This window comes from Acipenser ruthenus, chromosome 1 (genome assembly GCF_902713425.1).
Source record: "Acipenser ruthenus chromosome 1, fAciRut3.2 maternal haplotype, whole genome shotgun sequence".
Lineage (NCBI taxonomy): Eukaryota > Metazoa > Chordata > Actinopteri > Acipenseriformes > Acipenseridae > Acipenser > Acipenser ruthenus.
Genome location: NC_081189.1, coordinates 20,617,844 through 20,742,966, shown reverse-complemented (window position 1 = coordinate 20,742,966; position 125,123 = coordinate 20,617,844). Strand labels below are relative to the sequence as shown.

The 125,123-nt window shown below is 37.1% G+C and overlaps 2 protein-coding genes across 6 annotated transcripts; one reads left to right on the top strand and one right to left on the bottom strand.

The window, feature by feature from the left end:
- Positions 1 to 9,300: 9,300 nt before the first annotated feature.
- LOC117409059 (atrial natriuretic peptide receptor 2-like) lies at positions 9,301 to 72,731 on the top strand. Of its 2 annotated transcripts, none has more exons than XM_034924578.2 (22): positions 9,301 to 10,354; positions 19,669 to 19,868; positions 23,284 to 23,397; positions 25,920 to 26,055; positions 30,971 to 31,065; positions 31,605 to 31,740; positions 32,356 to 32,440; positions 43,542 to 43,662; positions 50,023 to 50,097; positions 50,525 to 50,602; positions 51,099 to 51,203; positions 59,230 to 59,301; positions 60,503 to 60,662; positions 61,295 to 61,450; positions 63,024 to 63,192; positions 65,694 to 65,840; positions 68,503 to 68,626; positions 69,846 to 69,914; positions 69,998 to 70,172; positions 70,977 to 71,075; positions 71,355 to 71,446; positions 72,248 to 72,731. In XM_034924578.2, exons 1-22 carry the CDS (start codon positions 9,643 to 9,645, stop codon positions 72,308 to 72,310), a joined length of 3,183 nt encoding a protein of 1,060 aa, XP_034780469.2. In that variant the 5' UTR covers positions 9,301 to 9,642; the 3' UTR covers positions 72,311 to 72,731. The 2 variants fall into 2 exon arrangements, with proteins under 2 accessions (XP_034780469.2, XP_058877175.1); XM_059021192.1 differs by having other exon boundaries at positions 70,977 to 71,112.
- An 11,901-nt stretch (positions 72,732 to 84,632) lies between these two features.
- Positions 84,633 to 111,072, bottom strand: LOC117962594 (sperm-associated antigen 8-like). Of its 4 annotated transcripts, none has more exons than XM_059021125.1 (7): positions 110,883 to 111,072; positions 102,986 to 103,076; positions 98,378 to 98,552; positions 97,942 to 97,987; positions 92,337 to 92,451; positions 91,578 to 91,640; positions 84,633 to 85,023 (listed from the first exon to the last, which is right to left on the bottom strand). In XM_059021125.1, the coding sequence occupies exons 2-7, from the start codon at positions 103,061 to 103,063 to the stop codon at positions 84,901 to 84,903; spliced, it is 600 nt and encodes a 199-aa protein (XP_058877108.1). In that variant the 5' UTR covers positions 103,064 to 103,076; positions 110,883 to 111,072; the 3' UTR covers positions 84,633 to 84,900. The 4 variants fall into 4 exon arrangements, with proteins under 4 accessions (XP_058877108.1, XP_058877126.1, XP_058877106.1 ...); XM_059021143.1 differs by lacking the exon at positions 110,883 to 111,072 and adding an exon at positions 103,825 to 104,056; XM_059021123.1 differs by lacking the exon at positions 110,883 to 111,072 and having other exon boundaries at positions 102,986 to 103,218.
- Positions 111,073 to 125,123: the final 14,051 nt, after the last annotated feature.

Sequence of the window (125,123 nt, the reverse complement as noted above, 5' to 3'; positions counted from 1 at the left end):
TGTGTCTCAAGTTCCTTGTTTTTTCTGTTGATATTTTGATTTCAATTTACATTCACTATTGGTGAAGCCCATTATGTTCAGCCACAGCACATTGCTCCATGTCTTGGACAATGTTAATGACAAAGGGAAAAATACAAATAGCTTCAAGCTAATTAAATCTTCTTAGGACTTTGTCATAACAAGTTATTGAGTGTATCAGAATCCAGGGGCAAATGGAAGTGTGTGTTAAGTTGTGGTGAAACCTGTGTATGACATTTATGACAAGTTATTGGGGACAGCAGAATCAGGGAGTGTATCGATCCATGTGTTTGTAAGTCACAGTTACATTTTACTTTTCCATATGGTGGATGTAGGGCATGTGAATTTACTTTTGTATGACACTGATAGGTCTAGTTTTGTATTTACAGCCAGTGCATGGGAATATACTGTATGTCACTGACATACTTGTTCATTTAAACCTTCAAACCATTATTGAATTTAATTTAGAAAAAAAAAGTGGTGCAGACATTTCACAGGAGCAAAATCTTTCTTATTGTAGCCCAATGATGTGTGCTTCATATCTCAGTAATCACTTACCTGTGTCATATCTCACATCCAAGACCAAATGATCAAGCTGAAGACAGAAATGGGACTCCAGAACTCACCACCACAAAGTGTACAAATCTGAAGGGTGCTTACACATCTGTCTAATTCTATTCAATACAGGTTTCCTGGCTAGAGGAAAGGTGATGCATGGGATTATAGAAACTAGAAAGAAACTTAGAACTGGAGAAATTAGCCTTCAGATACATGAACTGTTTTTTTAGCAGGCTGAAATGGGAGGAGGCGTATCTCAACCAGTAGGGAACATATTTTATTTATCAACATGGGAACCTTATTCAGGATCTCTATGTGCCAGCCCTTCCTGATAGTGAGGAAAGGCAACTGGAGGTTCCATCCCAGGATCACAAAGGAGTGTATGTCACACCTTGAAGCAAAGCAGCCAGCTCAAGGAGGCGTGGTCTATCCTGAGGCGGAAATGGTGGCCATTCAGGTAGAGTCAAAAGTGTTTCACCTCTTGTACAATGGCCAGCAGCTCCCTGCGGGTGACACAATAGTTCTGCTCAGGTTTACTGAGGGACCGGCTGAAATACCACTCTCTCTCCTCTCTCTCTCTCTTGATACAGAACTCCCCTGATACCCACATCGCTAGCGTCCTTGTGCAATATGAAGGTCCCTTGGGGATCGGGAAAAACTACGATGGGCATGGGCAAGGCTTTCCCACAGCTTCTGGAAAGTTGTTTCACAGCCCACTTTTCTGGGCAATACTTGCAAAATCCTTCACAAAGCGGTGGTAGTATGAGGCCAGTCCCGTGAACCTGCACACGTCTTGGACAGAGTGTGGAGTGGGCCAGTCCTGCACGGCTGTCACTTTCTCAGGATCCATAGGCACGCCATTTGCCCCCATGATGTGTCCCAGAAAACAGATTTGTCTCCATAGCAGGTGACATTTTCCCGAGTGCAACCGGAGCCCCACTTAGCGGATCCATGCAAACACAGTTCTTAGGTTGCTAGAGCCCCTGCGAAAGCGGTTGCATGTACCAGCAGATCGTCCAGGTCACCACACTCGCTCGGCATAACTTTGAACTGCCGCAGTCCTTGCCCAATGTAAAAGCATTTTTTAAATGTATTTATTATTATTTAGTGTGCCCAATTATTTTACCCTGATTTTCTACCCAGTCATTTTTCCCCTCGCTGTGGCTATTCCCCCCCACAGCTCAAAAGAACTGAAGGTTCAGTGGGAAGGTTCAGTCCACTCACATCCAGACATTCCTCCAGCCTAGTAAGCAGCTCCAAGCCGATAATGTAGTCGTCCCAGATTGACACCAGACAAAATTCGTGCTGTATGGCGTGGTTCCCAATCCGAATGGACATTACTTGTCGGCCCAGCATCAGCATCAACTCTTGAGTCATCATTTTCATCTTCATGGAGGTGGGGCGCCGGGTTGAACCAGGCTGTCGGTATCGACCAGGGCGTGACACACCACTCCATTGAGCTGTAAGAGGAGGCTCAGGCTGCTGCCCCGACCAATACGACCCACAGCCGCAGCCTGGCGCTTTTTGCCTTCGGGGTGGTAGGAGCTCAGACCGGCGGTTCCCCCTCTACCCCGTCATGCTGCAGTTTCCCACCAGGATCGGAGGTGACTCTTGCTGGACAACGGCATCTGACGTGATGGTGGCCGGGCTGGCTGCAGCGCCAGCAGAGGTCGTCTCTCTGGAGTGTGCGTCCCTCTAGGGAGATGGGCCTCATGTTTGTTTCGGATTAGTTGTCTGTGTAGCGAGTTTTTAGAGGGCTAGTGCTTCTGTACCACTTGGCATTAAAAGAGAGCGTATTAGCGTCTGGCATCTGCTTATTATCTGAATCGCTCTAAACTAAAAGCCTGTACGTTACAGTGGCAGAGAGCTGCATCTTTAACTAAACAAACGAGGTGGCAGGGACAGGCACTGTGCCTCCCCTGAAACAGTTGCATGCCTCATAGTTTGAGAACCCCTGCTTTACACAAAGAGGTACATAAATATTGTATTTGCTTTAACTTAAATATTTGTAAACTTTGAGAAATGTTTTAAAAGGTTTAAATAAAAAAATAATACAATGTGTTTTTAAGTTTAGCTATAAATGGGTAGAGAAACTGTGGAGGACACTACAGAAGTTTTTCTTTAATACCTGATGTTTAATTTAATGCATCTTTGCTGCCATCAACTGGTAAAGCATTAAACTACAATCTTTGCTGTAAGAATAAAGGGGTGGTAAACAAAAACTACTGTAACAGTACTTATAAGATGTATCACCATTTGCTGTGCTGCTTCCTGTCTTTGGGATCACATGAACTAACTCTCAGTAGTTTTTCAGAATGATGAACTGCTTCAGGCGGTTCCGAAGTATGTGGTTGCTTTGTGGCACTGTTTACACCTTTGGCTGCAGTTACAGAATTAGTGTCTTCATTCTTTCCAGCCAGGTAGCAGCACGGTGCACTCGGATAAAAGTCTTTGAATTCACCTATTCATTATTCTCACCTGAGAGTTACCCCGAGCTAACTTTTACAAACAGTAACTGCAGCAGCAGCTTGGCTTGTAGCACATGCAGCTGTGTGTGCTGTGGATGTGTCTCCTGATGATACCAATTGCAATACAAACTCTTGCTGGTAATAGGTGTCATCTGGGATGTAAATGATGAATGAACTCAATGGCCTATCGGTTTTAGAAATGTTTTATTTTTGTATATTTATACACCATTAAAACATTATTTTGACATTTCTGTAAAATGCTTCCTGCAACGGTAACTGTGTACTTTTTGGCACAATTGCACTGCTGTCAGAGCTGAAGATCTCGAACATGAGTGCAGCTGGCCCCTGGTCACCGAATACCATCCTTTATACCCTTTTCTATGTGTCACACTAGTTTGTGTACCACATGGACAAAGCTGTCATTAATTACATAGAACTCCTTCCCAAACCTCTTTGTCGAATTTCATCAATGTGGCCACCAGCTTCAGGTTGGGCCAATTCCTGTGTTCTTGAGTGTACATATTCATATTCTCCAATTAGAGTGCCAAGAAGAAGGTGAAAGCACTGAAGTACATTAAAGGTATATCTATCTAAAATAATAGGGAATGTTTTTCTAGCAGAAAGAAAGTGCAGGTGCCCATGTAATAAGGATGTACAGGTTACTTGGGTAATGTAGGCAATCTGAAAGAACAGGTTACCCAGTTAATGGGAAACATTTCTCCAGCAAAGGAAAAGCACAGGTGAACCAGCTAAAGGAAATGTTTCATCCAATTTTGCCACCAATATTTGAAGAAACATTTCTTTATTTTACATTGCATGGTTAAAGATTAAGTAGAAGGGTTCCGAAAAATATAGCGTTACACGTCCCCACGTGTTGCAACAACTGTTTAAATAACCTACGTGTAACAGGGAGCCCTGTCGCTGGATGGAGTGTGCGTGTGTGCGCCTTTGGGAAAGCAGCTGCAACTCGTAGCAGGAGACCCATTGCTAGGCCCGGGCTAAAGCGTCTGCACCACAGCTCGGGGCTACTGCACGACCATTGCCACACAAAATGGCGAGCGCTAGTCTCACTAAAAGAAACTGCCCATTCCAGGAACCTACTACCCTACGGTAACCCTTTGTATACTTGTTCTGGGATCCACGTCCCCTAAACTGACCTATTACTGTTGCTCCCGAAGTCCCGGCCTGCCAGCTGGCTGAGCAAGCGCCTTCACAGGCACTGTCTTGCAGTTGAAGGTTTCTGTAGTAGTTCCTGCAGAGCGGACGCTCCTCTCCTTGATGTCAACAGACACACGCTTTCCTTCAGTGCCCGACTGTGTGTCAATGGCCGTGCAGAAGCCTTGAGCTGTGACGCAGGTTGTTTTTTAACTCCATGCAGCAAGCACGGGCCTCCCCCCCCCCCCCCCCCCCCCCCCCCCCAGCCAATCCGGACCTTACAATCAGCTCAGCGCAGGATGAGCCCACTGCTCAATTGGTCGCCTAGCAATGCGTCTCCTGCCACACATCCCAGCTGCTTTCACAAAGGCACACACACACACTCCACGAACTAGTGACAGGGCTCCCTGTCACATTACCTGTAATTTTAATTTTAATTTTCATTGTTAAGAACCTGACAACGTTTTACACTTACAACTTGAAACTCTGTTTCAAAGCTCTTTTCAAAATGTCTGCTCTAGTGCACTGGTAGTGTAAGGATTATTGTATGGAATACCTGGGTACTTCTTGAAAAGGATAAGCCTGAAAACAAAGTTGCAATTCAGTAACTGGACATTACAAAAAAAAAAAAAATTTTGGTCTTGAAATTCTATTTTTGAGAACATGGCTGAAGAAAATGTTGTTGGCAATATGTCCGTGATCCAAGATTCTGGGTGTGTAACTGTGTTATAAAACATAATACTAAGATTTCTCAACCTTTTAGAGGGTTGATTTATTTATTTATTTTTGTTCAGGGCAGCAACTGTTTGACAAAGCACTGAATCTTTGAAGAGGGGTGATGGTTACCATCTGAAGACACCTCAGCAATTATCAGTCCATACAAAGAAAGATGAAAAAATGTCTGCAGTACAAGCTTGTGCAGTTATTTATTTATTTTTACTTAAACGGTTGTCTTAAAGGCTCTGTTTATAGTTAGAGCAGATTCACCCCTGAAAATCAAAATTCAGTACTCGGCAATGGAAAATGTAGATTTCCACAAAAGTAGCCTTGTTTTTTTGAAGGCACAATTAATTACCATCCATTACCTTAGAGCTGTGCACATCCTGCACACTGCATAATGTAGGTTAATGCATACTATATTAGCAAACATCTTTTGTGCTCATTTAATGGGCTGTGAGCTGGGGCATGTAAGCATAGGGCAGAGGAAGCAGAAAGGAGCAGTTAGTAGGACAGGGTACCGGCTAGAAAGGACCGGACTTAAGATAGAAGAGCGGGCGAAGCCCTGACTAGTAGCAGACCGACAGCCCGGACATGGAAACTAGAATAGAAAGCGGTCGCTGACTGAGGGCGACGATGCCGACACATCCCAGGGGCAGAGGATCCAGCGACCGAAAACACATATGAGGGTTATGACTCGAGGAGCCGCCCCTTGGGAGAGGAAGTCAGTCCCGGCAGACCAGGACACGAAAGGAGGTATGAAGGAGAAAAGGTACCCAGCATCTGAGACTTCTGTAAAGGGGTGCTCTTGCCCCCCAGAGATGACCGATGCAAAGGCATGTATGAAAGGTGGAGGAGGGGAGGAGGAGGAAAGTGAAACACTAGACAGCGAAGGTGCAAGTGATCAGGACTTAAATAGAAAAATACAGACGTGCTCAAATTTGTTGGTACCCCTCCACAAAAAACGAAGAATGCACAATTTTCTATGAAATAACTTGAAACTGACTTGACTTGAATCCACCATTCCATATTTAATAGATATCAGACTTTGCTTTTGATTTTTTATTCAACATAATATTGTAAATAATAAAACAAATGAAAATGGCATGGACAAAAATGATGGGACCCTTAACCTAATATTTTGTTGCACAACCTTTAGAGGCAATCACTGCAATCAAATGTTTTCTGTAGCTCTCAATGAGACTTCTGCACCTGTTAACAGGTAGTTTGACCCACTCTTCCTGAGCAAACTGCTCCAGCTGTCTCAGGTTTGATGGGTGCCTTCTCCAGACTGCAAGTTTCAGCTCTTTCCATAGATGTTCGATAGGATTCAGATCAGGACTCATAGAAGGCCACTTCAGAATAGTCCAATGTTTTGTTCTTATCCATTCTGGGTGCTTTTAGCTGTGTGTTTTGGGTCATTATCCTGTTGGAGGACCCATGACCTGCGACTGAGACAGAGCTTTCTGACACTGGGCAGTACGTTTCGCTCCAGAATGCCTTGATAGTCTTGAGATTTCATTGTGCCCTGCACAGATGCAAGGCACCCTGTGCCAGGCGCAGCAAAGCAGCCCCAAAACATAACCAAGCCTCCTCCATGTTTCACTGTAGGTATGGTGTTCTTTTCTTTGAAAGCTTCATTTTTTCGTCTGTGAACATAGAGCTGATGTGACTTGCCAAAAAGCTCCAGTTTTGACTCATCTGTCAAAGGACATTCTCCCAGAAGGATTGTGGCTTGTCAATATGCATTTTAGCAAATTCCAGTCTGGCTTTTTTTATGTTTTTCTTTCAAAAGTGGAGTCCTCCTGGGTCTTCTTCCATGGAGCCCACTTTCGCTCAAAAAGTGACGGATGGTGCGATCAGAAACTGACGTACCTTCACCTCGGAGTTCAGCTTGTATCTCTTTGGCAGTTATCCTTGGTTCTTTTTCTATCATTCGCACTATCCTTCTGTTCAATCTGGGGTCGATTTTCCTCTTGCGGCCGCGCCCAGGGAGGTTGGCTACAGTTCCATGGACCTTAAACTTCTTAATAATATTTGCAACTGTTGTCACAGGAACATCAAGTTGCTTGGAGATGGTCTTGTAGCCTTTACCTTTACCATGCTTGTCTATTATTTTCTTTCTGATCTCCTCAGACAACTCTCTCCTTTGCTTTCTCTGGTCCATGTTCAATGTAGTGCACACAATGATACCAAACAGCACAGTGACTACTTTTATCCATTTAAATAGGCTGAATGACTGATTACAAGATTGGAGACATGTGTGATACTAATTAAAGAAACTAATTAGTTTGAAATATCACTATAATCCAATTATTTATTATCTTTTCTAAGGGGTACCAACAAATGTGTCCAGGCCATTTTAGAATATCTTTGTAGAATAAGCAATAATTCATCTATTTTCACAGCTTCTTTGCTTTATTCTATGACATACCAAAGGCATGCAAGTATACATGATAAAATAGCTTTTAATTTCATCACTTTTCAGGAGGAATGAAGCATTGTTTCAATGAGCTGTAAGGGTACCAACAAATTTGAGCACGTCTGTAGGTACTAATTGACAGGAAATTAGAGGCCCCCAGCTCCACGCCCCCAGAACTGCACAAGCTAACATCTAAAGTAAAAGGTCACCGAACACAGGAAGCAAATGGTAATGGCCTGTTTAGAGAAACATGGTTACTAATGTGGTTTCAGAGGGACCATTCGCATTCATTACCTTTGGTATCCACAACCTTAATTGAAACCTGAACAGACTGTAAATACCTGAGGGACTACCCAGTGAGGAGAGAGCACCCCACATAACTCTTCACAACATATTCAGCTTTTAAGGTGGTTCTCGATTCAAGGTTTGTTAGAGGTGGGGGTAAAGAATTTTATGGAAAATAAGCCATATCCAAGCTGCATGGTTTGTGTTCTTGAAAGGCTTATTTATATATGTTGTGCTTTTTTCTGCTGATCTGATTGTGTGCCTCCAACCCACTGAAACATGAACTATTCCAATGCTGTAGGCAATATGGAGTGATAACCAAGCTTTTGCAATCCGTTTTCTTACCTCTTATTTTGTGTTACCAACAGTATTACTGGTCCCACCTTTATTGTGTAAATAATTCAAATACAACACTATGTAATACAGTACATGTTTGATCAGGTCATTGGCTTGCTACATTACTAGTTTGATATCAATGCCACATCGAATTTAACAGACATTACATTTTCATGAATGGCCCATCTCTTTAACTCAAGAAGTCTTCCCAGGCCTGTTCAGCAAATCTATTTTCTTCTAAACACATAATAATAATAATAATAATAATAATAATAATAATAATAATAATCAAAGTGCTTTACAATCATGGAAACAAATCTTCATAAAGATAATCATTTATAGAAGTTGCCACCAACATGACCTCTTATGCAAAAAATTATAATTTATTTCCTCTCCACCTTTGCAGTACAAGTAACTGTTTTACACCCTCACAGTTATAAAAGTGAAATCAATTAGGTGACATATATGAAGTTAGGATTGATAAAGTGACAGACTGGGGAAATAGATACATTAAATTGTCAGATAATTCATAGAGCAAGATATAGCAGCTCAGTAATGTTTTATATAAAAACAAAAATGCTGCAGTTTACAGATGAAGATTAAAGAAGAATGGAACAATAGGAAGGGCAGCTATGCACCAGTTTGACCAGCAGATAGCACACTAGTCCCCATTATTAATGAATGTCCAAAGCACAGCAACTTTGAAATAACCAGATAAATGCTAAATATAAGAACATCATTTTGTAGGTGTTTAGATCTTAATCATACTTTTTTTTATTGGTTTTAAAATAGTCCTTATTCAATCTTTTTTTTGTTTTTTGTTATTTATTTATTTATTTACCTTAAACATAAACAGGATGAAACATCTCATTACTCCAATGTCTGAATGTATTGGGGTTAGTTGTAACACTGCCTACCCCATACCTTGGAATCCATTACATGTTTAATAGGTATCATTTATTTAGAGCTCTATGAGCTGGTTAGGAGCGGAATTGGATGATTTTACCAATTAAGGACACACTTGTAACAAATACCTGGACAGGAGGTTGTCCCAGCTGTCGAATACAAGGGTGGGGAAAGCCACTTGTTATGCACCCAGTCAAAGTGAATCCTGAACTGGGACACAGGCCAGATAGGGAAGAATCTCTGGGATAGGCCTACACTAGACGGCAGTGTTTCTGCAACTACAGTATAATCATTTTGTTTTGGGGTTGTCCAGCAGATGGCGCCGTTAGTCTGTTTTATTTGGACTATCGTACCTGCCTTTGTATGACGTTTTGAGGCGGGCAGAGCTGAGGGTTTTGCTGATGTTTTAAGTTGGAGTCCTCTGGATGGATGCTAACACACACACACACACACACGACAGGACTCGCTGAAGAGTAGCGAGAGAAGTATCTGAACTGGCAATGGGACACATGTCAGTTATGGCCTGCAAAAACTCCTGCAAAGACTTAAACGGAACCCCGAGGAATTTATAAAACCTGATGAAAAAAAAATACAAAATCTATGGATTATTCTGAATAATATATATTGTGTATTTAACTAAGACAAATAAAGTAATAACGTCTGCTTTTGGATTTTCAGTTGAACTTTATTTTTAAGTCGCCGTTTGTGTCACCAGGTGTTTTTTTTTTTCTTTTCTAATCTAAGCCTAATGTGAAGTCTTCTACCTACTCTGTCAAAATGGGTTTTGGATACGAACTGCAACTTGGATATGGCTTATTTTTAATGTCCATTTCTTCTCTTTTAACAACTGGTCAATCAGATCTAAAAAAGAACATCACAATGGCTGTGATGCTGCCCAACAATTACAGCAAATATCCCTGGGCTCTGCCAAGAGTCACTCCAGCCATCCACATGGCAAACGAAGCGATTCAGAAGGACGACAGACTGTTGAAGGGGTACAACATCACCGTGGTGACCGAAAGCACTGAGGACGAAGGTAGTGGATGCTCTCAGACACTAGCCCAAATAAACGCCGTGGATTTAAAGCTGTACACGAACCCTGACGTTTTTGTCGGACCTGGATGCGTGTACTCTGCTGCTTCAGTGGGCAGGTTTGCTACGCACTGGAAGCTCCCTCTGATCACAGCTTGGGCTCCCGCTTATGGGTTCGCCAAAAAGGATGAGTACAAGACTATTGTCAGGACGGGGCCGTCCACTACAAAACTTGGAGAGTTTGCCAATTATGTCCACTCTTATTTTAACTGGACTTCCCGGGCTGTTATAATCTATCATGATATCAAAACGGATGACCGCCCCTATTACTTTCTAATTGAGGGTATCTACAGCATCTTGGAGTTGGAAAACATTACTGTCGGTGCCCATCTTTACCCTGAGCCACAGAAGATTGATTACAAAGAAATTGTCCAGCACATTAAAAACAGTGGCAGAAGTGAGTCTGGGCATATTTGCATGCTTTCATTAAAACAAATCTATACGTATACATACATACATACACATTATATATACATACATACATACATACATACACACACACACACACACACACACACACACACACACATATATATATATCTCCCTTCATACATACTTACAAATGCCCATAAATATTACTATCCCATAATTTAGGTACCAATTTGTTGAAAGTTGGTATGCAGTTGTTGGGAACCTTACAGTTGTAGAGACTACGTGTATGTAAATATGTTACCCTGGATATGAGATACCTAGTAAATGGAATAACCAAATGGTGTGCGACACTCTTAAAATAACTGACTGGTATAGTGTTTAGTGGTACTCTATTGATTTTGACCACCTGCTGCCGTTCTGTAGCTTTGTTTCAGATCTCTCTATCCGGTATATATTGATGACAGCTTGATGCGAGAATGGAAGTCGGATTCTAACATGTCAAAACGAAATGTATGCTTTTTAAATGGTCTGGAATTTTCACTCAGACTTTATTTATTATATGGGAGTAACCTTTTGCTCCTCGTGATCGCCGACACATTAATGGCAGGGTTTATTATGCAGCTAATGTAGTCTTACCCCATTAGAGAAAAGGTTTTGCATTTTTGATCAATGACTTCTAAAGATCAATTTGTTGACTCCTACATACCACGTTTTATTTCCGTTATGTTAATTGTATTGTTTTTAGTTTTTTACTTTTTTGTTTTAATGGTTTTATGTAACATGTTCGGAAAATATCGATGACAAACGAAAAGGCTAGATAGTTTGGAAGACTGTAATTGTGAACAAACACAATGTATGGATTAAACGAAGGATTTAATCCAGTATCAGTTATTGAAATATTGAAAACTATCCATTATTTTTGGAAATATAAATCGACGAGCTATACAAAGTAAAATCAAACAGTAATAATATTAAACATTATAGATACACGACCAGTACAACTACACCCCATAATAGTAATAAAATAACAAAACCCAGGCGACAATTTACTAAGATCTGATTTGAAAATCTCTTTTAATCGTGGAGAACTGAATCAGTACAAAACACTGGGTTTTTATGTTTACTAATTCAATGAATCCAACGCGGGAAATTACCTTAAAGACCAGGGCTAACTTGGTGTAATGTATGTAATTGAACGAAATATAAAGGATATGGCCACAATGGCATATACAACACTTTGAATCTGACTTATTTCGCTATACTGTAATATACTGTATAACATAAAAAAATCAACGTTTTCTTTGAAACTTTGAATAAGATAATAGCATAGTTTGAGACTGTAATAAACATCATACATATAATTTAACTATTTACTGTGCTGCTAAAACTGCAATTCAAATACCACTCCGAGCTTCTCATTTGTTATATACACCCTTTTTATATAAACATATTTTTAAGTCCTCAGTCTGAACCTACTTTGATGAAAACACTTCAAATGGGGAAATAGAACAAAGCGTTTGGTATTTTTTTTCCAGCCACAGAGTAAATAGCCACTTCCTTAGTTTAATAGTTACAGATTTGCACTTATACTCACAGGATCATTTCACAAGCTGCTTCAATAGCTTCCGTGAATGAAAATTAGTACTTCCGTTTGAAAACGAGAACAATCTATTCCAGCAACAATTGCTTCTAAACGACAGGTGAAGGCTTATTGTGAGGAAATGAGGTGAGGGAAATGAGGTGGCGAAGCATATTCGTTTTGCTCTGCTCAGTCATAGATTAAACATTTAACATTTAAAAATGCTAATATTCAAATAAATGTGTGTGTGTATGTGTGTGTGTGTGTGTGTGTGTGTATATATATATATATATATATATATATATATATATATATATATATATATATGACACACACACACACATTTTAAATTTCACAAACATCAACTCACATGATCAACTGTCCTTTAACAAAACAAAATATAATTTTGTCAACTAATTGTAGGATAAATTGAATCTGACGTCCATTATTATAACTAATGTCCCAGCATTGATTCCTTGAATACCTTCATTACATTTAAATATACTGTACTTAATAATTAGTATTTTAGTAATAAAATAAAATGAAACCTAAACTACCCAAGACTGAAGATCTGCTATGTCATTCATAAGGTGTGTTATGTCGATAAACTATCTTATGATGTTGACATAATGATATGAAATATAAAAATCCATAGATAATGGACCATATTCACAAAGTATTTAGCTTGTTGTCGTTAAAAGTCTCAAATCAAATAACTTAAGGTTTTAATTGAAGTGTTCATACGTGCATCTTAGTCAGGAATTGGTAATTCTGTAATATTAAAAATTAATTTTCTGTTTTACTATTGGTGCAAATTTAGCACGGTGGTAAATGCTTTATAAATATGGTCCACTTTATCCTGTGATCTCAACATGCCTGTTTGAAATGTCAGGATATATTTATATGTTTTCGCTATTTGATGTGTTATTTTATTCTGTTGTGTTACACTGCGCAGCTAATGTGGTACTGTAGCTTTAATTAGAAGACCAGCGCACACTGTGACGTTGCTGCCCACTGCTTGTGTTTTCGAATGATCTTCTTCAGCTCGGATTCAGGTTAAGTGAATGTTCTGCAACGCGCTGGGGTCATTCGCAAGGCAACCCCACCCCAAACACGAAAATAATCGACGATTATCACAACATTATATATATATATATACATACATATTTCCATGAATTTAATTGGATGTGCACTTCACTTGGAAGATCTCAAATGTGCAGTTTTGAAAGAAACACATGTTATATAAAACATGTATTTTCATTTTAAAATGTGATATGTGCTACTACATTAGGTTAAAGAATGTTCTCAGTTTGCTTTCCTTATTTGAAGGAAATCTGTTTTACTTCAAAAGTTCCTGGCAGCAATACATGTCATTCAATAGGGGGATGCAGCTGGTTGGTTAATGACAGGGAAGACAGAGTTGAAGGGGTGGGGATTATTTCCATTTCCAAGTGCAGCACTACCTGGAAGCAAGGCTTGTAAATAGAGATCTCTTTTATCAAATGGAGTACTTGTGTGTTTGAGGTGTATATAGAGGAGTGGATATATGGAATTACTTTAGTTAGCTACAGACACTTTAATGAGCCATTGTACATTCAGTTCTAGAAAAAGTGTTTCCTGCTTGATTTTCTTTTAATGCATGTATTCCCAGTTGTTTACTCAGCAGAATTGTCACTGCAATGAGTGCACTTTTACATAAATATGACCAACAACTCAATTAGAATTAGCAGGCCATTGTTAAGGAATGTTAGATTAAACAGGCCCTTAGTTTGTCAGCTTTGACATGTCTAGCGTTTCAGAGGCAGTCAGGTCTTTCCGTGATAATAGTAAGAGACTTGCCAAAAGCACAACCAGACATTTTTCCAATTCCTTTATTCTGGCAGCTTTACCACATTCAGAGTGGGTTTGTTTTTTCAAAAGGACAAAGGAATGTATCAATCTGTCAGAAATGTTAACCAGTGTTGTGACACTTGAAATTTGAAAGCTGCAAACCATTTGAAATGTATAATTGCCACGAATCACTGGAATATTTGAGAGCACTGTGCAAGCTACCGTACCAAGATATGATTATTGGTGTGATGACATTAATAAGAAGGTGCATTCAAATATAATTTCTGTGGTTGCTTAGCATCCTCATCTGTTCGGGATGTTCCCAAAGATCAAGGTATTTTCACATGTGCTACAGCTTTTAGGCAGCTGGCAGGTTCATGCTTTCAGATTTGCTTGACTTTGTCTATGGAGGAATGCGAATAGCGCCAAAAATGTGAATAACATGTCCCATAAAAATAGTTTTTCATCAGCCTCTGCTTTTAATTAATTGTATTTGAACTGAAAACAACATATTTGAACTCTATGTTAACTGTATATTTCAGTGTTTTAATGATAAAAAAAACTGTAACAGTAATTATGGTGCTGACCATGTGCCCATAGTAATTACGTATTCTGGTTTGGTAAGAGAGGTTTGAGTTTAATGTATAATGAGTCTTGCAACACATTTGTATATACAGTAGAGCCTTTCATATCCGATCTTGTAAGATGCGATACCCTGTATTAACTGATGGACCACTGGCATGTGTCACGTGCTGCTACAAACTGAACAGTACTGATGGAAACTAATCAATGTACATTTTATTAGGGGTCTAAAACAGTACATTGAGCTCATAGTGGGCAGGTTGGGTTCAGCTGCAGATAAAACAGTACATTGGGGAATTCAGCTTCACTTTTGTACATGTTGTCACTTCACCTACAGTAACTGCCTGGTTTAACCATATTAAAGAAAAGAAAACAAGGGATTTATATGATTCAATCCAGATTGCTTCGCTGACCTCCGAAGCCAGTTTGTGTTTGTGTGAGCGCTTTCTTGCTTTGTTTCTCTCTCGGGTTAACACAAGCATTTCTTTTTTAATTGTCAGATTACTTTGTCATAGACTGAGAAAGCATCGTAAAACGGTTTTGTAAATGGCCAGATACTGTATTACAGTGCACAGTTTTGCAATAATATTCACTGATTTTCTTTGTATAGTACAGATGTGGCCAAAAGTTTTGCATCACCTAGAATTTTAGGATTGACATACTTAAAAAAACAATATGAATAATTTAGATATTTTATATAATATGTTATGAAATCAAAGATACCACAAAATGATTTCGCACAAATCTAAGGGAAGCCATAATAGTAATACAGTATGTTAGATTTTGAACTGTCACATTTTTCAATTTTTGGCAGTTTTTCATATATGGAAAACTACAAAGCGGTATGCAATTCAATATGTTGACATAACATTATTTAGCAGGTTTAATTTGACTTTATGAAGCAAAATTAGTTAATTCTATAGGGTGATGCAAAACTGTTGTTCATAGCTGTATACCGTTCATTATGTACTTTGGTGTTTTAGACACACTAATGTACCTACATTGTTCATTTATTATGCTCCAACATTAATAAAGCAACAAGTAAGTAGCTGAGTTCCAAAAAATATAGCCTTATCCATCCCCATGTGCTGCTACAACTGTTTAAATAATGTACCTGGAATTTCTCTTTTCATTGTTAACATGATGACAACTTTTTACACTTATAACTTTAAAGTCTGTTTCAAAGATCTTTTCAAAATGTCCGCTCTAGTGCACTGGGGTTTGAGATCTGTCCTCTAAATCACTGGCATTTCTGTTCCATACCACATCATGGATCGTTATTGCTGTGTTTCCTGTTTGACAATGTGGACATTAATCCTTACACTATCAGTGCACTGGAGGACTTTAAAGTTAAAATTGTAAAATCTTGTCAGGATGTTAACAGTGAAAAGAAAAATTCCAGGTACATTATTTAAACAGTTGTAGCAACACCTGGGGATGTGTAACGCTGTATTTTTCAGAACCCCGCTACTTACTCTTTAAGTACTATGTACCTCATGTATGAAAACTGAAAAGCTCTCATTTTATAAATGTGACGATGCAGTTGCAATCTAGGCATGGCATGCCATGAGCAGAATGCCCTTTTTCAGAGATAGAAATAATGCATTGCAGGTGTCAGTACCATGAAACATGAGGTCATAGAGCATGTGGAATTGTTTTTCATAACATGTTAATTCAGTTTCATCAGCAAAAACAGACACGTGGCTCCCAAGTTTAGCCTTAGTAAGATAAAAAAAAAAAGAAAATAGGTCACCATGACCTACATTTACAAAATGTGGAAAGTCATATTAACTCATTCAAAGGTCATTGTGTGTGATCTCATACTATTAAAATCATCTTGAGGTATGTCTATACCAAGTTACATCAACACTGTGTGTGCGGTTATGATATGCTGTATATACTGTATATGATGTATAGTTTAAAGTGCCTCCTCTGTATTCAGGGATATTCATTAATGGATCTGAGTCAGTGTCAAATGACGTTCAGTCCAGCTTTGATTGGCAGCATGCTGTCTAATGGAGCTCTTTGTTTTTTGGCAAGACCTTGATATGCTTCCCAAGTTGATCTATCTGACACTTAATCAATTACAGTCTGCACTGTCAGCAATTACCTACTGTAACTTTCCATATATATTATTTTTATATTACTGTCAGCCTGCTCTCATTTTGTAAGGCAACTAATGCTCACTTCTTATTGTAACAATTACATTTTTGTAATAATCCAGACCTGTATCCCAAACTATACTAAATAATATGCCTTCCCCACTGACCCCAACAAAAAATATATACTGTAGGCTTTCTGGGGCAAGATTGCTCGCCTTTAACGTCTTCACCTCTGGAGGCTTTTTGGGTTTAAAACCAACACAATTAGGAGGCTGTGTGGTCCAGTGGTTAAATGAAAAGGGCTTGTAACCAGGAGGTCCCCGGTTCAAATCCTGGCTCAGCCACTCTTATTGTGTGACCCTGAGCAGGTCACTTAATCTCCTTGTGCTCCACCTTTCTGGTGAGACATTGTTGTAAGTGACTCCGATGCATAGTTCACACACCCTAGTCTCTGTAAGTCGGTTTGGATAAAGGCGTCTGCTAAATAAACAAATACTTTATACAACTGAAATTAGTTTCAGGTCTCAGGTGGATGTTAATCCACCAGACACCATGCAAAACAGTGGAAATCTGTTATTTGTAAACCATTAGGAGCAGTCTCTTCATATGAAAGAGCCAGGACAGAATGGCAAGGGTGGTTACAGTGCAAGTGTCTTCAGGGGTTAATTTGTAAACAGAAAGCTACCAGATCTCATAATTAAGGAAGAAGGATAGCATTTTTGTTTCTAGGCATAACGTAGTGACCCTGATTTACAGCAGCTCTCATAAGTTCTCATCTGCTTGTTGGTTTCCTGTCTTATTGTCGGTGTCGGTAGCTGCATGCCGACCTTTGCCTAGCCGTGTTTTAACATATCATCACGTTTGAACAATACCAGTAGCGGGCCCACCAATCTGATGAACACGACCGACAAGCTCTATTTATTTTGGCATTTTGCTGTTTGGGTTGTGGGAAAAACAAGTCATCTTCTTACTCATTGATGTTGCATCCTAGAATATATGGTTACAGAACACTTTTGTCATTCAATTAATGGAACAGGAAACCTTTTTTATTGTACGTTTTATGGACACAGAGTTCTATTTTGCAACAAAAAAACACCTTTTTTTTCCAAAGGTTCATCATTTGAAAACCGTTTAATTCTCGCTTGTCAGACAAAAAGGTATGGGATCTGGAATCCAGTGTGACCCGACACAAATAAACCCCTGAGTGTAGTCAATCCCTATCATGAGTACTACAAATATATCGTGGCCATAAAACAGAGATAGAAATGCCTTAAAAGGAACACTTGTATTTCTTTTTTTCTTTTCTTTTTGGGCATAAATCACAACCATGTCTGACTAGAAACGTTTTTTCGCCAACAAAAGGTCAAAATATTTTTTTAGCGAGCCATTACAGTTTTAATAGGAGGTAATTTAGTCTTAAGGCCTGCCCACAAAAATAGAAAACGATTACCCAGTAATGCAGTGTTCTTGGACTGAACAATCATGGTACAGCAGTTAGAATATATCTGTCTGGTGATTTTTTTTTTAATTAGGTTCATTTTAGTTAAACCTTAAATTGTTGGAGGTTTCCATGTATTTACCTGTGCCAAGAAGGATCTCGTTTTCTGCAAAACGCTGTGTTTGTATTATATTAGTTAGATTGAAAACAGATCTATTTGAACAATAAAACCTGAACATTAGTCAAATTGTTGGCTTTACATTGGTAAAATGCCAATGAAGTTTTCATGTTTGAGTGCTTTTTTATAATTAAGAATGCATTTTATCTTAAGACTTGCACTCCATGTATTATATAAATTTTCCCCATCATTTTCCTTGCAGACTTTCATTTTGTAAAATGCACTGTGGAACAGTAAACTGCAAAAACCTATACAGTAGTGTGGCAAAGTGCCCCGCCCCTGTATGCATTTGTGTGTTCTGTGTATGTATGTTGCGTGCGTATGTTAATGTCGGTGTATAGATTGGTACACGGGATATAAACGGGTTTGTGTTTCACGTATATTTAAAAAGTGTAGATTTGTATTTAGGCACGGGATTGCACGTCACGCACGTGCATTTAAAATATAATATGCGAGCACGGGGTTGCACAGAATTAATTCACGTGCTGGGATTGAATCCCAGCACGTGAATTAATTCTGTGCAACCCCGTGCTCGCATATTATATTTTAAATGCACGTGCGTGACGTGCAATCCCGTGCCTAAATACAAATCTACACTTTTTAAATATACGTGAAACACAAACCCGTTTATATCCCGTGTACCAATCTATACACCGACATTAACATACGCACGCAACATACATACACAGAACACACAAATGCATACAGGGGCGGGGCACTTTGCCACAAGTAGATAAAGCATTTTTTTTAAAAAGTACTTGCATCATTACAATCATATCATAATCATGTGGATCCCTATATCATCAAATATTGCTTTCATATACTTTTATTTATTTACTGCAACATGCCCATAAAAGTTATCTATCCTGGTAAAGTGTAACTGTGGTGCATATTACAGAAAAATAAAAAAAATACTGGTATGCATTGAACTTGATGCATTATTACATTTATGGCATATTTAAGTTGTTGCATTGGCCTTAAATGCCCAGGAAAATACATTTTTGTCTTGTCTGGTATTAATTACGGCATTTTAACCCAGTTAAAAAAAAAAAACACAAACACAAGACTTTTTGTTAACCAGTACCATAAATAAAAAGGAATTGAAATGATTTGCCATGTTGGTTAATCAACACCATTTTGTTGTCTATAGCTTTCTGGTGTACGTGTGTGTGGTTAATTTACAATTTGGCAGAGCTGTTGAACCAAGATATGCACAAGCCATGCTTTTAAAACTCTTGCAATTCAGCACATATACAAGAGTTTATAGTTGGGATTATAATAACGTCACATCAGGAAAGAGTGAAATATGATACACAAATTAAATTGCTGTGTGTTCTCCCACATTACACGGGATAGCTTTGCATTACACTAATGTTGATTTGTGTCTTCACCAAACATAAATGAATGTAAATGTAAATGTACTTATCTAGATTCAGATATTAGCATCCCATATTCTGGTAAAAAATACATTATTAATGTGCTTTATACATTTTTAAGTAAGACAATTTAATGGTATAGAAGTTAGTTTTTTATGCAGATGGTAATGTTTAACATTCTCTCTCTCTCTCTCTCTCTCTCTCTCTCTCTCTCTCTCTCTCTCTCTCTCTCTCTCTCTCTCTCTCCCCCCAAGTTATTTATATCTGTGGGCCTTTGGATACCTTCCTGAAGATAATGTACCAGTTTCACACAGAAGGGCTGTCTACAGAAGACTATGCCATTTTCTATGTGGATGTCTTTGCAGAAAGTCTCAAAGCTGATGCATTCAGGGGGCCCAACAAGCCTTGGCAGAACACAGAGGACCAGTGGCACAACCCATTGGAGGTGTTTAAGGTACAGAACCTCTCATGAGTCGTTTTTAATATGTTGCTTAGATTTTGTACACATGCCTTCTATAATTGCATTTTTTAATAGAAAACTGAAAATATTGTTAAACAACCTATACAGAGCATGCATAAAATTATATAAAATAAATAAATAATGCTGTACAACCCCGACCTCTGACAAACCTTGCCAGAACAGTTAAGCCATACAGTACATGTGACTGCAGAAATTTGCCTGGGAAAACCTAGCTCTAACATTGAAATGAACATGTAAAACAGTTATTCTGCAGTGACAGCCGGAAGTGACACTTGCAATTCTGCCTCAGCTCATTCTAGAAGAGCCGTTAGTTCAAATAAACACAATGACCATCAAAAAGTCATTTTAAGTGTTTATAGTTACTGTCATAAAAACAACCATTTTCAAGAAAATGTATTATTGTTACCAAAAAAAAAAAACGTTTGTGTTCTGCCTGCTTTTATTCCTTGTTATTTTCTCTTGCAAGACTGCCAAATAAAATATAAAACAAAAACTTTAATTCTTGGTAAAATCTTCGACCATAATATAATATCAATATATGACATTTTTTTTTACATTTTGTAGATATACGGGTGTGGCGTGGTGGCCTCCTAGCCCAGATGGTAACAGCAGGGGCAGAGACTCAGACACAGAAAGCTGCATATTTAAATGCGCTAATGCACTATTTATTCAAACAAAATAAACACAAACAAAACGGTATAAATACAAACAAAAACACACAAATAAGAGTGTGTTTTTGGCACAAGAGCCAAAACAAAAGGTTGACAAAGACTCACGAACAAAGCAGACAGCACAGCGCCACACCTCTATCACCAACATCAATCCTAATCCTTTCTAATTACCACCCGTGAATACCTATTTTATACACCTGTGGCTGAAGCCTAATTAATCACTTAATCATTTATTCACTTGTTGGCTCCAGCCACATTCCCACGTGTTTTGACAGGGAGAAATTTAACCCCATCTTTGCCAACCCAATATTCCCCACACCAACACACACATACATGCACAGGCAGGGCTTTCACCCTGCCACCCTGCCACCCTGCCACACTGCCATACCAGGTTGTTTTCATTTCAATGTCACAGCTATTTGTGTTACTATTCCATTGTATCTTGTATCTTCTGTGTTCAAATATAAAACAGTGTGAAATTACTTTTTTTCAGCTTCACCAACAGTAGCATTTGCATACAGTATTTATCTTAGTCAACACTGATTGAATTGAAGTGCAGCAACCACCAGAGCCGTAAAGCTGATTTACTGTAGGCCAAGCAAAGCAAAATATATTATGTATTGATGTCAAAAACAATAGTACTTTAACTGACTAAAGGTCTTTCCTAGATAATCTATACAAAGATGTGCTGCAGCTTGGCTCTAGCAGTTAAATGTGGTGTTTGTCAGCTTGGACATAAAATAGAGACAGTAGGAAAACCCCTCTGTGCTTGTTTGAAGTCTCATTAAACGAATTACAGCTGCCACGCGGGGCAATTGATTCGTATAGACATCTGCTGGAATGCTATTCCACTTGCCTGTCAGAGCAGTGCATACAGGTGCCAGGGATGTTGGTACCTGCAGGTGCTGACAAGTTCAGTCCTCCAGTCCTCCACTGGCTTGAGAGCAAGGGTCATGGCAGGTTTATGAGTTCTTGTTCTTTGAACCACTCATAAATCATGTTGGTGTTTTGGTGAAACACAAACTGTCCATCCAATGAAGTATTGTGGGCTGTAATGTTCAGAAATGCATGGGCTTTAACACTAAATCGCATCCCAATCATTATTCAAAGGCGCCATGTTGCATTCTGCAACAAGACATTTCTTTTGGTATATGTCTGCAAATAATTACCCTGCATTATAGGTTATGTGGATTGTTTTGCTGGATATGAGTTGCTCATACTTTATTCAAGGAATTAGTCAGTGTTTCTAATGTCTCATATGTTACAATTTTGTGAAGATGTCATTTCCCAGACTTTTAAGAATCGCTTCCCACTGTATTCTGACCACAGTTGTGTCTTTGGAGATTTACACAGAAGGCATAGCCCTTGATGTCACAACCTCTGAGTCCCACGCCCTTTACCTCTTCCAGTGTTGTATGTAAGCAACTACCAGTCAGATTACCTTCCACGTGACTTATGACATGATGATGCTGTTTTACATTATTTCCAGATTGGACTTCACCAACACTTTTCAGGGGATGTTACTAATAAAGCAGCTAGACTGTAAATGGTGTGTAGAATATTGACGTGCTATTGAAAGTAGAAAGTATAGTGTGCCAGCTTATAACTACTGAACTTTAGAGATGGTGAGGATAAGTTTAGTAACAGAGTAACCGAACCCCCATCTAAAAAAGCGGAGAAAGTGCTACATATTTAATATGTAATAAACACTAATAAGGGATATTAACCTCTTTATTGGGACTTTATTATAATGCTTTTGCAAAATTTACAAGAAAATAGCCTCTGTAAAACATGTGTTCATTTCTAAGAAAGTATTACAGCTGTGACCTGTCGGCAGCATTCAGAGGGCCAGCTTTAGTGTTGATCAGGCACCGTCTGCAAATTACAAGCTGATGTAAAACATACTATAGCTAATTTTAATACATTCTGTTTCAATCAGAAGTACAAATGTAACCTTAAATGGAATGCTATTTTGATGCTCTTCTGCTGGTCCCTTACCCATAGCCAGAAATGATCATGGCATCAGAATGGAATGATTATTGACTTCAGAAATGGAACAGAAAAGGGCACTTTATGGTATATTTGGTACTGAAGTTTGGGTTTGTGCACACCCTCATAGTTGTCCGTTGCAGTTTAGGATTTCTCTGAAAGATGTTCATTGCATAAGTTTATTGCTGTTTCCATCATTTACCAAGCTTCTGGGAGTAAGCCCGGTTTATAATGATCTAAGCAGAAACAGTAATCGATAATTATATAAAACACACATAGTAGGGCATTAAACTGGTAAGAAATTAAATAGTCTGAAAATAATATACTCTTCAAGCCACAACTAATTTGTAATAATGGTTTCAAAATGATTTTCTATGTATTTCTGTAGGTTGTTATTTAATAAATGGGTGCTGAAAGTATCCTCTCGGTAAATGTTTACTGTACATTGTTATAATTGTACAGGAAACCCCTAAAGAACAATACACACTACATGAACCACGTACAGAAGTTACGCCGCAGGTACTGTTTACTAATATTTACATGTACTGTATTTAGCGCACAATTGTATGATTGTGAAGATAGACCCCATACATAACAGTTATTTTTGTCTTCATATACTCTTATATAATGTATACAATAATGTAACACAAGTGTTACTACAGTGTAGCTATGGTATAGTTAATGTATGTTTAAAAAGTCTGATTTCTTTTTTTTCTCTTTTCTTTCAGACAGTATTTGTGATAACATACAGGGAACCAAACAACCAGGAATACTTAGACTTTCAGAAGAAACTTCATGCCAGAGCAAAACAAGATTACAATGTGAGCCTGGAGTACTCTCTGGTAAGAAACAATGAAATAAAGAAATGATTTAAAAAAAAAAAAAAATCCTACTCCGGGAACCTTGTGCATCTAATTCTCGTAAAGCTTTGTGGCTGAAAACCCGACACCAGTTTACAGTAAATGCACCACAGCTTTGTATTTAAATAAAGCAGCATAAAAACTTTTTATTGAAGCTTTGAGATAGCACTGGGGATTATTCCTGTAATGTTTCCATGTGACTTAAAATGCTAGACATGCCAAATAGAACACCAGATATTGATTTTAGGACAATTTGTTGATATGATTTCATTTGATTTTCTCTTTTGGGATTCTGTCTTTGTTGTCTTCCTGAAATATTGCAAAAAGAGTGTCAGCTGTCCTTGAAAATGTAATTATCTTAGATTTTTAATTAAAGCTTGTAGTAATTGTTAATTGTGCAGCAGGATTTAGCAGCTTCGCTACAGGAGTGTAAACGTTGTCTTTTCCATCTGTTGTTCATCTGTTATTTCAGTGGGTAGGGGCTGGGATTTTGAATTTGAAAACACAGTGACACAGCTCTGTGATAAGAGCCTCTGACAGAACATGAGAGAGTTGAACCACATATAATAATGACGCCTTCCTCCTCATTTTACCTTAAAGCTGCTTTTAAAACACACATGTGTATTAAATTGAAGGTTCAAGGGTTGCAATATATGGCAAAAAGGATTTGAAATACTTACACTTGGGATAATAAAGGTATCTCTTTTTTAAATGTGCTGTTTCTTTAAGAGTGGACCACAGCTGTTTCAGCAGTATGATAACATCTCTGCTTGAGGAAATTAATCTAGAACAGCTGATTGTAATTATAAATATTAGCTCCATTATGCAGCTGAAGTACATCTAACAATAGAAGCACATCAGTATGCAAAATAACTTCACTGCTGAAGAACAGGACAACCTAGAAAATCTGCAAAAGATGCTCTAAAAACTAATATAGCATAACTCATCCAGTCCCTTTACAACAAGAGCTAAATTACTACCCTGTAACTACCCCACCACCTCCTACAAAAGGTAGATTGTGAAAGGATGGGCATGGGTACTGGAATACAATTCTAAATTCTAATAGCCCTAATACCCTATTTACACCACTAAATAAAAAACAGTTCAGCAGTTGTTGAAACCACGTGATTGCCATTCACTTTATTCACAATCGTTAGATGGTGTGAATAGTGTATATGTTAAGGGCAAAACCCGGTGGTCTGGCGAGTCTATTATTATTATTATTATTTATTTCTTAGCAGACGCCCTTATCCAGGGCGACTTACAATTGTTACAAGATATCACATTATACATTATTTCACATTATACAGATATCACATTATTTTACATACAATTACCCATTTAACAGTTGGGTTTTTACTGGAGCAATCTAGGTAAAGTACCTTGCTCAAGGGTACAACAGCAGTGTCCCCCACTGGGGATTGAACCCACAACCCTCCGGTCAAGAGTCCAGAGCCCTAACCACTACTCCACACTGCTGCCCTTCTGTCTAGTTTTGCCAGGGCCAATATAATTTCGCCAAGGGCTTCTGGACAAATGCTGAAGTTACCACTTTTTTTTTTGGCACTCGCTGAATCTAGATTAGCCCAGAACTTGAAAAAGACGACTGGGCGAAACACGTTTTTTCAACAGCTTTCACTGAAAATCAGGGTTAGCCTGGGCCATTCTAGTTTCGCCCAACGCTTCAAAATCAATGCTGGGCAAATCTGGTTCACCCATGCCATTAATATGGGCGAGTCTAGTTTCGTCCAAAGCTTCAACATCGATGCTGGGCCAATCTAATTTTGCATTTCTACACTGTCCCCTGCCAGCTTCCAAGTGCATGCCGGGGTATCTGCCTCGACTCCACTTCTGACAACAATGTAGCGACTGTGTGCTGGGTTTCCAGCGGCGGTGCAGAAAAGGCAGAACACCAGGGCTGGGTTTAATAGTGGTTAAAAATACTCTCTTTATTAGCTCTCTCTCAAAAAGTTAAAAGTCAAAAAGTCTCACTCCTCCATACGCGCAGGCAAACTCAAAGTTTTTGAAGTTCAGACTGCAAGTTTTTTTATTTCTTTTGTAGTATATTTTGTAATTAATTTTCTGTTAAGTCATTGAATTGCCGTTCAGCAGTTTTGTCATTCAGCCATTTTATCTTGTTGTTGGAGTGGAGGTGGAGGGCCTTCCTTTAAAAAAGTGGCGGGACTGACAGTGATGTGAACCAGTCACATGACAGATGGAGACTATTGCCTGGTGGCAATAGTTTAATCTACTTTTCCTCCTATGTAGAGGTTTTAACCAATCACAGGCCAGAATTTCCAACCACTGACTCCAACCTAGAGATTAAGGTTATTAACTCATAGCAAACCAAACAATACTGTCCCATTCCTATACCTATAATAAACTACCTCCACCCCATCTACAGTGCGTACTATTCCTTTCATGTAAGAAAGTAGTTCATTATTACAAGCTAAAGGGAGTCAAGGGTTTTATATGAGCATTTTACTTCTTGTGTTTCATTACAGGTGGATTTTATAGCAGGCTGTTTCTATGATGGAGTCATGCTGTATGCTAAGGCTCTTAACGAGACTTTAGCAGAAGGGGGTTCCCAGAAGGACGGCATACAGATTACACAGAGAATGCGAAACCAGAAGTTCTGGGGTAAGTTCTAATTTTACAGTGGTTTTAACCTGATATTCATCCATATACATATTATTATTATTTATTTCTTAGCAGACGCCCTTATCCAGGGCGACTTACAATTGTTACAAGATATTTTTACATACAATTACCCATTTATACAGTTTTTTTTTTTTTACTGGAGCAATCTAGGTAAAGTACCTTGCTCAAGGGTACAACAGCAGTGTCCCCCACTGGGGATTGAACCCACAACCCTCCGGTCAAGAGTCCAGAGCCCTAACCACTACTCCACACTGCTGCCCTAATACTGTACGTGTTACATGTATGTTGATATGTAATATACACAGCTGTTCTAATTGATTAAACTGAATTTACTGTACTGTAAAGCCTGTATGATAGCAAAAAACTGTAGGTTTTCTTCAGTACTTTTCTTGAATCTGTAAATAAGAACATAAAAGCATAAGAAAGTTTACAAACGAGAGGAAGCCATTCAGCCCATCTTGCTCGTTTGGTTGTTATTATTATTATTATTATTATTATTATTTACTTCTTAGCAGACGCCCTTATCCAGGGCGACTTACAATTGTTACAAGATATCACATTATTTTTACATACAATTACCCATTTATACAGTTGGGTTTTTTACTGGAGCAATCTAGGTAAAGTACCTTGCTCAAGGGTACAGCAGCAGTGTCCCCCACCTGGGATTGAACCCACAACCCTCTGGTCAAGAGTCCAGAGCCCTAACCACTACTCCACACCGCTGCCCATTGTTAGTAGCTTATTGATCCCAGAATCTCATCAAGCAGCTTCTTGAAGGATCCCAGGGTGTCAGCTTCAACAACATTACTGGGGAGTTGATTCCAGACCCTTACAATTCTCTGTGTAAAAAAGTGCCTTCTATTTGCTTTGCAGCCAAAACTACAACGGTTGGACAATACTCTTGTTTGACATCATCTGCTCTTGCCAAAAATGAAATTAGTAAACCAGCAAGTCCTTGGCAGACATGAGTAGGGGTCACCACCCCTTAACAAAAAGTAACTCCCAGCAATATTTCTCACAGAAATGTGTTTCTAATATGCTAGAACTCAGCACCTATAACATAAAGTATGATTGCAGTGGTTTGTGTGCTGGGCCACTACATCAGCTTTCTGAGTATGTGTTTCCTGCAGCTGTATCTCCCGGGGTTTTTTACAGCCTGTAATGAGTTACAGTACATGTTAAAAGACGCTGATCTCGTAGTCAATAAAAGATAATGGAATTGGATTTTGGAAATGTACAGTTTATGATACAAAAGTGTTTGCTGTGCAATATTTTCTAATGGGAGGTTTAAATACAAATGGAAAAATGTAGTCCAGGTTGAAAATTCATAAATATTTTAAACAGTGTGTTGAAGATAGAACCGCATTAGTGTGTGGGTGGGAGCCAATTTCCTCCCTGCTATTTCTCAATTTTAGCTAAACCCATGGTATTTGTTAGCATATGAATCAGTCTGTTTTGGAAAAAAGTAGAGCAAGCTGTGAAAAAACCAAGGGCTTCATCATCTCCAGGGCCTAATGGAGTTCCGTACAGAGTGCTTCAGGAGTACTACGAATCCTGTGGAAATTGATGAAAGTGGTATGAGAAAAACAGGTTGTACCAAGAGCATGGCGCTGAGCAGGTGGAGTCTTTATACCTAAAGAAAAAGATTCTACAAGCATCAGTCAGTTTTGCCCTATGTCCCTATTAAACATTATTGCTCAGAGATTGTCAACTTACCTATTAAAGAACTGCTTCATTGACACTTCAGTACAAAAAGCGGGCATTCCAGTTTTCCCAGGATGCTTAGAACACATCAATGCGATCTGGCAACAAATTCAATCAGCTAAACAGGAGAGGAAGGAGCTCCATGTGACATTCCTGGATTTGGCTAATGCATATGGTTCAGTGCCACATGAACTTCTTTGGGCAGCATTTGATTTTTTCAGCGTACCGATGACAATAACAAATTTAGTGAAAGCATACTTTGGAGATTTGCAATTTAGTTTTTCAACTTCAGAATTCAGCACTACATGGCAATGGCTAGAAGTTGGAATAATGGCAGGATGCACCATTTCTCCACTGGCTTTTACCATGGCAATGGAAGTAATCATTAGGGCATCAAAATGGGTAGTGGGAGGAGAGCGCTTGGCTTCTGGAATGCAACTACCACCAATTCGAGCATACATGGATGACATGACAACCATGACTACAACAGTAGCCTGCACTAATTGGTTATTGTGCAAATTAACCAATAACATTGAATGGGCACAAATGCAATTCAAGCCCACTAAAGCAAGGAGCATTTCTATAATTAAATGTAAAGTAGCAGATAAAATGTTCTACATTAATGGTGAGGCAATACCAACAGTGTCTGAGAAGCCAGTGAAAAGTCTTGGGAGATGGTACGACGGGGATCTCAAGGACACAGTTTGCGTGGGAGAAGTTAGACAACAAGCAGTGGAAGGGTTGAAGAGCATAGACAGCAGCGCTTTACCAGGCAAACTAAAACACTGGTGCTTTCAGTTTGGTCCACTGCCAAGGCTGCTGTGGCCACTGACTGTGTACAAGGTTTCTTTGACAACAGTAGAGAAGCAGGAAGCTTTAATCAGTTTATACATCAGGAAATGGTTGGGAGTTCCATGGTGCCTCAGCAGAGTGGGACATTATGGTAAAGGAATACTGCAGCTACCAGTCTCCGCTCTAACCGAGGAGTTTAAGTGCGCCAAGGTCTGACTGGAAATGACATTAGTAGAGTCACGAGACAAATGTGTAAGGGAGGCAGCACCTGTGTTGAAAACTGGAAGTGGGCAGCAAAGAAAGCCGTGGAAGATGCAAAGTCTTCCCTTCGAATCGGTGATATCATGGGGCAAGTTCAGCATAGAAGAGGGGGTCTTGGTCTCAGTTCAGCTCCTCCTACATGGCACAAGGCAGCCTGGTGGTCTGGATCGGCACGCCTTGTTCACCTGGTAGAGTTAACATGTGCCATGGGAGGAAGCTGTAGATGAGGCGTATGAGAGGAAGAAACTGCGGTATACTCAACTAGCCGCTGAAGCGGAACAGCGAGGATGGAGAGTCCGGGTTTACCCAGTGGAGGTGGGTTGTCGAGGATTTGCAGCACACTCTACAACCCGGTTTCTCAGAGACGTCGGATTCAGTGGCCAAGAGTTGCGTCGCACAGAGAAGAACTTATCTGAAGCAGCACAGATGAGCAGCAACTGGCTGTGGTTGAGACGGAAAGATTCTGGTTGGGGATCTCAAGCACAATAGAAAGAAAGAAACGCTGATGTACGGGTAAGTAAGCTGGGCTGAGTTGAGTGGGGGACGGAGGGGGGTGATGCTGGGACGGGAGAATCACCGTTGAGCCCTCTTGAGGTGTCGTGGGCTAGTCGATGAAACACTGAGGATGGAAGGTGCCCACTTGAAGACCCCAGAGATGTACCCTACTTAGCTCAATGCAGACGGTTGTCATGCTGATGCGCTGGGGAGACCGCACTGTGGTTGATCCCCGGAGCCAGCATCACAGCCGTTGTGTGTACTGATGCGCTAGGGAGACAAAATAAGCTGATCCCTGGAGCCAGCATTACACTTCAGCCATCAACACCAGGTAGAAGGATGTCTATATCATCATATGGAAGGAAACTCAAATGGATGGAGACGCACATGGATCACATTAGTTTACTGTAAATCTGCGTCTTAGTTGGTGCATATCTTGGCGAGAGCCGAGTTCAAATCAGCATGAAGTTTTAACATCTACTCTCATGTAATGGAAATCGTACACTAGACAGTTTGTATAGGGCAGGGGTAGGCCACTCTGGTCTTGGTTCTAATCTGGGTTTCATAGTGGTCATGGGGTTACTTCAGTTTAATAATAAAGGACATGGTTGGAAATGCTAGCCCAGATACACTGTGGTGCTCTTGTGTGGCTTTCAGACCATTCCAAACCATTACCCAGTTCCATCCAGATCCTAAAGTATTCAATTGAACACCAAGGCCCATTAAACATAGACCTGGTTAGAACAAGGCTGTGGATTGCTTAGTTCAATAATTATGGACATGGCTAGAACAAGATCTGGGCTGGAGGGATTAAAAGAACCACAAGTGAGGACGCTGCTTACTAGCTGCACAGTAGACCATGCTCCTCCCTGCTAGTCTGAAGTCTCTGGTGTGGGCTGTGTAGGGCTGTGTGGGTGTGCAGGTATGTGATATTGATATTGAAGCCAAATCACTCAGTGAGCATTATGTTTTCTTTTCAGCCCTCAGTGATATAAGCAGAGACATCTATTTTTAATCTTCAGTCCCCGCAGAAGTGTAGGTGAGCACTGGTTTATTGAAGTGAGCATAGCAGCCTGACATCAATTTCAAACACTCTGTGTGTTTACACTTCTGCTGTGATCAACAACATAGAAATATATGGGGAACGTGCCAGGCCAAAGATCCCAGTGAAAGAAATTCTTTGAAAGAACCTTTGTGGTGATTCTTGGGCTGAGTTAAATGCAGCTTTGATTTGAAAATGGACCACTTAATGTTTTTAAGTTAAAAAAGGGTATGTTGGTTAAGGAAGCATATTGTAAAAAATAAAACACAGATTGTTGTTGATATATGAGTTCTATACAATTATGGGGGAAACATAAAATGTAAGTGTTGTTTATGAGCCCCATTCCTACAGGATTGTGATTTACAGATACAGAGTATGCCTGGTGGCACTGATCTTAGACTAACTAATCGTACCATAGTTAAGGTGCTGTACTGTAGTCCAAGACGAAGTGCTAATTGTAAGTGTAATCTATCTATCTGTCTGACTACAGAATAATTTGAAAAATAAGTTCAATTTGTTGTCTGTCATTCTTAATGAAAAACATACCTCACAAATAGACACACATTTAAATGTGATTCTTTTTGTCTAATTTTCTTACAGGTGTCACAGGTCTAGTGACCACAGACAACAACAATGACAGAGAGACTGATTTCAATCTGTGGGCAATGGCAGATCACAAGACCGGAGAGTACAGGGTGAGTTTTATTTAAGGGTTATTGCCAACATTATACTGTATGTCATATGCATTTTGCCTCACATGATAACATATTAAAGTATTTGTTTTAATAAATGTATACAAGGGTTACTTGCTATTAAATATATCTTTCAAAAAAGTATACATTCATATAAATGTCATACTTTCTCATAAAGTAAGCATATATTCTGTTTACATATGAGGAATAATGCTTTGGGTTACATGTTTTGTATAACATGCACCTCATGTATAATAGCCACACCATGTATAATCTGCACAGCTTGTGTATAACCCTATAGAATGTGCAGTTCATATATAATGTTCACTCAACTTGTGAAGAGAAAATAAATAAATAAATAAAACCATTGTGTGTTATATTTGGAATATTATGGTAGAATGCTCCCCTCACACTTTGTGCCTGTGCACATTGAATGGAATAGTACCGGTACCAGTGTTCTCTGGATTTGAATTGTATGGAATCGATTCTTTCATTTCATTAAAGAGAGTGTTCTACAGCAGTTCCTTTTTATTTCAATGCAGATAGTTGCTCATTTTAATGGAACAAATAAACAAATTATCTGGGCATTGAACGAAAGAATCCAGTGGCCAAAAGGGTACCCTCCACTGGATAACCCTCCTTGCGTATTTGACACAGATGACCCCTCCTGCAAAGAAGGTTTGTATGGCACTTTGTTTTTCTTTTCATTGCAAATGTAGTGTAGCAATGTGAGCATCAGAACAAATCCTACACAGTAAGCATGTGAGTAATATCTTTTTAACCTGACTGTGCAACCACCAAAGAATGAAAGGACGGTAAGAAAGCTGATTATTTAAGGTACTAAATAAGAAAACAAGAATAAAACAGTAAAATACAGACATTTCCTGGTAGGGAGGGCTTAGTTCTGCAGGGGAATCCACGGTTCACTGCGCATCAGCGACCCCGGTGGCCGATAGGGCACCTGTGGTTCTGCAGTGGAGCCGCCAGATCTGTGTTGTCCTCCGGCACTATAGGTCTGGTGGCCTCGGTGTGGACCCGCAGTGTGAAAAATGACGGATTGGCAGGAGCACGTTTCGGAGGACGCGTGTTCCAGCTGCAGTTTCCAGAGTCAGTGGTGGGGGGGGGGGGGGGGGGGGGGTTGCGAGCAGTGAGCCAAGGATACAGATAATAATTGGGTATACACAATTGGGGAGAAAAAAACAGGGTCTAAAATTGGTGACGACTAAATGAAAAAAAAAAGAAAAGTTTGTGTGTCAGCCGACAATACTTAAAAATTATTTTCTTTTCCTCTAGATAATATTTCAGTGTTTCAAATTGTGGCTTTGGGAGCCGGCCTTGCCCTAACAATTTTTGGAATATCCAGCTTTTTGATATACAGGTATGTTCTTAATTATATGAGAGAGAGAGAGAGAGAGAGAGAGAGAGAGAGAGAGAGAGAGAGAGAGAGAGGTTGCATGTGTATATTAAAACAACTACATATGTATCGTGCAGACTGTAAGTCATGGGAATTAACACCATGGTCTTATAATGTATGTTCGTAGCAATGTGACACTGCTGGGTATATTATTGCTGAGGGTGTTGTTGCTTGGGTGTTTTTATATTTGAATATATTTTATTAAATGCTCTATAATTAGGTGATGTATATATGGGAAAACCTATTTTACCTAAAATTATAAGCTTTATCATTTATGAGTATCAGGCTACTGGTAATGGAGTTCTGTTTTTTAGGTCACAACAAAGTACATTTTTAGCAGGTATTGCCCTTCTGTATTAATACAACTTGTATTCATCTTTTTATTGTTATAGTTAAACACTTGGGCAAGAAATGAAAGGAATAAACAGGTAATAGAAGGGAAAAAATAAATAATTTCAGGGTATTCAACTGACACATGGTTCAGAATGAAATGGGCATTAAGGTTTCCCCAGTGGAATGTGTAGCTTGTCCTTTATTAGCACATGCATAAACAAACCACTCATAACAGAATACTGCACAGTTTATTATGCGTGGAAGACAATCTGTTTGTGTGAGAGTTGCAAGCTGTATGCGGATGTGTTAGCCTATACACTGCGTGGGAGCATCACACTCAACTGTGCCTGGCAGACCCCCTGAGCACTCATCAGCACATCTTCAAAGATTACTCTAAGGAGGCAGTGTCAAGTTCAAAATCAGTTTATAACCTCTCTGATCTATTCTCTTCACAATTTCACAAACTATTTTCTAGTAAAAGTTTTTCAGCTCTACGCAGTTAAGCATGAACATTGCTGGGGAGCTGGCGATGCATATCGTATAATTGCAATTTTCTGAGGGTTATCACAGGCATCACTTGTCAGCTTAGTAAAGGCCTGAGCTTTCACACTGATTATCTGTCAAGATGTATGGAGGATAAAAATGGGCTTTAAAGGCCCTTACACACCAGACAAAGCCACGCGAGAAAATCAATAAAACTTATGCTTTTCAATAGCGCCCTTCATACCAAAGACGATACGACAAGCGACGTCGCCGCAACTCAAATTCCAACGCGAGCGATGAAAAAAAATAGAACCTGGTACTATTTTTGTGAATTCGTCACATGACAACTACACAACTGAACAATCAGAGAACAGCTTCATGTCATGTGGTTTGAAATCAAGCCCTGTTTCACTTTGTGACGGGTGCCCACCCCTTGTGTGTATTTTATTATGTATGTAGGTATTCATTTGTTATTATTATTATTATTATTATTATTATTATTATTATTATTATTATTATTATTATTATTATTATTATTATAGCAGCAGTATGGAGTAGTGGTTAAGGCTCTGGATTCTTGACCGGAGGGTCATGGGTTCAATCCCTGGTGGGGGACACTGCTGCTGTACCCTTGAGCAAGGTACTTTACCTAGATTGCTCCAGTAAAAACCCAACTGTATAAATGGATAATTGTATGTAAAAAATAATGTGATTGTATGTAAAATAATGTGATATCTTGTAAGAATTGTAAGTCGCCCTGGATAAGGGTGTCTGCTAAGAAATAAATAATAATAATAATATTATTATTATATTGTGCTTATGTGCAGACGGACTAAAGCCGTTCGACATGATTATTTATTATTTAAGATGACGTCGAAAAGCCCTGCGTTTGTGTTTTGTTTATTTATTTAAAAACCTTGTGCAGAAGGTGACCATCTCCCGAGTTAATTCATTGATTAATTGTTGACAATCGGGAGATGGTCACATGTATAAAAACCTGCAGCTTCCTGCGCTCCAGGAGAGAGTGTCAGAGGTGAGACGTGAGTCTAATTAATATAGAAACAATGCTATATCTAAAATATACTACCCGTACAACCATTGTTATTGTTTCATTTCCTGGTCTGACGGCACCACCCACACGCACCACTCAAAGCAAAGGGCACTCTTTTTTTTTTTTTTAAATATGGTTCATCATTTTCAAACTGTTTAATTCTCACCTGTCAGATAGAAAGGTAACGGATCCCAGTTTGTCCAATCCAGCACAAATTAACGCCTGTGTATATCACTATATATATATATATATATATATATATATATATATATATATATATATATATATATATATATATATATATATATATATATGATTAGGATTAAATATGTACAAGCCTCTATACTGCTAGCCAAACCATGAGTATTTGAATCACAGAATGAAATACAGTAAACATAGTGGCAAGTTATTACCTTTAGGCAAACATGGTCTGCTTTCTGATTAAGTAGAGTGCACAGAGTGATAAACTGTAGTATTAATAAGTAGACACAAATACATTTACAGTCTGACTTTAAAAGATTTAGCTCTGCTCCATTTTGTGGATGTTAATATGCCCCTGTCTCTCGTAATGATTGTATAATTTTAAAAAGTACCGGTGTAAATTAAACTGTAAGCTACATGCTGTACACTGCTGTGCAAAGGTCTTAGACATGTTGCATTTTTCTACTCTGATGCATTATGAGCCTCAGCAATTTACTCAAAGCCTCCACTAATGTTTTCTACTATTATAACAACTTTGCCTTGCATAAAGAAGGAAAAACATTGAGTGAAATAGCTTGCATCACTTGATTTTCAAGGTGTGGTATCCGAAGCATAATCAACAAGTACAGAGAAACATCATCTGTAATTGACAAACCCAGGACTTGAAGACCCAAAAAGCTGTCTAACAAGGATGAGCAATACTCGAAGATAATATCCTTAAGGAATAGAAAGAAGACAAGCATTGAATTGACAACAGAACTGGCAGAAGGCACAGGTGTCTGTTGTCCATCAAATCAACAGTACAAAGTACCAGGATTAAAGAATGTGTTGCAGTAAGAATACCTTTGTTAGGAAAAGGCTAAAATATGCACAGAAATTGGACTATGGAACAATGGTCAAAGGTGCTTTGGACTGTTGATGGATGGTCAACGACACCTGTGCCTTCTGCCAGTTCGTTGTCAGTTTTTCCTTCTTTATGCAAGTCAAGGTTGTTATAATAGTAGAAAACACTAGTGGAGGTTTTGAGTAAATTGTTGATGCTCATAATGCATCAGAGTAGAAAAATGTAACATGTCTAAGATTTTTGCTCAGCAGTGTATATCAGGCTATTTTTTTTTTTTTTTTTTTTAATTAATTTAATCGTTGCCAATTATTTTTTATAATTTTCTCCTAATTTGGAATGGCCAATTGTTTTATTATGCTCAGCACCCCTGCGCTGACTCGGGAGGGCGAAGACGAACACATGCTGTCCTCCGAAGCGTGTGCTGTCAGCCGACCGCTTTTCTTCACACTGCGGACTCACCATGCAGCCACCCAAGAGCTACAGCGTTGGAGGACAACGCAGCTCTCGGGCAGCTTACAGGCAAGCCCGCAGGCGCCTGGCCAGACTACAGGGGTTGCTGGTGCGCGGTGAGCCGAGGACACCCTGGCCGACCTAATCCTCCCTCCCCCCGGGCGGCACTCGGTCAATTGAGCGCTGTCCCCTGGAAGCTCCCGTCCTCGGTCGGCAAAGGAATAGCCTGGACTCGAACTCGCGATGTCCAGACTATAGAGCACATCCTGCACTCCACGTGGAGCGCCTTTACTGGATGCGCCACTCGGTATCAGGCTATTTTTTAAATACTTTTTAAAAAGTTTCCAAGATTTAACAAAACATCCCAGCTCCCTCTATCGTCCTTTAGTAGCTAATTTTGGAAATGGTGAAATTATCAGTTGAATATAAAACTGTCCATCGTGGAGTCCAAAATGATTGACATTGATAACACTCTGTTTTATAGCTTGCTCTTAATTTGAACTGTGTAAAACAATGGAGCTAAATGGACTTATGCTCCTCTTTTCGGATTGAAAATGGGACCTTAGCAACATGTGCACTGAGAAACAGTAATGAGGTGCATGGGTAGGGTTGCCACCTGGCCCCATAATTGCCCTTAAACTGAAAGAAATAAACACGTGAAATGAGCACTAAACACTTGGTTAATTGTTATTAGAACATGCATTCTTAATTATCCGAATCATTGTGATAATACAAATCTTACAAAATAAAAAAGCATCTTGAATAAACATGTGTGTTGGATTATTCAAGATACTTTTTTATTTTGTAAAATTAGTATTTCAGTTCTCAATATTTAAAAGTTGCTATTTATATCATGTTAATTTGTAATTTATAGCGCTAATTTACACTGACTCTCCAATTAATAACACTGATCAGGTGTTCACGCTGTCGGCTGTCAGGAATAGTGAACAGCTGGTCAGTATTAATGATTTGAGCGGGAGAAGGTGATATACTATTAGAAACTGTAAAGAAACTTTAAAATATATATTTAAAACTATTAATAAAATAAATAAATATTGATGATGGTACTTATTTATTTATTTAATTTGTTAAAAGCTATTATTGTATTGTCATGCTGCCTCGAGATAATTAATCAACAGAATCAATTTAGCAAAGGTTTAGCGCTCAATTCGCGTGTTAATTTCCTTCAGTTTAAAGGCAACTTCAAAATCCTGTTCAGTCTCGCGGTGTTCCGGAATTATGGGGCCAGGTGGCAACCCTAAGCATGGGAGCAATGGAGCCAGATGAGCAAGTGATTGCTCTGTGTTAAAAAAATGATTTTCAAAATATTACTGAAAAACTAAGCAGTGCAAAATTAGCTCAATCGCAAAACACTTGACAGTTAGTTAGCCTCTTTGTCAGGGCTGAGGCTCTGCACGTTTAAATACTGTGTATGTAATTTGTTGTAAATAAAGTTTGATATATTTTGAGTGTGTTTTTGATTAGTATTTTGATTTGTCTTTTGTTAATAAAAGTATGCGAGAAGCGCTGAATTGCAGTCTTCCGCCTCCGTCTGTTATTCCTGCCGCTAGCCAGCCTTGACAGCAATGCCAGTTTACCACAGGCCGTTAATGTTAGTGTAAAATTGACCATGTTTGTGGGAAACGTCAGTTTTAATAACAAGAGTTTGTTTTATGATTGAGATAATCCCAGAATGCATTACTCTTTTATGTAGATTTTACCTCCCCGCTTGGTTGGTTTTGTAATCTCCTCTTTATGATTTATTTCCTATTTTCCTTTAACCCCACTATAATGTTTCACATTCTTTGAATGGTTTATTAATAAAAGATTGGCTTTGAAACCTGGCCCGCAGTTGATATTGGTTGATGTTTAAAAAGAAACAGAGGTTTGCAATTAAATGGGGGGTTAGTCCGTTAAAGGTATTCACATATGGGACCTAAGAAACAAAAGCCTCAGTGTAGGGTACAGTGTTTTGCAGCGTACACGCAAAGTCTGTGTTGTTCAAGTGCTGCCAATACCTTTGAAATAAGTGCCTTATTTTAAATAGAAAAATCTGTGCTTTGTTATGAATCAGTTTAATAGAGTTTCCTATACAAACCTCCGTCAAGTTAACCACAGCAGTGCTGCTTTTCACTTTTACTTATCCTGGCTTTTCTGATTTTCTTCAATTTAAAGGTTGTTTTTATCTTACAATCTACACATTACTTACTGTAATATTACTTTTGTAAATAACGTGGTAATATAACGTGTTAGATTTTATAATGGGAGTAATAATATTACAGCTACTTCCAGCAAAAAACAAACAAATGTGTCTGTTGTACACTTACATTTTTAACCCCGACACGCCAGATTGCTCTAATTTCGATGTCTCACAGCAATAAGCCGTGGGGCAAACTAATCAGTCTTTCTGATCCTTTTCATTGAATAAGGCTAGGCACTAGGAAAAAAAGAAATGTGTATCCCTACATGCCAATTTTGATGATATTCTTCAAAAACGTCGTACTCAGGAAACACGTCTATCACCGCAGATTTTGAAGCTTATCAGGACAAGATTGAGTCTCGTTCTTGACTGTATGTACCACATTTATTTATTTCTTTGTTTGCTTGCTTGCTTAGTGGTAGCCCCATTTATTGCATCACCCCATTATTTTTACGTTTACTGCTTTGTCAGCATATAGTTAGTTTTTCTGTAAACTTTTTTTTGTTGATTGTTGATTTGCTAGTTGTGGTTTTATTGAATTTTAACATTTGTATGATTTTCTCTTAATAATACAAAATTATTGAAAGTCAGGAAACACACAGCCTATTTTGTTTATATGCTAAAAATGAAATGTATTTATACTACAAACATTTTTAAAACCTGTTTGACACATTCAGAATTACCAGACATAGTTAGAAAGTAAACAGTAGTCACAACAACAGTATTGGTGGACAAGATAAGAGAAATAAATATATTATTATTATTTATTTCTTAGCAGACGCCCTTATCCAGGGCGACTTGCAATTGTTACAAGATATCACATTATTTTACACATTATTTTTCCATACAATTACCCATTTATACAGTTGGGTTTTTACTGGAGCAATCTAGGTAAAGTACCTTGCTCAAGGGTACAGCAGCAGTGTCCCTCACCTGGAATTGAACCCACAACCCTCCAGTCAAGAGTCCAGAGCCCTAACCACTACTCCACACTGCTGCCAAATATAACAAGTAATATGTAAGGAGTAATATAACACACTGCTTTTTATATGAAGTAACAAGTAAGGACACTGTATTAGTCTTTTCTGAAGAAATGAGTAATTCGTTACTTTTTTTCAGTAATGTGCCCAACACTGCAGGTTTCCATATACTTACGACAAAATTACAAACATTTAAAAATGTGACATTTTGAAATCTAAAGTGAAATACTTTTCTACTATTATGGCTTCTGGTAGACTTTTGGTATATCATTTTGTAGTTTTTTTTTATTTTATTATTATTACATGGTGTTAAATAAAATATATAAATGTTTTTTTTTTCGTTTTTGTCTCAATCCTAAAATTCTATGTGATGCAAAACTTTTGGCTATAGCTGTAGATGTAAGACAGAAAACAGTTGTGTTTCATTGGTATGTAATTGATAGATGAAATGGTAGCCGTATTAATCCAGAGATGATAGACATTGTAAACATCAATCTTTCTTTCCATCTTTCACCTGAAGAGGAGACCTTTGAGGTCTTGAAAGCTTGTGATGAATTTTTGTTTATTTAGTCCGATATAAGGAATCACATCTCCTTCTCTGTCTATATTGCTATGTAATGAAACTCATGCTTTTACTGTATTACAACGTCATGTGCCCCCAGGTGCTGTAAAGTTTTGTATTGCTGATGATATTAAGCAGGCCTTACTGGCTGAAGTTGAATGTCAAGTACAGGTTCTGGACAGAAACAAAAGCTTCTGGTATTTTGTGCCAGCTGCATATAAAAATACTTTAACACAAAGAGACAGTCCGTACCTTAAAATATTCAAAAGCTAGGGGCTCCCGAGTGGCGCATCCAGTAAAAGCACTCGCTAGAGTGCAGGATGCGCTCTATAGCCTGGATGTCGCGAGTTCGAATCCAGGCTATTCCACAGCCGACAGTGGACGAGAGCTGCCAGGGGGAGGCGCTCAATTGGCCGAGCGTCGCCCGGGGGGAGGGAGGGTTAGGTCGGCCAGGGTGTCCTCGGCTAACCGCGTACCAGCGACCCCTGTAGTCTGGCAGGGCGCCTGCGGGCTTGCCTGTAAGCTGCCCAGAGCTGCGTTGTCCTCTGACGCTGTAGCTCTGAGGCGGCTGCACGGTGAGTCTGCAGTGTAAAGAAGCGGGCGGATGACGTCACACGGCTGACAGCGTGTGTTCATCTTCACCCCTCCCGAGTCAGCGCAGGGGTGGTAGCGGTGAGCTGAGCCTAAAAATAATTGGGCATTTCAAATTGGGGAGAAAATAATAAAAAATAATTGGCAATGACTAAATTTATAAAAAAAAAATTCAAAAAATTCAAAAGCTCTATTTTATTATTTGAAAGCAGCAACAACCAATGGCCATTGATATTCAAAACAGCACAGCACTAGCAGACATTTGAAACCATGTTTCCATACCTTACAAGGCAGTTATGACATTCACAACAACAGATCGCATGCTTAATTAGACTGATAAAGGCTCAAGCAGAAAACTGTGGTTTACACACAGTTGAGACAAACTATATCAATATTTTTTTTTCTATTTGAGTTGTTATACAGTAGCTTTACCTCAGAAGTCTGTTAGCCGTTGCACTGAGAATAATATGGTAGGAGAGGTGGAGGTGCGTTACATACATTAAAAAGGACAGCAACATAATGGATACAATATGATAAGGACAGACTCGGTGTGCAGGGTTTGTTAATTATTATTCATTGTGATTTGGATAAAGGTACTGATGTCTTTTTTTTATTTATCATGTGCTGAGTTAGAGATAGCAGTCCTCTATTGAGTTTTCATACATTTCTGGCATGATACAGAGAAAAAGACACATTTGGAATACCCACATTTCCTCCCTCTGAATTTATCTCAATTAAGAAAATTAGATAAAAAAAAACAAAAAAAAACTCCATGCTGTTTGTATAAAAAGGGAACTTTGGTGGAGTTTGATTGAAAAAAAAAAGATTTTACTGTACAATGTGATATAAACTTATATTAGCTAATTGATTTATATTAGCCAAAAAAAGGAGTAGAAAGAAAAATCTGTCAGTGATTTGTGGCCATGGCAGTGCTGCCAGCATAGCAGGCTTGATTGTCGACAGAGGAAGTGATTTGAGAGGGCAGACAAAAAAGCAACATCTGCGGCATATTGGCCATACTGGTGCTGTCATAATTGAGTTAACCCTTGAAAAGTCATCAGTAACAAGCCAGCCTAGGCAAACCAGTTAGACCCACCACAGCATTACTCGCAAAGCTGTTCATTGGATTTTGAACACATATTGCCAAGTGAATCTGGAACTATAATGGCACTGTAATGCATAAGCAGTGCATTATAACTTGCAGTATATGCAGTTTTATACCACCTCAAAGCTGAGAGAAAGAAAACTAAACTTAGCATTTTTGGTCCCTGTTTATTTAAGCATCGACATGCACATGCTTAATAGAGCTACCAGGCATTCACCTGCAGAAGTCTTTTGCATGACAGAAACTGAATGTATGTATGGCTATGACACATACCGGTACAGGTTGGCTTTAGTTATTGTATATTTAATATACTCGAAACAAGAGATATTCATTTAAGTTAAAAAATAAATAAAATGGTTCCCATATATCAGGTGTCTTCTGGTTTTCGTTTCAACAAGCTCTCAGTTACTTAATTGCACCAATTATTGTCTTAATTAGTGGAGATGAAATGGTGTTCCAGATCTTTAGCCATTGATGATGTAAAGACATCTAGAAAGCCTGCAGGATTGGGGCTCTCCAGTTCCACGGCTGGAGATCCCTGCCATATATTCTATAAAAGAGCTTTCATTTCCTTGATTTCCCTCAGGAGTCTATTTTATTTCCACACTGTGTTTCCATTCTGCCTTGAATCTGATGCCAGGGATGACTTGTATCATCTTACTGGTTTATAAATCAAGTTGTATTTGTGCTGAGGTGCTGTTCCTGCCTATGGTCTTGGTAAACTAAAATTAAAATGCTTACACCCACTAATGAACAGGCCAGTTAAATACTGACATGCTATTAAGTCACTGAAAGTTGTTTTTCACCTATGCCTCAATATTGTGGTTACCATTAAAATGCTCAAAAGAGTCTGTGTTGAAGTCAACAATAAAAAACTGAATTTAGTAAAATATTTTTTAAAAGAAAGTCACATTAGCCACATTAGCTCTTAGGAATTCCTAAATTTGGGAGGAAATTCTGGGAAACTGTGCATAAAACATGATCCAAATACCAATTTAGCCTCAGATTATTGCAGTCATGGCCCAGATCTTAATATTTAATTACCTTCTTACTTCCAAAGCATGGTTTTGTATTTTTATGTTTTCTAGTGAACTGCTACAGTTGGCTAATGGAATGGAGAACACATGAATACTCTAGTGGGATGATGCTTTACATAAAAAAGATTATATTCCATTATTGCCAGCTGGGTCTAAGATCAGCTATAATCACCAATCGATCATGCATAGCATGACATGCAGTACAATCTGGTTGCATTGTGGTTCCGGCTTGCTCTATATGAAAGTAAAGCACACAAATGATGATATTGGCTGGACTCTTCATTGCTACTTACAGTATCTTTTAAGGGCTTATACATAGAAGCTGGGATTGGAAAGTGCTTTCTCATGGTAGAACAGTACACTGCTATACACCTGATTCATTTGACTTGGCACTGGCAATGCTTGCTTTTCACCTCTTGTACCTTGCGTTACATCTTTGTGTCGAAAGATGAAAATACCCAAAATGGCGTTCTGTGATTCAGGCTTGTGAAGAGGGGCCAATTAGGGTCCCTCTTCACAAAGCATGTTATAATTCTTTTTTTTTTTGGTAAACATTGAGAATACACTTCTAATCCACTCTAAAACCACTGATGGTTTTATGAACTGCATATTTGAATGAATTAATCAATATGGGCTTGAAAAAACAAACAGTGCATGACATAGCTATATTTATAACAATTTCAGTACAGTAAATAGTGTATTCAAATTATCAGTTGTCTTTTTTCTTTCATAATATTGAAACCTTACCATTTCCTCAGTTATTTTGACACAGAAAAACACTTGCTTGCAGTGCATCTAACCAGGAAACTAGTAGAAGCAGTTGTAATAATATGCTACTTGAAATAAACTTGATAATCTGCTATGGGTAAAGTGTCTAGCTGCTGCTGGTTGTGAGTGAGCTATTTTTCAGTATACCTTGACTGCCTTGGATTTGCTTCTTTGTTTGTGTGAAGTTGGATTAATAATGTTTTTTTAAACAGGATCCTGACCAAAGCTTGGGGCTTGATGGGAATTCTTCTTAACAGATAACGAAACATGAATTCTTTGTCACCTGGTTCATACTAAACAGTTTTTTTTTGTCGTAATTAGCCACCTAGGCAATTAACAACTGCCTATGAAAATGCTACACTAGAAAAAAAGCCTCTCAATTCATTAGTGATGCTCTTTTTTATGCTATTCCCTGCCAAGAACCATCTCCCATTTACATCTGAATTATTTATTAAAACAGAAAGCTGAAACTGGAGAAGGAGCTGGCTGGCATGTTGTGGAGGATTCGCTGGGAGGAGCTTCAGTTTGGAAACCCGGAAAAAAACCACAAGAGTGCAGGCAGCAGACTCACTTTATCTCAGGCGAGTATTGAATAATACCTTTAACATGGATCTAGATGAGTCACCTAGAGTGATGAGACAAGAATACAAATGTGTTATATTATACTGTACATAGGGCTTCTGATTTTCGGTTTTAACTGATAAAACCCGATAAAACACCCCCGTTACAAAAAAAATGAAATCGGTGGATAGCCAATTAACACTGGAAAGCACCGGAAAAACTGTGGAAATGGTTAATCAATTCATGTTGACTTTACCCTTTTTCTATTAAAAAATAAAACCTACTACAAAAATAATAATAAACACATTTCCCAGTGCTGCTGGGCAATGTCCCGCCTTCCTGACTTGTATCTATGATTGATTCGTTTTGAATACTTTAAACCCGCCCCAACTACTGAGTGACAGCACATTCCTACATCTCTACTGGAGACTCCTCTTGCGAGATTTAAAATGAAATTACAATCAGGATGGAGGCTTGTTAGCGGAATTTAAAGCTGTATTACAGTTAAGATACAGAGGACTTCAAATAGAATTGTTGCGAAATGTACAAAAATGCTTACACACAAAAACCCCAGAAGAATGTGCGCGTGACCATAGGGATTTCCTTGTGGAAGACAACAAAGGAAAGAAGGTACAACTTATGTGTGCAAGTGCTGTCAAGTTACTATTATACATATTTTGACAGAAAAAAAACGCATTTTGAAAAGTAACCGAAAACACTAATTTCATACAGTATATCAAAAATGAAAGCCCGAAAAAAACGATTTACATAAAATCCGAAAAACAGAAACCCTAAGTATATAGGTTCATTATTGTTAAAAAAATAACCCCCCCCCCCCCCCAACAAATGTGAAACCCCTTTAGAATAAAGAACACGGTTAATAACATAAAGCGATAATTGTGGTAGATTGTATTTCATTGACACAATTCTAGGATGAACTTTACTGGTACAATGAAAACTGTAAGTCTATCTGGTGGAAGGAGGTGATGTGCTATAAAATCCTGCATGACTGTATTAAACAAAGTCATATAGGACTGTCATCCTAATCAAGTGTTATCCTTTAGAATAATGTTCTGTTTAGTTAATTAAAACATTATCGTTCTTCAAGACCTTAAAGAATGTGGAGGTATCTTTGGCAAGTTAAGTACAGTGTATTTTTGGCTAAAATCTTATTTCAGTGTAAAAAATAAAAAAAAAAACAGTTAGTTCAATTGGATAAATTCCATTTCAGTAAATAATAGTTCAATCTGGGGAATAAAAGGCTGACCCCCTAGTGAACTATGGCAGCAGTGTGTGTTGCTTGTGGGGTGAACATTTGTCCCCATAATGACTAATCCTTTCTGATCATTATTTCCATTGTGCCACATATTAAAACAAAGTTTTTCATTCAGTTGTATTTCATTTTATTTCATCCAGTATTATTGTTGGCAGTCAGTAGGAAATGCATGTGCAGTAGATGTTAGGTATTAATCAGATTGCTTAGAATAACCCTCATTCTGCAGGCTCAACAGTGTAACAAAGGAATCTTTAAAAGTGTCAGTATTATGATCTCGGTTTATAATAATGAAATAGAAAAATATAGTCTTACTTGACCATGGTGGACCATATATCTTTTAACCTAACAGGACTGGAATTTACCTGAGTGAATGGTGATCCTATAGAGTGAAATCCTGTATAGTCCTCCAGGGATCTTCCATATTGGATCCTATAGAGACAATCCAGTGAATCCTTCAGGATAAAATCCTATTTAAGCAATATTGGGACTGTGACCATTTTATTCTTGGTAATGGTTGGTGTTGACCATTGATATGTGGATGTTAATGCATTACATCATCAAGTTTTTGGGCATATCTCCCCCGTCCCCTTTCCCTTCATCACCACCCCATCCCCAATACCTTATAAATCCAGTTCCCCCACAAACAGTACAGATATAAAGCTCTGTCGAGGTAGACCCTCCCCACCCCGTTGAAATAGTAATACTTCAATGTCCCAAATAACGCACATTGAAATATAACACCATTTTCTTTGTTCTTTGTGTTTTTTTTTCTTTCATAAACTCTAGAGATGAATGTTGACAGTCCAACCCGCATGCACATTCAGCTGCTACCCTGTCAAGCACTGTTCATATATTCGTCATATAGAATCAGAAAGGATCACATCCTATTCTGTCTTTTAAGGATTAAATGTTGTTCTGTCCTATAGGACCTTGTATGAACAAATGTATGCAATATATTACTTATTAGATATCCACTACACCAACAGGGACTGGCAGCAACTGTTCCTGCAAGTCCTTTTTCACATCATGGAGATAATTAAACCAATTATTTTATGTTAATCCTACCTAGAGGTTTACGATTTATTTTAATACCTGTCTGGCAATGTAAGTTGTTTTATAATCTTCCAGATGGCACATTTTAAGACCACACCTAGCAAACATTCTAAATGGAGATAGATATTAATATCAGCTTATAACTTCTTAAACTTTTAATTAAATCTATTGGGGCTGTACAATACACACATTGTACACAATCAGCATAATATTCAGTGGTGCTATACTGCCATACTATTTACCTCATTTTTTTAAAAACTTTATTTAAATATATAAACTTCTCAGACGAGTATAGTATAAAAAGCTATAAAGGTGCACTTTTTGATTAGAATGAATGAATGTTGGTTTAGTTTAGAACCTTATTTTTTAAGATATTTGTCATTTTAAGAATGATTTAAAATGTTACGTTTATTATGCCATAATAATGATGTTGTTGAAAAACACAATCTAAGAAATGTATATAAATATATATTTTTAAACTTTCAATAAAGTTCAATATGTGATTCTTTGATTTTGTGTGATGTTTTTTATAATGTAAAGTGTATATATATAACAAAATAAAACTGAATTCTTAAAATACGGGTAGCACAGATTTGAGCGACCACTCTGATTTCCTAGAGACATTCTAGAAGGGGTAGCTTAGTTGCCTCATCAGTCCGAACAAAGTAAAATTCTATGAATTTATTGAAAGTAAATGTAATTTAAAACAATGTTTCTACTCTACTGTAAGTTTTAACATTTTGCCACTATACCTGTTTTTATTTTTTTAAGTTGATGCATAACAGAACCTAGTTCAAACATAAACTTCAGTGAATTAGTAGTAGCGGTAGTCTACTGGCTCGACTCGCAATAGCACATTAACAGATCTCTTTTGGGCTATGGGGGGATCATAGGCGAGGGACTGAATAAATAACTACATCTAACCATGTAGAATGCTCCAGTTACATCTATTGTAAACCTGCATGACCACAATTAGCAACGTTGCCTCAAACTAGGTCTCCTGGAACAAGGTTTCAAGCCAATAATGGAATTAGTTACTAGTTTGCTATGCAAAAAAACTTAACAAGATTGTTTTTTTCAAAATTAACTTTTTTGTTTCTCTGTTTCATACAGTGATTCTTGCGTTTAAATTGCATAACATCAGTTTTTTTTCATCTTCCCAACATTTTTCAGTGTCAACTGGGAATAAAGGATATCACAGCAAGTTATTTTAACACACCCTTGAAACTCAAATATACACAATTCTGTATGAACAGCGGTAGAATAAAGGGTAAATACACCCTGGTCTAGTAATTATGTTGTCAGCTAGAGCAGAGGTAGGCAACCCTGGTCCTGGAGTGCCAAAGACACTTCTGGTTTTTGTTTTACCCAAGCCCCAATTGATTCAATGATTGGCTTAATTGGTCAGAATTACCATGTGTTCCAGGTATTTAGCAATTGATGATTAAGAGATATCTACAAAACCTGCAGGCTTGTGGCACTCCAGGACCAGGGTTGCCTATCCGACCCAGAGGGCAGTTTAAAATACAGTCCTTATTCCAAACATGTTGGCAGCTATTGAAACTAAGATTAATACAGGCTCTGCTGGCTGTGAATCCTCTCTGTTGCAGCACTATGTTATTTTTTTAGGCTGTGTGTTTTTGTTACTGGCTAATATTATACAAAAGACATCTGGAATGAATTGCTAGATAATTAACTACAGTGATGCTTTGGCGTCTTGAGACAAAGAAGGAAAACAAGGGTGATTCTCGAGCAGTTATTGCACACTGTGAAAAGGTTTAGTACCATATTATAAATCACATGGAAGTGCTTGGAACTAAGCCAGTGAATGGTCCAAGATTCTACTGCATGGTAACCTGGTGGAGGAGTAATGTTTAGTAAATTCTATCCTATTGGTTGATATGATCTATGAGGTAATCAGTACAGTGACAATGTGTGCATTTTTGTGTCTCCTACTGGCAGGGTTTCCCAATCCTGGTCCTGAGGGACCCCTGTGTCTGCTGGTTTTCATTCCAACTGAGTTCTCAGTTACTTAATCAAACCCTTAATTGAACTAATAATGTGCTTAATGAGACCTTTTTAATTGTTCTCAGCTCCTAAAAAGTTGCTGATTTCAAGTTGCTTAAAATTGTATAGTTAACTTGAAATCTCCAACTGTTTAAAAGCTGAAAACAATTAAAAAGGTCTAATTAAGCAAATGCATAGTTAAATTAAGGGTTTGATTAAGTAATTGAGAGCTCAGTTGGAATGAAACCCAGCAGACACAGGGGTCCCCCAGGACCAGGATTGGGAAACCCTGCTCTACAGTGCTCACTCTGAGAAGGGAGTAATGCACAGTATATTACACAAACACATGCTAAATTGGCATGAGGTCCAACCATGGTTTGTCAAAGTCATTTTATTACAGTATTTATTCAGCTAACCATCCCAAAGCGCTACCTAATATTCCTGTTCCCCAAATCATTTTGCCTTTTATTACAAAACATTGCAATTTTGTATGAAAATGTAAACATTTGCTTTATTTAGATTCCCCTTACCTGTTTCAGTCTTACTGTAACTGTGATTTTTTTTTTTTATTATCATAAACTGTGCTGCAATTCTTTAAATACACAGCTCTTCTTTCACAAAATATCCAGCCCCTTTCATTTGCTGGAGTATATGTTACATCACCAGTTTTGGTTGACTTCTGGCAGCTGTCAAAGGTCAAACCTTAGCTGAGGGGCAGCGCCTGATAGCCCAGAAGGCGAGTTCCTGAGGAATATTTTTTAACATTACCACAAACAAATGCACTTCCACAACAGAGACAGTGTTTCTTCAATCGTTGAATGAATTAATACGCCTTGATTCCCCATAATTTGTGTCTGTTGATTACCTGTCCTGCTAAAAGAATAATTATGTTTTCTATTTTGAATAGAAAACCCAAAGTGTTTTTTTTTAAACACTTTCGACCTGGGTTTCCTATTGCCTTTAGCATCTTTTCTTTGACATGAAGATACATTTCTGAGTGAAGTGGATATTGGATTTCAACATCTAGCCTCTTTGATCAAAATATTGTACTGTTTGAGAGAGAGAGAGAGAGAGAGAGAGAGAGAGAGAGAGAGAGAGAGAGAGAGAGAGAGAGAACAGTAAAAAAAGAAAATGCATTAAAACTGAAGACGGGGGCATAGATTTCAGATTGGTTTCAGCTATTATTGATTTGGAACAACCTTTTTTTATTTTAATTTTTTTTTAGAAGTGACACAAACCTAGGAAAGGGATCAGGTCACTTGGAATACTTAGCAGGACTGGTGCAATGGTTTCATTATCCAGCAAGCATATTTGATCGTACTTTATATGGTACGATAGGATCGTTGCACTGGCTTGATAGCCACAGTGGTACAGGATATTGAATAGTGCCACCTCTCAGCTCCAAGGCAGGTAGTACTAAACATAAATACTACTGTTTATATGTTTATTTTTATTATACATGGCCAATTTATGAACAACCATTTTCATTTTAGATACAGTGAAAGATTATTTTATCATTTTTCTAATTTATTTTTTGCCCACATTTATTTTGAACTTTTTGGATACAACAGGATTTTAAAGTCATGTGGAATGTCATACTGACAACAAGACAAAAATACAACAGCAGCCTTTTTTTTTTTTTTGAAAAACCTGACACAAAGATAAAAGAGAATTAAGTAACTGGTCGCTGACACAATAATTCAAATGTCGTTACAGTAGAATGCATCATCTTTCATTAACTGAAGAGACACGTTAATTTATGCAAGGGATGAATTGATTGTCTGGGTTTTCTAGCAACGAGAAATCCAAAAAAGAAACCACCTGTCTATTTACATGGTTTGTGCATTTCACAAAAAAAATTGTTTTACCGTTTTTGACATTTTCACAAATAATCGTATCAAGAAATCGTCAACAGCATCAAAATGTTGACCTTTGAGCACCATGTACTGTACAGGGTAATTGAGATGTGTTGTGTGAGTTAGTCCAAGTTTAATCGGATTTACAGTGCTGTGTTTAATTAACTGCTCTTCCTGTTTTATTTTAGCGAGGCTCCAGCTATGGCTCCATAATAACAGCACATGGGAAATATCAGCTTTTTGCAAAAACGGGCTATTTTAAGGTAAGTTATTTTTTAGTGTTTGAACATGTTGTCACACACATACAGTCACACACATGTTGTGTAACAGCCTTTCATCAAGTGAAGAATACGGCTTGCATTGCGCAGTTTGTCAAATCCAAAGCCGCTCAACAAAAAACTGGAACATTTTCATTCATTATAGTCACTGCATGCACACACGAGTCAATAAGCAATTAAATAAGAATGATTCAAAGTCTGTTGCCCCATATTCCTAACATATTTAAAATGGGTTCATTTTGTGTGCTTTGTAACATTTTCACTACTGTGTTCCAATGATGTTATTTTAATGTTCAGTTCTTATACTGTATTCAGAGAGATTACCGCTTGAAGTGTCTGGAAGTGCAATGAGGCATAATGTCCATTCCTCTGCTCATAATCTTATAATTTGTTTTTTTTTTTTACTATTCAGGGTAATTTGGTGGCAATCAAGCATGTGAGCAAGAAGAGGATTGAACTGACCAGACAAGTGCTATTTGAACTAAAGCATGTACGTTTTAACTTAAAAAACACCCACACAAAAGATTATTCATACCAAACAGCTTATGCTTGCTTATGTACAGAACAATAATGTACTGCTATGGTGACTCTACGCCAGTGCTACCCCATGAATTATATAAATCCGGTACAGAATTCTTATTCATAGGGGAAGAAGTTACTTGTTGTATAATTATATACGTTATATTACTGGTGGTTGTTATAAAGTGCTACTGTACCCCTGTAATAAATGAAAAAAAATGCCACAATATCATCACTTCAGAAGTAAGTAATTTGCATGGATTTATTCTTATGAGGCTATCTTTGTAGTCTGAGGTTAAATTTTTTATGTATTACCTTTACTTGAAGCTTTGGTTTGACGTTTCGAAAGACCTACAGCTCAAAATATTATGTCCCAGCTTTGTTTCAGGACAATATCCAGTTTTGAGGGGAAAACAAATTAGTAAGTGAAGAGAAAATATGAATAAGGATTTATGTCATGTTTTCAGATGAGGGACGTCCAGTTCAACCATTTAACCAGGTTCATTGGTGCCTGCATTGACCCACCAAATATCTGCATTGTGACGGAGTACTGCCCACGAGGAAGTCTACAGGTAAGGAGCGCTGTGGAAGGCTCTGCTATACCTCATAATGAATACTGCTATGTGGCAAGCTGGAAGAAACACGCAGCACTGCGAGTGAAATGAACGTGCTGATTGGGCATTTTAATAAATACACAAATAAAACAGTTGAACAAAACAAAACACTGCACACAAAACAAAATGGCACGCTGGCCAAAACAAACAGACAAAACACGGCGAACACTAAACACACAAGTGTCGTGCTCATCTATGCCAGCACGAGTAGCAGTTGCTTTTTAGTTTTAATTTATTCTCCATCTCTCTCCCGTTCTTTCGCCCTGAACACCCAACCCCAAGTGAGTGATTCGTGCATCTATATATATAGCTGAATCCCAGCACGTGAACTCATTTGTGCAATCCCCATGCCTGCATACTAGTACACATTTTATCTGCACGTGAAGTGATTGTGCAATCCTTGTGCCCAGTGTTAGACTTAGGGGTGGACGCTGTCCACTCACGTTTTTGGAAGGGTGGACGGAGTCCACCTACTATTTTTGGTGAAACGCCATTTTTTACACTCCATCTACGTTGTTATTTATCTTAAATAGTAGCCTATTTTATATCGTTTAATGTTCCCGACGCAACTTTTGCATTTATTGCGTCTGCCTGTGCACTAGTGAAACAGCAACTCGAGTTGTACTGAAATTGACAAACGGCACCAGGAACTGAAATTGACATGACAACTAGTAGAGGGCGATTTCATTAATTTTTTTTTTTTTAAAGACTGTTATCACATATTATTATTATTATTATTATTATTATTATTATTATTATTATTATTATTATTATTATATAACATGTGTTGATTCAGTTGAACATTTCTAATATAAACTAAGTGAAAATTAGTATAACAGCTGATCTTGTTTTTTCCCTTCCAAAAAAGACAAACAATATTCCAACAGATTCAATGAAAAATAGTGAAATTTGTTTAATAGCATATCAGTGTTTACAGTGTTTTATTTTATTGCATATAAATTGCCGTGTTGTTTTTTATTTGTGACTTGCTATTTTGTCCGATTTTTTTCTTTCTTTTTTAAATTTTATGCATACATCTTAATACGATGGCTTTGTGCTTTATTGTGTGTTGTATAGGTATAATTCGCAATATATTTTGGTAGGCTTCAGGTTTTTTTTGGGTTTTTTTGGTGCTTTGAGTTATTTTTCGATTTTTATTTTTGTGTACTTCTAGGGTGTTTTTTTTATTTTTAGTATGATTTGCTAAAATCGTTTATTTTTGGAAATTAAAAAGAAATAGCACTCAAATACAGTTGGCTACAGTAACTTTCAGTTTCTATAAAATAAAGGCATTTAGAATCTCACTTGAGCAATGCATAAACCTTCAACATATTACATGTAGGTTTAATGTTAGACTAATACATATAATATAACTTCATAGTAGAGGGCTTGTGCACCTTTAAGATTCAGGCAGTGCAGAAGTGCAGTCCGGTCCCATTAGCAGATGGTGATTGAGGAGCTGAATCAGTGTTGAATCTCACTGTCAAGAAGCAAGATGTGAGAAAGCTGGCTGCCCTTCACGTCACCCCAACATCAGTGATGTGGATTGATTTAATGTGTGGTCTTTTATTATGTTTAGGAAGGCATTAGGTATTGTAATGAGTGCTGTTGAGATGGGTGATTTTGTTTGTTTTTAATCGCTGTACACATTTTGCAGTTAGTTTACATGAAGACATTCTGATAGTATTAACATGTTTCCAACCGTCCTGCTCTGATCCTCTTTAAACATGTTAATCAGGTTTTATTTTGTGTTTAAATATTTTGTTATTAGATATTAGAATATTGGACATTTTGGAGAATATTCTATCTGGTTTGGCATGCAGCAATAATATTTCTTCAGTTGTGTGTATGCTATTAGTGTGTAGGCTATATTGTGGTCATTTTGAGGACTTGAAAGAACTGAGTGCCTTTGCTATTGTATTGTGCTTGACTGTGCGTGTCAAAGGATAGCAGTGTGCCATCCTGAGATGTCCTGCAGTGTGTTGATGCCATACTTTCTATTTTGTGGACGAAATATCTTTGTTCTCCAGTTTTAAATAATTGTCTAATTCTAAAAAAATGTAAACATTATACCAGACAATTAATGTATGCAAAATACAATATATTTTAAATGTTTAAACAATTGGGGGACCAGGAGATGTGAATAGTCAGATTATTTTCCCAAATGGTTTCATGTGGTGGGTACGTCCCGCATTAACAATTTTTTAAAATGCAGTATTGCACCAAATATAGCCTTGCAGCCAAATAATGTTTCTCAAGAACGGCCAAGAATAGCCCTCCTAGTTTAGAAAGTGAGAGTCTCTTTATTTTATTCTGGGCTGGTAATCTTCCATAGAAAATCTACCCAACAGTGACAGCATATGCTCCTCTATTAATTCTAATTATTATACTGATTACTGGTAGCCTAAAACTTAGTTCCAATCTCCACATAATATCATAATTTAAATGCAAATAAAGATTTTCCCATCCAACTAACAGTATGGTTTCTCATGGACCTGGCTCCCAAAATAATATCTATAGATCAATGTCTTCATCTTTTTAGATGTAAAATTGACGTCACTGGCACTGTGAATGTGAAAGGTTCCCCAGGGGCTTTGCTCCCGGACCGCACTGGGCCTGGGGTCACAAAACCCCCTGCGGGTAGGAAAATGTGCACCATGGCTGAACATTGGTTAAACCTATAGAGTCCACCCACTGTTGTGCCTAAATCCAACTATACATTTTAAATCATTTGTGCCACGTAGCCCACATTATACACCGTGTACCAATACATACACACCACATGCAACATAAAACACAAAAACTACGCACAGGGGAGGGCACCCCGCCACATGCTACTAAAATTATAAATTTATGGAGTGTGTAATTTGTCTGTGAAGAAAAGTTCAGATAAAATGAACCCATGATTTCCTGCCGTTCATGATGTTTAATTTAATATTTAATGAAAGCATTGTATAATAGAAATAGTTACTTGTAGTCTTCACTAATTGTATTCAACACTAAAATAAATACATTTCCAGTACAAAGATGTGAAACACAAATGCAGTAAATCATAGCTACAAGCTAAAAAAATGAATTACCACCGTGCTAAGTTAACACCTTTGATTCAAATAACACTGAAGGCTTCAAATAAATAACTATTTAAGAGCCCTGACGTGCACCGTAATTGTTGTTTTTTACTGGTTGTTAATCTTTTTTGTTTTCATTTTAATAAAAATGCTTGTGAATATGGCCCAACGACAATAATTCTGGATATCAAGAGATGTACTAAATGATGTGTTGTCTTTTATACATCATAAAATAATGCTGCATACATTTAAGTATGTTTAAAATGAACAGAACTGATGCTTTAAGAATACATTTAATATGACCGATATCTAACTGAGGCCAAAAGTTCCATACAGCCTTTATTACCACTTACTTTATAATCCATCCAAGTCATGCAATTACCAAGGCTGAATTAAGATAAATGGGTTTTAATGGACTCAACCTAAACATTAACAACAGACTGCCAAATATGTGATCTCCCCGTTTTGCAACAGGTGGAATGAAAATGTCATAGCAGCACAGATTTGAAATTCTGGAATTTTACAGCATCATTAGCTTTTTTTGATGTGGTGTTTTTTGTTCCATTTTTCTAAATGTTGTTTTATCAGTTTCCCTGGCTACACCCCAGGAAACTATTCTCTGGCATGTAAATAATTTTACTGCATAATCATAAGGAATTAGTAGGGAGTTCATTGGACTCAGAATACCTACAAAACATTATAAAATGGAGGAACAGTAACAAAAAAACACCTGGGATGATTTTTTAACATCGCATTGATATATATTGCCACTGCTTAGATCACTATATTTATTTATTTATTAATTATTTTTTTTAAAAACAATTACACTTGAATTCAGTGGTTCTTTAAAATGTGATAAATTAGTAAGTGTAAAACACATACCATCAATGTATAACCTTGTAACCAATTCATTGAATTAAAAATAAGATTGAGATTTTTTTGTGTTTTTTTTTTTATTTTTAGAGTGACCAGTTATTATTTTGATTTATTTTTCCCCCAATTTGGAATATCCAATGTATGTTTTTTCTCCTCACCGCAGCGAGTCCCCACACAGCACAGACATTCTGAAGGCGTGTGAGCATCTTCTGATCTCACAAGCCTAAAGCCTTTTACACCAAGCAATCCAGAGCAGAGGTGGGCAGGCTACCGATCTCAGAGAACAGAGATCAGTCCTAGAGCCTTGCTACCCAACCCGAGCCCGACGGGACCCAACAATAAGTGTCGGGTTCGGGTCGGGTCAGGTGTAGTTTGTATATTATGGTTCGGGCTCGGCTCGGGTTGGGTTAGTGTTATCAATGAATGGATTATAGCGTTTTTAATTTTAAGTGAGTATTTTCTTTCTTCCTCTCTGTGCAAGTGCTTCCTAAAACTCACTTCCTGCTTCATGATTTTTGAAAAACAACTCGACATGCGCCATAGGTTCTTTCAGAAATTACCTCTTAATATCATCTCACAAACCTGCCTGTCAAATGCTGCGTCACCGGGCTTTACCAAGTAACCACAGGATATAATTAATTTCCAACTAACAACCAATAATTATCTCACCTGACTAACTGACATTTTGTACAGCCTGCACAAATGCTGCATGAGCGGTCTTAACGGGATGCAGTTCAGTTGCAAAACATCAATGTCACCAAATTTGAACAGTCAGTCTTATACAAATGCACACACACACACACACACAAAAAAAACACCAAGTGCAACGCCAATAGCTCTCATCGGCCGACAATTCATGCCTTTTTTAGATTATGACACAAACTGTTTTGTTCCAGTTAATGATACAAAAAACTATTTGTCCTGTAGTAAACTGTATGCATTTGTTTAAATGTAAAGAATGACTAAATGTAGAGTATTAAAACACTGCTCTTTAATTCACCGTTAGTTTTCTCACACTTGTAATGTGCTGTCTTAGGCAAACGTGAAACCCGGTTTATATCATGACCTGCTTTATATCACGAATTAGGCAATCATGATATAAAATCTGTATATAGGATGATGGAGTATATGTATGTGTATATATATATATATATATACATACATATCAACAGGAGAATGTGTAGCAGTGGAGTGTTCTGTTGCTGGAAAGGGTACGTCTAAATCCACTGTTTGGAAATAGCGATAATAAAAGTCCATGTGGCTTGTACACAAATCTTGCAAAATATTACTGAAATATGACGTCAAAAAGACGGTAAATCCATCTCTGCAGCGGCACACTGAAAAGGAATATATTTGTCCTTTAGCTGTTTTAAAAGCCATAGTTGTGGTGTAATATTTGTTGTTGAACATTAATTTAGCAGTTTGATATGACATAGGCTTGTCCAAAATGAGTATGCGAATTTGCAAGAGAATCTGTGGCTGTTTATGCTAACAAAGTTTTGAAGAAGCCTATTGTTGTCTTCTTTTAAATCAAGCAGTGCTGGATTACTAGGAAAGGAAGTAAATGAGATCTGATTAATTGAGAATGATGTTTTCTTTATTTACATTTTAACTGGAAATACTCTACACTGAAGGTACTTGGTTGCAATAGCATATGTTAGGAATATATTTGTGGAGATGGACGGGTCGGCCATGCAAATATTTAAAAGGTCTCGGGCTCGGGTCGGTTGTTCGTATTTTGTTTGGTCGGTTCGGATCAGGTTTTAAAATTAAGTCCGAGCAGACCTCTAATCAGCCCTGCTTTTTATCCACTCTCAGTGTGCTTGGTGTCTGGCCAGTAGGGTTCACTGTTGCGGGTGGAGCAGAAGGAATCCCCAATGTGACGCCCCCCTCGGGGTCCCCATCAAAGTTCGGCCTCTTTGCACACCCTGGACACGAACTGGCGCTGTCCAAGCTGTATGACTCATCCTGCACTCCCAGCGGCAGCGCTTTAACTGGATGAGCCACTCGGGGACCCAGCCATTTGAGATTTTTGATGATCTAAACAATGTCAGAACTAAATACTGCCGCCCATAAATTTATAAGCCTGATTTTTCATGGACCTCATTTAACTGTATTTTTATTGCATGTACCTTTATGATTTAAATAGGATCAGTATTAGGATGAGCTGCTTTTAGATCATCAAACTAGAACCATTTGTTTCTCACATGAAGAACCTGGCTTTCTGATGTAAAAAAACAGCATTTTGTTTTACAGACATTTAAAGCTTTGAGTGTGATCATATAAAAAAAAGCATTGGAATTATTTGATTTAGTGTTGATTCTATATGAAACGGCAGTGCTCACAATGCTTTTTATGAGAATTAGGTGCAGTATGTGAGAAATGGCAAGAGGTATTTGCGAAAACGTCAACCAGCCTTGATTACCCCACATTTAACAACAAGGGGCTTATCGATTCTTCTGGCTACATTCCTTTTCCAGGAATGTTTTAGAGCATAAACAGCTCAAGAGTTGCCTTTGGCAAAAAGACAAAGCAAAAGCTGTTAAACCTTCATCTGGAGGAATTGCAGCGTTTACAAGCTGTACAATCCCATTTATGTCCAATGTGTGCTATGAATACCAGCATATCTTTGGTGTTGCTCTGTAAATGTTTAGCTTGTTTTATTAGTGATAGCCTTTTTTTGTATATAATAGCTGAACTGAAGAATGCATCTACATTATGAAAAACAGTGCTGTGGTATAGTGGTGTCGCGGTCAAGGCTGGCCAGCAGCAGAAATTGCAAACCCAGAAGCGAAGACTGCCATTCAGAGCTTTTGCACACTTTTATTCCTTCACCAAACAAACAAAAGGTTTACACAAACAAACAAATCAAAAACAAAAAAAACAGCACCCAAGCAACGCCTATCTCGGTGCAGGGCTAGAAGCCAACAAATATTTCTTGGTTCTTTTTAAATGGTGTGGTGTTTTCTCCAGGTGGTTAATTGACTGATTGATCAGCCAACCAGGAACTGCATTCTCAGGCTGATAAATCAAACCATCAACCTGCCCAGAAAGATCCCAAACCCAAACCACAGAAACTCATATATTTTAATGTGCAGGGCCTTTTGCCCTGTCACAGGTCCCATATCATGGGCATATTCGCTCATTTCTAAGTATTTCCAAAGTGCAACACGCTCGAGATATTTGAGAAGCCTCATAATAATTACTCCCTGTGGATTTTATAAGTGTATGAAATGCATGGCATCATACCGTAATTGTGACATTAGGAGTACACAGGCAAGTCTGCCAGTTTTAATTAGTTTCATAAATATAACCGGTGGATCACCAACTAAATAATTAACTAATTATATTGCAGTACACGTCTATAGTGGAAAGCAACCTTGCAATTCATGAGAGCTAAGAAGTCACTTTACATACTTCGGGAAACTGAACATGAATCGCCTTTTCTACATTTTTTGTTTTTTGTTTTGGTGCAACACACAATTTTTACATAAATTGATATCCTGGTATTCATCTTGTTTTTATCTCAGTGTAGGGAATATTTAGCCCTGATGTATATATTGAGGGGGTGAAATATCAGGCAGTTGATCTTGCATTGAGACCAAAATCATTTTCACAATGCAAGAACAGTACAATGGCATGACATTAAATTTAATCATGGCAAATGACGAAAATATATGTACCTATTGTATTGTATTGTATAATACTTACAAGAGCTATATTAAAACAGAAAATAAACCTAGATCTAAGGAAGGAACCTGACTAATCAGACTAAATTTAACAAAAGGGAGTGGGTGCAGTTTTCAAGAATACAGTTAATCTTTTGCTTCTGGTTCAGTCAACTAATTGCAGCCGTTGTTTGTGGTATACACACTGTATGTTGTCATTTCATATGGCCTAAACTCCTTTGAGCATTGAAATGAATCCTGTATAAAGGAACAGTTGATTGGAAATGACTGCCCCTTATTGTCAGTGAGTGTGACATTTACTTAAAAATGTTGCCCGAATGTCAGTGCCACTGTTATTCTTTCTTTTATCAGGACATACTAGAAAACGAGAGCATTAACCTTGACTGGATGTTCCGCTATTCCCTCATTAATGACATAGTAAAGGTAAGAGTAAAAACACTGTATGTATAAAGTCTGATTTGCTCTGCTAGCTCAAATAACAGTTTTTGTCACTCAAGTGCAGTTTCATATGCAAGGCAAAGGTGCTACCATGCTTACAGCTTCAGAATCAGGCCTATTTTCACTGGCACAGGCCCATTACCCACCAAATATCCTTTGGGGTCCCCAAGGTTACTTAAAGGGACAACAGTAATATACAAAAGACACAGACTAAAGTCTCATACGATATAGAAGGGCAATATGGTCATTTAAAAACGGCATCTGAAAAGAGCAGGACATTAACATTACACTTGAATGTATCTTTTACCTTGCTTTACATGTTACACAGTTGTATCTTTAAAAAAAAAAATATCCAGTCCCTTGCTTCATTTGTTCTTAATAATCCCTTGATTGATTAATGAGGTTCCTGACATTTTTGTACTTTTGGGACTTGATGCCTAGAACTAGAACAAAAGTTACATGAGTCGAGCCAATTTTATTTAAAACTGAATAAATAGTTTACCTTGGGCCAGCAGTATGAATCACAGACCCCACATCAATGGAAACTTTAGTCTTCTGTGTGTTCTATTCGTGATTTAAAATTGGTCAGAATTTCCAGGACAGTTTAAGCCTTCTCAAATTCTTGTTGCTTTAAGACTTTTAGGTTCTGTCCAATGTTTTTAGCTAATAAGCAGGGGTGCAGGGTCTGATTAAAAAAATAAATAAATAATAAAATGTTCAAAGGTTAAACTTTTTTTTTTTTTTTTTTGGTTTTGTTTCCACACTACTATTGATTCCTTTATTAAATCCCAAGCCAGCGGTAAATGTGAAGATTTGGACTGACGAGAAGGAATTTTATTTCTTCAGTTTTCTTACTAACTGAAGTAATGTTTACTTCCCATTGGGTATGCATATGTGAAAATATTAGTTTGTAAATTCCTTAGCATAAATTAAGTGTAGCAGAATCTGTGGTTAAAGGAAGTGCCTTCCCTATATATATATATATATATATATATATATATATATATATATATATATATATATATATATATACTGTATATGTATGTACAGTAGGTCACACATACATTTTTACATCCAGTGTATCTAGAGAAGCAGTGAAGGGTGGAGAAAGGTGTACAAGTGTTTATTATTATTATTTTTTCATTTGTTTCTCGATTTTTTTATTTTTTTATTTTTCATTTACCAGGGAATGGCATTTTTACACAACAGCTACATTGGGTCACATGGAAGTCTGAAATCATCGAACTGTGTCGTGGATAGTCGATTTGTATTGAAAATAACGGATTACGGACTGGCTAGTTTTAGATCTTCAAATGACAATGAAGACTCGTATGCACTCTATGCAAGTAAGTATGCATATGTAAATAAGGCAATAGAGGTCTGGTTAATGGTTGTTTCTTTTTCAAGAAGGCCTTCTACCTTGGGACCAATCCTTATACCGCTCCTTCTAACAGGGCAGGTACAGTATAGCTTATTAGCTTAGTATTATATCCAGTGTATATCTAGACTTGATTTTATTATTATTATCTATTTCTTAGCAGACGCCCTTATCCAGGGTGACTTACAATAGTTACAAGATATCACATTATACATTATTTCACATTATACAGATATCACTTTCTTTCTTTTTTTTTTTTTTTACACATTATTTTTTACATACAATTCCCCATTTATACAGTTGGGTTTTTACTGGAGCAATCTAGGTAAAGTACCTTGCTCAAGGGTACAGCAGCAGTGTCCCCCACCTGAGATTGAACCCACGACCCTCCGGTCAAGAGTCCAGAGCCCTAACCACTGCTCCACACTGCTGCTACCATCTTTTAAAAAGCAAAACCTTGTGGTAGAGAATGAATATGAACTAATCTAGAATGTTTGTTTGTCTTTCCATTTATATAATAAAAGCGTACGACTTGTTACCTGTAACCATATTGTTATGAGCATTTCTGTAATAATTACAATATGTTCTGTTTCCTTTCAGAAAGGATTTGGACAGCCCCAGAGTTATTGAGATATGCAAGACCCCATCCACAAGGCACCCAGAAAGGGGATGTATACAGCTTTGGGATAATCCTACAGGAAATAGCACTGAGGAATGGGCCATTTTACATTGAAGGGATGGACCTTAGTCCGAAAGGTAACAATAAAGTTAATTACAGAACTTTACTCTTTTACTGCATTTGAAAGCTGTACACGACCAGGGAACATGCAATAACATTGCAGGAAGTCAGTCACACTACAGTGCTAACAGGGAGGTTGCCTAACACAGTTAATGACACCGGTGTGTTCTTTTTAAATGATTATGCTTACACTGTATATCTAATAAGACTATAGCCCAGTGGGTAGGCGTTCTTTCTGTGTTCCGGGAGAACACATTTTCAAATAAATCCAACACGTAGAGAGAAAAGATCTGTTTGAAAAAACATATGCAAAAGAACAAAAAAATGTAGCATTGGCACAGTTTAAATAGGGACCAACCAAATTATTCACAAATCAGGGTATTTGTTTTCAGTGGAATTAATGTCAGTGTATAAAAAGGAATATCCAGGGGGTTATGTTTAAAACGCACTGTAGAGTTCTCCAAGGTGGTAGGAGTTGTTACTGGCACGGTGTGCTTTTTTCTGACTCACAGGGTGTGATTACACTAGGCAATTATTGCTAGCAATTTTTTCTAATCTACACTTGTCAATGTATTGCGGGCAAAATTGCTAGTAATTTCATGGCAATTCAACATGGCACTGTCAAATTCAATACATTTGTATTTGGTATTTATGTAATATACTAAATGGATGGTTTAATGTTACATATAGTGAAGTTGCATTTCAAATTGACAACACATAGGCAAAGCATTGAACCCTTTGTAGATCCCCAATCTCGGATGAAATTTGCATCTGTGTGGGATACGGTAATGCTGCTGTTTCATACTACATGTTACCAAACTATTGGTAAAAACAAAACCTATTAGATAATACATGAATCTATTAAGAATTCCCCCATCTTAAGTTTTTGCAGTGTTTATGGAAAAGATGTTTTCACAGTGCAACATATGTGAAAAATATGTCGATATTGGAATAGCAATAGCAATTACATCACCTCCATACCAACCGCAAGCTTAAATAGGAATCGCAGGAATAGCGAATAATTACAGTATTGTTGTATAGCTCATATGCGGTAGTTGAACTCATTCATATAAACTGCAACACAGCACAGCACATGTATTTTACTTTGCTTTAGATTATCTCAAGGCACAGTACACTTGACAAGACAAGAAGATGCAAACCTTTAAAAATCAAGTTATTAAATTAAGCCTTGTGCTGCCGTAACAGTTCTGCGAGCCATTTCAAATCTAGCCCTTTTTTTACCAAAACACATCAAGACTATTGTGTCCTGTTGTCTAATTCAAATTTGTTCCATTTTTTAATTTTTTTTTTACAGAGGTCAAAGAACATTATCTGTAATGATTGATGTGTCTGAAATTGTGATGATTCACATCTGTTCACAATACATTATCAGTTTTTAGTCAATTAAACGTATGAATAATATTAATCTTCTTTCTGTCAGAATGTCAGTCACTTTAATAAATCAAGGACTGGGCAAAAATGCTGCGAAAATCCCACCTATTAATACCCTGGGTGCCTTAAGACTGAAAACGTCTCACTTTCCCTAAAAATACCAACAATACATTTTTTTTATCCTTTGCTTTTTTCCAGAGATTGTGCAGAAAGTAAGGAATGGACAGAAACCCTACTTCCGACCCACGATTGACACTAATTTTCACAGTGAGGAGCTGGCCATCCTCATGGAAAGATGCTGGGCTGAAGACCAAACAGAGCGGCCGGAATTCAGCCATATAAAAATATTCATCAGGAAATTTAACAAGTGAGTCTGTCCCTTCCAACGTCAAAATCAGTATCTTTTCTATACATGAGAGGTGCGGCTCCATGCTGGGAGGCAGTGACCCCTTTTGTGAATTGAACAATATTGTCAAAATGCATTAAGATAATAAATGAATACCTTAAAATGCATTTATATAATAAATGAATACTTCAGTCATTCATTCATTTATTCAAATGAATTGAACCAACACAATAACACAATACACCAAGTAAAAAGAGTTAACTTTGCCATCACTTTGTAGGTCTCACTTATATTTGTATTTGATTTTTAATGGTGCTTTTTTTCAAGAACAAAGTAAATGTGTTTTCTGAAAGAACGAAGAGTCATAGCAAAGGCAGAAATCGGTTACTGAGAAGGAGACAGTGTGAGGCTTCGGGCAGTTTGAGTATTTACAAAGGAAATTCAAAATGATTATATTAACAAATTAGGTAAGATATATCGATATTTACTGGAATTATGTTGTGAGCTCGATATATTTAAAAACTGATAATCAGTAGTAAGCTGCTTTCACCTTTTATTATGACTGTAATAGCTCACACATAATAGTATACTAGTAATAGTATACTGTACATATTTAAACATGGTGGATGTCATTCGTTTTTAGGTAATTAGCCTGTGGGTGTATTTGGAGGTTTGAGGTAAATTAAGGTTGTAGAGAATGACAGTTTAAAGTAAATGGCAATCCATGTATTGCATGCTGACTGAATTTGTCCACAGGTGGCACGGAATGCATTTAATTTTGCAAGCTTTAAAGAATGATGAACATCCCTGTTTCTCAGCGCCTGACTCCGATTATTTTTGCTCTACAAAAACACATATCCCTGAGGATGAAGTTAAAGAAAGCTGCAATAAAAATAATGAATAATATTAACACTAAATCTTATCCAACCACCTCTTCCAGCACAGTGAAAATGAAATTGTACATGCAAATCATGCTGTAAGCTCAGTTTACAAAAATATATATCACAGTCAGTTGCCTGTTTTGGGCACTTAATGTCACATTAAAAGCATGAAGAATTATCAGGCACCTTGGAATAAGGTTCTCTTGACTTTTCCAAAAATAAAATATAAATCAACATGAATCCAGATGCACAAATCGCCCTCGGCTAGCTGGACTGCTTGAGGTAAACAATCAGCATGTTTGTAATACTCTCATGAATACTAATTCAGATCTTTTTGAAATGCCCAGACATATTACTGATTGATGCTTCCTGTGAGTCAGAAAGTTCAGGGAGGGCATGGCAGACCTTATATCCAAGCTGACAAGCATGACAGAGAGGTTTTGAGATTTACATGCTGCTTCGTGTCTTGTCTTCAGATGAAAGACAAAGGTCATTTTGATTTAATATGAGAGGCTGTTATGGGCAAGATCATCAACGATTTATCCATTTGCACAGCCATCTTCATACATTATCTCTAGTGCCCTTTGAGCTAAGCATATTTAATACGAAAGTTAATTTGAAGGATTACATTTGAAATGAACTGTGTTTGATAGTTTATCTGTCTGTCTGTCTATACATCTGTATATCTTAATAAAAAGCAACTAAGGTCCATATTTTTCAAGCATTTCTTCAGTCTTTATACCTCCTAGTGATTTGGGGAATATTTGGTAGTGGCACAGTTTGAACCAAGACCAGGGGCCCTATTTTCCACTGTGTGCAGCCAAAAATATAGGATTAATGCGTGCTTTATTTAGTAAATAAAATTGGGTTTTTTCATTGCAACGCCATGTCATTTTGCCAGCTTCCTGTTTTATGTTTCCTCCTAAATGGTAATTGCACACAAAGTGAGTTGTTTAAATTATGATAAGCAAAAGGTTGTTTTTTTAAGCTTTCTATTCTAATCCACCTCTTATCACAAAGACAAGTGGTGTTCTTAAGCTAGAAACAATGTACTACGAAACTAAGTTAGCTATAAAAGCAGATTTCTCTGAAAAGCATATATATATATATATATATATATATATATATATATATATATATATATATATATATATATATATATATTACTACAGTCTCCTATATTTAGTTTGCTTATTTAGTTTGACTATTTATATCTGGTATTGATTTTGAGACGAGTAAATTGTATAAGCAGTTTAAACTGAAACAACCTGGACACTACAAATAACCTGAAGAATGTATTTTGTTGTAAAACGAGTACTGTTATAACTTTTGCTACTGAAGAGAAAATAAAACAGATAAATATATTTTCAAACTTTACAAATCTGTTTTTACTTTAAATATATTACTATACTATATGCATCCTAAATTTAAAATATTTTAGGTTATATTGTTTTAAAATTATTTAACATTTGTGGGTACAAATGTATTGTATTTCATATTTTAATCCACTTGTATAGACAGTACTCTGCTTCAGCCATTCTTGGTATATCTATCGATCTATCGATCAATCTATCGATGCTCTTTTGAGATTTTTTTTTTTAAAATAATGCCTTCATTTCAGAGTTGTGCTCTGTGTTTCAGAGAGGGCAGTACCAGTATCTTGGACAACCTCCTGTCTCGAATGGAGCAGTATGCAAACAACCTGGAGAAACTGGTTGAGGAAAGAACACATGCCTACTTGGAAGAAAAAAGAAAAGCAGAAAATCTGCTTTACCAAATCTTGCCTCAGTAAGAAAAAAATCATCTTTATTCTGCTTCATATTTGAGAGAAATATAGAGAAAAGATGGATAATGGTTAACACCATGTCTCTCTGTGTACCAAAGCTACTTGACTTTCCTGAAACATAACCATGCATGCAGATGTATTCCTGATGACATCCTTCAAGAAGTATTTCTCATAAATCAGATCTACTTGTCAATATGTCTTTCAGAGTAGGATGTATCTACCCCCTGCTCTGGGTTTCAACCTCTTTCGCCATAATAACCCATGTACTTGGAGACATTTGATTCTGTTAACTTCATGCCAATACTGAAGATAAGTTAACCCAGTAAAGAGAGCTGATCTAATGAACTGAACCAGCACCTCCCACATGCTTTATGTTATGTCATTTACAGTAGCTGTATGAATTGCAGTATGAAAAGGTCAAAGGGTAGATGAGGCTGATGATTCTATTATATTCTTCTAATGTCATCCTGGCAGTCTTATATTAGCCAAGTTCATGCAGCTGGTGTACTGTAGAGGAATTAAGTAACAGCACTGAAGAAAAATAATATGAATAATGATAAATCATAGACAGTAAGTGCATTTAAAACGCATAGCTCAGGGATGCACTTTACACTGAGTACAACTAAGTAGGAGCCTGGAAAATTCACTGTATTTTTTAAAGAAATTTACAAATGACAATAAAAAAAAAAAATTTCACGGAGTGTCAAAAATAACTCACCACTAAACACATATTCTATTTACATTATATTCTACTGATGCAAGTTGCCTAAAATGTGTTGTCATTGATAGTTCATGAAGAACATCACCCAAAAACCAAGGCTGAAACATTTAAACATTTGGCCTAGCTACTGTCAACTCTTTAAAATGTACATTGGAACTTGAGTCGCTGTTGAAACAATCTTTAAAAATGTAACTAACTTCTTCTGGAAACAAGTCGTCTGTGTTGGCTGAAAAAGTAACACGCAGACAAAATAGATTTTTTTTAAAACAACTTTGAATGACAAATTCAGCAACAGTTTTGAGTTTTGTAAACCTTTAAAACTTATGCTGACACATTCATTAAAATGTCCGTGTACTTCCCATAGCCTATTTTGCTGCCTCTGATCCCCATATATTAAACACGTGAGAAACGTTAACTGCAAACTTGAAATGACAAAACCGAAGCTTTTGTGTTTTTCTTATACAGTCGTATGTCATTGTACAGTATGAGGAATTCACCAATCATGAAGCCGGTACCTCTGTTTGACCCCGTTGCGTAGTAACCAAATGCACGGCATTGACGCCGGACCCTGTACAGCTACTGTAGCGCTGCTTCTACTTAGTAAAGTATGAAATGAACAGGAGAGGTGCAGAGTAATGTAAAATACTGAAAGGAAAATAAAATGTATATTCTTCACGGTAGGCAGTCAAATACACGATTTCCGTGAAATTTGTGATATTGTGAATTTTCTGGGGCCCTCCTAATAAGAGACAAAAGGATGAGAAAAAATAATTAAACATTGTCTCCCTGGCCTTTTTCCCCATATCCTCTTGTAAATTCCACTCTTCTGAAGCCGCCTCATAGTCTGAGCAGTGAGTCTGGTTACGTTTAATAAACGCTGCTGCATGCAACCCTCTTGGCCCTGTGTTTTATCTAAAGGACATGCAGCCTTACTAATTCTGGGTGGTAATACAAGTACTGTACCTAGCGTTTTACAATTCAGCAATGTTGATGGTGGAGCTCTGCTTTCTTCACAATCCACTGTGGATTTTCCAAGCATTTCCTTCCCAATTTATGTATTTAACAAGAAAAAATGAAACCAGAAATAACTAGCCCAGGCATTTAGTTGTTTCTTATTTGTTTTGGAATTTCATTAACGATTTGGAGTAAAAAGTTTTTAGCATTTCTATTCTTGCTTTAAGCCAATTCACAATTCACAATTCACGATTCACGATTCACGATTCACGATTCACGATTCACGATTCAGTGTCATTAGAGCCAATTATTCTGTAAGTATGGGAATCGCCAGTTTATTTTACAAAATGAGATATAAATAACTTAACAGAGCTCTTGAATGGTTTATTTCTGAGTTTTAACACCAATGGGTGTTTTCTGCTGTCAGTAAGAAATGGTACTGATGATACCTTTGAATAAAAGTAAAGTAAATTTCCCCCAACCATTCTTAGGGGTTTATTTAAATCTAACCAGTGGCATAGTCTAATACTGCCACTCCTTTACTCTATTTAAATCCTCGTTGTGTCTTCCCTTGGGTCAAATTAATATTACTACACATGGTACAGAAAAAATACTACCATCAAACATCAAACCTATACAACACATAGCTCAGGGATTTTGCAATGGCCATTATGCAAACAGTAACCATTCAGTAACCCTTAATGGTCTACTGACATCTCGTCAAAAGATACTCAAGCCTTCCTCAAGAGTTAGATGCAGTAGGGCGTCAGTTCAACATTTTGATTTCAGATAGTGCCCTACTTTCTCAAAGACACAACACCCTTATTGTATAAGGTTATAGATCCCAGAATTCACCCATGTCATGTGACTGATGTAATCTTGCTATAGAAATCTGCGAGTGGCCAAACACAAATGCTAGGATACCTTGTCCTACAGTATATTTCATAGTGTGCCGGTTACTACATTGTAATTCTGTTTTCCCTTCCTAGCCCTGTGGCTGAACAGCTGAAGCGAGGTGAGTCAGTTCAAGCCGAGGCTTTTGACAGCGTGACAATTTACTTCAGTGACATTGTGGGATTCACGTCAATGTCAGCAGAAAGCACGCCATTGCAGGTACGGTGTGTGGGGCCACAGTGTTGTTTTCACATTAAACACATTCTTTCATAATTAAAAGAAAGCAACACTAGTCAACTGTAGAAATGAAAGAAAGAGAGGCTCATCATTTAAAGCCACGGTTTTATATAAGGGTGAAGGGCAAAACCTAATCTGCTACAATTTTAAAGGCAAAAAATAGTGAAACTTGGAAAGTCTACTAAAACGTGTTGCCAGTATTAAACCCCCATTATTAAGCAATGTTTCTCAAAATAGTAAAGAATCCAAAACGATTGTGAAACATTGGCTCATTCAGTTGCATTTCATGAAGTAGCTCCTTTGCCTTTTCATTTGTTCATCCAATTTTTGAAAACCGAAAGTCAAAAAGCTGCTTCATATTAAAGTTTATGTGGCTTATACATTCCTTGTGTCAAATAAAAGTAATATATTTGCCGGGACATTTCTGAATGTACTAAAAGGAAACTTTGTTTTATGTAGTATCCAGACGAACAATTCAAACATGAATTTGAAAAAAACGTGTTTTTTTTGTTGTTTTTTTTGTTGTTTTTTTTTTTAAAATGTATAACTAGGTTTTGTTTGTATAACTGAAACTAAAAAGTATGGTGGACCACTGAGGAAAAAAAATAAGTAGAGAATACTAAGTACTGTTTTTATAACACATTTAGTTTTTTTTTTTTAATGTCCTTAATTAGCCACCATATATATATAAGATAGATTATCTTATTAAATTCAACAATCAGTGTGTGAACTCTGATCTGTGAAATTGTCCTATTATACTTCAGTAAGTAGAAAGCAATACCTTCTCTATCAGTATGAAAAAGAAACAAGACAGGGTGTTCAAATATGGTCCAGTATCCACATGCCTAGGGGGGTTGTTCAGAAGGAGGTGAAGCCAAGTACAGTTACAAAGCCTTGGCCTGCAGATTAAACAGCATATTTGAACACCCTGGAGTGCGTTATTGTGCTTTTAAAATAGCACCCCACCCCTCTCACAGTGAACTGGTTGTCAAGTGAATTAGGCAGAGTGGTTCTGAAATGGAAGTATATCTGAACAGTTTGGAACACTTGTTAGACAGGAACATTGCTCACTCTGTTCTTGCTGTTTTATAAAGCAGTTGACATGAACAATGTGTTTAGTAGTACTGTGGTCTTTGTATTCCAACAGCTTTTTACATTCCACACTTTATCATCCAGCATGTTTGTGTGTGTTTTTTTTTAGGTTGTGACCTTGCTTAATGATCTGTACACCTGCTTTGATGCCATAATTGATAACTTTGATGTTTACAAGGTAGGTCAAGTAAAATTGCATATTATAATTTACAGCTGAAATGCCTTTCCTGATTTCTGTTTTTACATGCTCTTTGTATTCAGGTGGAAACTATTGGTGATGCATACATGGTGGTGTCTGGCCTTCCTGTAAGAAACGGCACGCTGCATGCACGGGAGATAGCCAGCATGTCATTAGCATTACTTCAAGAGGTGAAGACATTTAAAATACAACACAGACCCAACGACCAGCTGCGACTACGGATAGGAATTCACACAGGTTGCTTTCTTTTTAACTTCACTGATAGTCTCATGACTACTGTTTTGTCACTCAAATGCACATTGTTTGGTGAATTTGGGGGCCATTTGTCTCACATGGTCTCCATATTCTTTGGTGTCCTGAAGTTTTTTTTTTTTTTTAATGTTATGCTTTAGAAAAAAATAAGTGAATGCAGCTCTGGATTATTTACTACAGTCTGAAAGGTTAAAATCTGACCTAGATTGTCTTCTCACAGAAAGACTGCATCCTAATTTATTCATGTGATACTCCTGCAGCCCCGCCATGACCTTCTAAATATAATCGTTGGTCATGTTCTTAGTAATGTGTATGCTACATGTTACTATATTTTCTCAAAGGAACCTAACTATGTGACTCAATTCAATTTCACACATTTTGTTTAGTGCACTGTATGATGAATGTTCCATTGGTACAGCAGGTAGTCTTTGAATCTGACATGGGCGGAGTGGAGGAGAAACACTTCCTCTGTGTATGTGGTTTCCTGTTTGCCTAACTGAAGTGTTGTTTTTTCATCCTGTATGTTTGCAAATCTTTGTGTTACATAATAGAAATGTGCCAGATTGATTTCACATGTTATTTCCTCCATGCAGGAATAAAAATAATAATAAGCTAACATGTTCTTGTCTGAAGAGTGTCATGATTATATTAATTAATATACTAGGACAGGATTTAACCATATATTAATACTGTATCAGCATTGATTATTACCATAGCACATGATCTTTATAAAGAACTTTCAAATTGGCATAAAAAGCAAGTTATTATTCCTTTCCTTTCTTTGTTTAGGTACGGTGTGTGCAGGTGTGGTCGGTTTAAAAATGCCCAGATACTGCTTATTCGGTGATACTGTCAACACTGCATCTCGGATGGAGTCAAGTGGAGAACGTGAGACACCATTTTCCTTTCATCATCCTAATATACTGTAATTAATTATATTTTCTTGTATTTCAAAGCAGCCCACATATTTTTCTCTATTTAAATTCAATCAGGCGTAATCATCAACCAATTCTGGCAAACAGCCCATTGTGCTCAAACTCTGTTAAATATTCTTATTCTGAGTAACATAATAGCTTATAGAGAGGAACAGCCCAACGTGTTTTTTTTTCTTTTTACAAAAGGCAGCCTAATAGTTTGACTCTTTTTTTTTTTTTTTTTTTTTTCCAGCCTTGAAGGTTCACGTTTCCTCAGCAACCAAAGAGGTATTGGATGAGTTTGGTTATTTTAACCTAGAACTGCGTGGTGATGTGGAAATGAAGGTAAGGAAGTCTCAGATAAGATTGCCGTGTGGTCCTCAGTTTATAATTAGTTTGGCTTTTCATAAAATGCTTATTTTTTGCACTTTGGCTCCATTTGTGGATTTTCAGTCATTTGAGTAACCTTCATATCAACGTGCATGTGCTGTAAATAGACAACTCTACCAAATACGATCACATGAGGTTACCTAGAAAAGTAAAATGACAAAAACTGCCTTTACTATAAAAGTCATGGTGGCAAAGAGGACGATTGCTGAAGTCCAAAAAATTAAACTGGTCTATCAATTTTGTATTTTTTTGTGTAATAATCCTATGGTATGTGGGCCACATTGGTTTGTATTTGAAAAGTAACTTCTCCAACCCTCTTCCAGCCACAACAGTGGCCTTCTTACATTACTTTTCTGAATCCACATAGAAGCTGTTGAATTAATAATAATTGCTACTCAGTACATTCTCATGGAAGCACTACATATTTTCCTCAACCCCACACTTAAAAGGTCCTGTTTGGTTGCAGAAAAAATGCTAATTTTAAAAGCATTTCTTTTTAATGTTGTTTTTTTATGTATTTAAAATTAACTGGCGCCAGCCCTCATATAAAGTTATTGGACACAAGATACTGGTATGTGAGAAAGTTTCCCAAAACATAGGCTTGTTGAATTTCTATTTTGTATTTGAAGATGTTTTCAGTGGACTTTTATCTTATACGTTTCATGCTGTTGACTCTTGGTCTCTCTTTCTGTGAATCTTTTGACAAAGTAAGTCATACCAATTGTGTGATTGAATACATTGTGTGCATCTTTGCAGGGTAAGGGCAAAATGAGAACATACTGGCTGCTGGGTGAAAGAACAGATGCTGATGTCATGTGATAACTCTACCATCTGCAGAACGTTTGTACAGAATACTAGAAATAGTATAGTATAGGTACAGGATATTACTGTATTTTATTTGTTCTAAAATAAATACCGAATATGTTCGTTTTTGAAAGTGCGAGAAGAATAAAGCAAATTTAAAAAGACACCTTTAACCCAAAAGGTATTTTCCAGGTATATTTCATACCTGTTCAAAGCTGCAAATATGTAAAGAAATTGTTTTTTATGGAATACTTTTTTTTCTTATGAAATGGAGTACTAAACTCTTTATTTTTTGTGCTTTCTACATTAAGATTTATATAATGTGTTTAGAAATTTGATTATATATAAATATAATATTTTCTCCTTATACAAGCTGTATATATGTGTATCTAAGATATTGCTAAATATTTTGTTCAAATAAACTGAATAAAATGCATACTTGGCTGTCACTTCATTTTATTAACTCTGCAAAAACAATTACTGTTGGGCAAGTTGTTGGGCAAGATGATTAATAAAAGGTAGCTCATGAAAAATAACGTTATGCCATTGCATTTTAATGCACTGTCCCCCCAATGTTGTCATTTTCAAGAAATCTGTAGCATTGGTTGCTTTGGGCCAATTGTAAAACTACCACTTTCACCTACCACCTAAATAAGCAAAACAGAACAGCATGATGTATAATTGTATAATTTACCAAAAAAATATATATATATATATAATTTTTTTTAAATTAAAATAATAATATATATTTTTACATTAAATGACACGAGTACAGGCGTAAAACCACAACGTAAAGCATGGCACCAGTAATAATTTACAGATGAGTCTCATAGATCCCTTTTGCACCAACTAAGAGTTTTGAAACCTAACACATTTTCCTCTATCATTAGTGCTTTTGGAAACCCCGATGTAAAACAGTTCTAACATTAAACCACGATTTTGATTATATTCCTTGGTGAAGCAGGTATCTTTGCTTTTTCTGCAGTGTGTATTTTGACCTCTTTAATTGATTGAATCATCTTTCTTTTTTGTTGTCATAACAACCAGTGGCATAACTTCTGGTTTCAAATGTGGGGGAGGGGGGCGGTTTCTGTAGCTGGGGATGCATGATGATTATTCTAGCTGAAGAAAAAAAAAATGTCACAAACAAGTGTAATAAAACGCTGCATCCCTTGTATGTCTAATTAAAAGATCCAAAGACATTCCAGCGACAATCATTCACAGCAGTACATTATTGTCACAATGTTGTCATGAGTTATGAGTGCAGCAAATAGCTATATTATTCAGTCCTTGAGTCATGGAATTACAAAGCCCTGACTTTAGTCTTTGAAGAGCACCGAAGCTCCTCTCAGATCGGAGCCTGGATCCGGGATCAAATCCCTTTTGTACAACCGGGCCCTGGGGCAGCATTGAACTCTGGAGCGAGTGGCATTAAATGATACTAGCGCTGTAAGGATATAAGAAAAGGGTTCAGCTTCCGAAGATGGGGTTCATCTTTCTTAAAAGATGGAGATGCAGTTTGGACCTTGAACGTCAGTGTATAGACAATAATGTAAACAACACCAAGCTACAGACAATGAGTTCCAAACTAAAACATAAGATAAGTTTGAGAACGAGAAAAGTTCATTCTGTCCATCAAGCCGTGTAAGAACTCAACTATACTATGAATACGATAATATTCGTTATGGTAATTGTTTGTTTATTAATTAAAAAAAATGTTTAGTAAAACGTGACCTAGTGAGTTTTTTTAACAGTGTTAAACGTTCAATAATGAAATACAAATAGAGATGTGAGTCTGCGCTACACATTTAAACACCCAAAATATGTTTTGAATAAGTAATATGGCATGATAGTAATTGTGTAAAACGTGCTTGGTAAAGTATTTCGTTTTTATTGATGTCTATATTTATTTGCCCAAGACTCAAAGTTAATTTTGCTGAAACTTTTATAAAGTTTACTTTTTCAATTTAAAATGAAAATTTAATCTGTTAGTAAACAGAAACCTCAGTGTTATGACATCAGTAAATAACACTGAGCTATGAAGAATTACAAATTTAAATCATTTTCCTGTTTACATAAAATAAAGTATTTTGGATACAGCAACATAGCACAGCCTCCTCTATCTTTGCCAATTCCCCCCAATATTACTGTGTTCTCAGGCTGTATACAAATTTGTCAGCCGGGGTCTTTAAACTACACGCCACATATGTTTACTTCTCATTGGTTAGTTTCTCTAGTTACAGTATACTGTGTGCAGCTGGATCGGACCAACATTACAGATCAGTGGAGCCTGATCAAGATCTGCTTCGTACAACACCTGATCCCGGATCCGATCCCATTTTCTGAGCTCATTAGTACAACTGGCCCCAGTTGATTGCCATTTCCACTGGATCCAAATGGTTACTTCTGTACTGACTAGTGATTATACAAATACATTATTGAGAAATAGAGGTTTTAGTACTCCTGCAATTGAGGGGGGCATGTTCCATGTGTCCCCTGTATATATTAAGCCAAAAAGCATGAGGTAAGCACTGGAGATTTAACTACAACATTTCAGTCAAGAACTACAAAAGTGTTATTATTATTATTATTATTATTTTTGACCACTGTTACACACCCCTACGTCTGAAATAAAGGAGTCAGCAGATGTATTTGAAGTGAATTCACACAGTTGTGGCTTGTCAAGAGTCCATCATCTTGATTATCGATTGCTATCATTGGCAGTCTGTAACTGGAACTTTCAAAACAAAATGGATCGATCCTGAAGACCAGTGTCTTTATTGTTCTAGCTATTCCTGGTAACAATATAAAGAAAGTGCAAATTAAATAGATGGAGTAGGAATTGTTCAGCAAACTATCTTGTGCTATTCATTCTGGGTGAATCCTGAAAATAAAGAGCCTGCTTGAAAAAAGTGGCTCTGTTTGAAGCCGGTCCAGCGTATTGGAAAAATCCAACAGTATTGTAGTGAATTGCGTATTGTTTGAATTGGTACAAGAGCATTATGAATTTGTAATTCATTACCCACATGTTATTGCTGCTATTTAATTACAGAAGATGATTCAGTAGCATCAGACAATCAGCCTCCAGCTCTTACAGAGTAGCTTCAATCAGAGACATTTCAATAAGAGCTGGCGTTTTCATTTTCACTGTCCTGCTTCTTAAGTCAAAGAAATGTTTTTTTAATCGAAAAAAGAAAAGCAGAATTTGCAGCTTTTGTATGGAAAAGACACAATTGAGCCATCATTTTTCCCTTTACTGGATGCTCCAATCCTCAGTCTCAAAAGTAGCCAATCTGTATCTAAAGCAGACAATCCTGTGCCTGCCGACCACCTCATACTGTCAGGGTCAGCGCAACTGAATTTCATGGCTGTGTGCTTATGTGCAGAAACTTTTCCTAAAATATTTCAGCTTTAAAATATTGTATTTTTTAAATAGAGAACATGCCCTCTTGCAGTAGTGTATATAATAACATGTATTGTATTGTATTGAATTTTACATTCTAATTGGTTTGCATTCAGTAAACAAACTCAGTAATTTATCATTGTAAAGCATGGTTGAATGTTAAAACTCTCTCTATAGTGTTACTTTATAAAGTACTTTCTACTTTACTTTCTATTTGGCAAGTTCACTGTTTTGATTTAAATCGTAATAAAATTACAGTCATTTTTTATATTCCTGTGTTATGTTCCCTACTGTTGCCTGGTTACTAGCTGCACTACTGTTTGAAAAGATTATAATGCATGATGGGAATTGTGTGATAGGAGTAAAAACAAAGGTATTCTTTTAATAGAAATAACTAAAAGGTATTGCAGTGCTCCCTCATTATAAGTCAGACCTTTATACCACAGAACGGGTTATATGGTGATACAGCCATGGCTCCTATTTGCTCCATAATGCCATTCCACAAGTACTTGAATCTTGGTATAAGGTTAAACACAAATAGCAAGGCCTTGTAAATATGGTTCTCAACAACAGCATTATAAAGGGTGTGACAATTCATTCCCAGGGTTAGGCGGAAGTCGGCTATCTAGAAAGGGGGCGGAGCTATGTACACTAAATCATCGACCCGGAAGGGAAACGATGTAGCAGCCACAGATTGGAGGAGCGGTTGCAGTCGTTAACCAAGGGGTCATGATTGACAGTATATAAGGGGGCGTAGCGAGGTGATTTGTGCCTTTGTTATGGTTAATAACCCGGAAGGAAAACAGTATTGTGTATCGTGAGTGTTTTGTTGGTTTTTGTTGTGTCTAATTATACTTGTTTGTTGTTATTAGACGGCTAACACGAACCGGAGCTATCGCTACAGGCCAGCACAAAACCCAGACAACACTGCACTTGTTTCACGATAAATTGTATTTGCACCACGAGCACTACAGCACTCACTTTAGACTGGTGACCGTGTTTGTATATTGTGTGTGTATTTAATACCGTGTTTTGGGACTGAACCCCTGGGTTAACCTGTGTAGTACACAGCCATGTGTACTACCATTCATTATTTTTTACCGTGGTCAAGTGACTTTGGGTTATAAAATAAAACACCATTGCACCTGGATTATCGTTGCCTGTCTGTTATTGATCACTGCATCACTCCTGCACCTGCACATTGCAAACTACATTGCCACAAGGAGGAAGCACTATATATGAGTTACTCATGCGTGGTATAATAAACATTAAGAAAATCGCATGTAGGTTACTACAACTGTTTTTTTTTTTCACAATTGGTATATGCTCTGATAAACCAAATGTCATAACGACTTTCACTTTTTTAAACTTGAAGCCACTGAATGTACTTTAAAAGGGCTTGTTTATAATAATTTAATTAAACTGATACAGACCTGTACCATCAAAGGTGTGTGTGTGTGTGTGTATATATATATATATATATATATATATATATATATATATATATATATATATATATATATATATATGTATATAGTAGCACAACAGGGTGGGGGTTAATATCCTCCCTGCCAAAAATGTGTGTCATTGTTAATTTATTATATCATTGTGAATTATCACCTGCACTGGCTGTTATTGTACATTAGAGCCAGGTGCAGAGTATTTAAGGAGAGCAGCTGCTGTGAGAAGAAGCCTGATTGGTGGTGTTTTCAATTGTACTAAAAGGAACTGTGTGAAGCCTTTTATTAAATGACTGTGTGAAACTGTTTTGTTTATATGTCAGGTAAACGGCTTAGCCATCCTGCAAGCTAGTCAGGGACCTGCATAAGTTTAGTTAGTGCTTGAAAACAGCTAGGTGTTTGTTATCATTTTTGTTTATTTTGCTTTAATAAAAGTGCGCGCAAGCACTAAAATCATAAATATTGTGTCTGGGTCTGTGATTTCAAGGGTGAAAATGAACCTGAGTTGTGAGGCTCTGTTACAATATGTGTAAATAAATATATATATATATATATAGAGGTGATGCTGGGACGCCAGAATCACCGTCAAGCCCCCTTGAGGTGTTGTGGGCTAGTCGACGAAACACCGAGGATGGAAGGTGCCCACTTGAAGACCCCAGGGATGTACCCTACTTAGCTCAATCCAGATGGTTGTCATGCTGATGCGCTGGGGAGACCACACTGTGGTTGATCCCCGGAGCCAGCGTTACTGCCGTTGTGTGTGCTGATGCGCTAGGGAGGCAAAATATGCTGATCCCTGGAGCCAGCATTACACTTCAGCCATCAACACCAGGCAGAAGGATATCTACATCATCATATGGATGGAAACGCAAATGGATGGAGACACAGATGGATCACATTAGTTTACTGTAAAGCTACGTCTTAGTTGGTGCTTATCTTGGCGAGAGCCGAGTTCAAATCAGCATGAAGTTTTAACATCTACTCTCACGTAATGGAAATCGTGTTTCAAATGAGATATAACTACGGTGGTTTTTTTTTTTTTTTTTTTTTGGATGTACACAAAAGGTTTAAATGATTTAAAAATGTTTTTATTTCAGGACATTTCAGACAAAAGCCATTTTTCAGCTCTGTAGAAAGATAATTATAAACACTGCAGTGCCATGATTGTCAGAATAGAATGTTCATTCCAAGAGGTTCCACAGTTCCTAGTTTAAAGATGAGCTCACCTTCCCTTTGTTTCCCAGCAGCATTTGTTCCATAGCACTGACTGGTCGCAAGATGCTGATTATCTGTTGAAATGTTGGAATACTGGAAATGTAGTGGTGTTGATTCAAATACCTCTTAAATGTTCCATAAAGTGGTCTGCTAAACGCCTTTTAATTTCCCCAATACAGAGTTTGTTGCATTTCTTGCAGATAATGCAGTATACTATTCCTTTAGAGGTGCATGTAAAAGGTTCATGAATGTTGGATGTGGTTTAGTGCCTCTGATCTCTGTTCAGGTGTTAATGTATTTATAGGTAGTATTTTTTATAAGTTTACTGCACTGTGTTTACTTTTCTTTCTACACAGCTGAAGAGGGGCTTTTGTCCAAAACATCCTGAAATAAATATTTTTTAAATCATTTTAAACCTTTTGTGTACATAAAAAAAAACTATCTAGGTTTAAAAGGAGGTACAACAGCAGTGTACAAAAAAAATGAAGTTTTTTTTTTTATGTACACAAAAGGTTTAAATAAAAAGATTCTAACTTGAGCGTATTTGGGAAATGTACTTGATCTTAGCTTTAAAGCATAATAAATAAACCTTCCGAACTGCCTATTATGTGCTGAAATTGTTTTCATTTTACAATTCTCTGGTCTCCAAAACCGTTTTTTTTTTTAAACATTTCTACAAAACATACTGCTGCAGGTTTTTATAGCTAAAGTACAATGTCACCACAGTTAACATATACTTATGCTCACATGTAAAGAATGAAAGAATAATTACTTGAAGTGTACTGTTTGACAGAACAGGCATCTGGAGGTTTCATAGCAACCTTAATGTGTGATGAAACATCACAGCTGACCTGTACTGGGGAATTGCACTAATGTAACCTGTTACTTTATTAATAGACTAGGTTTCCAGCTCAGAAGATAAATACTAAATATTACTGTGCACTACGTGTCCACCTGGTTACAATATGACATTAGATAAGGTTATACGTGTAACTACAATACATCTGAAAGTGATTGAATTGCTGCACAGGGTGATGCCACTCGTCTCAAAATTCTATCCTCCCAAGCTGAGATTTTAAATAAACTGTCCAACAAATATCAGAGGAAATCAACTGAAGATACATACACTACATCAGTTCAATTGAAGATCATACATATGTGAGTTTTTTTTTTTTTAACTGAAGCTTCTGGAACTAGTCAATTTTGTTTTATTATACAACTACTGTGAAATAGTGCTTTTTGTAAATGTCTGATTAGAATTCGGTCCTGTCAGTTTTTATTTTCCTAAAGTTAAGAGTTCATTGCGCTTATTATAATGATGCTAAAAAAAAAAGGAAAGAATCAGAGATCAATCTTTTCACACCAAAATGCATACATATGACTTGTATTAAAAGTAACAAATTCTTATACGTCTTTTTAAAATCAAAAGGAACACTGCATGTTAATCATTTTCAGATTGCAAGTCAGAACTACACGTTCACTCAACTGTTTGTGGATGTGCTGTAATTGTGTTGCAGGCAAGTTGTCGGTAACAGTAATCAAAACCAGCTTCAAATCACAATTTAAAAAGGGGAGTATAGTAACTATGTGTTTAAATTGTGTGGATAATGTACAGATCTGGCATCATCTCTTCAGGGACTATACTTATGTTGGAGGCAACATGAATCATTTGCTTGGCCTACCGTAAAACATATGAATTCGGACAAGACTATGGTTAGTGTGTGATTGCCCTAATGAAATCCATTTCTAGCACAGGCAGGGGTCTCACAGAAAGAGACTTAATATTCCCTGAGAGTGCAGATAGCAGCATGGACACAATCAGTTGAATCCAGGCCAGGCACACCAGTGAAAATGAAATGTGTATCTCAAGGGTACTTAAATAAATAAATAGATTTTGAAGTAATGATGCAGTGTCACAATAATTCTGATCGTGTTCTGCTGCTACCTGCTGCAACAAAAGTTTCATTGGGGGAAAAAAGAAAAGACAGCAGCACACCCCTAGTGGCTATTTCACCAAACACGTTTACATTAGAAATTCAGCTTTTAGAATGAAGCATTTTGGAATAGTAATGTCATCATGGAAAATAATGTCATAATTCTAACCACAGAATTATAACAAAAGAGAATGGAACACACATAATATGACACTAAATATGTAAGAAATGTAATATTCTGAAAATGTAAATGGTATAAAGTAATCCTTTCTCTCTTGAAGCAGCATGGTTAGTTGAAGACCAGTAAATGGCTGCATTAGCTCTAGCACCTGACCAGGTGCTGGTCATCACTCTGTTTCTAGTTTTTGTCCCACATCCAACTTATAAATGTTGCTATACCTATATTTAATGCCATTAACATGCCTATCTGTATCCTGACATCAATTTTGAAAACTTAAATTCCAGTGTAAATGCAATGGCATTTTTGCAAATCAACAATATTTTAAAATGTGGTGCTCATTCCAATTGTGAAACATCTATTATAACCAAGGAACAATATGCACTCAGCAAAACAAAGACTTAGAAACTCAGTTCAAGGTCTTTTCAAATACACTTCGACTATTCAGAGCCAACAGGTTTGATACATGCACAGGTACCATATTCAGCATGGCATTCACCCATACTGCACTTACTGTACCATGCACTGCATTTATCTAAAAGTACCGGGATGAAAACATATGTATTACAGTCTGAGATTGAGAGTAATCTTACAATACGAGTTATAGCTGCCGACTTTCTTGCTACTGCACTGTCTAGTTTATTTGACAAAGGACCTTGAGGTCTGAAAAGGATAACATGAGAAAATAAGCAAAACGTAAGCAGGGATTTCTCTACCTACTGTACAGGATCTAACATTGCTTAAAATTCCTGTGAATATATAATTATTTCTTAGAAATGTGTTATATAAAAGCCAGTAATTACCAACATGCTTGAGTTAAGGCAGTTTATGATTCAACAAAGAGAAAACGTCCACGTATTATATTTCCTGGAACAGATATTTTATGTTTTAGATGTGTATGTTTCAGCTTCACGTCTGTAACACATTTTAACTTTCCCTTCCATTCCAGCACAGAATGAGAAAAAAATAACTCCCATGATCCCAAGCCTTCAGTCTTTGGAATGCAAAGGGGCGTCCAACTATAGATATAAGTGACACATGCACAGGGTCGTTCTGTCATTCTAGAAGCATTTAAAGAAAACATTACCAGCTGCTAGCAACAATACCATTCTGTATGTAACAAACCCACCCTACATTCTTACAGACCATAAAACCAGTGAATGTCTCCATTATTTTAGAACCATGATTTAGCTTTAGGTCACTGGAATGTGCAGACAGACATATAGCCTGTCACATCTATAGCTTTAACACTGACCTAAGCACCAGGTCAGGCAGGCACAAACATATAATTATGCGATGAGGCTTCTTTGTGCAGCTGCCCATACCTGTGGGGTAGACTATATAGAGTATAACTACATCATTGCATTCAGTGAGTTTCCATCTTGATATAATAGCACAAGCTGTACAGAAGTACAACAAAGTTTTATTTTTTTATTTTTATATACATATATATTATTGAATATAAGCCTGATATTTTTTTCAATGCAGGGATGTGTTTGGGATGAGTTTTACTATGTCTTAAAAACATGATGAAATAACATCACTAAATTACATTGATCATAACGTAGTGGATACAGATGTATAGATCAGTTATAATGCTGTATAATTTTTCTCTTGGTGTTGTTATTCCAGCACAATTAAAATAACACATTCACTGTACTATTACTGGTAATGTAAAAAGACAGATCAAATGAATAATCTGTTCTGAAATGTAAATTTGTATTAGATTGATATTGGCATTGTTGGTATTGATCAAGCTGTTCAGACTGGCACAGCTACAGTAGTTAATTATTTTAGATTTTAGAACTGCATTAGGCTATGAAGAATAAGGTTAGCAGCTTTGCCTTATAGACTATGGGAGAGTGATGTTAGTCTATGACATATAAGTGACCAAAAGAACCCAGCTAAACTGCTCTGAAGAAAGTTTCTGAATCATGGGATCATAAGAGCTCGAATTCACGGAAGGCAAGGAAGAACCAATGTTCTGAAGAATGGCTAAAATCAGATTTGAAGAGAGACGTAGTTTTTTGCCTTAGGAGAGACTGAAACAGTAAACAGAAGCATAGCCAGCAGCTGGACCTCAGGTCATGTACTAGCCGTACAGAAGAATTGCAACAAGAACACTTCTACGAACTACATAACTTTTCAATCGCTACGCATTATCTGAACTGAGTTACGTCTAATCAATGGAACTATTTCCAGTTGGAAAATTGCCAACAACTATAATGCCACAGGACTTGGAGATCAACAAGCTGATCTCCATTTGAAAATAACTATTTATTTATTGCGAGCCTACGCAACAATGCGTACTTCAGATCCAAAGAGCTGCAGTGTTCATCAACACAGATTGACTTCTTTACATGGAAATTGATAAGTATTCAACATATCTAATATTAAATACTTTATGACTCGAGAAAGTAACTGAAGCAAATGCTATCAAGTTAAGTGGATAAACTGTTCTAGGAATAGAATATATCTTCCTGTTTTAGAGTGTGTAAGAAATGTATTTTGTTTAACCTCCTTGTGCTCCGTCTTTCAGGTGAGACGTAATTGTAAGTGACTCTGCAGCTGATGCATAGTTCACACACCCTAGTCTCTGTAAGTCGCCTTGGATAAAGGTGTCTGCTAAATAAACAAATAAAAACCATGTATGCTAATGATGTTATGGTTGTTGTAATTGTTTGACTATGGAATCAACGAACTGTACACTATTGACGCATATCTCTAACCAATTTCCTTTCTGTAATATTATATTAGTTGTGCACACCTTTTTATTCTTAAATAAACTATTGTTTTATATTTCTGACACGTTGTGTGAATGTCGGTTATTGTCTAAGGGAATTTGAGTTCTACATGATCCCACCGAACTTAGAATATGGTATGTCTCAGTTATTAACATTTGGACGTTCTAGGGCGCCTAGAGACTAATTTATATTAAAATAAATTGTATACCTAATTCACTACAGCTACATTCATTCAATCTTCAATCACATGAATGTCTCCAGTACCTGAACTGCTAAAACCTCCCCATATCATGATAGACTACTGTCCCTCCATGTTTAACTGTAGGTACAAAGCTTTCTTCATTGAAGGCTTTCCTTTTTTTTCTCCAAAAATACTGTGGCCAAATTTTTGGGGAAAAGATGTATTTTAGTTTCATTGGACCAAAGTGGTTTGCAGTGAGGTCTACATGCATACAACTCTTCTGTGAACAGTTCTTTCGTGCACTACTGTATTATGCCCGATGCTTCTAAATCTTTCTTTAAGTCTTTGGCTGTTAATCTTGGATTTATTTAGCTGCTCGAACGACTCTCCCACCTGCTGTCCCCGCAATTTTCTTTGGATGTCCACCTCTTTCAAGCATCTTCTTTAATTTCTCCTGTTGTACTTCTTGATCATTGCTCTGATTGTGGATTTTGGAGTTCCACATTTCTTTGATACTCTCCTGTAGCCATTTTCTTTGTTGCTTTTCTGAAACGTGAATCCAATTCCTCTGTCCTGAACATCATTTGCAGTGCTGCCAAAACATTCTTTGTCTTTTTATGTAAAGGTGCCACTATGTTTGTCATGAAAATTGCTGAAGTGCTTTTTTATATATAAAAGATGGTTTGTTAAACTAGCTGAATTGTGTACTTTGGTCTTTATCATATTAGCTAATGTTCACTAAATGCTTGTATTTAACTTGTTTTCTTGAATTAACTTATATTAAGTGCAGGCTGATTCATGAGCCTTTATTCTACTGAATGCTGGCTCCAATATCACTGTCTAAAGAAAAATGAATCAATAACCATCTTTGTCAATCAAGCCCTAAATCATGTAATAACATGGAGATGTCTATATACTTTACAGTATCACACAAGAATGAGCTTCTCCAAAGTTTAGTTACTGAATCTTCAGAATCATCAGCTTCTTTGTTTAGATGACACAAATAGTTTTTATGTGTTCACCAGGTATGAAAAGGATAAAAATACAACTAAATGTTTTGATACAGCATCAAATAATTAACAAATGTACCTAGATACTCGAGAAGCAATTACTATATGTAATAACTGTAACTCCACAACTTCCTAATTAACTTGAAATACAAGATTATGTTGAGCACTTGACTTTGTGTACAAGCTTTGAAACTTGACAATTGGAAATCCTAAACAAGTCCAAATATTTATTTTACTTGTGATACATATACATTTGGTACCCATTTGTAACAAGGTTCTGCCACTGGCAACTGCTTACAAATGAGATAGCAGACAGCTTGGTTGCCATGGAAGCATTTCCAGTACTTTTCTAAAAAAAGAATCCAACTTCAAAAAGAGACTGTAAAATTCTAAGACTTGATGCAGCTACAAAAATTCAAAACAGGGAAAGATTCCTGTAATACGATCTAAGTTTAGAAATGTGTTAAAACTCAGTAACTCCTACAGATTAGGATAGTTCTCCTCTGTGTAAGGCATAGGATCATCAAGGCATTCACTGATAGGTTTGCTGAAGGAGCTGTTCTTTTTAAATGGTGTGTCCCTGGTTCGGACAGCTGTTACACCCTGAAAAACAGAAAATAAAACACTAGTTAAATGTAGTTACTTACCGTTACCTTTACTTTAACTAAAGGACTTAGGGATTTCTGTCAACTGTCATTTCTGACTGACAGAATGTTTTTCCCCTTCGAATACATGTTAAAATTTCGGATATTAGTCCTAGCACTCAATTATTATACAGTCGGGACACCTCAGGAGAAGGAAACATATCCTGAGTAAATGGCTGTCCAAATTAAACGAGAGGCAGTTGAGACGACCTTAGTCACACTTTTTTGTTTCTTAATGAAAAGAAAAAGAATGAAATCACATCACATTACGACTACACGTTAAATCATAATTTGAGTCAATGTTTTTTTTTTTTTGATTCCTAAACAAAATTAATCGTTTTTTTATTTCCACATTAAATGAAAAAGCATGAAATCACATCTTATCACAAGGCGAGGCACCTGCGATGTTGACATACCAACTTTCTTTGCAACAGCAGCCTGAGAAACCACAGGAGACTCCTCTTTCTTCAAGAGTTCAACATGGTTTACGCAATTTACGCAAGTCACAGTGTAATCATGTACTCACTGCACTGAAAAGCTATCTCCGTTCATAGATTTGAAAATACTGTATCCCAATTAAACAAAGTGAGGTCCCAATTAAACAACATAAACAGAATTGGCAAAAAACGTCTCCCAGAATTGTATCCCATTTAAGCAGCAATCCCGATTATCAGGATCCCGATTAGGCGGTGCCGACTGTGTATAATTTTTCCTTATTGAAATGTATTTTACTGTACAGTTAACTGCGTTGTATATTACTATTGCAACAAGACTGAGAAAATGTACCATAAAAAAATAAAAATAAATTAATTAATTAATTAATTAATAATAATAATAATAATAATAATAATAATAATAATAATAATAATAATAATAAGAAGAAGAAGAAGAAGAAGAATATAGACTACAGGTATATTATATAAACATATGTAAGCAATCAAGGAATTTTTTTTTTTTAATTGCTATTTTGGCAATACCAGTACATGCTTTGTAGGCTTTCAAATTTTGGACAGCCTCTAATATACAAGGGGAATACAGTCTAAATTCATAGAAATCTGTCTTAAAAGCAGATTTCACTTTCTTGTCTCCTAAAAAAACACATTTAACCTGATTGAACAATTAAAAAAATAACTTAAATAGGATGATGCTATGATAGTCAAGAACATACATTACTGATTATAGGTTTTAGTGGCTCTGGAGCCGGAGCAGCTAAAATCAGCTGGAGCAACAGTAGAGCTGCACTGGAGCAGCTCCTGAGCTGGAGCAGGGGCTGCTGGAGCTGGAGCAGGGGCAGGGGCTGCTGGAGCTGGAGCAGGGGCTGCTGGAGCTGGAGCAGGGGCTGCTGGAGCTGGAGCAGGGGGTCTCCATCAGTTCTGGAGCTGAGCTACCGGAGCCACTCCAGAGCCGGAGCTAGAAAGCCGGAGCATGGCTCTTTCTATTCCATTATCTACATTACATCTTTAGAATTTAATTATATATATATGGACAGTTTCTGTAGATCTATCAGTATTTAAAGTGTCATCATGCAAGCATTGTCCTGTGTAAAGTACAGCGAGGCTCATATAACTAAACGGCATTGTTATTATGGTGTCATTGCTTGGAAGAAGTTTTTGGAAAGGGGGAGAATACAATTATTTCAACACAAAACAATTATTTCAACACATACCTTAATAAAAATATATATATATTTTTTTGCTTGGTCTTTGTCGCCATGTGTGGTGGTGACAAAATAACTTCTGAAGGCTACTAACATAAACTAGTTTTGCAATTGGAATCATGTAAATACGAAACTTAGACCACTTACAAAAAAGACTCTGGTCTCACTTGCTGTGTTTAATTTTAAATCTTAAAACAGATATACAGTATTCATTCATTACAAACTCTTTGAAGCATGGGTTTGTAGATATTTAAAAAGCTCGTTTTAAGTACCAGAAATATATATATTTTTAGTTTACACAAATCAAAAAATATAACATCTATATGAAGGAACTGAAATTCTTCTTACTGCATTTTTTCCCCCCACTCATGGAATGCATCTTTTTACACAACATACGGTATATGGCTGTCTGGAGAGACATGTTTGAAGTTGATTTGATCCTGAGCAGTTGTGAAATTGCTTTAATATACTTACACTGTATCTTAAGACTAGTATTTTGTATTAGGGACGGCACAGTACTGAATCGTGTGGAGATATGACTCAAAGGATATGCTCTCAACTCAAACAATGTTCAGCAGTTATTGAAGTATTTCAAAAAAGAACCTTAAGACAATATATACTGCAGGTTTAAATTGTTCAGATAGTTTGGAATGTTTAATAAGGAAACTTGACAAAGATTAGGAATCTGGCATTCATTTGTAGTCCATAAATAACCACTGAAACATATTTAATTGCAAACAGAACGTCCGCAGAGGGGGGTGGCTGCATACTGTTATTGTTGTATCTACAAGCAAAACATTTAGTGTGTGACTGGATCATAAAAATCTTAATGACGTATTGCAGCAATAAATTACTGAGTTTTAAATTTCAAGGCAGCCTTAAAGACAAAATCATGTTATTTTAGGAAACCACGGGAACACAAGCTAGCACATTTGCTCTACTTGCTTTTGCACTAGTGAATTGTCACTTTGCACTGAAAGGTTATGGGTTTGCAACAGCATTTATTGTTTGCTAGTAGAAATGAACTGAACATCCAAAAAAATTCAATACTGACATTCCTGTCACTCTTAAACAAAAACAGCATATTAGCTGGGGGGTGGAAGTGCTTTTTTAAGCATTCAGTGACCCACAGGGAAGCACTAATAAAACACTGGGAGCTGTTTTAGTGCTAGCTTCATGATTATTGAGTAGTATTGCTTATTGCTGGTGAAATAATTAGTAAAGGACTCAAAACATAGATACTGTATAGCTATTATGAATACCAATTAAAGTACACACATATGGTGGCTTAAATCTTGTAGCAACCGTGGTGCTTGTTACTGAGTAACTATGGAAACCTGGCAACTTGAAATGGGTTAGTCTACAGAAGGTAACATTATTATTCTAATGCATACTGTATTAAACCAATATTAGACCTCCTGAATGTTATTTACAAATCACTTAATTCACCTAATTAGCTTTGAAAAATTATATTTTTACCGGTACAACCATAAACAAACTGTAATCTACTTGTACTTAAATTACTAACGTGAAAGGGTTATTTTTCTTGTATGATACCCACAATTGAAAAACATATAAGCAAAACATAATATATCATGTTTTTTAAAATGTGTTTTTGTTTGTTTTATACAGTAAATCATTGCATGCAGTATATATACAATCCTTTTGTACACTTTACCTGTTCAACTTTCAAATAAAGAACACAGTCAAAGTCCAAGGCATTAAATACATATTTGGCCCAGAAAAAAATAAACATTAGCCTGCAAGTAAGTTTACAAGCATTTACTAGCATGATAATGCTTAGTGAACACTGCAGTTTATTCTCAACCTAACCTAAAAGCCTGGGTAACAGTCATAGCACTGTCCTGGTCATGTTAACCTTAGCAGTTTCCTTTAAAACAAGGAGTAAAATGAAGATGACTTCAGATGGTTTACCGTCCACACCATGGCTCAGAGACAGACATTAAAGTCATTTAGCAGACAAATGTTTCAATAAGTTGTGTTTTTCAGTGTCTGATTGGTTAACAGTTCATTTGTTGGGAATAGTTTGCTGGTCCCTTCACTCAGCTGGCTAGCGGGACATTAATGGGCATTATTAATGTTTAATGTGTTAACATATTTTACCCCATGCCTGTGTTTAAAAACTGTTAATAAATCAGGGTCAGCTTCTGAACTTCTGTACATTTTTATCATTCTTTTTTTTTTGGTTCTCAATACAAGTATTAATTAATTAGACTGTTTAATTGGAATACCAGTCTTATGTTTTTTTTCTTTTTCTTTTTTTTTTATCTCTAAGCATAAAAGAAAATGGAAAATACTAAATATTTCATAGCAGCTTTCAGAGGTTAGCCGAGTTATTATTTGTCCATTCAAATGTCAGCACGGTATGATAATGAGGCATTTAAATTCAACTGTGCAGTTTTAAATCATATTCTTCTTTTTATGTAAGCTTTTGTTTTGCAGATGACAGGATGCTTTCAGAAAGGTTAAGTGACCAAATGTGGTATATAAGCATTTTCCTTCTTTAAAAACTGTTAATTTCTTTCGAATTAGAGCAATATTGTTACAGCTATAAAAAAGGGAGTGGTATGCTGTTGTCTTACTTTTGTCAAAGATAAAATGTGGTAGAGCGTTTTTTTATTTTTTTACCACTCTTCCAAACCTGTTGTCTTTCTTTAATGCAAAAAATCCAACCAATCATAAAATCTGACATCAAACAGCATGAGATTGCTGGTGTGGTATCACTACATTAGTATTTAAGTGTTTTTAAAAAAACAAATGTAATATTGTTTTTTTATAAAATCTGATAAATATATACCTAAACTAAAGGCATTCTGCAAAAAAACAGTGTCCACATATCTTTACCACCCATCGTTAAGAAAACAATCCTGTTTTAACTTCAGTTTTCAGGTAAATTAATGTTATAGGATACATGAATCAGGGCTTTACTGTATGTCTGGCATTTCAAGATTCCTGTTCATAAAACATGGAATATTTCTGTCACTATCTTAGTTGTAAGCATTCTCATATCATGATAATAATAATAATGGTAATCAGATCATTACTGTACAAATATTATTATTATTATTATTATTATTATTATTATTATTATTATTATTATTATTATTATTATTATTATTATTGTCAACATATTTCTATATTATTTTCAAAAAATGTCAGATTTATTCTAAGTTTGTAAGGTGGAGGTCTTATTTTAGCACAGCACAGAGCTTGGGGACTTAAATCCAAATCTGTAGCACAAGCATCCTTAACTAATCTAAACTAAGGGGAAGGGAAAATCACAGTGGTTGTTTTTGATTTACTGGTAGGCACTGGCTATGTTTACAACAAAAAAGAGGTAGCATGCTTACGGTAGTAGCTTGATTATTCTTGAAAAAAAATCCACCTGACCATTTTTTTATTTTGACATTCGTTTACAACAAACATGCCTGTGAGTGTCATTTTATGTTCATTAAGGAGGGGCTATACTGATATTTCAGAAAAGGTGCATTGTTTTATGGTTGTTGGTTTGAGCTTTAAACCTGTAGGGACTGTCAGAGACCCCATGAGAAATAACGTCTTGTGAGTGTTTTGTTTGTTTGCCTGTAATTGTCTTGTTTTGTAAATTATAGATGGCTGACACGATTCCGGAGCTGTCGCCAAGGGCCAGCACAAAGCCGGAACAGCACTGCACTACTGTCACTAATAAACTGTATCACCCACCACGAGCACTGCTGCATGCACCCAGGACTGATGACTGTGTTAGTATTACTGTGGGGCGGATATTTGTGTTTATTGTTTGGGACTGCAACTCATTGTTATTTATGCTGCGCAATACGCAATTGCTGTGTATTGCTGGGCTCTTATTATTTGGTCACCAGACCTGGATACAATAACATTCCTTTCCAACTGGATTATAACTCTCTTTGTCTGTTTTTATAACGCACTGCATCACTCCTGCACCTGTACCCACTTAACCACTTTGACACAACATCCTGTAGCATGTCTACTTGTTTACATTGATACATGTTTAAATGTTTTTCATTAATACTGCAGAAATTATGAAACATTCAAGAGACAGTTTCTGCAGGCTTATACCATTTGGAAGTCATCCACATCTACAATAATATTTACAACATTCAATAAATAAATATATACACATATTAATGACCCTAGTAATTAAAATAGTTCATTTTTCAAGTGGTGTTCACTGGGATTCAATTAATTTGATGTGATAAGAAAAAGGAACACAGGGCTTTGATATCCATATACTTTCCCACATTTCTTCAACTGCTAAAGGTTACATTCTTACCAATATTCAGTACATTTTTGGTTGATAAACCAGGTCTCAAAACTTATTTTGTGCTCTATACACTTTTAAAGGTTTGTCATGCACTAAAAGTCAAACAGGGGGTACTAGGTGTTTACAATGTTAGTGCATCTGTTATAAGGAAGTGCATTTCTGTAAGATGATCATTCAGCACTTTGTCCCTTGAATTTTAATCATTTTGACCCATGGAATGATGTTAATCATATCAAACTGCCACTGGCCTACCGCCTCCAGGTGTTCCACGCTTGGAACGCGCTTTTCTAAAATCTAGAAAGTTACAGTACAATGACAGTATGAAGACCACAATTCTGGAAAAATAATGCTCCATTATGGGTGCCAAAAGTAATTGTAAACATAGCCAGTGTTACTGCCTTTTACTCACACTGGACTGAAAAATGTATTACTGCCCATTCATCCCTCATTATATCACGCATTATTTTCAATTCCATCTGAATATTTTTTAACCTGTATGCTGTGCATATACATTATGAAAATATGCAAAAATAAAGAAGAAAAAAAAACTTACTTGTATTTTATGAGCATTCTCAGACCAATAGGTTACTGGCTGTTCTGTTTTGTAGTCATGCGCCTTTAAGAACAATTACAATAATTAGACAAATGAGAACCTGCTTTACATCGTATTTGAACTTCATATACACAACAGATTATTAAAAAAAAAAATTCTGGAACTTTATTATACTTGGGGTATTAGGCACTCTTAACTGCATCAATACATATACAGTATTTGCATGTGCTGTCATTAATCAAAGTTTGTAAGCAATGAACTTCAGAACAACAATACATAATGACTAAAGTAAGTCCTTAGGATGGCATAGTAGTAAATGTATTGCTCATATGAATGTACAACTTGTATGATACGTGAACCAAATGACCATCAATTTAGCCATTCTTCAACTGTAGAAAATATGCCCCGTGAACATAACCAAGACCTTCAAGAGAAAGTGTGCAATATGATACATCATTTTATTTGGTCTTAAGAGTTGTATATTCTACACCAGTTTTATTAAACTCAAATAAAAAGGAGTTTCTTTAGAAATGTTTTGAAAGGACTATTACAATTACAATTAAATTCCACTTCAAACTTGAAATAATTGCTTAACCAGTAAGGGTGCATTGCCTTATGACAATCTAAAGCTGCATTCAATAGGTTCTGTCATCCTTTATTAGCCAATGTTTTGATGACCTGGCCTTCTTTTCAGTTTACTTTAAGCAGGATCTGAACCACAAATGTAAATAATCCAGGACTGTGCGCACAGGCTCCTACCTTGGTGGGGGGTGGAGGGACTGACTTAAAACCCTCAATGTTATAGTCACGTCTCGTTACTGACATCAGCTGTTCCAATGGAGGAGGAGAGTTAAACTCATTTAACACCTCTTCACTGTAAAAATAGACATAGGAGAATTAATGCAAATATATAGATTTTTTAAAAGCCTACCAGCCTCAATGATAATATAAACACTTGCCTCGCATGTTGAGTGTACAGTAACTTGTACATCATTGCTCAAAACCAGGCTTAGGCATACTGTTTACTGTATTAATGTGTGATAATACATTATGAGCAACACAGACAGGAAATAAAACAAAACAACTTCTGTTATTTTTTTAACTTGCAACAACAGCGGAATACGTGAAAGGGTCACACATATGAATTTGATTGAATGACATGATAGAGAAAGGAATAATGCAGACACATTTTTATTGAATCTACTCTTATACTGTACATAATTAAAGTACAACAGACATATTATGGTATGCATTGACATGGACATATTATAACCAGCAGGTTCATCTAACAACATGTGTCCTTGTTTACTGAGATACAGTGGCTGGATTGACTCTGAATAAAAATGCTCTTGGAAAGCCATTTTCATTAATACAACAGTGATTATGAAACACATTCCAAACAGACAGTTTCCTCTGTGCTGGCTCATGTCAATTGAAAGCCATCCACATCTACAACAGTCAATAAACAAATACATACAAATTTGAAAGACCCTGGATTAAAGTAGCACTGTGCCAAAGGTTACATTCTTACCAATATTCAGTGAATTTGCGGTTGATAAACCAGGTCTCAAAACTTGCTTTCTGCTGAATACTCTAAAGGTTTGTCATGCACTACAAGTCAAACAGGTTGTTTCAAGTGTTTACAATGCCAGTGCATCTGTTATCCCCATCACTGAGAGAAAATACAAGAAACCCAAGCATGTAAACCAGACAGACACCTCCAATTTCCTCACAGGCTGCAGCAGATGGTTCACATGTGGTCTTCACAGACTGCTACTGAATCTAATCTTGCTCTAGGATTCTCCCATAAAAGGCACATGCCACATCAGACTGGATAAAAAATTAAAAAAAATGTGCCCCATAAATGCCTCAGGAGAAGAGAACAGGGGTTTGTGTTAAGAAAAAAACTGCACATCAAAGTGAGTCCAACTGCAGCAGATGTGCAGCGGTAAGTTAATGGCAAGAAGAAATTTGAGGCACATACTGTTTCTTTGTATGTGGCATTATTGTATTTTACGTCTTACATACTGTAGGACCATTGAGATTTGATTGCCCCAAAAAGGGCCCGCCTATGTGTTTAATGGCTTATTTCAAAAATATCTTTTAATGTAAATCTACAAGATATGTTGGTAATCTTATTATTATTATTATTATTATTATTATTATTATTATTATTATTATTATTATTATTATAATAACATTGGATTGTTCATATTTTTTTGTACACATATGATACCTACAGCAGAAAGGAAGCATAAATAAGATGTTACCCCAAAGCAGATAACTTAAAAGGAGTTATTCATCAACTTAAAGTAGCAGTAACTTTAATTATATATATATATATATATATATATATATATATATATATATATATATATATATATATATATATATATATATATATATATATATATATATACAGTGTCGTGAAAAAGTATTTGCCCCCTGACTGATTTTCTGCATTTTTGCACATTTTTCACATTGTATTTGGTCAGATTTTTCTGTGGGTTGTAGTAGTATATAGAGGGAGTCTGAGAGAAAAAAATGACACCAAAGTTTGGTGCTTCTTTCATTTGTTTGGTGTGCAAGGTAATCAAACATGCAATCTTCAGGTGTGAAAAAGTTATGCGCCCCCCCCCCCCCCCCCAGTTAACTCAACCCAATTAAAGGGATAATTAGGGTCAGCTGTTTGAGTACTTTGGTTAACAACCAGGCCTGATTTGGGCCAGCCCTGCCCAATATAAATCTGACTAACTTTGGCCCTTACCATCAGAGTGAAGTTGTCAGCACACAGGTTCTAGAGGCACATCATGCCACGAACAAAATAAATTCCTGAAGACCTCCGGAAAAAAGTTGTTGATGCCTATCAGTCTGGAAAGGGTTACAAAGCCATTTATTTATTTATTTATTTATTTATTTATTTATTTTAAATTTAGTCGTTGCCAATTATTTTTTTTATTATTTTCTCCCAATTTGGAATTGCCAATTTTTTTTTTTATTATTATTTTCTCCCCAATTTGAAATGCCCAATTATTTTTTAGGCTCAGCTCACCGCTACCACCTCTGCATTGACTCGGGAGGGCCGAAGATGAACACACGCTGTCCTCCGAAGCGTGTGCCGTCAGCCGCCCACTTCTTTACACTCTGCAGACTCACCGTGCAGCCGCCTCAGAGCTACAGCGTCGGAGGACAACGCAGCTCTGGGCAGCTTACAGGCAAGCCCGCAGGCGCCCGGCCAGACAACAGGTGTCGCTGGTGCGCGGTGAGCCGAGGACACCCTGGCCGACCTAACACTCCCTCCCCCCGGACGACGCTCGGCCAATTGAGCGCCGCCCCCTGGAGCTCCTGTCCACGGTCGGCTGTGGAATAGCCTGGACTCGAACCGGCGACGTCCAGGCTATAGAGCGCATCCTGCACTCTAGCGAGTGCTTTTACTGGATGCGCCACTCGGGAGCCCTTTGCCAATTATTTTTTAAGCTCAGCTCACCGCTACCACCCCTGCGCTGACTCGGGAGGGCGAAGACAAACACACGCTGTCCTCCGAAGCGTGTGCCGTCAGCCGACCGCTTTTTTTCACACTGCGGACTCACCATGCAGCCAGCCAAGAGCTACAGCGTCGGAGGACAACGCAGCTCTCAGGCAGCTTACAGGCAAGCCCGCAGGCGCCCGACTAGACTACAGGGGTCGCTGGTGTGCGGTGAGCCGAGGACACCCTGGCCGACCTAACCTTCCCCACCCCCGGGTCGACGCTCGCCCAATTGTGCGCTGCCCCCTGGGAGCTCCCGTCCACGGTCGGCTGTGGAATAGCCTGGACTTGAACCGGCAACGTCCAGGCTATAGAGCGCATCCTGCACTCCACGCGGAGCGCCTTTACTGGATGCGCCACTCAGGAGCCCCCACAAAGCCATTTCTAAGGCTCTGGGGCTCCACCAAACCACAGTCAGAGCCATATTGTCCAAATGGAGACAGTTTGGGACAGTAGTGAATCTTCCCAGGAGTGGCCGTCCTACCAAAATCTCTCCAAGAGCAAGGCGTAAAATCGTCCAGGAAGTCACAAAGAACACTAGAACAACATCCAGGGATCTGCAGGCCTCTCTCGCCTCGGCTAAGGTCAGTGTTCATGACTCTACCATCAGAAAGACACTGGCAAAAATGGGATTCATGGCAGAGTAGCAAGGCGGAAACCATTGCTCACTAAGAAGAACATGAATGCTCGTCTCAAGTTTGCCAAAAAGCACCTGGATGATCCTCAAGAGTTCTGGAACAATGTTCTATGGACAGATGAGTCAAAAGTGGAACTTTTTGGCCAACATGGGCCCCGTTATGTCTGGCGAAAACCAAACACTGCATTCCACAGTAAGAACCTCATACCAATGGTCAAGCATGGTGGTGGTAGTGTCATGGTTTGGGGATGCTTTGCTGCATCAGGACCTGGACGCCTTGCCATCATTGAAGGAACCATGAATTCTGCTCTGTATCAGAGAATTATACAAGAGAATGTCAGGCCATCCGTCCGTGAGCTGGAGCTGAAGCTGAAGCGCAGCTGGGTCATGCAGCAAGACAATGATCCGAAACACACAAGCAAATCTACATCAGAATGGTTGAAGAACAAGAGATTTAAAGTTTTGGAATGGCCTAGTCAAAGTCCAGACCTAAATCCCATTGAGATGTTGTGGCAGGACCTGAAATGAGCAGTTCATGCTCGAAAACCCACAAATGTCACTGAGTTGAAGCAGTTCTGCATGGAGGAGTGGGCCAAAATTCCTCCACGGCACTGTGAGAGACTAATCAATAACTACAGGAAACGTTTGGTTCCAGTTATTGCTGCTAAAGGTGGCTTAACCAGTTATTGAGTCTAAGGGGGCGATTACTTTTTCACACGGGGGCATTGGGTGTTGCATAACTTTCTTTAATAAATAAATGAAATATGTATCAAATTTTTGTGTTATTTGTTCACTCAGGGTCACTTTTATCTAATATTAGGTTTTCGTTGAAGCTCTGATAACATTCAGTGTCAAAAATATGCAAAAATAAAGAAAATCAGACAGGGGGCAAATACTTTATCACGGCACTGTATATATATATATATATATATATATATATATATATATATATATATATATATATATATATATATATATATATCGGGGTCTACCTAAATAGCGATTTCGCGGATTTCGCTGAAATCGTGAAATTGAGGGGTCACTGCGAAATTCACCTCTTTTAAAGGCCAATGTATAGCGAAAAAGTACGGAGAGGAAAAAAAATGAAACCTCATTTAAATGAACTACTGCACAATGCAAGTGACGCAAACTACGTATCTACGTATCTTCTGTAGATAGCCCTTTTTGATTCCTTCGCCGTCCCGTGTGCATTGCACTTAAGCAAAAAACAAACAAAAAACGTCTACAAATAACATTTACAAAAAAAATTCTCCAAAGCAGTTAACGTTCTTGTTTACTATTCAAGTGACAACGAAGTTTTAATCAGCTTAAAATAACTAATAAGCTTGGCAAAGCTTTGCCTTAACTTCCAACCAATTCAGTGGATACAGAACATGCAGTCTCAATGTATTGGCAAGTCAACTGCAGGGTGATGCTGCATGCTTGCCTTTAACAAATGACAGCACTCGGTTTTAGTAAGAAAGCAAGTACCACTATTTTTAGGCTTTATAGTGTTCTGAAATACTGTCTACTTAGGTTTATTTAATGTTTAAACAGGTCCGTGAAATGTCTGCAAAATCCTAATTTTATTCTGCAACCTACCCGTGAAAAATACGTAAATTTACCACGATTTAAGTAGACCCCTATATATATAATTCTGATACTGTTTTAAAAATATAACTTTAATCATTTATAGATCCTCTGTCAGTCATGCTTACACTACTCAGACCATTACATATGTCTAAGCAAACCCTAGATCAGACGAAAGATGCTGTCAGCTGCTACAATTACAGTATTTTAATGACAAAAACAATATAAATCAAATCAGAAACCAGACAGTATGAAATATGTCATGTCTGATTGAATAGGTGTGGTATAACTGTAATCAACCATAGGGCTAAAAATATATATTTAAAAAAAAATAAATGACGGCTTCACCAACAGTATAAAGCTTGTTTGTTTCAAAGGGATGAAAGCCCACTGAGTTTGAATGTGTCTGTGTGCACATACTGCTTAAAAACGAAGCCATAAGTCAACTGATGATAAACTACACATGTTGAAAAGTGGTATTCAAAGACTTTTATGTTTTTCTGACAAGAAACACATGCTTTGAATTGTAAATCTGTCAGTATGTATTCATGTAAGTTTCACTGATCTTGTAATAAAAAATAAAAAAAAAGATTTAGTAAAACAACAATTACCTTATCTTCTGGTACAGGTATTTTTCTAAAAGTTCTTCTTTCATTCCTGTAACATAAAAGCAATAAAAAGTACTGAAGGAAGAAACCCTTTTCTCATCTTTATTAATATATGCAAAAACATTTGCTTTCTTTTCACTAACTAGTTCCCCGGCAGGGTGTACAGTGTACAATTGTCCAAAACAATTTTTTTGTTTTGCATATATCTAGAGTACAACTGAGATGCAACTTGCTTAGAACCTTCTTTATTAGGTGTATCATAATCTGGGGGTAGACTTTCTGTGTAATAAATGCCAGTAGGTTTACCACTGTATCTGGCCTGTTTGTGGAAAAGCAGTAAACCCATAAAGATTCTATTTTTTTGTACTCAAAAAAATCCATGTAGAACGCATCGTTCTTTACGAACAGCTTTTGTGTATCTCTCTATTACTGTACATACCTCTTTGTCGTACTCCGAGACCCTTTGGAGCAGTATATGATTCTCGTGTAGTTGTTCTATCTGTAACTTCGCACAGCAGATCCACAGAGAGAATTCCTCTATGCCCATGTTTATGCATTATGGCTTCACTTCTATCTATTTGGGATCCATCATTATCCAGTGGCCCTGTAGCTCTCTAAATAGGCAAAACAAATCAATACAGGTACTGTAGTTTCTTGCCAGTAAATGTACACTAGAAATCATAAGTAAGACCTGAAGTAGAAAACAGCGTTACTGTGGGTACACATCTAGCAGGTAATATCTAGATCTGAAACTTCATATTCTTTAAAATGTTGTTTGTCCTACAAATTTGAGTACCGGTAGTGACCAATGTTCTAACTCATGGATTCTTGAATTACATTTATAAAACAAAGAGGATAGACTAGATATTATTATTATTTTTTATTTCTTAGCAGATGCCCTTATCCAGGGCGACTTACAATTGTTACAAGATAGCACATTATTTTTACATACAATTACATTATTTTTTACACATTATTTTTTACATACAATTACTTATTTATGCAGTTGGGTTTTAACTAGAGCAATCTAGGTAAAGTACCTTGCTCAAGGGTACAGCAGCATCCCACCTGGGATTGAACCCACGACCCTCTGGTCAAGAGTCCAGAGCCCTAACCACTACTCCACACTGCTGCCCTAATATATAGATAATATAAGATGCAACTACAACGCATTGCAGTCAATTAAAAAAATGGTGATACTGTGTCCACCAATAAAGCTTATTCTAATACTGTCCTATGAGAATGTTTGAAATCAAAGCAGGTGAAGGCATGTTCCAAGATGATAATGCGCTATTCCACAATGCCAGGATGGACATCATAACAATTGCTGTTGCTGTGGTGTCAGAGGACCAATCGCAAGTACAAGACTGATCCCTGTAGCATAAATGAGGTAATGCACGGAAAGGAGAATATACCTGTAACAGACCTCACAAGAGACTCTTGACTCGAGTTCCTGTACCTGCACGAAACCCTGCTACAAATACATGAGCAGATGTTCTACTGTAATGTATATTGTTAAGGAGATAAATACCTTTGTCACATTGTGAACTGGCGAATAAGGTGGAATCAGCTACTTATTATATTCTACCCACCAAGCAAAATGCTAATAGGCTGTTCTCTTTGTCAGCCACCAGTTTTCTCTGGATGAATCAATCGTGCACAATGTCTGCCTGATATGATTGCCGATAACTGGATGTCATCTTGGAAGAAGCAAAATGTTACGAGCACAAAGCAGGCACTCATTAAGAGATGACCTACTGTATTGTGACAGATTCAGTTTTAATACAGCCCTGTTATCTCAGAGAATATGAGTTGTCAGTTTTTGTATCACAATCTGACTAAAATAATTGCTCCAAATGTATTTTTTTAAAATACTGATTTTTGGTGCTTGAGCTGGAAAATGGTACACATTTTAATTTTAACAGTGAGCCTATTTTGACATTTTTATTTTAGCCAAAAAACAACCACAACCACCACCACAACAACAAATATATTTAAAGCATAAAAAGTTATGGAATGTAAATATTTCCAAAGAAATCATGCAATGTCAACATTTTTGAGATGTTGTTAAATTATTACATTTTTTTTTTTTTAATTTAGTAGTCGCCAATTGATTTTACCCTGTTCTTCTCCCAATTTGGGATATACAATTGTATTTTTTATACTCAGGCACGGGAGCGGCAAAGACAAACACACGCTGTCCTCTGAAACGTGTGCCGTCAGCCGACCGCTTCTTTTCACTCTGGCCTGCCATGCAGCCAACCCAGAGCTACAGTGTCGGAGGACAACGCAGCTCTGGGCAGCTTACAGGCAAGCCCACAGGTGCCCGGCCAGTATACAGGGGTCTCTGGTGTGTGGTGAGCCGAGGACACACTACCTCCCCCCCGGGTGGAGCTCGGCCAACTGTGCGTCGTCCCCTGGGAACTCCCGTCCACAGTCAGCAGTGGAATAGCCTGGACTCGAACCGGCAACCTCCAGGCTATAGGGCACAAGGAGCGCCTTTACCGGATGCGCAACTCGGGAGCTACATTTTCTTAAAGGAATAAAACAATGCTCTTCATTATTTATTTCTGTATCTGCACTCACAGATATTTGGCATATTTTAAAAAAAGTCACCAGCATATTTTTGTTCTGGGACTGTCTCTGAGCAAGCCTGAGAAAGTCAGACTTTCTGTAATTAGGACAGTATAAAAATGTCCACAATGGGGGCACTTGCTGCAAAAACACATAACTGTTTTATTAAAATCCTGGACCTTACAAAAGTAAGCGCCAAGGCAGTTGCCACATCATAAAGTAGCTATAACTGCAGAGTGCAGTGAGGTTAGGCTACTGAGAGACAACCAATGCTCATGCTCAAAATTATGCACTTGGAACAAGATACTAAATGGTGAATATCAGATAAGTTTTAAATACTAGTGTTTTTTTGATTGATTGTCTTTATGGGTTCCTGATAAGAATATGGTCATATTTAAAAAATAGGAATGCAACAGACTATCTTAAAATGTAAATTATTCAGTCACTTTCATAACACCATACTTCAGTGATTCTATTAAGTCTATATTTAGAAATAAGTGTCAACATATACTGTAGTCTATACATAATTTAGAGCGGATTTATAACATTCATTGCCTCTAGATAAATAGACACTTCAAAAGTGGACATTAATTAGTAAACATACATACATTAATATATTTGTATACTGTTTACAAGTCAATTAATGTTAGCCTCAGGGTGAAATTTGGGGAGCGATAGTTGGGCTTCTTTATTAATTAATGCCTATCATCATTAACCTCCAATTTAAACCCCAGTCTCACACTCCTTTGTCTAGTGTTTTGCTTTCTCCTCCTCCCCTCCTCCTCTCTCTTTCTCATGCCTTTGCATCAGTCTGCTCTGGGGGTGTAAGTGCGGATCCACTCCCTCGACCTCAGGTCAGCCACACTACTTCATCCTCGCACTAGGAGGGTTCTCACCGAGTAAATCAGAGGGGACCCCCGGCCACACTATCCTTACGCAGCTCATGCGGCTATTCTGCCTCACCACGTGAGGCACTGTCCTTCCATCCCTCAGGATGTGGCCCGCTTTACACTCTTAGTGCCCGAGTCCCAAACTAACCTATCTCTCTCTGTTGCAGGTTCCCTGCAGGACGCCTTCCCACTCCTGGCTTCGGAGGCCTGTGCCTCACCTCATGCGAGGGCAGCACCAGACCAGTCAGGGAACCCTTTACTATCTCTCCTTTCAGTCCTAAGCTGTTGGACTATTCCTATCGCCCCGAGAGGCGCCTCTGCAGAGCAGAGTCCTTTTATATGTTTTCAGATCCCCAGGAACGTGACCTTTGACCACGCTCTGTCCTCGGCAATAGGAGAGCTCATCTGTCGGGATCTCTTTTCTATCCTAATTTCAAGCCCAGGCCTCTCCAAGCCCGCACCTAATTACGAGCTTCGGGCTCGTCACTCTATCCTTTGCCGAGGGTTCTCCGCTCGATACTGTCTTACTAACAGCTCGTTTCTGCTTCCTCTGCTCTATCCTTACAGCCCCAGCGGACACCCCATGAAATTACTGATACATTTCTACTATAAAGATCACTATTTGCACCTGCATGCAGATACAGTTTGCTCTTTAGTTATCATTTTAATTTTGTGGAAAAATACCAATGGATATAAAAAATAAAAAAGGTATTGCAATTGCAAAAAAAGGTTAGTTTTACAATGTTCCCAAAGATTTCTTAAGACATGACGTAGTTTTTACTTCTTATTTATTCATTTTACAAGCTTTGAAGTTGACATGAATATTCACAAGTCTTCCAGATTTTTTTTTTTTTCCACCCAAAAGTAATAAGCAAGCAGGATGGTAAGTTACGTGTATTTCACGGGTTGTAGCTGTTTTATGTTTAGAAGGCAGCATTCAGAAAGCTGTATATGTTGCTTAACATTAAAAAGTTCGGTGTACAAGGTTTAATAAGATTTCATAAGACATGATGACACAGTTTTTGATCAGGGCTTACTTTTTATGTATTACTTTAGAAGCTGACGTTTTTATGAATATTCACAATTCTTTCCATATTGATATTAAAAAAGTGAAGAACCAAAAGGAACAAGGTTATAACGATAATAAAGCGAACTAGTGATAATAGCTACGTTATTTTAAGTGTTGGTTAAGCCCTCATTTAAATACTTTAAACAAACTGCTCATTTATTTTTTTTGTATTTAATGATGTTCATCTGCTTCTGAAACTAAGGACTATACATAGATAGATAGATAGATAGATAGATAGATAGATGGATAGATAGATAGATAGATTATGTAATTGGAATTTCTTAAGCAGTCATTGAGCGACTGAGTATAGACATATTAATGGTTAATAATATTGAATGTTTTTTTTGTTTGTTTTTTTTGGCATTATTTAACAGGACTTGGATCTGAATATGTTTTGTAACTGAGTTAAGTTAATTGCTTTTAGTTTTCCAGCGAATACTCAGCATTTTAGGAATAAGAAAACAGTTTTCAAAGAGAAGAAAAAAAATATTTATCATGTGTCGGTTCTTCTTACCTCTTCTACCCAGTTATACAAAAGACATTTTGCCGCGGAGAGACGTCCGTTTCTTTCCATCGACACCATCGACACCATTTACTTTTTACTCCTGCATAAAAAATAAAATAAAAATTCAAAGTAAACAAATCCCTTAATGACTGAAGTTTTATAATTCAGTCTTCTTCATACGAACTTCACGTGCTCAGCGTGTTGTGCTGTGCCTGACGTTGCTTTACTATATGTACGCTGTGCCAGGAAACAAAGCAAAGTAGCCATGGTAACTGTAAACAAGAGCATTGTGACTGCGACAGTGTAGAACGAAAGTAAGGAAGACAAATAAACAACATAAAGAAATCTCATACCCATGTGTTACCTTGTTACTTTGCTCGTTTCATTACTATATACATAGTAACATTTGTGTTAACTGTGAAAACGAGTGTAACATTTCGGTCGCATAAATAAGTATACAATTATACAATCGATTTTATGGATATTAGATTTAATATATAAATGTTGAATATGGGGGAGAACAGCACATTTTCAGCCATGGGGTACATACATTAATCATTTCAATTTTTCAAGAAAAGTGTGTAAGACATTGTTATTTTCATACAAGAATTCACTCCCAAGTGAAAACAAAAACAAAGCATTGGCTTGTGAATTGTGCAGTAATCACTTCACACACCCAGGCCCCGTCTGTTACACCAGTGACAACATTCATCACATGTTTGTTTAACAGTTGCAACATGATGCTGGATAGCTAACGAAGAAGCGGCAACTTGGGTAAATCCATTGGCACAGGAGGTCTGTATGGGAAGCAAACAGTTACTCATATCAATGGTGAGGGAATATCTTACCTGAGGATTCCTTAACGTATACTGATGTTAAAGTAATTGTAGCTAACAATCAAGTTCCATCAAACGTCTTCACAAATGCACATTTAATTTATAGGTCTCCAATGTGCAGTTTTGAAAAAAAACATGTTACAACAAACATGTATTTTCATTTGAAAACATGACATCTGGTACTACACTAGGTTTAAAGACAACTCTGTTTGGAAGTCATGATTTCTGACTGTCTTGTATTTGGGTCATTTCAGCTGAAGAATTAAATTCTCCCCACCGCTTCACTGACGCCTTTCTTGTCAATAACCAATCAGCTGCTTCCCTTGTTGACTGACATGCTTTCAGCCAGCAACACACTTTTACCCAGAAGACACTGCTGAGGAAATGTAAGTGCGAACAGATAACAAGGAATATAAACTGAGAGTTTCCTTTAACATAAAGTAGTGCCAGATGTTCATGTTTTGAAATGAATATACGTGTACTATAACATGTTTTATTTATTTATTTATTTATTTATTTATTTATTTATTTATTTATTGGTTTGGTTTTTGTGGATAAAGGAATTGCAAAATGTCTAAGATTTATAGAATTATTTTGTTAGCTATAATTGTTTTAAACATAATAATGTTTATATCTCACAAGTTAAGGAGTGCTAACCATATTGCCAGCTGCATTATGTCTGCTTTCATGTGTTGAAGATCTATTGGTTCTTTGCTTGCTTCATCAACACTGTAGATCAAAACAAATCAAACTATTCATTTCTGGTATTTAATTATTTCCAGTGTGCCAAAGGTTTCTTGGCCTGATTTTAGCTGGAGCATTAGAGTGAAACAGTTGTAACCAGGAAGCAGCAGCAACTTTGAATTCATAGCCTTGTCTTTGAAATATCTTCCTATTCCACATTGCACAAATTCAAAAAGTATAAAACTATATTCAACAGTAGAAAAAGGATACCAGTGATAATATTGCTAGTACAAATAAGAGGTAAGAAAATGCAACCTTAGTTAGCACTGTGAATTGGGCATGTCATTTAACATGGCTTAAAGTTGCACAGCCATAAAAAAAAGTGCATCTAAAGAAACTCATGCCTATTTTGTTATTTAATCCTTGCTTTGCATAATCTTTAATTAGATATAAAACAGGCATGACAGATGCATTCATTTAATAATGAAGCTCTGCTGTAAGCCTTTGTGTTATACATACTGTATTAAACTATTTAGAAATGTCATTGGAAGGGTATTAAACCCATAAGGATGGAGCTGATAAAACACACATAGGCTGTTCAGAGCTAATAATATGGATGATTGCCATGGACATAGATCAAAAATATAAATATTTTTAATACAGTACTTCCTTCCAAAATAACCAGTACTGTTTTATCAATAGCACATGTATAAAATACAATCATTAGTAAGACCTCATCTAGAATATTGTGTTCAGTTCTGGCCCCCTCGCTACAAAAAGGATATTGCTGCTCTAGAAAGAGTGCAAAGAAGAGCGACCAGAATTATTCCAGGTTTAAAAGGCATGTCATATGCAGACAGGCTTAAAGAATTGAATCTATTCAGTCTTGAACAAAGACGACTACGCGGTGATCTGATTCAAGCATTCAAAATTCTAAAAGGTATTGACAATGTCGACCCAAGGGACTTTTTCGACCTGAAAAAAGAAACAAGGACCAGGGGTTACAAATGGAGATTAGATAAAGGGGCATTCAGAATAGAAAATAGGAGGCACTTTTTTACACAGAGAATTGTGATGGTCTGGTACCAACTCCCCTGTAATGTTGTGGAAGCTGACACTCTGGGATCCTTCAAGAAGCTGCTTGATGAGATTCTGGGAACAATAAGTTACTAACAAGCAAACAAGCATGATGGGCTGAATGGCCTCTTCTTGTTTGTAAACTTTCTTAAGTTGTTATGTTCTTAAATGTAAATTGTAGTCTATTTTCCGACTGATCCTAACTCTTTGCTGAAAAACACAACAGTTCATGTCTGTCGATTTTTAGACATTTAAATTTGATTTAGTTTGAAGCTTTGCTTGTATGTGAGCAGACTAGCTTCTGCTGATTAGCAGTTAATGGAGCAAAAATGTCAAGTATGACGTGCCGATGGTGCATATTATTAGTGGTGTTGAGTTCAGAATAATTGGATTACACCCCGACTTCATGGAGCCACAACCTTCTCCATGATATATATAAGTCTATGACAAGAAATCTACTGATATTATTCCATTCAAATGTTTACTTACTTCACTAGTGAAGTGGATACTTGCATTTTTGCATGTTTTGATACATGATCTTTTTAAAAGGATATTCAGGCAGTGATGGCAAAGTGTCTTTATGCCCTGTTACAACATCTTTGACATATACTTTCATTGGGACTCCAAATGCTGTTATCCTGTGATAGCTGGGCACAGTAGTTTTTTTTGTTTTTGTTTTTGTTTTTTTAATAAATTTAGTCGTTGCCAATTATTTTTATTATTTAGTCGTTGCCAATTATTTTTTAAGCTCAGGTCACCGCTACCACCCCTGCGCTGACTCGGGAGGGCGAAGACAAACACACACTGTCCTCGAAGCGTGTGCCATCAGCCGACCGCTTTTTTTCACTCTGCAGGCCTGCCATGCAGCCAACCCAGAGCTACAGTGTCGGAGGACAACGCAGCTCTGGGCAGCTTACAGGCAAGCCCACAGGTGCCCGGCCAGTATACAGGGGTCTCTGGTGTGTGGTGAGCCGAGGACACCCTGGCCAACCTAACCCACCCTCCCCCTTGGCGATGCTCGGCCAATTGTGCGCCGCCCCCTGGGGGCTCCCGTCCACGGTCGGCTGTGGAATAGCCTTGACTCGAACTCACGACGTCCATAGAGCGCATTCTGCACTCCACGTGGAGCGCCTTCACTGGATGCGCCACTCAGGAACCCCCGGGCACAGTAGTGATGATAAATAAACATTACAAAGGCTCCCATTCACACCATACCCTGAATGACTGCAAAAGTCACACTCAGATTGGAAATCCATTTTTGTGAAAATCCAGTCCAAAATCTTAACTCCATCTCAGATTGTATCCTTATATGCTCACTGCTCCCTGTAGTTAATGTAAGTGATAGTGCCCGTCGATGAAGGCTTTACCGTGTGGTAGTTGACCATGACTGGTGACGAAGCCCAGTAGAGCTGGAAGCTGATTGGCTGATGATACTGAATTGTTTTCTAATGATTAATATAGTTATGTCAAACAAAAAGGTGTTATGTATTTTGTTGACTGTATTAACACATTTGCCTCAGGTTTTATTTAATTGGTTCCGCTGGTACACTCTTATTGTACTAATAAATCTCAGCACAGCTTGTAATCTTTGTGTGAAACCCTACTGGTCCAGCACCACTAGTGTATTAAACATGTAAGTAGTACACTTTTAATGAAATACTCCATGTTTATAAAGCTTGCGAGATTGCGGACAGGCGCTTGGCCAATTGTGTGCCGCCCCCTGGTAACTCCCGTCCACGGTCAGCAGCAATCTCCAAGCTATAGGGCGCATCCTGTACTCCGGGTGGAGAGCCTTTACCGGATGCACCACTCGGGAGCCTTCTTGTTTGTGTTTTTTGAACAGACATGCTTTTGAGATACATTGAAAGGATAGCGATGTCGCGCATTGGGAACCGCCTATTTTATAACCGTATCATTATAAATATATATATATATATATATATATATATATATATATATATATATATATATATATAATTAATGAGCTGTTTTCTGTCTAGACATATACTCATACTGTACACATAATCAGAACATATTAGATATATTTGCACTCATTGAAAACAAGTGTAGTGTACTGCCAGTATAACCAATATAATTAAAAATAAATGGAAAAGAAACCCCTGCTGATGTCAATTAGAAATATCCGGTCACTTTTTTGTTTTTGTTTCAATTAGTCGAGCACAGCACTTGGGGCCTAATTTACAAGATTCCACTTAACTACAAAATCTACTCCATTTCTTTTTTTCGAAAGGAAATAAGAACAAGATGTTAATTTAGGAAAACTAGAACACAGACATTTCAGAATATGAAGTCAAATTATGCAACACTAATACCTGCTTGTGGCAGGGCTGGGGCCCAGCACATCTAGATAGTGTATTTTGTTTGTTTTTATTTTTATTTTACAAGTTAGTACATTGTGTGTAGGGTGTCTCTTCTTGTAAATCAAATGTCATCTTGTGCAGTTTGGACTGCTCAGACTGTGCCAAATGATGTTTCTTATACAACAAGAGCCACCCTACAACGTATTAACTTATTATAAATCACATGAATGAAAATTGTACTGGTTCAGTCCAAAATCAACATGTCATGGTTAGGGAGTATATTAAAAACAAAAGTGCAGCCAGAGAAGCGTGTGTTTTTAAAAGTTTGTAGTGATTTCAGTATTATTTTCTTTGGATAAATTAGTGTCAGGGTCATCAAAATTTAAAGAGAGTGAAGTTAATAGGATGCTCCATTTTACAAATGGTATCGGATATGTGTTTGTGCTTTTTTGTTTTAAAACATTTAAATTAGTTGTGGTGTTCTCTGCACGGGATGACATCTGTACATAGGATAAGGTGCTGGAATTTTGGCAAATACTGCTCCTTGATTGGTTGATTTCTGATATGCGATTTACAAATGGGGAAACAGTTTTTGCTAAATATGGAAGGCCTGGGGTTGGAATCAACTCCCTGCTAAAATATGTGTGATATGTGTCCAGGTGCTAATTGATTTATTGATTAGCAATTAGACCTGGCCACATGCTATATAAAGGAGCTGGAAAGCCAGTTCTTTTGTTCTCTCTATACAAGCCTGGAGGTGATGGCCTGCTGTGAGTGTGGCAGTACCAAGACTAAAGGAAACCAACAACCGAGGATTCTTGCTGTTTAAGAAACAGGGAAATAGTTCAGGGGATTTTGATCCCATAAGGAGTATAGACAGCGTGTCTATGTAGAAGGCTCCTGGAGTGGGACCTTAGTGGGAATACCGCTCAGATACTGTCGGGGCAACTTTTATTTTATTAGCTTTGTTTTACAACAGTGTTTTGTTTTGCATTTTCTGTTCAATGTCTGGTTTGTGCTAATAGAGCAACCCTGCACTAGGATTACCATTGCCCTAATGGAGGCTAAATACTGTGTAAACACTGTAAATTAATCCTGTGTGGGGTTTTTGACAGCAATCAATGGATTTCCACACCCCTTTTACACTACTGCACAATGTTGTGCATAGTCTAAATAATGTCTTTAAAGGTTAATATCACTTAAGTGCGTCTGCTAAGAAATAAATAATAATAATAATAATAAATAAAAAAAACCAAAATATGATAATGAGTAACACCCCAGGTAGGTGAAACATGAACTGCCTTAAGATATTGCTGGAAAAAAAGTATTTTGTTCATACTAACCTTGTATAAAAAGCCTGGCTGCAGTGTAGGAGGGTAGAGCAGTATACTGTAGCGCTTGTTTAAATGGTTTTAAATGTCATTTTGTATTGGATTTAAAGAGTAAGCAGCGGGGTTCCGAAAAATCTAGCGTTACACATCCCCTTGTGTTGCTACAACTGTTTAAATAACGTACCTGTCATTTTTCCTTTCATTGTTAACCTATTGACACATTTTTACACTTATAACTTTAAAGTCTGTTTCAAAGCTCTTTTCAAAATGTCCACTCTAGTGCATTGGGGTTTGAGATCTGTCCTCTAAATCACTGCTGGAAGAGCGATAAAAAATTAAAAAAACATAAGAAGTGCTCTGGATTTTCTGTTCTGTACTACATTATGGATTGTTATTGATGTGTTACCGGTTTGACAATGTGGGCAATAATCCTTACACTATCCAGTGCACTAGAGCGGACATTTTGAAAAGCGATTTGAAACTGACGATAAAGTTTTGTGTAAAACGTTGTCAACATGTTAACAATGAAAATAGAGATTACAGGTACATTATTTAAACAGTTGTAGCAACACGCGGGGACATGTAAGGCTGTATTTTTTATAACCCTGCTACTTACTCTTTAACCCTTTGATGCTTAAGCAGAATGACCATAAATGGGCATGACCCCTTTGTGTTTTAGCACTTGTAGTTTGGCAACCTTAAATCACAAATTAAAACCCAATGTATCTACAGAAAGGCCTTACCAATCTGTTTCCAGTTACATACGGTATTTTGTCGTGGAATATATTAAAATGTTGCAGTTGCGAAATTTTAGAGGATTTCATATTTTAAAAATCAGGTTTTAAATATCTTCTACCGTTGAGGAGCTACAAGATTTTGCCTGAGCCATGGTCTGTATGACAAAACGGCCCTATTTACAGGCACTGTCTGCTATTTTATGGAAGTAGTCCAGCCTAAGCAAAATATTACAAAGTACATTACCAAATCATATGTAAAACCTTTTAACCATGAACTGTATGAATAAATACAAGTAAAAAACGCAGTTGTTTTTATTAAATGATTCAATAATTTTGCATTATAAAGAGAAAAATCATATTTATATACAAACGTTATAGAATTCAGTATATCCAGGAACAGCATTTTTTTTTAAGTCTATAGAAAAACTTACTATAACAACAACAACAACAAAAAAGTATACAGAACAACGAACTGTAGTATAAATGGCGACAAAGCAGTAAACCATAGTGGACAACAACAACAACAAAAAAGTATACAGAACAACGAACTGTAGTATAAATGGCGACAAAGCAGTAAACCATAGTGGACAACAACAACAACAAAAAAGTATACAGAACAACGAACTGTAGTATAAATGGCGACAAAGCAGTAAACCATAGTGGACTACTGCAATAAACGTGTCCACCACTGTAAAGCAAACACATAAATACATGCTTTTCATTTTTGGCATATAAACATAATGTACTGTATATTTCCTGACTTTTAATAATTTTACATTATGAAGAGAAAATCATATTTATACACAAAAGTTATAGAATTGGTGATACAATAAATGTGGTCACCACTGTAAGCATTCAAACAAACAAACAAACAAATAAATAAATAAATAAAACAAAGTGATGTAGTGTGATGCACGTACTGTGAAGTACAAGACTCCTCTCGATCTCATCCTCCTCTTCCAATTCAAAATATGCGCTGGTAGACGCGTTTCCTGTGTATGCGTTTTTGAAGTGTATCGTCAAAACTGGCATTTACAGATACAATTTTACAGCTAAGCAATAGGCAAAACTATTGCCTAGCCGTATTCAATGACAAGGCACAGAAAGACTGACTTGATTGCTCCACGGGTTATTAGGGCCGTGAGACATCCCAGAAAAGAGATTGCATCACCAGTATTTAAAACCTGAAATTAGAGCTGTCTGGCGCATAGGGGTTAACCTGTCGAAACCCCAGCCCCTCACAGACAATTTCCGCCTGGGGGGCTGTGCCCTTAAATAAATCACAATATCTTCCAAAGTATAGACAGCACAGGCATGGTTCATGGCTTGAATTCAAGGTAACCCCTTGGGCATCAAGAATAAAACCTCAGGTGTGATAAAAGTCTTACTCAGTACCACACTGGAAGGAGATATCCAGAAAAAAAACATAAAAAACAACAAACGCTTTTCATTTTTTTATGTTCTATAGTCATTTTTTCAACTTGTAGCATATGAAAAGAGCCAGATCAAATTCTACAGTAGTTTTTACAAAGCTAAGACCAAGGGTCCCCAAACCTCTCCAAAAATAAACATTGTGTAAATCTTTATGTCAACTGATACACTAAGTTCTAAAAGGGATGTTATCTTCTGGCACCTCACATGCTATCCATTGCCACATGCATTTGCCTTTGAAAGGCTTTTTTTTTCCCCTTATCTCATTCAAGAGGTGGGCGTGTTTGTTTGCACATCGATTACTCTGTGATGGATTGGGCTACAAACAAAGTAAAAGTATGAATGGAAAGCTTGTGACCTCCCCTACAACGTGATCAGGGAGATTTTACCGTCATCAAGGTTGTCGATTGCTTTTGTTTTGAATGCATGGGGGTACTAGACACATTGCGAATGGGATATCTCAGCGGTGAAATGACGGATTCGAAAAATTCCTTCGCTGTTTGACGGTAGGAAAACAACGATTTTGATATCGAGTCAGCTTTTTTTCTCTTTTGCTTTTGTAATAATATTAAAAATGAGTTATGAAATATAATATTTACGTGCAGTTCCGTGTTCCGCCCGCGGGACTAGAGGGCGTAAGACTACCTGTACCTGTACAAGACTGACCCCTGTGGTGTAAAGGAGGTAGTGCACATGAAATGCAGTACGTCAGTTCTATAACTGCTTGTGAATACAAGCCTAGCTCATCTGTACAGTGGTTAAGATTGTGGACTTGGAAGTGTTTGGTAGTGAGTTCCCTGCCTTGTGATCCCCACATCTACAGATGGAACACTATTTAGATTACAGAGAGGCCCTCTGCCATTTGAACTTTAAAACCACAGAATTAAATCAGCTGCTGACAAAGAAATGTCTTTGTAAATGGAGATTGATTTTCTGTTTCTGTTACATAGAGTAATAAAGCCCACGGCATATGCAGCAAGTAAGTAAAATGTCAGCTACATTAAAGTACAAATGGATAACTCTTAAGAAGAGATGCTTTAGCTGAGTTAGAGTAAGAGTAAGTAAATCAGGGCTAATGTCAAACATTGTTAAGTTGAGCAATATACTATGCAGTTTTTCTTTCTTTGCTATATAAAGTATAGTTTGTCAGTATCAAGGAATAACTAATACATTAACCTTTATAAAAGTTTACCACAGTAAAAGCATAACAAAGTATAATAAGGCATAGTGAAAGCATGGTAAAGCACAGGTATGGTAAAGCAAATTGAAAAACATGGCAAACCATGCTACACTATGGTAAATGCATAGCCATAGGAAAAGCATGGGAAAACTGCAAAATTACCATGCAAAAATACAGCGGTATTTGCCTCTGCTGGTTTGTAATCAGTTTTTATTATGAGAAGAGCTGATCACTTAGATAGCCACGTAACTGAACCAATGACAAACCCAGTTGCTTGTAAGAGACATTTTCCTACAGCAAGTATTCTGAGAACATGTACTAAAAGACTTGGCTGAACATTTCTTGAATGTTGTTGAACAGAAACGTTCTTTAAGAAAGTCCTGAGTAAAAAAAAAAAAAAAAATTAAAAAATAATAGGAAAAACGACGGAAGAATTAATTAAGATGACATGCTTCAGAAAATCTGATCCATTTCCAAACAACACAGGACAGAATGACCATACATAAGACGCAATGTTAATGTTAAAAAAAAATGTTATTTTAAACCTCTGGTGTAAATATTGAAACATGTTTGTACAGTATTTTAGAAAGACCAGACAGGGCTCTTTTCAGCCTAATGTGGGAGTTATTTTTAACAACAAGAAAATAGTCAGGTATTTGTCAAAAAAGTCCCACTCCTTTTTAAAGATATAGGATTCTGTTATGACAACCTAACGTGTAGGGATTAAAAAAAAGCCCAGCAAAACTCAGTTGATTCAAAGATCATCTACAAGAGTATGGCTAAAAATGTGTTCAGGCTTAAATGATAGACTTTTTAGATGATTTATGCATGTGAGCGATTTATATCATAACACTGAAAAGAAGCTGATGCTCTTTAAAAATAAGATTATCTGAAAATGGTTTCAGCAATGCTTGTGAATAAGCATATAGCATTGAAGTCAACATACTATACTGATCTCATGTGTTCAACAGCCTTGAAGCTTAAGTCGTTGTAATGCAACCATTCTGACTGAGGCAATGAGCCCCTTGCTGGATTAAGAGTCAGTGTGAATTTGCTGCCACCACCTTTTAATACCAGGAAAGTGGGGTCTAAAGCTAAACATGAAGGTGGAAGTCATACGTTTTCCTAAGAAACAAAGGAGACAGGATTTGTAATAATAAAAACTTTACTTTCACAAAAGGGGTCTCCAAAGAAAGTCTTAATTAAGCACTACAAATCACCACAAGGGCAATGCGCTATTCCACAATATGTGAAGTGAAATAATACCAATCACAAAGTAAACATTTCAAATACATGCCGCATCATCATACCCATCATATCCAGCTACCCAACCACCATTAAGATATAGAAAAAAGTCAATGCGTAATAAATAAGCAATGAATGTGAAATAAACCCAATAAACTATAGGTATAAAACTATATTAAAACTGGCAGATTAACAATACTTCTTACTGGAGGTAACACTTTGAAAAAAGTACACAGGAACAATAATATGTTTTTATGTGGTTCTAGGGTAAGGCTGGAGAAGTATCTGTAACTTTAAATTCACCCCCCTGCATTGTGAGTTAGTCATGCATCTTCTTCACATTTGGAGGGCGTGAGGTCTGAAAATGATGATGGTAATATTTCACAATATGAGCATTTCTACAAGCCTGACCTGGATCAATGCAGGCAAGACCCTGACAGAAACACACTGTTCTTACTGGATCCAATGCAATCCACGCTACAGTTGATCGTCAGTCCTGGTATTGTAATTTACAGTGGTGGTGTGCACAGGTTAATCTCCAGAACGAATTGACAACCTGCAACTAACCAGTTGCTCATACAGCATTTGTAAAGGCAACAGCCAATTCAAATAGCTCAACAATTGCCATGCGTGCTGGTCACTCAGCCTTCGAATACCCTCTAGACAACTGGCCAAAGACAGGCTTTTGAAATATCTATAGCGACTGCAGCTGGCTGCAATTAGGCCTTTTGTCTGGTTGTACATTATTTTGGTCATATCATGTCAGTTCACTAGTCTGATGTCTATTCAAAAGGACATTGGTTTTTCTATTCCTGTTTTCTAAAACGATTCCTCAAGGTTGACTGTGAGAAAGAGAGGAGGGGAAGTGTACACTATGTAACACAATTTTTGTTCCTGGGTAGTAAGTGTTATTTCCTAATTGCTTATGCCTCAAAAGTATAGAAAATGGCTATTATTCCCCACAAACTTTGCTTTTGTGACCAGGACAGTGATATTTTGAAATTTACCTATTTCCAATGAGAAAACGGGCGAATTTGTGTCTTTTCTTTCCCAAAGTCAGAAAAAAACAACATATGAATCCAAATTAACATGTATTTATACTAAAGTAATACAAAAATGACTACAAAAGATTTAGAAGTGAGTAGTTTTTCGAGATTTACGATTATACTGTAAATCACTTTCACGAATCAGCCCCCAAATGTAGTCTCCCATCATGTTCTCGTTATACTGTCCTTGGTAGCGGCGTTCAAAGTCCAGTATATCCTGGTGGAAGCGCTCGCCTTGCTCCTCCGAGTACGCTTCCATGTTCTCCTTGAATTTATCAAGATGAGCATCAAGGATATGGACTTTGAGGGACATCCTACAGCCCATTGTGCCGTAGTTCTTCACCAGAGTCTCAACCAGCTCCACATAGTTTTCAGCCTTGTGATTCCTCAGGAAGCCCCGAACCACTGTGACAAAGCTGTTCCAAGCCGCTTTCTCCTTACTAGTGAGCTTCTTGGGGAATTCATTGCACTCCAGGATCTTCTTTATCTGTGGTCCGACGAAGACACCGGCTTTAACCTTTGCCTCAGACAGCCTAGGGAAGAAGTCTTGAAGGTACTTGCCGACTCCTTATCTAGAGCTCTGACAAATTGTTTCATAAGGCCCAATTTGATGTGCAGTGGTGGCATCAGCACCTTCCGGGGGTCCACCAGTGGCTCCCACTTGACGTTGTTCCTCCCCACAGAGAACTTGGTCCGCTGTGGCCAGTCCCGCCTGTGGTAGTGCGCCTTGGTGTCCCTGCTGTCCCAAAGGCAAAGATAGCAGGGAAACTTGGTAAAACCGCCTTGGAGACCCGTCAGGAATGCCACCATTTTGAAGTCTCCTATGACCTTGATGCCATCTCAGAAAAATGCAGATATGTATCCACTTAAGCAGCTGGAACTAAACTGAACTGGTGGGCTTAAGGCCCCTGTATTTATACTACTATTTATATTACTGGAAAGTTCTAGAAAGTTCTAGAAGTTACTCCAAGTTTACTCAGCACTGAATCTATCTGGAATGTTCTGGAAAATAGGTAAATTTCAAAATATCACTGTCCTGGTCACAAAAGCAAAGTTTGTGGGGAATAATAGCCATTTTCTATACTTTTGAGGCATAAGCAATTAGGAAATAACACTTACTACCCAGGAACCAAAAAAAATTTGTTACACAGTGATATATCAGAGCGATGCATGGAAGCCTGTGCAACACTACACACATGCTTCTACTCCTCATTTCCAAACAATCAGCGGTGAGAAGGCTTTTCAGAAGAAACTTTTGCTGGAATAGTTTAAACCATGGGAAATTGTGATCCAAGCAGAAACGTCAATACAGAATCATGCAGAACACACAACATGTAATAATACATTGGTGATGAATGCATTAAATATTAAGAACATGTAGATGATATAAAATATCCCTTGAAGTGTAGCAGGTCAGAATTGCCTTATAGTATTTATTAAATGTACTGTTATATTCAGATGATATTGTTATGCAGTGCATGTAGTCCCAGTCGGATTAAAACAAAACACAGCAGGGGATGTTGTTAAATGCAAATATAGTTACATGTTCATCAATTCAGTTGCAGAAATTCTCTGTTCCATTTTCTAATATTTGTCTAAAATGGTGAAGGTTGAAGCTTTTTACATGGTCGGTTATGATCATCTATATGTATCAAATAAACATTTTCATTAACGTAATTTTGCCAGATGGACAAATTGATTCTTATACAGTATTTGAATTCAAAAGCAAAATATGTTTATCACAGTGCAACCACAGCTAGAATTGAATACATCCCCCTGTTTTCAAATTAAAGGCCATTACGATCATTATCATGTTATATAATAATTAACATACATACTGTACAGTAAACATTCTCATTTCTACCAATGCCTTATTAATACCAGCTCCCTATTCAGACCACGCTCTGCCAGTCTTTCTCAATATGAAGGTCTCTAGTAATATCATTTATCACAGCATTTTTTGGGGATTATAATAGGTATATTCCACTGTGAATTTATGCAAATGCTTACAGACAAACCATAGGCATGTATACTATTTTCGTTTTTATTTTATTGTATTACAATTTATATGTTTACCATGGCCAGAACTGGTACAGTAAATCTGCATTGTGTGATTACAAATGCTGTTCAAGCACAATGCAGTAGCCATGGTAATCAGGTTAAAAACACAGTAAGAACAACAGCGTTTTAGTTTTTTCTCTATCAAATGAAAATGTGAAAAAAAGTCTAGACATGGAAAAGTCATGCTACTGTCTTCCAGTACTACCTCTTTTTCTACATCCTCAACCCACCACTAAACCAAACTGCCACGGTTGCCAGCATCAAATACAAATAACTCTTTATGACTATGGCCACATTAGTTAGTCAATGTGAGCCACAGTGGCCTATGAAGAAATTTGTGGCCACATTCATTTCTGAGGTCATTAACAATATGTTTCAATGTGAGCCACAGTGGCCTATGAAGAAATGCATTTGTGGCCACATTCATTTCTGAGGTTGTTAACAATATGTTTCCTTTCAAAACACACCCAAAGTAGACTTTTGGAATTCGACGACTGAAGGTTGCAGAAAGTCGAGAGTAGCAGCTGTGAGTAAGGTATCAGGTTCTGATATTTAAAGCTGATTTTTAAAATGCGTATACTTGGGGTCAGAAAGTGCTTTAGGAGTTACCATTATTCCAAGTCTTTAATCTGATAGATTCAATTTTGAGTGGCTTGAGAACTGCATCGTAAGCATGGCCTCCTTTCATAGGGTCCCAGCTTACATCAACATGGGATCATTTTTACCAAATAGCCTAACAAAGCATCAAGCCTGACTCATACTGTATGTCTGAAGGAATATACTATGAGATTATTGACAAATGCAAGATAGTAACTGTTACTGTATCATTTAAGCAGAGTGACAGTGAAATCAGCTCAAACTACTGGGCCAACAAAATATACTGTAGAAGACTCAACAGACTGTGGAAAAGATTCGACCAATGGACTGACCCCATGTAAAAAGTATTAATAAAGAAAGCCTAACTTTTTTGTTCTGGGGTAATCAGTTTAAATCAGTACAAAAGAATGTTATAGAAGGGCAAAATATATTTTTAAAAGAAGAAACAAAAATGTATTTTTTACATGTAGATGTTTTTATTTTTTTGTTTTTTTATTTTTATTTATTTCTAACATTTTTATTTAGAGAATTGTACTCAATCCATCCTAAAAGTTATAGGGTTCTCCTTTAGTCATCTAAACATTGGTGGATCAACAGCAGATATCCCCATCCTAAAACATACAAACGTGTTATGTTGCAGATGTTCTTCCATAGTATTTATTGTATTCAGTGATTATAATACAAGGGACAATTAATCACCCCAAGAGGGATTTATAATGAGGTAATGAGTGGGAGTATGTAGCTCTGCTGCTGTTTAGATCATTAAAACAGACCACATAGTCTTGGCTGTACGGAATGGCTCAAAGTTGAGTTAATATACACAACTTTCACCCGTCTTGGGGTTCACTAAAACTCATATCTCAAATGTTAAACCAAAAGTCAATATAGAGGGAACACCGCCTCATTTCATACAGTTTCCCAATAATGTAAACTTTTTAATAGCACTAAGTTGAAAATAAGTTAAGTAAATGTATTTCCTGGTCCCCTGAGATCCTGCTTCCATAACATTTGGATTCAGACATAGTGTAGGTCTATAATATACCGTGTGTTATCCTTTATGTGCACTCATTTATCCATGCAGAAACAAAACATACAGAGAGTATTGTTTTTTTAAACAAGGATTTAATTGCCATTCTTTTACATTACCATGTAATGTTGACTTACCTTTAATTAAGCATTGACCAGACTGCATATCAATCAAGATTTTTAAGCAATTTATATGCAACCATTTGTCAAGATCAAGGTCTACACATTAAAACTAGTTAATTGTTTTCATAGAATTGAAAAGCGGAGCACAAACAGTTCACTGTGTTATGTTTGTCTGCCCTTTCAAAACAAGCACTTTAGACCAAAGTTGAAACATAAATCAAACTATTCTGTTGTGGAAAGGTTCCTCTTTTAATATATTAACTTCTTCACTGTGATACTGAGCCCTGTTCACAAAGTTTAAACTCATTAGTTTAAAAAAAAAAGTTTTAAAAAACTATACACAGTATATATATATATAATAGATGGACTTCAGTGAGTTACAGGAAAATAATTCCATCTAGGTTTTATGTGACATCATAAATTACGAGACCAAAGGTCGAGTAGTTTATAAACTGTCACATTGGTCTCATCTGTGTGTGTTCCCATTGGTCCGAAGTGTGCGGTGAGGACCAATGGGTTGTGTGTAAGCTCCGCATCCTGAGTCACTTACAGGCGTGGAGCTAAGTGTATAAGAGAGGCTGTGCCTGGCATTCTGTTTTCTTGTTTGTAATGGTTGTCACTGTTTTGTATCCTGCGTTGTTGACAGAGCTGTGGACTCTGGTGTGTGCTAAGAGAGCGTGCTAATGAAGGATTGAACAGAAACTAAGCGTCTCTTTCCTGTTTTCTGCCTCTTGCAAAACGCTACGAAGCAGGATTGAGTTGGAGCCCGAGAGCATGGCGCAAGAGCTTATAGGAGACGGAGAGATGGACGACTGGATCCGCTGGAACCCCGACGCATCCCAGACTCGGTGGGATGGGGGATTGGAGGACCTCCTCTCTAGGAAAACACATTATCTTATACTTTAGCAGAGCGGAGCTGCAATTACATCTGAACATTAATGTAATAGCTCAATTCCATTTTGTTTAATTATGTTCCCAATAAATCATCAAATAGGCAATTAAAAATGATAAAATTAACAATCTGTTCGCTCAGTATACAGTTATGTAAGTTTTACTGTGCTTAATTACTGTTCAGCTCCAATATGCAGGGTTGGTAAAGAGGTGCTGCTGAATACAGGTTGCAGTTCTTTTTTTTCTTTTTCTCACTGACACATTAACATAATTTTAAAAAGCGTTTTTAGAGTAAAGTATATAATAGAAGTTAAAAATGGTTTTCAAGATAATTACATATTTTATGCACGTGTTTTAGAAGCGGTCTAGTTATGTAATGAATGACAAATAACAAAAGTGTTCTGTACACATGATTGAGCACATGCACCTCTTCTGTAGTATGTATTTCCTGCATAAGGCACAGCGTACTGGCCTAGCAAAAACAGTAGTGCTCTGCGGAGCGTCTTACTGTATGTGTATTTGTATTAATAATGGCTTATAAAATGTAAATCAAGTAAACATAATCATATCAAACAATTTATGGGTTAAGTACTTCCCATTTAGTATATCAAGCATTGATCATCACATGAGACTTCTAATTTGGCCACATTTTCAAAGCCTTAACTCCAGTCTTTAATGAACTTTTTGAAGGAGACAAAGTATCTGTTAATTTAACAAAACTTGAAAGGAATAACTAACTAACTAACTAACTAACTTATATATTTCAGGTCACTGTAGCAATGATAATAATCATGATGATGTAGCTGCAGAATATGGAGCCTGCGAATTCTGCAGAAGCCTGCAAATTCCGCAATTTCCATCGAATTCTGTTATCCAGTGACTTGGACTGCCTCTACTGATAACATGCAACCTGTATATACTATGCAAAAAAGTCCCTTTCTTTAGTAAAAGAGTGTGTTTTATACAGCAAAAATTGCTGTTATCAGCATTAACACATGAAGTTGCAAAAACCTCTTCAGACAGCACCTGTAGAACTTCTCTTTTTTTCCCCCTGGACACTTATCACTCTTCCTTAAATGCGCTTTACTTGCTCTTATCTGCCCCCTATTTTAATGCATTTAATCCTGTACTTTAGAGTACTGTATTCTGTCAAGTGTTATTTAATCTGTAGTATTTTGTATTTAATTATATCCTGATGTAACTATCACTGACACTGTTATCTGCTCCGTTATTGAATCGTATTTTGTCATATACTTGTACTTGCTAGAACCAAAGTCATTGTATTTATCTTGCTCTTAATTGTATTATTACTTGTACTGTGATCCTTGAAATGTATTTTTGTTTACGACTGTAAGTCGCCCTGGATAAGGGCGTCAGCAAAGAAATAAATAATAATAATAATAATAATAATAATAATAATAATAATAATAATAATAATAATAATAATGATGGCAAGAGATATAGCCTTGTCAACATTACACAGCATAAGGCCCTAATCAGTCCAGAAAGGGCATTTCAATCACTTGACTCCTTTAAAGCTCTAAAGGATTTCTGTTACGGAATTTCAACAAAATAATTCAATTTGTGCTCGTTAATATGTGCCATTCATCACTGCTAAAGTGAGGTTCTATATTTACCTAGCTGGAATAACACTTCACTCTGTACTCTGCAGCCTGGCTTCGAGTGTTGTTTTAGAGAGGGTCTCTGCTGTGTGCCGAAGGGGCCTCAGTGAGGGCCTTATGTGAGGGGCACTGTCTCCCCTTGCTGCTCAGCTGGGGTTGCTTTCAAGCGAAAGCTGAGGCCTCTGTTTGGGTTGGCACCGTCTGGAGTAGTCAGCTGGTCTGCACATTTGGATTAGCACTGGAAGAAACATTTTGGTTATACAGTTTTAGGGTGGAGCACAGGGATACCTTCCTCATCAGCCTTTCTTGAATGCCGTGATACAGTACATCTTCCCTCCACCCAAACCTAGAAAGATTCATGTACATAACATTTTATTACTGCGCCATCACTAGTCAGATAGTAAATTGATTCTTGTAAATGTTTTGAATATTTATTTGCATGGATTTGAAAATGTGATGATTGTCTATGCAAGGATGTGTTTAGATTTTTTATGTAATTGGTGCATGTAGGTGAGTCTTAAGTAAGTACCCCAACTACAGCAAGTGGGTGGTGTAGGTGAGGTACTTACAGTCCTCCTTGGAGCTTTGTATTGACCTTGTCTTTTCTTTTACTTAGAACAATATATTATAGACTGAAGAGGGGGTAACAATAAAAATAAAACATATTCATGACATTAACCATACCATACTGAGTTTCTATCGTGCATTATTCTCAATATTGGTACAGTTAACTTCACCTGCTTAAAAAAGTCTTTTTTTAATTTTTCTTTATTTTACTTCAAACTCAATACAAAAAACAGTGACTTGACAATCAAGCATGTACCTCAGTCACATATGCTGCGTTTACACTGCCACCTCGGACGTAAGCCAATTCAGGTCTGACTGATCGCAGAGATTTTTTATAATTGTATCATGTAGCGTTTACACTGCGGTTGAGCCATGAGCCAGGTTAGGTTTGAATGCGCGTGCATACCATCTAAATTACAATAGGTGCTCGGTGATGTCATAACGACCACTGAAGGGATGATGAGTTTTCCCCTCCCCAAACCACAAAGGCAGAAGAGGCAGTGGTATTACAAATAAACAATAAAGAGTCGTGTTCATATTGCAGGGACTTATCTTAAAAATATACATACTTATCTTGCAGTCTATGAGAAAAATGGTTATTCGTTTAGACAGTGTTTGATAAAACAAAGCGGTTCCTGACCCATTTGTTATGTGAAGGATTTCACCTTGAGTAAGATAAGTAAATGTGCTGTTTATTACTGTAATAATAAAGACCCTTTTGTTTTCAAAATAACTCTATTCTGTTTCTTCACCAATATTATCTCACCTTGTATATATATATATATATATATATATATATATATATATATATATATATATATACACATAATTGTATAATGCATAAGTCCTTTATTTTTAGTTAAAATAGGCTAAGTAGCCACAGGAATACCGGAGAAAAAACATTTACTGTATAAAATTGCAGTTATCAAATTTTATTTTTTCAAATTAGCCTTGTTACAAATACTACTACTGCAAATGAATAAATAATAATAATAATAATAATAATAATAATAATAATAATAATAATAATAATAATAATAATAATAATAATAATAATGTGTTATATAAGTACACTATCTAAATTGTTTGTAATTATTCAAAATTTGTGTTCCTTTTTAAAAAAACGAAATGACAGGGACCGTAAATAATTAAAACAATCTTTTTTAAAACTTAGAACATAACATGTAAAACGTAATTGTGTAACAGATCAACTATAATCAAAAAGTGCAGAGATCTCTCTTTTCTACAGTGCTTGAGAGACAGCTTTCACAGACAATGCCAGGTGTGAGGTGAGGCTGGCACAGGGGCAGGTGTACCTTCATTGTTCTGGGTAAATTCCTGCGAGGGGTAGAGGCTTGGGGGTGAATGGTCCTGGTTGCTGCCATGATGGGGGTTCACCAGACCGGCCGCTATTTCTCAGTATATGTATTTATTTTGTGTTTCCACTTAGTGCACTCTGAGTTTCACCCCACAACGCTATGACAGAAACAAACAAACAAACAAAAAAAACATTTGTGAAAAAAAAAAACTATTCCGTGTTTTTAAGCTAATCATGGGTACAATCAAAATATTCATTTAAATATTATTATTATTATTATTATTATTATTATTATTATTATTATTATTATTATTATTTGTTTATTTAGCAGACGCCTTTATCCAAGGCAACTTACAGAGACAATAAAAACAATAAAAACAAACAAAAAGACGGCGTGTTAAAGTGTGTTTGAAACTAAATCAATAACTAAGTGATTTACAATAAAATAATAATAAATAATAACTGGGAAAAAATATATTTTTGATAGCATTTTTTAAAATAATTCTCACCGATATACTCAAATAGTACACTTTTGTTCCTTTGACATCCACCGACATCTGCATCTGTTTAACAAAGCAAAAAAGTTAATTGTCAAAAGTTTTAGCCCAGTGTATGGCTATTTGGTGTATGTACACTTTTGATGACAACTTAATAATAATAACGGAGGGGGTTGATGCTGGGACGCCAGAATCACTGTCGAGCCCTCTTGAGGTGTCGTGGGCTAGTCGACAAAACACCGAGGATGGAAGGTGCCTGCTTGAAGACCCCAGAGATGTACCCTACTCAGCTCAATCCAGACGGTTGTCATGCTGATGCGCTAGAGAGGCCGCACTGTGGTTGATCCCCGGAGCCAGCATCGCAGCCGTTTTGTGCGCTGATGCGCTAGGGAGGCAATAAGCTGATCCTTGGAGCCAGCATTACACTTCAGCCATCAACACCAGACAGAAGGATATCTACATCATCATATGGAAGGAAGCGCAAATGGATGGAGACAGATGGATCACATTAGTTTATTGTAAAGCTACGTCTTAATTGGTGCTTATCTTGGCGAGAGCCGAGTTCAAATCAGCATGAAGTTTTAACATATACTCTCGTGTAATGGAAATCATAATCATCTGTTTAACAATGCAAAAAAGTTGTCAAAAGTTTTCATAGCCCAGTGTATGGCTATTTGGGGTATGTACACTTTTGATGACAACTTAATAATAAAATGTACATATTTACAAATACTCCCCAATATAAACAGTTAATAAATTCAAATATTCAAGACACTTGTGTATCAAGTCGTTCTTCTCTTTTTGTGACGCTGCAACAGCACTGCAGCTTCTTCCTGTTTAGATCCCGGCGCTGAGCCCCGTCTTTAGTTGGCCATTTTTTGGACGGCTGAGAGTCGTCCGTTTGCGTTTACACTGCAGAAAAAAAAACCTGAGATGGCCCTAAACACAAAAACAGCCAGTGTAAACGCACCATTAATGGAATTTCCTTCATCAACCTTTTCCCACTTTGAATGAAAGTGCCAATGGGCTTCATAAAGGTTTGTTATAGTTAGAAAGTCTTTCAATTGGATTTTACAATATATTTATTGACACTGTATATAATAGTTACAGGACCTGATTGTCAGTGTACTGTACTGGTTATAGTGACGCCAGTCTCTGGCCATTCAATTTTACTTGTGCCAATATTCCCTCATAGATAGACTCACGCTTTCCTATGACCTATATTACAATCTCCACTGATCTGCAAGGTAGAACACATTACATCATTATTTACTTTCTCTGCTGCTTACATTTGTTTTCTATTGGAAATAAAACCCTCTGTCCTGAATAAACAAAATGTTGCTGTTTAGCTTTATGTGAGCTGCTTTTCAAACGTTTGTTTCATAGCTTTGTGATTTATTTATTTATTTATTTATTCAAAATCTGTTCTTCATAATCTTCTGTATTTGTTCTGAATGTCACATTCCATACTCATCAGTGTGCAATATATTGTAGAAAATGCTTCTTTTTTTTTTTTTTTGGCTCCAAATTATTTTTTTGCAACACGCAGCTTAGAAC

Bases quoted from the DNA above. Each gene is read 5' to 3' on its own strand.
- LOC117409059 (XM_034924578.2), top strand. From the start codon at position 9,643: ATGGGTTTTGGATACGAACTGCAACTTGGATATGGCTTATTTTTAATG. The intron at 26,056-30,970 runs GTAAGTTCTAAT...ATTTTCTTACAG, and splicing joins GCGAAACCAGAAGTTCTGGG to GTGTCACAGGTCTAGTGACC. The intron at 59,302-60,502 runs GTAAGAGTAAAA...TTCATTTACCAG, and splicing joins TCATTAATGACATAGTAAAG to GGAATGGCATTTTTACACAA.
- LOC117962594 (XM_059021125.1), bottom strand. From the start codon at position 103,063: ATGGTGTCGATGGTGTCGATGGAAAGAAACGGACGTCTCTCCGCGGCA. The intron at 97,988-98,377 runs GTATGTACAGTA...TTTATGTTACAG, and splicing joins TCTCGGAGTACGACAAAGAG to GAATGAAAGAAGAACTTTTA. The intron at 91,641-92,336 runs GTAGGAGCCTGT...TTGTTCTTAAAG, and splicing joins TCCCTCCACCCCCCACCAAG to GCGCATGACTACAAAACAGA.